Source organism: Cibotium barometz, chromosome 61 (genome assembly GCF_041138505.1).
Source record: "Cibotium barometz isolate CiBa-2024 chromosome 61, ASM4113850v1, whole genome shotgun sequence".
NCBI lineage: Eukaryota > Viridiplantae > Streptophyta > Polypodiopsida > Cyatheales > Cibotiaceae > Cibotium > Cibotium barometz.
Window position 1 is genome coordinate 4699940 of NC_141106.1, and position 144179 is coordinate 4844118.

Below are 144179 nucleotides of genomic sequence, written 5' to 3' on the forward strand. Positions count from 1 at the left end.
CTGGCTATTCTCAAGTAGTCGGGTAGATACACATAACAAATAAGATGAGAATGAACAAACCTTTAGACACCCTATTTAAGAATACCAAGCCAGTTTCCATGGTTGAAGCTATAAGAATGGCGAAGGACTTTGCCAAAACGTTCATCATTAAAGTCCCGCCAAAGCCAGCTCCCTTATCCTTCAAGAGATTCCAAACATCGGAAAGTTCTTCCAACCTTCCACCTCCAAAGAGACACCAAGGTCCCAATCAGAATCTAGAGACAGGAAATTCAAGAATGAAGGAAGACCTTTTCCTTGAAGCCCTTTCTCAGGAACTCTGGCTCTTTCAAGAATGCAGAGTGAAGAGCTTCGAAGTGAGAACAAGTGTTCTGGTTGTCAGGGGTTTGGGAACCAGCTCAAGGATTTGCCATCTCCTTCTGTGGGCCAAGGAAGCCAGGGTCCCAGAGTTTAGAGACAGACTCCTTCGTATCAGTCCAATTAGGGTCCCCCGCACCAAAATCAGGGTAATCGCAGAAGAGTGCCAGCTCAGCCTACAACCTCCATGCAAAGCAATCTTCGAACTCCCTGCCAGAATTGGGGAAACCAAAGAGAGAGATTTCCAACTAGACTACAGCAGCTAGAGCCGTCACTATAGCTCAGGAAGTGAAGGAAGAAAAAGGACAGATCTATGACACAATTGAGCATTAGGGGAAGAATCGTCAATTTCCAATCCTCCAAACTCCAGCACAGTACCAGGGTAGGCAATTCAAGCTTTTGATTGATTTAGGAAGTACTCATTCTTTTATTTCCCCAAGATGTTTCCATAAGCTAGTCCTAAATAAAAAATCATGGAAACCTATGCAAGTGGAATTGGCTAGTGGAAAGATTCTTTTTCACACACATTGAGAAAGACCTTATTAGGTTTAGTCTAGATGGGAACATAACAGAGTGCTAGTTCAGAGTCCTACCCTTGTGAATCTATGATGGAATCCTTTGAATGGATTGGCTATAAGAATCAAGCTGACATTCATTGTCTCACAATGGAACCATCTCTTTCCTTGACCTTCATGGGAATAAAGTTCAAGGAACTCGAATTGTCGGATTCCCAGAGTTGCAATTAGTAAAGGCTTCTAAATTATTAAAAGGGCTCAGAAAGAGACAAGCTATTTATGTCGTTAAGATGAATGCAGTAGACATAAAATGCAAGGCTAAAGAACTAGAGTGGTTAAGTGAGTATGAAAATGTGTTCCCTGAAGAGCTGATTGAGATGCCTCCGACTCGCGAAGTAGATCATGAGATCGAGTTAAACCCCGGAGCTCAGCCAGTAGCCCAGTGTGCATACAAAACGCCAGTCCCTGAAGCCATAGAACTTAAGGAACAGTTAAGATAACTATTGGAGTAGGGATTTGTCAGACCCAGTGTTGTTTCACCTTGGGGTGTGCCTATTCTTTTTCAAAAGAAGAAAGATGGAACATTAAGACTCTGTATTGACTACAGAGGATTGAATCAATTAACAATTAAGAATAAGTATCCTATCCCTAGGATCGATGAACTTCTAGATCGGTTAAGTGGAACAGATCTCAAATTCGGGTACTACCAGATCAGAATCAAGGAACAAGACATCCTGAAGATAGCATTCAATACTCGCTACGGGCATTATGAGTTCACAGTCATGCCGTTTGGATTGACTAATCCCCCAATGACGTTTAATCATTTTATGAAGAATATTCTCAAAGAATACTTGGTGATTTTGTTCTTGTCTTATTTGATGGCATCTTGGTATACTCAAAGAATGCTGCAGATCATGAAGATCATGTGCACAAGGTCCTGGAAATCCTAAGGAAGCGTCAACTCTTTGCAAAAAAGAGCAGTGTTCTTTCTCTGTTCACTAGGTGGAATACTTGGGATTCATAGTGTCTAAAGATGGGATTTCTCCTGACCTCGCAAAGATCTAAGCAGTCGTAGATTGGCCGGAACCAAAGACGATAAAGAAAGTTAGAGGATTCCTAGGATTAATCGGATGGTATAGAATATTTATACCTAGGTATTCTCAGATAGCATCTGCTTTAACTAACCTTCTCAAGAAGTATCCTATTTCAGTGGACTGCTATGTGTCATAGTGCCTTGATAAGCTGAAGACAGCCTTAGTAACTAACCCTGTCCTTAAATTGCCAAATTTTACCAAACCTTTTGAGGTAGTTACTGATGCCATTAGTTTTGCCTTAGGCAGTGCTCTTATACAGGAAGGTCATGCAGCAGTGGCCTATGCATTGAGAAAGCTCAAAACACATGAGAGAAATTATGCCGTCCATAACTTGGAGTTACTCTCAATAGTGTATGCTCTGAAGTTATGGAGACATTTTCTTTTGGGACAAAGGTTCACCTTGATGACAGATCATCAAAGTCTGAAGTTGATCTTCACCCAAAGGGATCTCAACATGTGTCAAATGAGATGGATGCAGACCCTACATGAATTTGATTTTGAAATCAAGTATCGGTCAGGGAAAGAAAATGTCGTGGCAGATGCACTCAGCAGAAAAGCCTTCTTGATTGCAATTACAATGGTGTCAAATCAATTGATCAGTGAAGCAAAGGAAAGTATCATGCAAGACAAATTCTTTGCCCCTATTGCTACCCTTTTGATGTAGGAAAGCAAGACTCCTCAGGAAATTAGTCGAGTTCTTGGGTAAAAATTGGATGAAGGATGCATGTATTATAATACGCTATGTATTCCCAATGATGAGGGAATAAAGGAAAGGATTCTAAGAGAAGCCCATGATAGCCTGATAGTTGAAAATCCAGGGTTTATAAAAACCTATATGTCTGTGAAGAAAAGCTTCTTTTGGCTAGGGCTAAAAAAGGACATTGTACTTGATCATGTGCAGCAATGCTTAATGTGTCAGAGAGTCAAGGCAAAGAGAATCAAGATGCCACAAAAATTGCAACCCCTAGACATTCCACAAATGAAGTGGGAATGTATCAGAATGGATTTTGTCACTAAACTACCTTTAGTGCAATCAGGTTACAACTCCATTTTTGTGGTAGTTGATAGACTAACCAAAGCTGCCCATTTGATCCCAGTAAAAGAAACATACACCGCACAGTGGATGTTGCCAGAGTTATCCTTAAAGAGATCTTTAGATTACATGGCTTACCCAAGAGGATAGTAAGTGACAGAGATCCCAAGTTCACATCGAAATCTTGGACTGCATTCTTTGAAGCAGTAGTAGGAACTTTCTTGGATCTCAGTATAGCCTATCACCCCGAAACAGATGGCCAGACTGAATTGGTGAATCAGGTAATAGAAGATATCCATGCTGTGGCAGCGAACCCAAGAAGTGGTTAAGCCATTTGCATATTCAAAAGAGAAATCTTTATGGTATTTTAAAAAGTTTAAATTAATTTTGATATCAAAAGAGGAATTTTCACCATAATTCCACCTAGAAAATTAGGGTTGATAATTAAATTAGTGGAGAGAATATTCTTAGATATTTTTATGTGGATAAATCACCAAATTGATATTTACCTAAAATTGGATTAATGGAAGAAGAGTATTTTTATAAAATCTCGATATTCTCGTATAGAACTATTTCTTAATCTATTATGGTTAGGAAGGAATGAAATTCATAAAGTTAGAATTTCCCTTATAATTAGAAGTTTAGTAGATTTTTATCTGAAGAAAATCCTTAGGAACCAAAGTTAGAAGTAAGCCGAATAATTTTGGTTAGACCTCGATTGTGAGAATGGCGGCCAGTAAACTAGTTGCCCATCTCTCGAATCTAAATCAAGCAAAAACCTCAAGACCAATTCCAATTCTTACACAAAGAATAGACTACCGTCGAATTAGCAAAACCGAAATCACCAAGAATCTAGTTGGAAATTTAGTCAAATGATAAGTAGATTACCCTGCTGAGAGATCAATGATTCTCATTAAGAAAATCTGGATTATGGAAAAAGGGTTTTGTGGAACCAATCTCGAACCACCGGGAATTCTACTTGCATAGAACCTCTGTTTTCTTTTAAAGGACTGTTTTACGCCAGAATGCTGGAGGAAGCATTTTGTATGTGATTAACTAAGGAGAGACTCGTTGTTGCAGCAAGCTGGTGAGGAGTCGTCAGGGGATGTTGCTCGCGAGACAAAGCCTGCTCTGCCGAGGTCTTGACCAACCTCGGTATGGTTAAAATGGTGCGCTTTCGGTATGATGGGTGGCGAGGACCAAAAAGCGGTCCTTGAGTGAAGTGCTAGGACACCTAAGTAGGATCCTAGAGGGTTCTGACCAGGTGATGCACGGGCTTGCGGTTACTAGGACACCCATGCGTACGTTGTCGTGACGTGTGCGGTATAGCCAGGAAAGTACGAGACTTCTAGCTGTGAGAGTAGGTGCCAAATCTAACAAGGAAACTCACACACAAAATTTTCCAAGGAGTATAGGACATCTCCATTTTTTTTTAATGACATATACATGTGTCAATTCACCTCAATACATCCTTGAATTCATCCTGATGATTGCACAAAATTGTATACCAAGTGCTTGTCCCTTTCCAAGCATAGATTCACTGGCTCCTTTTTCCAAATCCTTCAAGCTAATCACATGTAGACATAGCTTAACCTTCAAATATTTCCAACATACATGTGACCATTCACATTCCATACATCCAGTGTCATCAATTTCATCATTTCAAGATGTCCTTTATCACCTGAAAGCCTGCTTTTAAATTCTAACATCTCACAAACAAAAGATGGCATACGGCATAACTACAACATGCTCATGAATTCCAAAATTAGATCAAGTAGAAGTAAACCCAACTTCCCATGGCTTGAATGTATTTTTGATACCTTTTTCCCACAAATTTCCAAGTTTCAAAACCTTTAACTTGTTCTCCAAAGCCTTTTTACTCATTTCCAAAACCTTTTAGGATATATGAGTTATACGATTTTTCTAAATCGTAGGAAGTGATAAAAAAGAAATAAAAAAAAACCCACTTATCTGAAGGTATTCAAATGAAACTTTTCTTGATTTTATTTCTCTAATCTCAAAGGTCGCCTTGCTGCAAACTGCGCGATGAAGAAAGTGTGGAAAACTGAAAGCATCTCTTAATGTAGTACTCAAAACCCTCTTCAATTCTAGCACCTACAAGCTATGAACAGTAGAAGTAGCTTTCATTTGAAATTCTCTGGTAGATAGCGCACTGGTTTCGCTTCTTTCTGCAGACCCCCGAACTCTGATATGCGCCGCACCCTTCACACTCTAGTTTTTCCTCTTTTTCCCGCAAGGAAAGCGGCGCCTCACCACCTTTTGCAGCCCAGAATTCAGGATTTTCCAATTTAAAAGGCTGCGCTTGCTTATATTTTGCATAATATCCAGAAATTTCCAATAAAAATATTCTTTTTTTTATACCACGCAAGCTGCCACCCGCCACCTTGCATAAACAATTCCAGCTGGCGCTTGCTTGTTTTCCATTCTCATTACCTCAACCTTGCACTACATGGACCCACATCTTGTTTATCATCAATACCGCTTCCTCTAGTTGGCCAGCACGGCCAAGGAGATCAATAATGCAAGCATGGTGCTCAAGAGTTGGGGTAATGCCATGATCTTCGTTCATGGACTCAAAGTATACCTGGCCCTTATCCACTAAACCTGTGTGATTGCATACACTAAGTACACTAATGAAGGTGACCAAATTTGGCTTTATACCTTCTCCTATCATTTTGTCAAAGAGATGGAAAACATTTTCACTTTCTCCAAGCTTAAAGTCTTCTGGCATCAAACCTTCCAGCATCATCAGTTGAAAAAAAAATCCAAAGTATTCCGATTATATCGATTCTGAGCAAGCACAAAAATCATGGCATTCCAAGACACGATATCTCAAAAGGGCATTCTTTCAAAATCAAACCTCACATCTTACATACCTTTGCATTTCCATACATGTTAAGAAGGGTGTTCCCTACTACAAGGTCCACCATACATGTTAAGAAGGGTGTTCCCTACTACAAGGTCCACCATATGCATAAAACTCCATAATTTACACCACACTCATGTACAGAGGCTTCGAGACCTGGCTCAGCCTCAGCTCATCTTATTGAACCTCATTTACAATATGAACATATGTACTCAGGCATCATATAATGACTCATCATGGCACTTAACCCCATGCATCTGGATTTGCATTTAATGGTTTCATATGCATGGTTTCACACCTTAGGCGTGCCATGGCACGACGTCCACCCCCTCTAAACCTATACATCCTCTGGTATGTGCCAAATCATCATCAAGATCCACATATAACTGGATGTCGTCTTCATCTTCTACATTACCAGGAAGATCATCCTCTTCCTCTTCAACCATATCCATACTACCACTGTTAAGCCTCTCATCCTGAGTCTCTTGTGAATCAAAAGGATCACTATCATGCCTTCTTTTAAACATCTTGATTCTTTTGCCTACCACAAGATTCTTTATCTCTGTGCCATCAAGCTCACACAGAGTATACGTGGCATTTCCATGCACATGCTTGACAATGTAAGGGCCAAACCATCTTTTTGCAAACTTCCTTTGAACAGTGAACTGGTTGTGAAGACTACTATCATACATCAGGACCCAATCACCTTCTTCAATGGATTTTGGCCGGAGTCTATGTCTTCTATCAAATTTTTCTTTATTTTTCAACCTTGCATCTTTCAGGCGAGCTTTAGCAAGCTCTACATCTTCAGGCCTCCTCTCCAACTGCCTTATTCGCAATGCAAGGAGGTCTTCCCTGCTCAATCCTTCCATCCACCAGGGCAATACATTCCAAGTTGGAACTACTTCTTCAACTGGCATTACTGGCTTCTGACCATACATTAATTCTGCAGGCATGTATACTGAGCTATGAGTTGTACGGTCAGCCCACAAAGCATATGGTAGCAGCCTTGGCCACTCTCGCATTCTTTCTCTGCATGCCTTAGCCAAAGCTTTAATGATGGGAGGATGTCCTCGCTCACTTTTACCATTGCCCTCAGGATTGTAAGCACATGTTAAGGACAGTTTAATGCCAATTCTAGAGAAGAATTCTCTTGCTTCTTCAACATCTAGCTCACCCCTATCAGCTATTATTTTCCCAACACAACCATACCGACAAATCACATCTTCCAAGAGAAATTTGCATACTGTTTCCGTACTCTTTGTTCTAAGAGCACGCCCTTCTACCTGATTTGTCAAATCTTCTCTTGCAAGTGCTATGTACCGCATCTGCCAAATTCCAAAAGGCATTGTAACTAGATCCACTACCCATTTGTAGTGCATGGCAGGTGGGTAGGTTGGTTGCAAGCCATCACGATGCCGCACATTTGAGTACATTTGGCATACCATGCATGTTTCCACATATTGGGAAATATCCTTGTACATTCCTTTCCACCAATATTTTTCCTTTATTTTGGTAAAGGTGGCCCACACACTTCGATGTCCAGCCCAGAGACTCTCATGGAATTCTTTCACAAGCTTCCCTTGAGTCTCTTTATCACATATGACTCTCTGCGGCATAGCATTCCTCTGCTTACCAGAGGTACCCATCCTTTAGGAAATAACCATATGCTTTTCTGCGGATCCTCTTAAATTTTGAGTCAGACCAATTTCCCTGTCTTGTCAGAGTACTCAAGTATTGACCAATAAGCAACCAATCTCCTTTATACATTTCCTCAGTAAAAGACTCAAGTACATTTGATAGGCAAATATGGTCCCCCTTTGCATATGCAGCAGTGTAGAACTTTGTACCCACATCATCAATGTCACTAATCATCTCTTTTTCATCTTCATACCTGGCTCTTGATAGCATATCTGCAACTGGATTATCTTTTCCCGCAATATGCTCAAACTCAGGATTTAGTGACTTGATATAGGCAATCCACCTAAGCATAGCAATATCTGGAGTGGTACAACTTGCTATCATCCCAAGAAGTGGCAAGCAATCTGTTTCCACAAGTACAGATGCCCCAATAAGATATTCTTTTTCACATTTTAGAGCAGTGACTATTCCCCATAACTCTCTCTTGATCTGTGGATATTTTTGTTGTCGAAAGCTTAATACTTTTGCTCCAAATCTGATTACATACCTGTGATCATCCTCATCATCTTGCCCTACTGCCCATCCTATCCCAGTAGGACTAGTATCAATTGTAACAATCACAGGCCTGCCACACTCATAATCTGCCTTCCTTAGAGTAGGTGATGATTGAAGCAGATATTTTAGCTTCTGCATAGCTTTAGTATGAGCTACATTCCACAAAAATTTTTGATTTTTCCTCAAGAGTTGATAAAGAGGATCTACTACATGCGCATAATGTGGGATCCAAATAACATAAAAGACACATGCTCCAAGAAATCTCCTCAGCTCTGTAACATTAATGCATGTCTCTTTCATGTCTCTTTCATTCTTTGTATTGCATCTATCTTGGCTGGACAAGGTCGGCGTCCACTAGTACTACAAAGATGTCCAACTATTAGCACTTCACCAACCCCAAATACTGATTTCAGCCCAGATAAAGTAAGATTCACTTCTTCAAGTCTGGATAGAATCATATCACAATCCTTTATATGATCTGCCACAAACTTGCGGCACCCCTTTGAATCCAAATCCTCATCTTTGTCTTTCTCATCACAGCCTTTTATTGGCACATCATCCAGAAATGGCATAGTTATTTGTGGTATGAAGTCTCGTAAGACTTTATTCATTCCATTCATCATATGTGCCACCGAGTTGGTGGCTCCCTGTGGTAAGGTACACATCCTTACTAATCCCAAAGGAGTTCTCATTGTGGTCAAGTCCCTGCTTTGTATATCCAGCTGGAACTGATCATATCCCGAATACAGATCACCCATAGAGTATATAGCTTTCCCTGCAAATGCTTCTGCAAACTCATCCACAATCGGACCTGCCCCCACATTCCTGATTTTACAGGTTGCATGTCTTGAATAAAGCGCAATGTCCCATTTTTCTTTGGCACAGTAAACCATCTGTTGGAATATGGAGCACATGATGGCTCCAAAATTCCCATCTTGATCTTTTCTTTTAGTAATTCCATCAACTTTGGCAAGAGAGCCTTTGGCACTGGAATTGGCCGCAGGTTCCAGGGCACATGTGGAACAGTAAAGATCACCATTGGTGCTGTTACACTTGGGTTAACACAGCCTATCTCATGCGGCTGAAAAGCAAAGGCTTTCCCATGTTTCACAAGCATTTCCTCAAAGCATTTCTTTTCAACTGGCAACAGAAAATCCTTCTCACCAATCTTCAGCTCTTTTAGAGTTTCCTGTGTAAACTTATGCCCAATTTTCTTCGGATCTCTAAGATTTGGTTGCATAGAAGCTTCATCTATTTTCTCCTTGCTTCTTGGTGGCAAAGGCAAGGCAACTGGTTTCACCTTCTTTGCAACTGTTTTGTACTTTGTATCAACATGAGCATCCATCTCGCAATTCATGTTTTTACATTCCACCCCCTCAAATTCCCGGATTATATCATACATCTCCATAGATGACACCTCTATCATCTCATTTCCACCCTGTAAGCATGCTCTTCCCATATCAAAAAGCACATCCATAGTATCTACAAATGACACCTCATCAAGCACCCCTGAAATAAACTCATTTTTCTCCAAAAGACCACACTGCTCAAGACTTTTTTGTTCATTTTGCACATGTCTACGCATGCCATGCTTCAAATCCTTGCTTTTAACAAAGACCAATGACCCATAGCTAGAGAATCCCTGAAAATTTGCTGAAAAGTTATTTACATTGATTGAGTCCTACGAGAACTCATTTTCCCTTGTACCATTGGAATCCCGCTTTACAATGGCACCTGGCCAAAATCCTTCATCTCCCTGTAATTCATGAATTCTCTATTTATCTTTGGGAGTGACTGTGCTCAAAGAGACTCACAATTCCTTTCATGGTTAATGCAAACTATCAAGAACTGAACAACTTTCTTGCCATCTTTACTCCTTATTCTCCCATTTTATTCTTTTAAGAAAATTGAAAATTATTAGTAATAGTAGTGAAGCTATGGTAAATTTTTTTGGAAAAAAATACATATCTTATTTTTATGCATAATACTAAAAGAGGAACTCCTACCATATTGTAGGTTTAGAAATGTAAATGATTTTGACCATATTCAGGGAAGAATACTTTTTGTTGTATTTATGCATAATTATTTATTCAAGAAAAAGAGAAATTATTGATAAATTTATTTTATGCATAAGAATTTTTTTAAAATTATAAAAGAGGAATTCCCATGACATTTGGAATTCAATCATTTAAATGCAAAAAGAGAAATTCTTGGCATATTCAAAATAATAGATATTTTTATTTATTTTAAAAAGAGAAATTATTGATAAATTTATTTTATGCATAAGAATTTTTAAATGATAAAAGAGGGATTCCCATGACATTTGGAATTCAATCATTTAAATTCAAAAAGAGGAATTCTTGGCATATTCAAAATAATGGATATTTTTATTTAATTTAAAAAGAGAAATTTTTGATAAATTTATTTTATGCATAAGATTTTTTAAATGACAAAAGAGGAATTCCCATGACATTCAGAATTCAATCATTTAAATACAAAAAAGAGAAATTTTAAGCATATTAAAAAATGGATACTTGTATTTAATTAAAAGATAAATCTTTATGGTACTTTAAGTAGAAAAAAGTTCAAATTAAGTTTGATATCAAAAGAGGAATTTTCACCATAATTCAACCTAAAAAATTAGGGTTGATAATTAAATTGGTGGAAAGAATATTCTTGGATATTTTTATGTGGATAAATCAAGAAATTGATATTTACCCAAGGTTGGGAGGAATGCCAGACTTTAATGAGCTTGTGTCATTGCTCATTGTGGAAGAATTGAAGCTTGGACTTGGTGGTATGAGTCTTACAGGTGGTGCATCCTCATCCAGTAATGATGAGCATGCAAGGAATCAGGCATTTTACTCATCTAGAGGCTTTCGAGGCAGGGGGAGATTTACCACTCGAGGCCGTGGAGGACGTGGTTGGAATGACAGGTCTACTCAACCACAATCAAATCAGAATTTTCAGAATTCACAGTCATCATTTGGATCACGTGGAGGTCGTGGATTTCAATCCCATAGGGGGAGATTTGGAATAGGTGCTCGTGGTAGAGGACGATGGCAAGGTTCTCAACAAAATTTGAATGGGATTGAATGTTACTATTGTGGCAAACTTGGACATTTGGCAAAAGATTGTTACAAAAAGCAGAATGATGTGAGGAATGGAAGACCACAACATGGAAATTATGCATCTACCAGTAACAATGATGGGAGTTCGAATCATCTTTTTGCAATGAAGCATGTTATGGGGACAATGGATTCTCAGAATGCTGGAGATGAGTCATGGTATATGGATTCAGGTGCCTCAAACCACATGACATGTCATGGTGAGTGGTTTGAGAAGATGCAACCATTGGATACAAATGGTTATGTGGTCACAGGAGATGATACTCAGCATCTTATAACACATGTTGGCAGTGTGCCTTTGAAGATGCATGATGGAAATGTGAAAAATATGTCAGAAGTGTTATATGTACCATCCATTACAAAGAGTTTGCCATCAGTAGGCCAAATGGTTGAGCAGGGACTACAAGTCAGATTCAATGAGAAAGGCTGTTTTGTGGAAGATTTTAAGCATGGCTGTAGATTGATTGCCAAGGGCAAGAAGGAAGGAAGGTTGTTCAAATTGGATGCAGGCATACCAGAATTGAGCTCAGCCATGTTTTCAAAGAGCATTGGGATTGTGCAAGACATTGACATGTGGCACAAGAGGATTGGACATGTCAATATACAGAGATTAAAGAACATGCAAACAAGAGGCATTGTCAGTGGATTGCCTCGATTTAAATATGATGGACATATGCATGTTTGTGAAGCCTGTCAGTTTGGAAAGCAGGCAAGGTTGAGGTTTCCTAGAGAAGGAAACATGAGTAATAGACCACTTGAGATAGTGCACAGTGATGTATGGGGCCCAGCACAAAACCCATCTATCAAAGGAAGTCTATACTATGTGACATTTATAGATGACTTCAGCAGGATGACATGGATATATTTTTTGAGAGAGAAGAGTGAAGTGCTGGAAAAATTCATGGATTTCAAAGCTCTTGTAGAAAAACAATATGGCTGTTGGATTAAGTGTCTGAGAACAGATGGAGGTGGTGAATACACCTCAAAAGCTTTTGAGCATTTCTTGCGAAAGCATGGGATAAGGAGACAGTTGACATGCAGGTATACACCTCAGCATAATGGTGTGGCTGAGAGAAAGAATCGTGTCATATGTGAAGTGGCAAGGGCAATGCTCAATGAAAAGAGCATGCCAGATTACTATTGGGCAGAAGCATGTGCTACTGCAGTGTATATCCTGAACAAATCACCTACAGCAGCCATTCATGGAAGCACGCCAGAGATGCGGCTTACAGGTTACAGGCCAGACATTGGACATCTTAAAGTCTTTGGATGTGTAGCTTATGTTTCATGTGCCTGATGAAAGAAGACGGAAGTTGGATCCTAAGGCAGAGAAATGTGTATTTGTTGGATATGCACAGGATCGAAAGGCTTACAAATGTTATAACCCTCAAACTAGACAAGTAGTCATCTCACGTGATGTAGTGTTCGATGAGCTTGCTAGTTGGTACAAAGCAAGAGATGAGGGAGTCATTGACACACTTGAGGCTAATGTACCTGTGAACTTGCCATCACAAGCAAGTTCTAGCTCTACTACTATGTCTGGGCCAGCAGCAGAAGCTGAGAGTAGTAGCAGTGTACGTCCATGGTCAGGACGTCTGAGACATGAGAGTGTGAGCACTGGGAGTAGTGCTATGGATAAAGGCAAGAAGAAAGTCGAAGGAATTGGAATCACAGGCTATGAGTCCTCTAGTTCAGAGAGTTTGGATGAGGAGCTCGGGATACCTGTTGTACGCACACCTGGTGCTAGGCAGGACAGATATGTGCCACCACATGCTCGTGTTACAGGTGTACAGAGTGACCCGCATGCATTGCGGAGATCCCAGAGAGTCAGATATCCAGTGGAAAGATTGACATATAGAGATTTTGCTATGCACTATCCGTGGGCGAGGCCCTGAGTGTGAATCCTTGCCCCGTACGAGAGACTGATGCTGCTTCCGCCACCAACACCCTCGGAGGGGGGCGGGGGTCACACAGGTATACGGGGACTTCGACTCCATGGAGTTTTGGCAAAAGTTTGTCTCTAAACCACTCAACATGACTGGTCATGTGGCTAGAGGCACTAGAATCCACATACCATGTATCTTGAGATCTTGACACATCTCATGTTATTGAACTGAGCATGTGCTACATCACAAATAGCTACTCACTTCTATCATCACCTCCCTCTTTACTAGATAATGCATAGTTGCCTTACTACAACTTTTCACTTTTAATGTCATTCTGCTTTTTATAGCAGTCCTTTGCCATGTGCCTTGGTTTGCTATAATAATAGCACTCTATGCTATTTGCATTATGATTTCTTTACCAACCACCTCAGCCTCTTTGGCTCCCCCTTTCTCTAGACTAGCCTCTTCCACTTGTGTATGATTGTTGTGAATCATTGGATTGTTGTTGTCTAGAATTCTGATTTCCTTGTCAACCACCACCTTGGCCTCGACCATGACCTCTACCTGAATTGGAGTAGAAGGCCTATTTTGATGTGTTCTTGCTTTGTGAAGACGATTCCTCACCTAAAGTCTTTTCTTCTATGATCATCATAGACACCAAGTACGAAAAGTTGAGAATATTCTCCCAAACTACAATGGAGGTCTTGAATGGCTTGTACTCTTTGCCAAGCCCATTCAAACAGACACTTACCAAGTCATCATCTTTCACTAATACATTGATAGACCCAAGGGATTCAACCATACCCTTGATATTTAAAGCATACTCATTGATAGACATGCTTTTCTTTTCCACAGTATGTAGCCCTTGCTTTAGCAGCAATTTCCTTACCTTTGTGTTGGTCTGGAACATCTGCACCAGATTCTGCCACACAACTACTAGAGTGTTGGCATCCTGTATGTGTCCTATCATTGTGTTCTGCCACACAACTACTAGAGTGTTGGCATCCTGTATGTGTCCTATCATTGTGTTTGTGACACTAATTGAAAGCCAATACATGACTTTCCTTGCACCTTTATTCTAATCCTTGCACCTTTATTCTAATCCTTGAATGCCTTTATATCTGCTGGAGTGGCATTCTCTTCAGACAACTCTGAAGGCTCCTCATTGTCTCCTTCCACATAGTCCCAAAATCCTTTACCCATCGGGAAATTGGTCATTTTATACTTCCAGGCATGGAAGTTTTTCTTGTCCAGCTTCTCATTGACAATCTGACTGATTTCATGAGACATGTTCTCCTACAAGAGTCAGAAAATTATAACAGACAATTTTTGTATGCAACCTGTAATCAGAAAACTGCAACATACAATTTCTGTATGCAACCTGTGATCAGAGAACTGCAAACAGACAATTTTTGTTTGCAACTTGCTACACTACAGTAACTAGATTTTGACCAGAGATAGTTCTCAACCAGAGCTTCCCAAAAACTGTCAAAAATAACTTGTAGTGTGACAGAACAGAGACCGAGACGTGCCCGAAATGTGATTATGGTCGCTAAATTGAAGTACAAAGTAGTACGTACCACATAAGTACCTACAAGCCCGTGAAGACATCTCCTCAATCAGAAATGTGTAGCTCTTGGATAGGGGTGTTGTACCTTAAAGATAATATGGGGGAGAGGGAAAGCTTTAAACCCTAGCAAGCAAACACACACACACACAAGAGAGAGATGGATATCTGAATTTTCTTCTATCTTCTTCTTCTCTACTCAACCAACATAACATAAAGATAAGACCACACTATATGGGTTAGTACTCACAGCTACTACAACATACAAGGATCGGTCCATAAAGTGAACCCAACTAAATGAGTTGGTGCTATAACTATGCCAATCTCTAGTAATCCAAAATGGCTGTCACATAGCCTATCATCCCACTGGCCGCATATCACCCATAATCTCACCAACCATGCTAGTGGTGTAGATGCGAAAGCTATCACCCAAGCGGGTCATCAATGTCAGCCATAGCACTAGTTAAGCTCGATATCTCAACACTCCCTCTCGATCTCAACTCCACATAGTGTACGCCAAGTAAGCTCCTAAACTTATAATGGAAACCATGAGAGCTATCATTGCTATGGATGTAGAAAAGGGTTGGTCTTTACATCAAATGGATGTAAAGAATGCTTTCTTGCATGGTGATTTGTAAGAAGAAGTGCACATGATGCAGCCACCAGCAGAAGCCAGGTTATGAGAGTGATGCACATCTAGATTTTGTGTGCAAGTTATGTAAAACCTTGTATGGCTTGAAGCAGGCACCCAGAGCATGGTCAAACAAGATCGAGGAGTATCTTGTTACCATTGGATTTCAGATATCCAATGCAAATTTTTCACTACATGTGAAAAAGATAGATAGAGAGATCATCGTCATCTATGTGGATGACTTGATTATCACTGGTGATATAATGATTCAGATATACATGATGTCAGGATGCTTTTAAAGCAAAAGTTTGAGATGAAGGATTTGGGTGAGCTACAGTATTTCTTGGGCATAGAGGTGGTGAGATCACCTCATGGTGGCATTTTGCTATTGAAGAGGCAGTATGGATTAGACATGTTGTCCAAGTATGGTATGACATGCTGTAAGCCTATTTCAATGCCATTGGAGCAGAACACAAAGCTTTCCGTATATACAAGTTAGCTTTTGGAGGACCCCACTACATACAAGCACATAGTGGGTAGTTTGATCTACATGACCATTACAAGGCCAGACTTGAGCTATGTTGTTGGACTTGTGAGTCGATTTATGCATGCCTCTAGGAAGCCACACTTGGATGCGGCTAGACGAATCCTCAGGTACATAAAGTCCATAGTTGATTATGGACTTTTCTATGAGGCTGGTACTACAAAGATACAGTTGCATGGCTACACAGATGTTGATAGGGCAGACATGAGATCTACCAGTAGTTTTATGTTCTCGTTTGGGAGTGCTGCTATGAGTTGAAGCAGAAGTAGCCAACAGTTGCCTTGCCAGAGTACATAGGTAGAGTATAGGGGTGTGGTTATGGTAGCTTATGAGGTAGCTTGGTTTCAGAAACTACTTGGTGATATGGGAGAGCCCGTGGATAGGGCAATTGTCTTATATTGTGAAAACATGAGCAGCATACTGTTGGCTAGTAACCTAGTATATCATGCTAGAATGAAGCACATTGAGGTGGATTATCACTTTGTGAGGGAGAAGGTTCTAGCAGGAGATGTAGATCTGGTATATGTCAGCACACAAAGGATCAGGTAGCTGACATCTTCACGAAGGCATTGGGCACAGAGGTGTGGGTTAGCCTCCTAGTATATGCACACATAATGTGTATATAGCATAGCACACATAATGTACATATAACATACTTCCCCTCTCTCAAAACATTGCACTCTTGCAATGAAAAGAAAGAGAACTGCACGCTGAACAATCTCAACCGACTCCCAAGTTGAATTCTCAATTTCCCTATCTTTCCACCTAATTTTAACCTCAAGGATAAGTTAACTACAAAGTTTCCTTTCCCTGAATTCATGTACCATATCAGGTTCATGTGGAACATAGGATAAATCTTCAACTTCAAGTGAGGAGTAACTCTGTTATCCTCACCTCCCAGTTTCCCTTTCAATCTATTGATATGAAAGACTGGATGAACTCTAACAATTGGAGGTAGTTTTAGTTCTTACGCAACCGTGCCAATCCGATGCATAACTCGAAATGGACCACAATATCTAGGAGATAAATTCGAGCATTTTCCCATTGACAAAGTCTGAGAATCTTTAGGAACATTAAAATAAACCAACTCTCCTGGTTCAAAAGACCGAGATGAGCGTCCCCTATCAGCATAAAACCGTGCCCTATCATGAGCACTCCTGATAGAATCCCGAGCTTCGGTCAAAATTTCCTGCATATCTCGCAAGAAATCCCTCGATGCATCAAGCTTGATGTCCTTAAGACTGACATCAATAGGTGCCCTAGGTTAATACCCATACATAAGTATGCACGGACTAAAAAATAATAGCCGTAAATTTAGAACTGTTATAGGCAAATTCTATCATTGGAAGATATTTCCCAATATGATGATTTTCTAGAGACATATGCACAAAGCATATACACTATAATCTGATTCATACACTCTGTTTGCATCAGACCACTGCGGATGATCAGAATACTTCACATTCAAAGTAACTTCCTCATTGTAAAACATTCGGAATAAAGTAGGAAAGCATGGCATTATAACAGCAGAAACCAGGGATTCATCGGCGCCCCGACATACCCACATCTGCATATGGAATAATCGACGTCTCGAGTTACCCATATCAACATAGAGAGTCATCAACGTCTCGACGATGAGACATATATGTCCATCCGTAAACCTATCAGGTTGATTGTGTAAATCACCTAAAGAACGGAACTAAAGAAAGAAATGCCAACAAAGGAAGAATCCAAATTTCCTTATCCGAACACAACAAGATAAACTTGTTTGAATTCTAAAGAAAGAGATTTCAACAAGTGAAAATGCCGATGAGATTGCCCTCATCATAACATGCAGGCTATAGATAAAAGAAGTTTATCTAGAGAATGCTCACACTATAACTTCTAGTGAATTTAGAAAATAAGATTGTCTTTGCATGTTGAGGTCAACATGCTAAGTGATGTAAGCAAAGCAACAATCTTGAGCCCAAATTATCCCATAAGATAATATATGTGAGGGATCACTAGTGTCCCATACCACCATGATACCACCCATACATACCTTAACAATTTGAAACTCCCTAGTATGCCGTCTAGGAAATATGAATAAAATCCTGTATAAAAGGAATAAGATGGCCTTATCCAGACTTTCACATACTAAACCTGTCTCTATATACTTGAGACTACATCAAGGAATAAATCCTTCTGAGTATATCATTAGAAAAGAAATTGAATAATTGGCGCCTTTCTAATGATAACTACCCAAAACACAATAAAGTTAGGGTAGAAAAATAACTCACCTAGATATATAAGCAACTAGGTATCCGAGTTGGAATATGTACAAGAGTACAAAAATATACTCCAAAATTATGTGCAAAAAATGAAGGCAAATGCTACCTTCAAAGCATATGTATTTATTCAAAAGATCGAAAGATCCTTATAAAACCATGGATAAAAGCATAGAAGCTCCTCAAATCCATAAAAATCGTAGTTGATCATAAAAATCAATGCATACCATCTAATGGACATAAATCATGCCAAAAGAAGCATTAAAATTGGTGTCATCAATCCGGAGTATATGAACGTTATGTTGTTCAAATAAAACTCCAAAGTAAGAAAGTGAAACACATGTGTGTAGCACTCAATAAAAAACCCCTAGACACAAGTGATCTAGGCAGAACCTGATGAGTCCATAAAACTTGGAAAACATCCAATAAAAATCCACCAAAATAAACCGATCAACTGACCCATGATAGAGGCTTAAGAAATTAAGCACAAACCACACTTTAAAAACAAGTGCAAAATAAGTTATCATGGAAAAGTGTCAAAGGTGAAACACACTTTGAACGTAAATTATAGCCATCAAAAGAAATTAAGGAACATGTCCAAAAAGAATGGCTAAAAAAATGGTAAAAAATCATGAATATATCGTTTAGAATTAATCCAAATATAAATATCGTTTAGAATTAATCTAAATATAAATATCCATTAATACGAGGTATAATCATATTAATAATATGCGAATAACCCGCATCTATCTAATGTCAACAGCACGAGAAAACGTACTTTAACATTAAATAACCCTCAAAAATATTAAATTCTCGAGAAAAAGAATTATCATGAATTTTTTAAAATTTTACAGGGCCTCAAAATATAATAATTTTGAAGTCCACCAAACCTATCTTATGGCATTCCAAACCTATATTTTTCCAGAAAAATTTTTAGAAATTTAATTTGCCAAAATACCATTGATATTTTAAAAATACCAATTTTTAGAATTTCTAAAAATAATTTTAGAATATTTCTAATTTTTCTTGAGAATCCCATCGTTCACGAAATTTCCAATTCCGCCCGACAATTCTCAAATCCAATGAAAATTTTTAATTTTAATGGATTTTTCTAATTTTTTGGGTCAAAAAATATAATTTAAAAGGAATTTGAATGGTCACGGGCGCCCGAATGGACACACCACCTGCCAAACACCAATCCCACATTTTTCCAAAATTTAAAATAACCTTTGTCTAATTTTCCACTAATTTTTAGGAATTTTTTTGAAATTTTTAATCAACCTCGAACGTATTTAGAATACGAACGGTTAAAAAATTTCGAAATTCCAACGGTTTTCCCGGAATACGGAAAGCCAAAAGTTTTGGGAAACTGAAAAGACCAAAAAAAAATCGGAATGTGAAAGGTCAAAGGTTTTCGAAATACGGAAGGTCAAAAGTTTGTCCGGAATTCGGAAAGCCAAAAGGTTATGGGAAAACGAAAAGCCAAAGGTTTTCCGGAAGATGAAAAGCCAAAATTTTTCAATAAGAAATTTCCAGAAAATTTTCAGAGATTTTTTAATCTCAAATTCCAATTTTTCTCTATTTTTTAAGGCTTTTTCCAAGCTTTTTTTTTGAAATAAATTCAAAAAGCTTTTTTTTAATAAAAAAACTTATTTTTAAAAAAATAATAAAAAAATAAGTAAAAGCTTTGATAAGCTTTTGATTTTTTAGGGGGGGGCGATTTTTTTCACCCGGCTGCAGCGCAGCCCCCCCCCCCGGCCTGTGCGCAGAATCGTGGAGGGAGGGAGAGAAACTCCCTCCTCTCCTCCTTCTCCCTACTTTCCTCTCCCTCTTCTTCCTTCCAATCTCTTTCCTCCTCCCTTCTCTGTTAATCAAAGATTAACTTAATCCTTTGATTAACTTTTTAATTAACATATCTTAATCATAATTATCATTAATTATGATTAATGTTAAAAAATCATTTTAAAGAGATTTTCTCCCGGAAAAGAGAAAGCAAAATCAGATTTGAGAGGCGGAGAGAACCCCACGCACACGGGAGAGCAATTCATGCATCAACACACTGTCCCCTACTAAATTTTAGTAGAAATTGACAGAAACTTGATCGCATTCCCGCGAACCCGCAAAAATGTATAAAAATACATTTTTTTTCATAAAAATGCTCAATTAAAAATTAGAAAAAAATTTCTAAAAATTCTAGAAATTCAGGGAATCCATTCTACAAAAATATCCACCATAAACTTTATGGTATTTTTTTGTAAAAAAATCCATTAATGCTCGATTTTAACATAAAAAATAGGAAAAATAGCATTAACTCACGGAATTTCCCCGCAACGTCGATTCGTCCATTGAATTGTAGTTACACACGTTGTCGTGACGTGGGCGGTATAGCTGGGAAAGTGCAAGACTTCTGGCTGTGAGAGTAGTTTTAAATTCCAGCAAGGAAACACAAACACATAACTCTTCAAGGAGCATAAGACATCTCCATTTTTGATGACATGTACATGTGCCAATTCACTTCAATACATGTACATGTACATGTACATGTACTACATGTGCCAATTCACTTCAATACATCCCCAAATTCAGCTTGATGATTGCACATAAATTGTGTATCAAGAGCATGATCAGATCCAAGCATAGATCTCCTATCCCTTTATCAGAATGTCATATACATGTCACATATTGGCATCACATAGACTTTGACAAGTTCCCAATACATGTGAACTTGCACATCACATATTTTGCATGTTGCCATCTTCACAACTTCAAGATGAAAATTGAACTTGTCGAAAAGACCTGCTTATAATTTCCATCATCTCACAAAGAAGCAATAGATTGAATGTAACACATATTCATTCTCTTCATGTGCCCACTAAAATTTCCAAACCGGAATTTTTGCTTATAACTTTCAAAGATCACAAATCCAAGAAATTCTCCAAAACCATGGTTATTTAAGATTACAAAAGGGAATTTAAAAAAAACTTATATACTCAGATCTCCATCCTCTCAAGCTTTTACGATTTAGAAATCGTATTTGTTAAAAAAAAACTTATCTCTGTATAAGGAAAAATCCGAATTTTGCAAAAGCTTCACATTTTTCAATCCCATGATCTGAAAAATGCCCTGAATTCACTCGCCAGGCAGAATCTCGTTCATTTTCTTGGAATTTTTAGAAATGGAATCATTAGAAGGAGCTTATTCTCTAATTCAAACCCCTAGAAGGCTTGAACAGAAATTCAATTCCCAGCACATATATAATCTGCAAGATGGCCCTCTGGTTTTTTTCCTCCCCTTCCCCTTTCTGCCTATTCCCTCTCGTCTCTGGTTTTCTGGTTTTTTCCCCATTTTCCCCCGCAAGGGATCCGGGCTTCTTTCGCTTTTGCAGCCCAAAAATCGCGTTTTCCCAAAATGAAAATACGCTGCGCTTAAAATTCGGATATTCTAAAATGCCTTCATATTCTTCCCATGCACGACACCACCTCCGTTGTCTTCATCGTCCTGGTGGAGGAGGTAGTCGCCATGCCCACAATATGATTTGACCACAGAAAACCCAGATAAGTAAGCATGTCTGTTGATTACTTCACCAATCTCACGGTACCTTACCCCAGGCTTCACAATTGCAATGGCTTTTTCAAGGCATTCATACGTGCAACGAACAAGCTGCTCACAAGCTTCATCTACCTTACCAACAAAAAATGTTTCATTGAGGTCTCCATGGTATCCATTTAGATACACGGTCACATCCACATTCACTATGTCACCCTCCTCCAAGCACCTGGAATCTGGAATTCCATGGCAAATTATCTCGTTCACAGACGTGCAGCATGATTTGGGGAAGAAATAATAATTCAATGGTGAGGGATATCCTCCTGCTGTAATCGTAGCTTTATGAACGATTTCATCAATCTCATCAGTCGTTACTCCTGGCCTGATTGCTCTTGCAGCAGCATCCAAAACTTCTCTTGCCACCCTGCATGTCTCCCGCATTTGCTCTATCTGTTCTGGTGTTTTGATCTCCACCCTGTTTTGCAAATCACTACTTTGCTCTATCTTTGGTAGTCCATCGGCAGCCCAATCAGGACAAATGATATTTTCTGGCACAAGGCGCCTTGGAGAAATTGGATAAGGTCTTAACAGCCAAAAGGTGGCATTGACACGAGGCAACTTCAATTCAATACATTTGGGGCACATGCTGACAAGAGCAGTCCCCACGATATCAACATTCTGAGGAAGCGCAAAAATCATGGCATTCAATGAGATGACACCCCGAGAAAGCATTTCCAAGAACACCTTCCTTGCACTGTGCATGTTGCTGCACTTGCCGTATATGTTTATGGGCACATTTTCATCCATGGTATCAGTACCATAAATGTTATCAATGATAGTGTTATGAATCTCCTGCCCACAATATCTCGAAAAGGCATTCTTTCAAAACCAATCCTTGCATTATACATCACTCATGTACAGAGGCTTCGAGACCTGGCTCAGCCTCAGCTCGTCTTATTGAACCTCATTTACAATATGAACATATGTACTTAGGCATCATATAATGACTCAAGTCATGGCACTTAATCCCATGCATCTGGATTTGCATTTAATGGTCTCATATGCATGGTTTCACACAATAGACGTGCCATGGCACGACATCCACCCCCTCTAAACCTGCACATCCTCTGGTATGTGCCAAATCATCATCAAGATCCACATATATCTGGATGTCGTCTTCATCTTCTACATTACCAGGAAGATCATCCTCTTCCTCTTCAACCATATCCATACTATCACTGTCAAGCCTCTCATCCTGAGTCTCCTGTGAATCAAAAGGATCACTGTCATGCCTTCTTTGAAACATCTTGATCCTTTTGCCTGCTACCAGATTCTTTATCTCTGTTCCATCAAAGCTCGCACAGGGTATACGTGGCATTTCCATGCACATGCTTGACAATGTAAGGGCCAAACCATCTTTTTGCAAACTTTCTTTGAACAGTGAACTGGTTGTCAAGGCTACTATCATACATTAGGACCCAATCACCTTCTTCAATAGGTTTTGGCCAGAGTCTGTGTTTTCTATCAAATCTTTCTTTATTTTTCAACCTTGCATCTTTCAAACGAGCTTTAGCAAGCTCTACATCTTCAGGCCTCCTCTCCAGCTGCCTTATTCGCAATGCAAGGAGGTCTTCCCTGTTCAATCCTTCCACCCAGGGTAATACATTCCAAGTTGGAACTACTTCTTCAACTGGCATTACTGGCTTCTGACCATACATTAATTCTGCAGGCATGTATCCTGTCACACTGAGCTATGAGTTGTACGGTCAGCCCACAAAGCATATGGTAGCAGCCTTGGCCACTCTCGCATTCTTTCTCTGCTCGCCGAAGCTTTAATGATTGATGTCCTCGCTCACTTTTACCATTGCCCTCAGGGTTGTAAGCACATGTTAGGGACAGTTTGATGCCAATTCTAGAGAAGAATTCCCTTGCTTCTTCAACATCTAGCTCACCCCTATCATCTGTTATTTTCCCAACACAACCATACCGGCAAATCACATCTTCCAAGAGAAATTTGCATACTGTTTCCGTACTCTTTGTTCTAAGAGCACACCCAAATCTCCTCTTGCAAGTGCTATGTACCGCATCTGTCAAATTCCCAAAGGCATTGTAACTAGATCCACTACCCATTTGTAGTGCATGGCAGGTGGGTAGGTTGGTTGCAAGCCATCACGATGTCGCACATTTGAGTACATCTGACATACCATCCCATGCATGTTTCCACATATTGGGAAATATCCTTGTACATTCCTTTCCACCAATATCTTTCCTTTATTTTTGGTAAAGGTGGCCCACACACTTCGATGTCCAGCCCAGAGACTCTCATGGAATTCTTTCATGAGCTTCCCTTGAGTCTCTTTATCACATATGACTCTCTGTGGCATAGCATTCCTCTGCTTAGGATGCTTCCACAGGTACCCATCCTTTAGAAAATACCCATATGCTTTTCTGCGGATCCTCTTAAATTCTGAGTCAGACCAATTTTCCTGTCTTGTCAGAGTACTCAAGTATTGACCAATAATCAACCAATCTCCTTCATACATTTCCTCAGTAAAAGACTCAAGTGCATTTGATAGGCAAGTATGGTCCCCTTTTGCATATGCAGTAGTGTAGAACTTTGTACCTACATCATCAATGTCACTAATCATCCCTTCTTCATCTTCATACCTGGCTCTTGATAGCATATCTGCAAACTGGGTTATCTTTTCCTGCAATATGCTCAAACTCAGGATTTAGTGACTTGATATAGGCAATCCACCTAAGCATAGCGATATCTGGAGTGGTACAGCTTGCAATCATCCCAAGAAGTGGCAAGCAATCAGTTTCCACAAGGACAGATGCCCCAATAAGATATTCTTTTTCACATTTTAAAGTAGTGACTATTCCCCATAACTCTCTCTTGATCTGCGGATATTTTCGTTGACGAATGCTTAATACCTTTGCTCCAAATCTGATTACATACCTGTGATCATCCTCATCATCTTGCCCTACTGCCCATCCTATCCTAGTAGGACTAGTATCAACTGTAACAATCACAGGCCTGCCACACTCATAATCTGCCTTCCTTAGAGTAGGTGATGATTGGAGCAAACATTTCAGCTTCCGCATAGCTTTAATATGTACTGCATTCCACAAAAATTTTTGATTTTTCCTCAAAAGTTGATAAAGAGGATCTGCTACATGTGCATAATGTAGGATCCAAATAACATAAAAGACACATGCACCAAGAAATCTCCTCAGCTCTGTAACATTAATGCATATCTCTTTCATTCTTTGTATTGCATCTATCTTGGCTGGACAAGGTCAGCGTCCACTAGTACTACAAAGATGCCCCACTATTAGCACTTCACCAACCCCAAACACTGATTTCAGTCTAGATAAAGTAAGATTCACCTCTTCAAGCCTGGATAGAATCATATCACAATCTTTTATATGATTTGCCACAAACTTGCGGCACCCCTTCGAATCCAAATCCTCATCTTTATCTTTCTCATCACAGCCTTTTATTGGCACATCATCCAGAAAAGGCATAGTTATTTGTGGTATGAAGTCTCGCAAGACTTTATTCATTCCATTCATCATATGCGCCACTTTCATTGTGGTCAAGTCCCTGCTTTGTATATCCAGCTGGAACTGATCATATCCCGAATACAGATCACCCATAGAGTATATAGCTTTCCCAGCAAATGCTTCTGTAAACTCGTCCACAATCGGACCTGCTCCCACATTCCTGATTGTGACCTTGTTTACAGGTTGCATGTCTTGAATGAAGCGCAGTGTTCCATTTTTCTTTGGCACGGTAAACCATCTGTTAGAGTATGGAGCGCATGATGGCTCCAAAATTCCCATCCTGATCTTTTCTTTTAGTAATTCCATCAGCTTTGGCAAGAGAGCTTTTGGTACTGGAATCGGCCCGCAGGTTCCAGGGCACATGTGGAACAGTGAAGATCACCATTGGTGCTATTATGCTTGGATCAACACAACCTATCTCATGCGGCTGAAAAGCAAAGGCCTTCCCATGTTTTACAAGCATCTCCTCAAAGCATTCCTTTTCAACTGGCAACAGAAAATCCTTTTCACCAATCTTCAGCTCTTTTAGGGTTTCCTGTGTAAACTTATGCCCAATTTTCTTCAGATCTCTGAGATTCGGTTGCATAGAGGCTTCATCTATTTTCTCCTTGCTTCCTAGTGGCAAGGGCAAGGCAACTGGTTTCACCTTCTTTGCAACCGTTTTATACTTTGTATCAACATGAGCATCCATCTCACAATTCATGTTTTTACATTCCATCCCCTCAAATTCCCGGATTATATCATACATCCCCACAGATGACACCTCTATCATCTCATTTCCACCCTGTAAGCATGCTCTTTCCATAGCAAAAAGCACATCCATAGTATCCACAAATGACACCTCATCAAGCACTCCTGAAATAAACTCATTCTTCTCCAAAAGACCACACTGCTCAAGACTTTTTTGTTCATTTTGTACATGTCGACGCATGCCACACTTCAAATCCTTGCTTTTTATAAAGACCAGTGACCCATAGCTAGAAAATCCCTGAAAATTTGTTATTTACATTGATTGAGTCCTGCAAGAACTCATTTTCCCTTGTACCATTGGAATCCCGCTTTACAATGGCACCTGGCCAAAATCCCTCATCTCCCTGTAGTTCATGAATTCTCTGTTTATCTTTGGGAGTGACTGTGCTCGAAGAGACTCACGGTTTCTTTCATGGTTAATGCAAACTGTCAAGAACTGAACAGCTTTCTTACCATCTTTACTCCTTATTCTTGCATATGCCGAGCCATCATCCAAAACCTTTGTTTCCATCCTCACAACTGTAATGTAGGGTTTCCCAAGAATAAGGGAATACGATGACATCTCCTGAACAAAGAAGTTCTGATCATCTTTCACATCCCCTATAGTTACCCTTATATTTGGACAGGCTGCATAGAGCTCTCCAGATGAGTTATTAGCTGCTTTAATCATCCACCCATGATCTACATCCATCGGCCATTTACATTTGTTGTAGAGATTTTTAGCCATAAGTTTTATTTCAGACCCATGATCAATTAGAGCAACATACGGCTCTTCCAGGTCACCTATCTTGACAAGGGTTTCAGTGGTGGTTGCCCTTGCCCAATGGCTCCTGGAGTAATGACTCTTTGTAAGAACTTCTTTTTCATCGTCCTCATCCACAAAGTGCACTTGTCGTGCCCCTTCAGCAGAGTGATTACATTCCAACACATTCTCTCTCTCTTCCTTTTGCTGTACCTGTACTGCATGAGTCTTGGAAGTGCTTGCCTCCCCTTTTGATGGAATAGATTCAATTATGGACTGCCTTTTCCTTCATATAATATCAATTATCTCATCATGGAATTCTTTCTTTGCAATCCCCAAGACTTCCCCTAGTTTAAATTCCACCCTACTGTTTAGAATCCTCTCTTCAAGCACCTTTTTGAGGTCTGTTTTGCGGCTTCAATATCAGATTGAAGCTTGTAGAGTGGACTTTTCCCTTTACCCTTCTCCTTCTCATGCTTCATTTTTGCTGGCACTTCTTCCATTGATACTTCCTGTGGAGGTCTGCTATGCGGTGGAGGCATATGTGATGGCCCATGATCCTTCTTTTCACTACCACCCACGGGTAACTCTTTTTGATGGCCCTCTTTCCTCATTTTCTCTCTTATGCTTTTCCTCTACCTGTGCTTCATTATTCTAGCATTTTGCAATGTAGGCATGAACAGATAAAGAATCCACAGGCTCTTCCCAGCCAGTCTCAAGACGTATACAGTCACCTGCCTCATGCAAAGCCTGTTTAGACACCTTCTTTGACGCAATTAACTCCATTGTCGATGGCCAAAAGTCTTCATTCTCATAATCTTCATCATTCTCATATTCCTTGTTTGATTGACCAACCTTTAACCCATAGGTCGCTGCCTCAACCATAGAGATGGCATGTCCAGCAACAACCATGTCTTCAACCAGCTTTTTCATCCCTCCTTTTCCAAAGTTTGTGCTTAATGGAAGACCAGTCTCTGTAAGGTGGATTTTCCCATCTTTGAAAAACACAAGTTGATTTCTGAGGGCTTCTTTATAGCTAGCACAGTCTTTCTTTGCATGTTCTGGGTCATCACACCATATACATCTGAATGTAAACCCTTCTTTGCTTTGAGGCCTTTGCATAGAAGCCTGCCCTAATGGTAGCCCTTTTTCCTCAATCCTGGACATCTTCAGTTTTAGGTCTCGCATGCCCTTAATAAGCTCATCCATCGGCCCTTCTACCTTTGGGATTGCAGCAGCTGGTTTTGGTAGATTCTCAGGGGTAACAGCAGTTATAGGAGTTGCCAAGCCCATCACCATTTTATCCCTCCTTCGCTGCCGCTTTGCTAGCATGGTGACTGCATCCTCGACATCATTCCAATCATTCTTTAGCCCCTGCTAGCAGCTGGTTTTGGTAGATTCTCAGGGGTAACAGCAGTTATAGGAGTTGCCAAGCCCATCACCATTTTATCCCTCCTTCACTGCCGCTTTGCTAGCATGGTGACTGCATCCTCGACATCATTCCAATCATTCTTTAGCCCCTGCTCTGTATCCTTATCCTCAAGGAGAATTTCCAGTTTTTCTTGGAGATCTTTCCCAGCTGCTTGTAAGAAGAGCTCTATTTTTTCCCTGTCCAAGGTTGTGCGCTCAATCCTTGACAGCTGGGCATAGCGCTTCTCAAACTCTCTTAGCAACTCTGTGGTAGAAATTCCCATTTTGGGTTTTTGTGACCCATTCTAAGAAAGTTCGTTTGGTCACCCGCGCTTGGAATCCTCCATGAAATAATCATCCTTCAAAGCAAGCTTGAACTCCTCCCAATTTCTGCCACCATGTGCTGCCTGTAATCCTCTTATGCGCTCTCTTATTTCAGGAACACATACCAGCTCAAAGCTTCGAACCATATCCTCCTCAGTCACCCTGTTTAGCTCCATTTCCTTTGTGTAATTGCGCAGGTACTTTGTGATGTCCTTACCATCAAATTGATCCACCTTTTTCACAATTGACTGGAGTGCTTTAGTCGTAGAAATTTTCCCCCTCTCAGCAGCTTGCTGCTGTTGCAAATACATAGTAAACATCTGAAACATTTGCATAACCCCGGGGTCAAAATGAACCCCTGTCCCTCAGGATTCTCAGCCATAGCTTCCTTGTGTATTTCACCACACTCTCACCCCAGCAGTTTCACGTCGGGTTCACCAAATAAGCTGTCGTGACGTGGGCGGTATAGCTGGGAAAGTGCGAGACTTCTGGCTGTGAGAGTAGTTTTAAATTCCAGCAAGGAAACACAAACACATAACTCTTCAAGGAGCATAAGACATCTCCATTTTTGATGACATGTACGTGTGCCAATTCACTTCAATACATCCCCAAATTCAGCTTGATGATTGCACATAAATTGTGTATCAAGAGCATGATCAGATCCAAGCATAGATCTCATGTCCCTTTATCAAAATGTCATATACATGTCACATATTGGCATCACATAGACTTCGACAAGTTCCCAATACATGTGAACTTGCACATCACATATTTTGCATGTTGCAATCTTCACAACTTCAAGATGAAAATTGAACTTGTCGAAAAGACCTGCTTATAATTTCCATCATCTCACAAAGAAACAATAGATTGAATGTAACACATATTCATTCTCTTTATGTGCCCACTAAAATTTCCAAACCGGAATTTTTGCTTACAACTTTCAAAGATCACAAATCCAAGAAGTTCTCCAAAACCATGGTTATTTAAGATTACAAAAGGGAATTAAAAAAAAACTTATATACTCAGATCTCCATCCTCTCAAGCTTTTACGATTTAGAAATCGTATTTGTTAAAAAAAAACTTATCTCTGTATAAGAAAAAATCCGAATTTTGCAAAAGCTTCACATTTTTCAATCCCATGATCTGAAAAATGCCCTGAATTCACTCGCCAGGCAGAATCTCGTTCATTTTCTTGGAATTTTTAGAAATGGAATCATTAGAAGGAGCTTCAAATACTCTCTAATTCAAACCCCTAGAAGGCTTGAACAGAAATTCAATTCCCAGCATAGATATAATTTGCAAGATGGCCCTTTGGTTTTTTTCCTCCCCTTCCCCTTTCTGCCTATTCCCTCTCGTCTCTGATTTTCTGGTTTTTTCCCCATTTCCCCCCGCAAGGGATCCGGGCTTCTTTCGCTTTTGCAGCCCAAAAATCACGTTTTCCCAAAATGAAAATACGCTACGCTTAAAATTCGGATATTCTAAAATGCCCTCATATTTTTCCCATGCACGACACCACCTTCATTGTCTTCATCGTCCTGGTGGAGGAGGTAGTCGCCATGCCCACAATATGATTTGACCACAGAAAACCCAGATAAGCAAGCATGTCTGTTGATTACTTCACCAATCTCACGGTACCTTACCCCAGGCTTCACAATTGCAATGGCTTTTTCAAGGCATTCATACGTGCAACGAACAAGCTGCTCACAAGCTTCATCTACCTTACCAACAAAAAATGTTTCATTGAGGTCTCCATGGTATCCATTTAGATACACGATCACATCCACATTCACTATGTCACCCTCCTCCAAGCGCCTGGAATCTAGAATTCCATGGCAAATTATCTCGTTCACAGACGTGCAGCAGCATGATTTGGGGAAGAAATAATAATTCAATGGTGAGGGATATCCTGTTGCTGTAATCGTAACTTTATGAACGATTTCATCAATCTCATCAGTCATTACTCCTGGCCTGATTGCTCTTGCAGCAGCATCCAAAACTTCTCTTGCCACCCTGCATGTCTCCCGCATTTGCTCTATCTGTTCTGGTGTTTTGATCTCCACCCTGTTTTGCAAATCACTACTTTGCTCTATCTTTGGTAGTCCATCGGCAGCCCAATCAGGACAAATGATATTTTCTGGCACAAGGCGCCTTGGAGAAATTGGATAAGGTCTTAACAGCCAAAAGGTGGCATTGACACGAGGCAACTTCAATTCAATACATTTGGGGCACATGCTGACAAGAGCAGTCCCCACGATATCAACATTCTGAGGAAGCGCAAAAATCATGGCATTCCATGAGATGACACCCCGAGAAAGTATTCCAAGAACACCTTCCTTGCACTGTGCATGTTGCTGCACTTGCCGTATATGTTTATGGGCGCATTTTCATCCATGGTATCAGTACCATAAATGTTATCAATGATAGTGTTATGAATCTCCTGCCCACAATATCTCAAAAAGGCATTCTTTCAAAACCAATCCTTGCATTATACATGCTCTCACATTTCCCATACATGATGAGAAGGGTGTTCCCTACTACAAGGTTTACCATAAGCATAAAAACTCCATGATTGACACCACACTCATGTACAGAGGCGTCGAGACCTGGCTCAGCCTCAGCTCGTCTTATTGAACCTCATTTACAATATGAACATATGTACTTAGGCATCATATAATGACTCAAGTCATGGCACTTAATCCCATGCATCTGGATTTGCATTTAATGGTCTCATATGCATGGTTCCACACCATAGACGTGCCATGGCACGACAACGTTCCAATCACCAAATCGATGATCCACGTGCAATTCATCAACACAAATCAACAAAAAAATAACATTTTATTAGTAAATATTAAAATTTACTTAAAAAAATCAACAATTAAATAGAGATTGCTCTGATACCACTGTTAAAACCCTAAGATCTCTCTAGATAATTGTTATCCATAAACATGCATAAATCAGGCATAAACTCAACCACCCAACCACCCCCGAGCCCAAGGGATGCACACATGAATAATAAATGAAATACATCATACCCATACCTTGATGTCCCATACCATCAAGAGGTATAACTCCAATCCAATAGCATGTAGCTATAGTGTGAAATGGTAGATGAGTAGATATGAACCTCTACACAAGAGAGCATAACATAGCCTCCAAGCCTCCAAGCTCCAAGCCCCCTTGAGGGTGACTCTTGACTTTCCATTCCTCATGTGTGACCCTTGGATGCCTGACCCTAACCTTAACCCTTAAGGTTAGTCCTAACCCATGCTCCACTAGACCTTGTTCCCATGCTCCCATGCTCACAAGTCTAATGTGGGTTAGCCTCCTAGTATATGCACACATAATGTGTATATAGCATAGCACACATAATGTACATATAACACCAAGCCCCTGGCCCTCATCCTTCTAATGAAAACCCAAAAGAAACAGAGTTCATCCAAGTTAACAGAAGGAGACCGTCTAACAGACCCAAACCCCCTCAGACCTTTCTCAAACCCAACAGGTACTCAGTTTTAGCCTCTGTTCAAGACCCAGAGGACACAGAAGAAGAGAATGAATGTGTAGAAAGCACCCCTATAAACAAACAGAGGTTAGAGAAGGAAGTTGACAACCTGGATTCAGCGGACATGGACACCACAGTCATCCCAGCTCCTGAAAAAAGCTCCAAACCACAAGCAGGTAACTCCAATAACATGGAGATAAGCAAAGAACTCAAGAGGGGCAGAGCCCTCCTTGGAACCTCCACCCCCTAATCTGGAGGTCCCAACAAACCCCCCAACAAAAGATGATGAAATTCGTAAGCTTCAACGTCAAAGGACTTTCTGACCCTAAGAAAGCCCAACTAGTCAGACAATGGTGTAAATCCAAAGGCCATCTGGATATCATCACTCTAGTGGAGATAAAGACTTCAGGAGAGGAGTTGAACATAAGACTATACTCCATATCCCCTGAACACTTTTGGTTATACTCTTTACACACTCATGGAAGTGGAGGCCTAGCTATGGGCATCCATAATGACTGCATCCAAGACCTAGAAGACTTTCACATTGACATCAACAATCAATGGATAGTAGTGCGCATGAACAACCTCACCTTTGTTGGAGTTTATGCTCATGGCCCACAAAAATAGAGGATTAGAACATGGAACTCTCTACTAAGGCTACAAGCACCTGTTTTGATTATGGGGGACTTCAACATGGTTGAAACCCTCAAGGACAGATTCAACTCCAAAGGTCAAACCTTGTTTGGAATAGAGAAACAAACTTGGGAAAAAGTTAAACATAAGTTCAATCTGCAAGACTTGGGACAAGAAGGAAGCTTCACATGGCAAAACTTCTCCTCTGGAGAGCTCACCAGGAAAGCCAGATTGGATAGGTCTTATGCAAGTGGTGAAATATATTCTAAATACAATAGGTGTGAATGCTCAGTCGACATTACAACCTCCATATCAGATCACTACCCCATCATCACCACCATGGATGATCAAGACAACAGACACAAATCTAGCTGGTTCCACACAGACCTTGAACTATTTAAGCTGCCCCTAGTACAAGAAGAAACCAATCACATCTGGAATTTCTTCTTCACTGTCCCCAGCCAAAGCTTGGAGTCTTTCAGTTAAATCAACCCAAAATTTGCTTAAGCAGGTCAGAAAGAAAGTTACAGCTCACAGAGCCAGCAGACTAAAAAAACTCCAAGAGTAGCGTCAAGAACAAGAATCCTCCTCTGACCCTACTAATGTCAATCAGCTCAGAGCCAAAATTAAAAGAGAAGAAGAAATTTCCCTCCAACATACCAAGCTCTTTGCCAGGGAATGGTGGGCAGGGAAAATTGATAGGCCTTGCCCTGAAATGTTTAAAATGCTGAAGGTCAAGCAAAGGCAAGAACATATTCCCTTGCTCAAAAACAATGATGGTATACAGGCTACCAACCAAGAGGAGAACAAAGAATTCCTCATTGACTACTTTCACAACATCTTCCACAGGAGGATGGTCCTCCCTTCCCATCCAAAACAGCTGCAATGGTGGAGGCTATCAAAACAGCCAGAGCCAAAACTGTACCAGCCAATATAGCCTCCGCTCTGGAACAGGACATCACTCATGATGAAGTCAAAGATGTCATCTTCTCCCTCAAAACCAAAAAGAGCCCAGGTGAGGCTGGACTTCCTTCTGAATTTTTCCAAACCTTTTGTGATTTGCTAACAGGACCAATAATCCAAGTGTGGAAAGAATCTGTGAAATTTGGAGCCCTGCCATCAAAAATTAATGAAGGTCTTATCAAGCTCATCCACAAAAAAGGCCCTAGAGATAACATGGGTAACTGGAGACCTCTAACAATGCTCAACAGTGTGTATAAAATCATTGCCAAAGCCTTAGCCCTCAGATTATCTAAACACATGAAACTCTGGATAACCAAGGAACAAAAAGGGTTCATCAAAGGCAGATATATCCTGGATTCCATCATTGCCTTATGGGAAGGGATTGAATATGCAGAAAAAACCAATCAGGACTTTATGTTTATTAAGATTGACTTTGATAAAGCTTATGTGGCAGGATACAGTGGGACTACATCCTCCAATCACTCAGAGACATGGGACTGGGCCCCCAATTCACCCACATGGTGAAAACCTTATTTGGAAATGCCAAAGCCAAAATTATCATTAATGGAGAACTGTCTGACCCCTTCCCCTTAGAAAAGAGTATCAGACAAGGTTGCTCCCTAGCACCCCTTCTGTATGCAATAGCTGCAGATGGACTAAACTAGCTAATCAAGGACAAGATCAGCAAAGGAGAATTGATTGGCATCACTTTACCCAATGGAGAACAAATGTGCACTCAGATGTTTGCTGATGACACTAACAGCCTAATAGCAAATGATGAAGAGAATATCAAGACACTTTGGAGTTGCCTTCAAACTTACTGTGAAGCCTCAGGCTCCAAAATAAATCACAGCAAGACAGGAATCAAAACCCTCATTGAACCCCCCCCCCCCCTTCTCGACTCCTGGAGACAGGTTGTCACATCATTCAGGATGGTGAGATCTTCAGGCTCCTTGGAATCCCCATGGGATTCAAGGTGACATTGAGACAGAAATGGCAATGGGTAATGGAGAAATTAGAAAGCAAGATTCTAAGATGGAAAAGAAAGCAACTGTCTCTAGCAGGGAGAATCATGGTGCTAAATCACTTCATCATCCCCTCTACAATCTACTTCCTCAACTGCTGGAGGCCCCCAGACTTCGACCTTAAAGACTTCACCAAGCTGTGCAGAAATTATCTATGGGGAGGGGACCCTTGGAACAAGAGCAGACCTAAAGTAAAATGGGACACCTATACCGTCCCCAAAACCAGGGAGGGCTGGGGATTAAAGATATCAGGCATTATGCTGACAGAATGGCCTCAAAACGGATCATCAGAGCCTTAGAGAACTTCACAGAAGATCGGGCTTAGTTGCTGCTCAAAGACACCCCCAGGTTCACTATATCACATGCCTCAATAAATGGTGCAATCTCCCCATTAGCACCATCGTGGCTTCCAAGCACCCTACAACCCCCAAAGGGACTCTACTAGTAACATCCATATGGAAAGCTTGGTTCAGAATCAAGAGGTTTCTAACCATTATACCCAAGGACAACAAAGCAGATGGAATTCTAGCCAACGATTCGTGCTGGGGTCAATCCTCCCCTTAAACCAAAGGAAGGAAAGATAGCTCTAAATCTGCACAAAAAAGGACTAGCTACTTGGGCAGACATATTCAACCACCACAAAGGAACCTGGCTAACAAGAGTAGATCTCCAGAGTTGGATCTAATCCAACTCTAATCCATTGAACAAGAGAACTTGTAGCCAAATTTGACAGTAGATCTCCAAAGTTGGATCTAATCCAAAGCAGAGCAGTTCAATGGCACCAACAGGAAATTTGGAAAATTAGCAGACCTCCAACCTTCAATATATCAGCTTTTCAATGGGTGGAGAACAAACCTCTACTCCCAATCCCTAATCTCGAAAAAGCTCCTGCAATCCACGTCACTCTTAACCGCCGTTGGAACACCAACTGGGATAGGAAAAAATGGTATAACATCCTCAGGGAGCTGTGGAGCCCACATATCGACCCTAAGAAATCATGCCTAGCTTGGCTGACAGCATACAGAGCCATTTGGACTCAGGGAAAGGTAGCTAAATTGCTCATCTCCTCTGATCAATGCGCTACTGGAGGACGACCTTCACATCTTCATCCAATGCATGCACATATTCAGCACATTCAAAGTGCTGCAATCCACCATTCAGATTTGGGGCAAGGACGTCAACTGGAAGAATCTTATGTTAGGGGAAAACATAGGATGTTCAAGAGCACTCTGGAATGTTATCAGATGTGAGTAGCTATGGCATGCATGGCTGTAGAGGTTATCAGCTACTTTTAACAACCCTGAAATCAAGGGTCCCCCTCTCACAGTCTGTTTAATCACGACATGCAATAGGTTCTGGACTAAACAAACCCAAGCCCTCTTTAGTCTAGAGAGAAGGCTATGCTTAAACTCCAAAAGAGAGCATCAGACTTCACCCTGGAAAAATTAGAAAAAACCAGAGACAAGATTATACTCACCCTATCCAAGGATAGAGCTCTTATAGAAGCAATCAACAAGCAACAGTAACCTCTCTCCCATAGCCCAAGAGTTTCAGAAGAGGAACTTCAATCAGACAGGAATCAGTGACCATTCCAGGCAAGTTGAAGAGAAAGGGGTAAAGTGACCTGTGTAGCAGGTGACAAAGAACCACGAGAAGATCCAGCTTCCAGGATGTCCACCCTCTGAAAAGCGCAGTCCTTCTTCGTCTGAATGCCGCAGGTGGGACCACGCATCTCTGCAGTATTGAGTACTCCTGAGCGTCATCCTCTGTGTGAACCTGGGCGCCAAGAGCAAGGCATCGAACAAGAGAAGCAGAGGCTTTCATCAATCCCACAATAGAAGAGCTATTGCATGTGCATGTGCATGTGCTGTAAACACGTGGACTCCCAATTCAGCTGTTTTCCAACACGTGTAACCTGTCTCTCCCCTTTTTCCTAATATAATCAGCCAGTGTTTGAAAAAAAAAAAGGTAAGAAGCCAATCACAAATTAACTGAATATGTATGTTTATGTTTAAAATTTAGAGAAATTTTCAAGAAGGGGCCGTTTGGGAGTACGAAAGCAAAAATAACAGTTAAAGCAAAAGCGGATGTGTCGGTTTCCTACCTACGAAAGCAAAAGCAACAGTTAAAGCAAAAGCGGATGTATCCGTTTCTACCCCGAGGGTGAGCGCTGAGGAGGGTTTAGCAATGGAGGATACCAGGTTCGCTAGCGTTCGCAAGGTCCGACAGAGCTGGACTCTGGTCCATTCCGGCAGCGGAGAGGCAAAAGATTCGGGGTTTGGACCGATTTGGAAGCTGGGAAAATGCTGCAGCGGCGGCGGCAAAGATGGTAAAGTTGAAACCTTGAAACAGGTGGAAGAGGAGGAGGAGGAGGGCCGTCCGGCCAGAAAGAGGCGGAAGGTGGCTGCGGAAGGGGCTAATGTCGAAGGGCAGCATGAGCACCTGCTGCTGCGAGACCTAATTTTGGGGCTGCCACAGGATCTGCTTATTCCCAAGGTGCTAGCTTTCCTGCCCTCCCCAAGATCTACCAGTTTCGATGCGTGTGTAGGGCATGGAATTCCCAGCTACGCTCCCCTGCCTTCCTGCAGCAGCAAGCTGTTGCCCGACGTCGTGAGGAAAGCTGGCTGGTGATGGCCAGAAAGCTCCCCGGCGACAACATCTTGGCCAAGGAGTTCATCGCATATGTCCCCTCCCTCCGTCTCTGGTTCCCCCTCCCCCTCTAACACATTCCCCCATATCGCCTCTCTGCTCGGGCCCCATTCCGAACGCCTGGCCGTTGCCAAGCTCCGCCACTCACGCAGCCCTTCCTCCTTCTGCATGGCCTCTGCCGGAGGCCTCATCTGTTGCATGGTTTATAATGGGCAACCATCCTCTTACAACGGAGACTGTGACTATAACGATTTTACTCTGCTGTTATTTAACCCTCTCATCGGCACCATGAAGACACTGCCACCCCAACCCAAGTTCTTTGACCCACCCCAAACCTTGTTCTTTGACGTATGCTCTTCTCAAAGATCCCTGTCCATGCTATATAATTCGGCCTGCAACTCTTAGTCCTAAGTAATGTTTTCCGCGATTACAAGATGTATCTAGAAGTCTATGACTCCGAGACTGACTCTTGGAGGGTTGCATGGATGCTTTACGGCTACAACATAGAGTCAGATGCATGGAGCATGGTTGCTGTGCCAGCTCCTGTGGTGCTGGATGTTGGTGCTCTTGTTGTCTGGAAACACAATGGACGAATCCTCCTAGCAGCAAGATTCAGGCCGCAGAGTGCCCCTTCTACCTTGGAGGGATTTTGTGTTTGGGAACTCAAATACAGCAGCACAACTGCAAGCTGGGTACAAGTGGCAAGGACGCCTCCCAAATTTTGGAAGCGGTTCCATGATCAACGTGTCCTACGTGGGTATGGCAGTGATGTAACCTTCATCAACAATGGAAGTCTCATCTGTATGACTGCTGTGGATTTCACGGATCTTATGTATGGGGGAGATTATGCTCCCCCCCTGGTCTATGATCTTGTTCTCAATTCATGGTACCATTTGCCAGCCTACAAGGGCGGCACAGATTTTCTGGGCCTTTTCTCATTCTACCCTGCTTTTACTATCATGGTGTAGACTGTCATAACATGAAAAGCTTTCCAAGACAAAGGAGCTCACAGGCTGAGATCACGATAATTTGAAGTGTACAACATGAAGTTGTAATTTAAGGTTGCAACAAGGGTCAGATCAAATCTTTGGGGACCTCTCATGCTGCAACAAGGGCCAGATCAACGTCATGTCATCCTCAAGTATGAACTTCCAATAACTTGATCTTCTCTCAATTGTTGCTCTCAATTGTCAGTGGAACTCTTGAACCAATACACTTTTAAACATGTAGAAGAAGGGATGCCTCCCAAATTTTGGAAGCGGTTCCATGATCGGTGTGTCCTATGTGGGCATGGCAGTGATGTAACCTTCATCTCAACAATGGAAGTCTCATCTGTATGACTGCTGTTTCACGGATCACATGTATGGGGGAGATTATGCTCCCCCCTGGTCTATCATCATCTTGTTCTCAATTCATGGTACCATTTGCCAGCCTTACGCACAGGTTCTCATGTGTATGTTGACGCGTGGACATTCGTGGGCTTTAAATTTAGGCAGTGTCCACACATTCAAGTCATATGTCAGAACACCATGTACCATCATATTGGCGCAACTTCCATGTATGAGGAAGATTATGTGGGCCAACTCGTGGTGCAACATCAGCATTGACGGCGCCGCCACATTGACGCTAGCCACCGTCGCACTGTTACTGTACTGCTCCTCTAACGGCATCTTCTAGATATAGTAGATGCTGTGTGATGCCACACTAACACTCCAACCTAAGCTGCGGTGCAGCATCAGCATTGAAGGCGCCACTGAACTGACACTAGCCGACGTTGCACTGTTGCTGTGCTGCTGCTCCTCTAACGGCATATAGTAGATGCCGTGTCACGCCACACTAACACTCCAACCAAAGCTGTGGTGCAGCATCAGCATTGAAGACACCGCTGCACTGACACTAGCCGACGTTGCACTGTTGCTGTGCTGCTGCTCCTCTAATGGCATCTTTCAGATATAGTAGATATACTAGATGCCATGTGATGCCACACTAACACTCCAGCTATGCCGTGCTGAGAGCATCTCCAAAGATAGTAGATGTCGCCTACTTCACCACGCATATGATCACAGGACCGAGTTTGTGCGTGGGGTTGGTCTCTAGCTTTCTGTCTCTCAGACGTTGTTCCTTCACACCTCTTCCCACACCTTGTAATCTGTTCTGTAGTCACTTGTATTTTACTGAACTGCGCGTCGTCTCTCTATGCACTGTGACCACTGCTGAGTGTGCGTGGTACAGTGATGGCTTGTATCAGTGTTCTCATAGTAGTGCAGTTCCTCTTTGCAGTCTAGTCTCATTTGTGTTGTGTCTCCTTTTGTCTATCTTCTGTATACGTCGTGAGCAGTGAGGATTCCGGACATATTGTCTAGCGAGAGAGCCTATCACTTAGTGTACTGATTCTCGAAACTTGGAGTTCTCATTAGCTCAACCATATCCTAGGGCTTGTCAGCTGCCTGGCCACGCCTCTTCGGCTGGCCGACAGCCTGCCCAGCCCCTTCTATGGGCTGGTGGGCAACACATAAGGCCTTTGTTGGCCCCTTGGGGTGGTACAAGGCCTACCCCTTGCCCATTCAAGGGATGGAACATTTCCGTTCTTGGGGTAGTCCTAAGGGTTGGCCCCGTCCTACATGCAATTCCTACAGACAGCTGGTGTTCGGTTGCAAACCCAACACTCACATCATCTGACATCATTCAAGAGGGAGACTCATAGGACGAACTAGCACTACTTCATGTGTAGGACAATGCACTCCAACGCGTAGAGTGGAATCCTGGCTGACTCATCGCGGACTGGGCTCACATGGGACCAATTTCCACTCCAGGTCCTGCACCTTCTTGTTTAGATATGTCTACGTGGTATCCAAGTCCGGGATGCATGTGACAAGGGAGAACCTTGCGTAGCTAGTCAGCTAGGTGTGGGGGTAGTCCGCATAGTTTGCACAGGGCTGCCTAGTAGCCCAACCCATGCACAAGGTGGCCAGCTAAGATTCCAGTGTGAAAACACTGCACAAAAAGCATTTTATTACATGTTTGACCTAGTCGTGAAGTAATAAATAGGCCACATGTTCAATCAACCGACCAGCATAAGAAAGGGGTATGAATACCCAAGGTGGAATTCAGTTCAACCATCTCATTATTCACAGTGTTGGTGCGTTCCAAGGGCTAGGGCTGCTAAGGGGAAGGTGCTCAACTACGGTGAAGAAGTGCATGTCAAGTACCAGTCTGTATTTTAGATTTACATCATTCTAATAAAGCAAATACAACATTCGTGGTGGGGGTCCTATAGAGGGTATTCCGGTCCCAATACTGAGTCCTCTTCTCCTTCTCTCTCTCTCTCTTTCTCTCGTTTGCACATCTTCTTCTTTGTTGTGTGTTATATTTGTTGTGAATGATTGCTGAATTCTAAGCATTGAAGTTATCGATTCTTCTACCAAGCTTCCACATGTTACATTGGTATCAGAGCCTTCTTCAAGTGTGAAGATTTGTCATGTGCATGCGCATGTACATGGTAATCTCAGGACTAATCCTTGAAGTGCAACTAGATAAAGAAGGATTAAGAACCACGATTTTGGAACATGGATGTGCAAGTTATGGCAAATGATGTACTGGAGTGGACATGATGACCTGTCGGGTCGGGTACTTCATTGATGAAATTGGTGTCTAGGCGACTGGCCGACCAGCAATTGGCTAGTTCTCTAGTCTTTCCAATGGCCTATAAAAGGGCACTTTTGCTCATCGTTTATTTCATTCACACTTCCTTGGGTGTTGGGTGTGGGTCTAGACATAGGACTAGTGTTAGGGTATTCTACCTTTTCTAGAAGGCAGCCCATGGCTACATGGATTCATGTACCTTTTTGTACTATATGATATATTGAATTTCCAGCTATCTCTCTCTCTCTACTCTCTATTCTGTTTGCGTTTTTGCATCAGCATGTTCTAGATGGTGTTTAGGGCTGAATGAAGACTCCCAGAGTTTTCGTACGTAACATTGGTACCAGAGCATCAGGCTCAGCAAGGCTAAACACTGATTTAGTTCCATATGAAGGTAGGCTAAACACTGATTCAGTCCCATATGACGGTGTACAGGTCCAAGGCACATGAAAGTGCACAATTATGAGGCCCAAGGCAAGGAACACAACACCAGGAAAAACTCTTGGGAGGTTGGTTGGTGGTGTTTACAAAGCCCAAAGGGAATGGCAATCTTGTGAGTCGGGAAAGGCTTTCAAGCAATGGTTCCAAGTGAGGATGATCCTCCAAAGGGTGGAGTGAGAGTGCCAGACGCATTTCTCAGGAATGAACACCCAAACAGTGTTCAGAGACGGGGCATGAACGGAATGGGGACTGGATGGAACACATGCATAGATCTTGAGAGTTAGAGTGGATTTGGAGATCGGGTCGGGTATTTAGTGAAAAGGTTGCCAGAGTAGGAAGGATGACAAGGGGACTCCGAGAATAGAATGGGATGATGAGAGTCATCCAAGAAAGACAGATTGGAATCCTGATGTGCAAGTTATGGCAAGTAATGGACTGGAGTGGATACGATGACCTGTCAACAATGTGGATTACGAGAAAAAGTTGTGTCCCCGCTGCATCAATCGGGTCGGGTACTTCATTGATGAAACTGGTGTGCAGGCAGCTGGCCGACCAGCAGTTGGTCAGTTCTCTAGTCTTTCCAATGGCCTAAAAAGGGCACTTTTGCTCATTGTTTATTTCATTCACTCCTCCTTGGGTGTGGGTCTAGACATAGGACTAGTGTTAGGGTATTCTACCTTTTCCAGAAAGCAGCCCATGGTTGCATGGATTTATGTACCTTTTTGTACTATATGATCTACTGAATTTCCAGCTATCTCTCTCTCTCTCTACTCTCTATTTTGTTTACATTTCTACATCAGCATGTTCTATATGGTGTTTAGGGCTGAATGAAGACTCCCAGAGCTTTTGCATGTAACAAGATTCAACCAAAAAACCAAAAAAAGAGAATTGGAAGAGTAGAAGGCACAGATCTTGGCTCGAGAGGAGCACACCCGTTTTCCAGTCCCTTTTTCTCCATCTCCTCCTCCCTCTCCTTCTGTTTTCCACTTCCTAACAACATATCCTCTACCGAATGACCCTTTTGAAGGGTTGCGACCGTAGTCGAGTTCGACGCTCGAGTTGCGGATGCGAGCAATGGAGATTTGATTGATGGAAGACTGTGGACATCCCATGCTGTTGCACAAGATGACGCTCGGCGACGTCTGGAAACACGAAATATATCTTGTGGCTTTAGACGCGAGAATTACACCAGCGGCTTCCTTGAGTCATTCTCCCCAAGAAAATGAACTTCAATAAGTATAATGGTAAGATCGATCTCGCTACTCTTTACTCCTGGTTGCATCAACTTGAAGTGTAGCTAGAAAGAATGATATTGACAGAGTGATCTTGGCTAGTTGGTATTTGGAAGGTGAGGCCATTCCTTCGTGGACCCAGTGGACTCGTTCCCACACCAAATTAGGTATGGCAGCTTATGTTTGGGACAAGTTTGTCCTCGACCTTAAGCGGTGGTTTCTATCGCCCCAGTACCTTGAGCGACTCCAAGACGAGTTTAGGGGTACGCGTCAAAACGCACAAGCAATTCCATAGTTTGCCAATAAGATTTTGATCCTATGTTTGCAATTGGGCATATTTGACAACAGCAAGAACGGGTAGTTCCTTTATGGTCTTGACATGCAAATCCAATGGGAGGTGCATTTGTTTAGGCCAGTCACCTTCGAGGATGCACTCTCGCTTGCGCAGAGTGTTGAAATGAAGTACAATGGCGGAAAGCCCAAGACTTCCCAGCTTGCCACTCCCAAGGCAACTGCCTCAGGAAGGAAAGGCCAGAACCAGATGGGGTCTTTCCTAGGACAAAGCATGGGAGCCTCTGGTTCCAAGAGCTCAACTAACGCGTCCAAGCCTACTCTAGACCAGAAAGCTCAACCAGGAAAGATCGATGGAAAATTAAGTGTTGAGGAGACAGCTCAGTACAAGGAGGGTAGGTGTTTCTTTTGTCACACAAAAGGACACACCTCTAAGGATTTTCCAAAGAATACTACCACTCCACAGACAACCACCCTAGTCTCCACAGCTTCCATGGTGAGCCCAGCTCCCACACAGACCCCAGCGGTTGTCTCTAGTTCTTGAGATCCCAGTGCTTCGGTTGGTGTAATCGTTAGTAGAAGGACACCTAAGACCAGGAGTATGAGCACAACAAATTGCTCAACACCTTTGGCTACATAGGTGACTAGAGAGTCGTCTTATTTGACAACGGGGTAGCACAAAGGATGTGGTCACGGAACAAGGTGCTTCGTGAGCTCGTTTCGTCCCGACTTTGGTAGACAAGAAAGTTGAGGGATTTAGCATATAAATGACGACAAGCATCAAGTATGAAGCTCAAGGTGCTAAATTAGTGATTCAAGGCATTGAGTTTGTGCGAGATTTTATGGTTTCCCCTCTTGTAGGAGGAGACATAATACTAGGAATTCAATGGTTTCACAAGTTTTAGCCAGATATTGATTGGGAGGACACACTTTTCAGATTAGCTCGAATGTGTCCAAAGTGACTATTAAATGTGAGCCAGGAATCCCAAACTTTCCCCTCGTAAGCCACTTGCAGGCTAAATGAGAAATCATAAAAGGCACACAATGTGCGATGATATGCATTCAGACTTCCTAGACAGTGGCCAGTGCTTCAGAAAAGTACCAGGCTCTCCATGAAAAGTTTCAAAAGATTTTTCTTCGAGACAATCTCCCTCCCCAACTCTCCTTGTCTAGAACGGAGAACCACAAGATAGACCTCCTCCCAGACTTGGATCCGCCAAGAAAGTTTCCATACTTCTTTCCCAAGGCAATGGAATGGGAGTTCGACCGCCAACTCCAAGAACTATTGTAATTTGGCTTTATACGCCCTAGTGTGTTGCCATTTGCAACACCGTCATAAAAAAACATGGTTCTTCTCGATTGTGTGTCGTGTATCGTGCACTCAATAAGTTGACTATCAAGAGTAAGCTCCCAATGCCTTGAATAGATTATATTCTTGAGAGGTTGAATGGGGCCAAGGTGTTCTCGAAGCTGGATTTGAAGAGTGGATATCACTAGGTGAGAATTGTTGAGAGGGACATCCCCAAGACAACATTCCATACAGAACGAGCTCACTATGAATTTGTGGTCATGCCTTTTGGCTTGACGAACGCCCTAGCCACATTCAACCGCATGATGATGCGTGTTTTCACGGACTTGATTGGAAAGTTGTTAGAAAAAGTGATCTATGTCATATCATAGTCAAGGTCAAAGGGATGTGGATGAATGTGGTGAAGGCTAGGAGTTATCCCACATGCAAAGGCAAAGCCCATATGGTACTTGGACCTATATAAAGGGTCATTTCAATGTAATGTAACACAACAACTCATTCTCAAGTACACAATCTCTTGGTCAAGTAAGTGCATCTTGTGTTGCTTTGTATTGCTTTTGTCATTTGTTTATAATCATGTTTAGCATTATGTTTGAGCCTCCATAGGCTAGCCTAGTCCTAGATCCATGATTTCCAACATGGTATCAGAGCCTGGCAGGCTATGGCTTAGCTTAGTTTAGTTGTTTTGCCATTTCTCTTCAATATGGTGCCCGCAAAAGGAAGTGCCATTGAGAAGAAGGAATAACAAAATTGTTGCATTAGTTTTTGCATCATTAGGGTTTCCTTAGGTGTTGTAGGCTGCAAGCATTCCATCGCCAACACGTAGAGACAAAGAGAGAGAGGCTAGAGGGACCTCCTTCCTCAGCAACAATAGTCAGCAGCCTTCAGCCCAGCAGCACAAGTGTGGTGCCTGTGCCCATCATCATCGTTTAGCAAACACAACAAGGTTTCTCTCGGCTTACATTCCCTCACTACTTCACGTAGTCATAGCAGCCAAAACCAAAGGTGCCTCCATTCCCTCTTGATACGTGGCAACTAGCCAGCAAGGCTGCCCACGGCAGTTACAGCGCACCCCCCTGAGAGGGCCATCATCGCTTCGCCGTCAGTGTCCCAATCTCCATACTAAACCCACGACAGCAGTGCGCCTGCATCATCACCCCTACCACCACTGCGTCTACAGAAAGGACGTCCACAACAACGCAAGAAGCTGACGGCAGCGAGGAGGTGATGATCAGCAAGCAAACACGATTCAACTCAGCTATAGAAGCAGCATCAGAGGCAAGTGATGAGCAGCAAGCGAAGCGCAGTTGACGAGATCCATGATCCAGAATCGGCAGCGTGGAGGTGATGATCAGCAAGCAAACACGATTCAACTCAGCTATAGAAGCAGCATCAGAGGCAAGTGATGAGCAGCAAGCGAAGCGCAGCTGACGGCAGCGAGGAGGTGATGATCAGCAAGCAAACACGATTCAACTCAGCTATAGAAGCAGCATCAGAGGCAAGTGATGAGCAGCAAGCGAAGCGCAGTTGACGAGATCCATGATCCAGAATCGGCAGCGTGGAGCCCCTGAAATCAGATCCGAAATCAGCGCAGCGCCGATGGAATAAATCTGGCAGTTTTATTTTAATTTGAAAAAAAAAAAATTCTTATTTAGAGACTATGGTTTAAAAACCTTTAAGAGGTTGTTCCTATGGCACTTAAGGAAGGATGTTCTTTTACCTTTTTTTTGGAAAATTCTATGCATTATGAAGTTGCCTCAAGGATGGGAATGCACGCACAGTCTATGTGCAAGGTCAAGACGAAGAAGATGCTATGCAAAAATAAAGATGCAGATGAAGACGCAAAAATGGATGAAGATAAAGACGAAGATATCGATGAAGATGAACAAGATGCTGTCTATGTTGATTCTTATGTCATGGCTCACATGTCATAATGACGAATGAATTATGCCCTCTCTTACCCAAATGTTTATGTATGGACACTACTACCACCGAACAATGTAATCATATAACCACCTCTTATGATGATGAAGAGGTACCTGATGATGAATGGGCTTTCTAAAGCCATGATGATGCACTCCTTTACTCAAGATGTATGTTCACCTCTGACCACCGATGATGTAGGTCATGTGATATGATGTATGCTCACAGTTCTCCTACGTTGGCCATGTAGCCCACAAGGGGGGATTGATGGGAGTTGGGTTTCCATGCTCAACACATGATGGTGCACATGAGGCACAATGTTCATGGATATGATGATGATGATGCTATGATGATGATGGGGTATGGGAGAGGAATGTTTTCATGTAGGAATGTTTTCATGTCATGTCATTTTCTTTTCGCAATGTAGAAGCTATGCTCCCTATGAGCGATGCTAATTTCTTTTATGTACTGTAGAGCTATACTCCTTATGAGTTAAGCTTTTTCTTTCATGTAATGTTAGAATCAAGGAAGGGCATTATGATATGCCATGATCAAGGAAGGGTGTTAGAAAAAGTGATCTATGTCATATCATAGACAAGGTCAAAGGGATGTGGATGAATGTGGTGAAGGCTAGGAGTTATCCCACATGCAAAGGCAAAGCCCATATGGTACTTGGACCTATATAAAGGGTCATTTCAATGTAATGTAACACAACAACTCATTCTCAAGTACACAATCTCTTGGTCAAGTAAGTGCATCTTGTGTTGCTTTGTATTGCTTTTGTCATTTGTTTATAATCATGTTTAGCATTATGTTTGAGCCTCCATAGGCTAGCCTAGTCCTAGATCCATGATTTCCAACAAAAGTGTGTTTATATTTTTGGACCACATACTGGTATTTTCAGCTACAATTGAGAGTAGCATGATATTGATGTGGAGAAAGTTGTTAGAAAGTAACGAGCTCTACGTCAATGAGAAGAAGTCAGAATTTTATTTGTTTAAGGTTCACTACCTTGGATATATAATCAATGCTGAGGGCATCCAACTCGATTTGGCCAAGGTGGCCGAGATTGTTAATTAGTAGATACCACATACCACATATGACATTAGATACTTTGTGGATATATGACAGGCATACTTTACCCACATAGACAGATTCTCTGACTGAATGGGAGAGAGAATTAGGGTTAGGTTTTCATGTGGGAGACATACACACAGAGAAGAAGGGAGAGAGAGAGAGAGAGTGTCATGGTCCTCTGAAAATGGAACAGCACAAGTGTGGGCATGGTGGTTGCAGAGTCAGAATATTGAATGATTCACATGGGGGGTGCCCGGACAGAGTTTAAGATGTGTGGACATCCCTAGGTGTGAAGGGGGGAACTAGAACATTAAACTTTAATGTTTATTAAAGTTTGCCCCTAGGCCTTAGTGGTCCCTAGGGACTTTTTAAGTTTGGGGCCCTAGGATTTTTATGGGGAGAAGGCCACTCCACTTTTGGAGTGAGTGCTTCTCTCTCCTCCCCCTCTCTCTAGCTTTTGGGGAAGAGAGTCGTGGAGCCTTCATGCGCATGTACTCAAGCGTGGAAAAGAGGAAGAGAAGGGTTGTTGGAGAAGTCGTGCTGATGCTGCTGTTTTTCTGAGTGCAAACCAGCCGTACAACATTGTACGGCCAGATCTGTTGCAAGTACCCTCTTTCTCTTCTGTTGGCTGGTTGCGCATAGGAGTTGCTGCAAGGATTTCTGTGCACACAGGTTCTGGTCAGGCTGTACCAGCAGGTACAACAGCAGTACAACACTGTACGATTGCCGTACAGTGTACGGACAGTCAGGTACAGCAAGTACAGCTGCAGGCGGTGTTGGACAGGTTGCTGGACAGGCCTGATTACGCAAATTCAGGCGAGTACAAGTGTGGACAGCAGGCTGTGTGTGCAAGTACAACTCCTGGCACGTATCCCGAGGTAGTACAGACGGGTACGGGGCTGTTTTTCAGATCTGTACATTCAAAGTCAGCATAGAGGTGAACACAAGGAGGAAGGTACAGACAAGTACAAACACATGTGTGAAGCAGGGTTGTGGAAACAAGTGCCTGCAAGTACAGATTGGTACTGTTGCTTCCTCCAGTGCTGTTTCACGAGCTGAATTTGGTAAGCTCCGTTTCTGTTCATCTATCTCTCTTTCTACTGCTTGATGTCTGTTGCAAATATGAGTTATCTGGCCCCTTGTGAGAGGAGGGGTATGGCAGATTGACAAGGGTTGAGACAGAGTTTGGACAGCATATGTATGTATGAGCTGAGATGATGTATCACGCACTTGAGTTATGCCAGATGTATGCTCATGGCTGCCCTGCTTAGTGATCTTGGCTGATCAGAGGGAGGCACAGTGTGTTATTTGGAGACACAGATATGTGTGCATAGATCCTTTGTGCTAAGAAGGATTTGTGTGCCGTCAGATTGGACATACAGGTGTAATCTCTTGGCTGATTTTTGTTGTACTTAGCCATTCATATTATTTTAATTAAATAAAGAAATACCGCAAGGGGCGCCAAGCTTTGGGGCCAACAGGTGTCGCTTTGTTTTCAGATTTGGGCACTCTAGCTCCAATCTGTTTTGTTCACATCTAGACTACAAGTGGACGGGTGACTGCAAGTCTACCGCACTCTGGTTTCTATCAGAGGCCGGTTCCAAGGTTCCGTTGCCGGGACCAATCATCAACTTTCTGAAGGGGGTGAGCTCGTGGTTGCTTTGAAGAAAGCCATCGCTGAAAATTCAGCAAACATGTCTGATACAGAGGATGAGTACTTCTATCATGACGAAGAAGAGCAAGAGACTTCTCCTGAGAGAGATGTATCTAAGGATATTTTTGCAGGAGAACAGGCTGCAGATGTTGAGCCTTATGAGGATGTAACACAGCCAGAAGATGTGCATGGTAAAGAGGATGACGATGCTCGGTTCAAAGATCGCTTGGCTAGTGTTATGGATACTTTTATGCAGCTCACACAGAGTGAGAGATTTGCTGAATTTATGAGATCTCGCACAGAGCCCCGCACAGAGCCCGAGAAAAAGAAGAAGAAGGTTCGTTCAAAGAATCTTCCTCAGGGTCATAGTGGTGCCATCCCACAGGAACCATCTTTTGGCCAGTTTCCGAATATGCAGCATGCTTATGGTGCAAACTCTCAGAGTTCCTTCTATGGACAGCCACCTATTCCTCAGCAGAATATGCATCCAGGTTATTTTGGTGGTGGTTCGGTGTTCCAATCCATGACTGGGGGCTACCCTCAGGGAGGCATGGGTATGTACGGGCCTTTTGGAGCCAATTTTCAGCCTGGCATGCAAGGGAATATGTATGGTGGTATGCAGTCCGGTATGCAAGGAAATATGTTTGGAAGCATGCAACCTGGGATGCAAGGCAATATGTTTGGTGGTATGCAGCCAGTTATGCATAATGGAATGTTTGGAAACATGGCTGGAATGTATGGTATGCCTGGTGTGGGAATGGGAAATGTTGATCCAATGATGGGTATGAATGTTGGGGGCAGTAATCTTGCGAAACCACTTCCATATGATAATCTAACGCCTATGGGAAAGGCGAAGGATTACAAGGAAGGGGGAGCTGCAGTGAAGGTTGACACATTCAGTGGGGCCAAAGATAAACTTAAAGCACTTACCTTTTTACAGCAGTTTGATGCTGCTTTTTCTGGTGGGAATTACACAGAGTCCTCTAAGGTGAGGAAAGCTGCCACTTTTCTCAAGGGCAATGCTTTGCAGTGGTGGTCTACTCTTCTTTTGTAGGGCATAGCACCCACCACATGGGTCCAATTCAAACAGGTTCTCTCTTCTGTATGGCTCACATCTACATTTGAGGTGGATGTTATGACCGCATGGCACAAGCTGGATGCTTCAAAGTGTGATAGTTTGGAGGATTATAACAAGAAGTTTTGGGAAGCTTTACTCCCAGTGACTTCTTATCTTGCGGTGCCACTGTCTAAGCAGGTAGAGAAGTATTGTTGTGGGCTGCCCAAAGAGGTACGAGATTATTGTATAAAGACGAGTAACGAACATGTCACAGATGATTGAAAATGCTATGACAGCTAATGCGTTACTCACAGGTGGTTCATCTGGGTTCAAAGGCAGCAAGAAATTGGGCAAGAAAGCTGAAAAATTTGGGCATGCTTCTCGTGATGCTAAAGGGTCTTCAGAGACAAAGTATAAGAAGTTGCCAATGCCCAAGAGGACTTCTGAGGAAAGACAGGCTTTGAGAGATGCTCAAAAGTGTTTTTACTGTACTGAAGAGGGGCATATGTCATTCAATTGTCCCAAAAGAAAGTCCCAAAAGGACTCTGACAATAAAGGAGAGCCCAAGCCAAAGAAACCAAAGCCTTCTGCAGGCTTAGTTCCTGATCTTGTGGGGGAGCAGCTAGGTGGTGAAGCTATAGAGTTGTGCAGGGCATGGGGCAAAGTGAGAGATCAGAATGCTTTGATCTTCTTTGACACAGGTGCTAGAGCCAACTTCATTTCACCAGATTTGGCTGGCCGATTGGGGATTCGCGCAGAGGAGATGGGGCCGTTACATGAGGCTAATATGGCTTGTCCAGGGTATGCAGAACCCGTTACTCCTATTATTGGGAAGCTTCGGCTTCATTTGCAGGGTTATGTGGACAGCGAAGAGTTCTTCATCATGCCTTTGGATGGCTGTGATGTTTTGTTGGGGATGCCATGGTGCCACAGGGTACATGCGGTGGTGGATACTTACAATAGGAAAATTACTCTGACTCATAGAGGGAAAGAGCATGTATTGGATGTAAAACTCAAAGGGGAATCTGTTCCTATTGTATCCGCTTCGGCGATTTCATCAGTAATGAAAAAGCATCTTTCCGCGTACTTGATTTATGTAAAGGATGCACAGGATGATGAGTCTAAGTCTAATTTGTCAATGTTAGATAAGGACAGGACTGATTTCTTATGTGGGTTTCAAGATTGTTTTTCCGAGTCATTGCCAGGAGAATTACCTCCTGAGAGGCCAGAAGATCATGCCATTGATCTGATTCCTGGTAGTACTCCACCAAATAGACCGCCGTACCGTGTTAGTGCAGCCCAACAGGAAGAGATTATGAGTCAGGTGCATATGCAGGTTCAGTAAGCAGGCACATTTCATTCCTGTGCGGATGACAATGAAAGTGGATCATATGGTAAAGTTGTTCATGGCGAACATCTTCAAGTATCATGGCTTGCCTACGTCTATCATTAGTCACCGTGATCCACGGATGACGAGTTTGTTCTGGAGTGGGTTGTTTGACAACATGGGTACAACTCTCAAGTTTTCATCGTCATTTCATCCACAAACAGATGGTCAGTCAGAAGAGGCTAACTCTACAGTATTGGATCTTCTCAAGTGTTATGTGTCAGAACACAAGCAACAATGGGAAAAATATCTTCCTTTGGTGGAGTTTGCATATAACAACACTGTACATACCTCGACAGGCAAGGCGCCTTTTGAGATTGTGGAAGGAGGGAAGAAGGTACCACCCCTTTTGCATACAAAGGATAAGATCTTTGAGGCTGATCAGTATGTGGAGAGCTTGGATGAAGCTTATCGGAGAGTTAAGTTGGCCCTCCAGAAAACTCAGCAGAAGCAAAAGAAAGCCGCAGACCGTCACAGACGTGATTTACAGTTTGCATTGGGTGATTGGGTTCTTTTGCGCTTCGAAAAGGCTAGACTCAAGAAGATCAAGGGTAAAGAGCGCTTATTCCCTAAGTTGAGCATGCGATATTATGGGCCTTTTCAGGTTTTGGAAAAGATTGGTGAGGTAACCTATCGTTTGAAGTTACCAGATCACTCGAGGATTCACAATGCTTTTCACGTGAGTCTTCTTAGACCTTTCCGTGGGGATGTGCCTGAGGATGTATCAGATGAGGCTCAGCCGGAAGTTGAGGAATTTGATGAGGTTCTGATTCCAGAGCAGATACTGGCACATAAAGAAAGGAAGGTACGAGGTAAAGTTTCCCGTCGCTATCTTGTGAAGTTCAAGAACTATTCACCGATGGATGCGAAGTGGATGGAGGAAGGCGACTTAACAGATTCACCTCAGGTTTTGCAGCTTTACCTCGATGCCTTTGAGTTAGAGCCGACTCTTATTGTGGCTCATTCAGGTTCAGCAGAGCATGGGTCTGGAGCATTACCTGATGCTCAAGAGGGGGGTAGCACCTCCACTCCCTTGTTACAGACAGGCTCAGATGACATCTAGAGGTCGCTTGGTGCAGTTTTTATCTCACCCGAAGGTACTGAGGCTGACAGTACATCTGTTTATAGGACTTCTATGATATATGTGTACTAGTCACATGAGATTTTCGTGGATATGTATGGTTCACAGTGGTATACAACTTGGACTATTACTATGCCATTGGTTTGCAGTGAATGTTGATACATGTGCATGGCTTAGAGAGATTGGGACGCTGATCTTGCCATATTGTATATTTCACTTTGGATATTTTGATGCATCACCAGAATGCAATCGAGGAGGCTTGCCATTTTTCAAGAGGGGGGTATGTCATGGCCCTGTGAAAATGGAACAGCACAAGTGTGGGCATGGTGGTTGCAGAGTCAGAATATTGAATGATTCACATGGGGGGTGCTCGGACAGAGTTTAAGATGTGTGGACATCCCTAGGTGTGAAGGGGGGAACTAGAACATTAAACTTTAATGTTTATTAAAGTTTGCCCCTAGGCCTTAGTGGTCCCTAGGGACTTTTTAAGTTTGGGGCCCTAGGAGAAGGCCACTCCACTTTTGGAGTGAGTGCTTCTCTCTCCTCCCCCTCTCTCTAGCTTTTGGGGAAGAGAGTCGTGGAGCCTTCATGCGCATGTACTCAAGCGTGGAAAAGAGGAAGAGAAGGGTCGTTGGAGAAGTCGTGCTGCTGCTGCTGTTTTTCTCAGTGCAAACCAGCCGTACAGCACTGTACGGCCAGATCTGCTGCAAGTACCCTCTTTCTCTTCTGTTGCTGGCTGCGCATAGGAGTTGCTGCAAGGATTTCTGCTGCACATAGGTTCTGGTCAGGCTGTACCAGCAGGTACAACAGCAGTACAACACTGTACGACTGCCGTACAGTGTATGGACAGTCAGGTACAGCAAGTACAGCTGCAGGTGGCGTTGGACAGGTTGCTGGACAGGCCTGATTACGCAGATTCAGGCGAGTACAAGTGTGGACAGCAGGCTGTGTGTGCAAGTACAACTCCTGGCACGTATCCCGAGGTAGTACAGACGGGTACGGGGCTGTTTTTCAGATCTGTACATTCAAAGTCAGCATAGAGGTGAACACAAGGAGGAAGGTACAGACAAGTACAAACACATGTGTGAAGCAGGGTTGTGGAAACAAGTGCTTGCAAGTACAGATCGGTACCGTTGCTTGCTCCAGTGCTGTTTCACGAGCTGAATTTGGTAAGCTCCGTTTCTGTTCATCTATCTCTCTTTCCACTGCTTGATGTCTGTTGCAGATATGAGTTATCTGGCCCCTATGTGAGAGGAGGGGTATGGCAGATTGACAAGGGTTGAGACAGAGTTTGGCTAGCATATGTATGTATGAGCTGAGATGATGTATCATGCACTTGAGTTATGCCAGATGTATGCTCATGGCTGCCCTGCTTAGTGATCTTGGCTGATCAGAGGGAGGCACAGTGTGTTATTTGGAGACACAGATCTGTGTGCATAGATCCTCTGTGCTAAGAAGGATTTGTGGGCCGTCAGATTGGACATACAGGTGTAATCTCTTGGCTGATTTTTGTTGTACTCAGCCATTCATATTATTTTAATTAAATAAAGAAATACCGCAAGGGGCGCCAAGCTTTGGGGCCAACAGGTGTCGCTTTGTTTTCAGATTTGGGCACTCTAGCTCCAATCTGTTTTGTTCACATCTAGACTACAAGTGGACGGGTGACTGCTAGTCTACCGCACTCTGGTTTCTATCAGAGGCCGGTTCCAAGGTTCCGTTGCCGGGACCAATCATCAACTTTCTGAAGGGGGTGAGCTCGTGGTTGCTTTGAAGAAAGCCATCGCTGAAAATTCAGCAAACATGTCTGATACAGAGGATGAGTACTTCTATAATGAAGAAGAAGAGCAAGAGACTTCTGTTGAGAGAGATGTATCTGAGGATATTTTTGCAGGAGAACAGGCTGTAGATGTTGAGCCTTATGAGGATGTAACACAGCCAGAAGATGTGCATGGTAAAGAGGATGATGATGCTCGGTTCAAAGATCGCTTGGCTAGTGTTATGGATACTTTTATGCAGCTCACACAGAGTGAGAGATTTGCTGAATTTATGAGATCTTGCACAGAGCCCCGCACAGAGCCCGAGAAAAAGAAGAAGAAGGTTCGTTCAAAGAATCTTCCTCAGGATCATAGTGGTGCCATCCCACAGGAATCATATTTTGGCCAGTTTCCGAATATGCAGCATGCTTATGGTGCAAACTCTCAGAGTTCCTTCTATGGACAGCCACCTATTCCTCAGCAGAATATGCATCCAGGTTATTTTGGTGGTGGTTCGGTGTTCCAATCCATGACTGGGGGTTACCCTCAGGGAGGCATGGGTATGTACGGGCCTTTTGGAGCCAATTTTCAGCCTGGCATGCAAGGGAATATGTATGGTGGTATGCAGTCCGGTATGCAAGGAAATATGTTTGGAAGCATGCCACCTGGGATGCAAGGCAATATGTTTGGTGGTATGCAGCCAGGTATGCATAATGGAATGTTTGGAAACATGGCTGGAATGTATGGTATGCCTGGTGTGGGAATGGGAAATGTTGATCCAATGATGGGTATGAATGTTGGGGGCAGTAATCTTGCGAAACCACTTCCATATGATAATCTAACGCCTATGGGAAAGGCGAAGGATTACAAGGAAGGGGGAGCTGCAGTGAAGGTTGACACATTCAGTGGGGCCAAAGATAAACTTAAAGCACTTACCTTTTTACAGCAGTTTGATGCTGCTTTTTCTGGTGGGAATTACACAGAGTCCTCTAAGGTGAGGAAAGCTGCCACTTTTCTCAAGGGCAATGCTTTGCAGTGGTGGTCTACTCTTCTTTTGCAGGGCATAGCACCCACCACATGGGTCCAATTCAAACAGGTTCTCTCTTCTGTATGGCTCACATCTACATTTGAGGTGGATGTTATGACCGCATGGCACAAGGGGGATGCTTCAAAGTGATAGTTTGGAGGATTATAACAAGAAGTTTTGGGAAGCTTTACTCCCAGTGACTTCTTATCTTGCGGTGCCACTGTCTGAGCAGGTAGAGAAGTATTGTTGTGGGCTGCCCAAAGAGGTACGAGATTATTGTATAAAGACAAGAGTAACGAACATGTCACAGATGATTGAAAATGCTATGACAGCTAATGCGTTACTCACATAGGTGGTTCATCTGGGTTCAAAGGTAGTAAGAAATTGGGCAAGAAAACTGAAAAATTTGGCCATGCTTCTCGTGATGCTAAAGGGTCTTCAGAGACAAAGTATAAGAAGTTGCCAATGCCCAAGAGGACTTCTGAGGAAAGAGAGGCTTTGAGAGATGCTCAAAAGTGTTTTTACTGTACTGAAGAGGGGCATATGTCATTCAATTGTCCCAAAAGAAAGTCCCAAAAGGACTCTGACAATAAAGGAGAGCCCAAGCCAAAGAAACCAAAGCCTTCTGCAGGCTTAGTTCTTGATCTTGTGGGGGAGCAGCTAGGTGGTGAAGCTACAGAGTTGTGCAAGGCATGGGGCAAAGTGAGAGATCAGAATGCTTTGATCTTCTTTGACACAGGTGCTAGAGCCAACTTCATTTCACCAGATTTGGCTGGCCGATTGGGGATTCGTGCAGAGGAGATGGGGCCGTTACATGAGGCTAATATGGCTTGTCCAGGGTATGCAGAATCCGTTACTCCTATTATTGGGAAGCTTCGGCTTCATTTGCAGGGTTATGTGGACAACGAAGAGTTCTTCATCATGCCTTTGGATGGCTGTGATGTTTTGTTGGGGATGCCATGGTGCCACAGGGTACATGCGGTGGTGGATACTTACAATAGGAAAATTACTCTGACTCATAGAGGGAAAGAGCATGTATTGGATGTAAAACTCAAAGGGGAATCTGTTCCTATTGTATCCGCTTCGGCGATTTCATTAGTAATGAAAAAGCATCTTTTCGCGTACTTGATTTATGTAAAGGATGCACAGGATGATGAGTCTAAGTCTAATTTGTCAATGTTAGATAAGGACAGGACTGATTTCTTATGTGGGTTTCAAGATTGTTTTTCCGAGTCATTGCCAGGAGAATTACCTCCTGAGAGGCCAGAAGATCATGCCATTGATCTGATTCCTGGTGGTACTCCACCGAATAGACCGCCGTACCGTGTTAGTGCAGCCCAACAGGAAGAGATTATGAGTCAGGTGCAGGAGCTTTTGAATAAAGGGTTGATACAGCCTAGCCCATCACCCTTTTGCTCACTTGTGCTCTTAGTGCAGAAGAAGGATGGTTCTTGGCGCATGTGTATTGATTACAGGGCGCTAAACAAGAATACCATCAAGAATCGATTCCCCATACCGAGGATCGATGACATCTTGGACCGCTTACAGGGCTCCACAGTCTTTAGTCGTATTGACTTGAAAAGCGGGTATCATCAGATACGAATTAGACCCGAGGATGTGCATAAGACAGCATTCCGAACCACGTTTGGGTTGTATGAGTTCTTGGTTATGCCCTTTGGTTTGACGAATGCGCTTGCCACATTTGACCGAATGATGGACAGGATTTTCAGGCCTCATAGAGAGTTTGTGGGCACATTCTTTGATGATATGATTGTGCATTCACAAACTGAGGAAGAGCATAGAAGGCATTTGGCCATTGTGTTTGCAGAACTCAGAAACCATAGGTTGGTGGTTAATGGCAAGAAGAGTGAGTTCTTTTTGCAGGAGATACATTTCTTGGGGCATATTGTGTCTGGTCATGGAGTCCGTATGGATCCAGCAAAGGTGGAAGCAATACTTAATTGGCCAGCTTTGAGGACCGTGCATGATGTACGCAGTTTTCTAGGATTGTGTTCCTATTACAGGCGATACATACGGCACTTTGCTGAAATTGCTTCGCCTCTTCATGCTTTGACGAAGAAAGCAACTCCATTTAGATGGGCTGATCGGGAAATTACAGCATTCAAAAAGCTCAAAGAAAAGCTTACTTCGGACCCAGTATTGGTGTTACCGGACCTCCGAAAGGCTTTTGTTGTCCAGTGTGATGCATGTGGAAGTAGCATTGGTGTAGTTTTCATGCAAGAGGGACATGTGATAGCCCATGAGAGTAGAGTATTGCAAGATGCTGAGAAGCATTTACAGGTGTATGAGAAAGAGATGTTGGTTGTAATTCACGCTCTTTCTACTTGGAAACACTACTTGCTTGGGGCTGATTTCACTGTACAGACAGATCATCAGACCTTGCGTTATTTCCTCACGCAAACTAAGCTTTCAGAGAAGCATATGTGTTGGGCAAACTTTTTGTCAATGTTTCACTTCCAGATTGTGCATGTGGAAGGCAAAAAGAATGTAGTGGCAGATGCTTTGTCACGCAAGCCACAGGTCTCTGCAGTTTAACTTGCTTATCATCATGAGCTTGATGAAATGAAAGAGCAGTATGCCCATGATGAGGACTTTGAAAGGTTGTATGATCAGATGTCTGAGGGTCAGCGGCATGAGCACTATACTCTCAGAGATGGGTTTTTATTGATGCATGGCAGACTGTGTGTTACCAGGCCATTGCGACTCAAGGTTATGATTGAAAGTCATGCTCCACCGTATGCAGGTCATAGAGGTATTGACGCCACGGTCAAAGCAGTGGAGACTTTCTTTTATTGGTGTCATGGCCCTGTGAAAATGGAACAGCACAAGTGTGGGCATGGTGGTTGTAGAGTCAGAATATTGAATGATTCACATGGGGGGTGCCCGGACGGAGTTTAAGATGTGTGGACATCCCTAGGTGTGAAGGGGGGAACTAGAACATTAAACTTTAATGTTTATTAAAGTTTGCCCCTAGGCCTTAGTGGTCCCTAGGGACTTTTTAAGTTTGGGGCCCTAGGATTTTTATGGGGAGAAGGCCACTCCACTTTTGGAGTGAGTGCTTCTCTCTCCTCCCCCTCTCTCTAGCTTTTGGGGAAGAGAGTCGTGGAGCCTTCATGCGCATGTACTCAAGCGCGGAAAAGAGGAAGAGAAGGGTCGTTGGAGAAGTCGTGCTGTTGCTGCTGTTTTTCTGAGTGCAAACCAGCCGTATAGCACTGTACGGCCAGATCTGCTGCAAGTACCCTCTTTCTCTTCTGTTGCTGGCTGCGCATAGGAGTTGCTGCAAGGATTTTTGCTGCACATAGGTTCTGGTCAGGCTGTACCAGCGGGTACAACAGCAGTACAACACTGTACGACTGCCGTACAGTGTACGGACAGTCAGGTACAGCAAGTACAGCTGTAGGCGACGTTGGACAGGCTTGATTACGCAGATTCAGGCGAGTACAAGTGTGGACAGCAGGCTGTGTGTCCAAGTACAACTCTTGGCACGTATCCCGAGGTAGTACAGACAGGTATGGGGCTGTTTTTCAGATCTGTACGTTCAAAGTCAGCATAGAGGTGAACACAAGGAGGAAGGTACAGACAAGTACAAACACATGTGTGAAGCAGGGTTGTGGAAACAAGCGCCTGCAAGTACAGATTGGTACCGTTGCTTCCTCCAGTGTTGTTTCACGAGCTGAATTTGGTAAGCTCCGTTTCTGTTCATCTATCTCTCTTTCTACTGCTTGATGTCTGTTGCAGATATGAGTTATCTGGCCCCTTGTGAGAGGAGGGGTATGGCAGATTGACAAGGGTTGAGAGAGAGTTTGGACAGCAAATGTATGTATGAGCTGAGATGATGTATCATGCACTTGAGTTATGCCAGATGTATGCTCATGGCTGCCCTGCTTCGTGATCTTGGCTGATCAGAGGGAGGCACAGTGTGTTATTTGGAGACACAGATCTGTGTGCATAGATCCTCTGTGCTAAGAAGGATTTGTGGGCCGTCAGATTGGACATACAGGTGTAATCTCTTGGCTAATTTTTGTTGTACTCAGCCATTCATATTATTTTAATTAAATAAAGAAATACCGCAAGGGGCGTCAAGCTTTGGGGCCAACAGGTGTCGCTTTGTTTTCAGATTTGGGCACTCTAGCTCCAATCTGTTTTGTTCACATCTAGACTACAAGTGGACGGGTGACTGCTAGTCTACCGCACTTTGGTTTCTATCAGAGGCCGGTTCCAGAGAGAGTTGTGGGGATAAGTCAACTCATTAGATGAGTGTGTGACTCCCCTATCACACATGTATATTGCACTAGTACACATAGTGCACTTAGTACATTAAAAGTTCTAAGTGTACTATGTACTATAACTTATGGGCTTGTACACACTATAAGGTTGGGCATAATGCCTTTACCCCAACAACCTCCCACTTAAAGACAAAGTGCCCTTAAATGAAGGAAAAGAAAAAATCAGCATGTACATGATAATATACAGGGCCATATCAAGGCTGAAACTGGCCTCATCCAATGCCCATCAAGTGTCTGCAATGAGCAAATTGCTCCGGAGGCAAACTCTTTGTCAACAAATCAGCCGGGTTGTCATCCGTATGAATCTTAACAAGCTGAATTTGCTTGTTCTCTATCACCTCTCTGATGAAGTGATACTTCACATCCACATGCTTCGTCTTTGCATGAAAGACAGGGTTCTTTGCCAACTGGATGGCACTCTGACTATCACAATGCAACAATGGAATATCCCTTGTATAACCCAAATCAACCACTAACCGCTCCGGAGGCAAACTCTTTGTCAACAGATCAGCCGGGTTGTCATCCGTATGAATCTTAACAAGCTGAATTTGCTTGTTCTCTATCACCTCTCTGATGAAGTGATACTTCACATCCACATGCTTCGCCTTTGCATGAAAGACAGGGTTCTTTGCCAACTGGATGGCACTCTGACTATCACAATGCAACAATGGAATATCCCCTGTATAACCCAAATCAACCACTAACCGAGATAGCCATAATGCCTCCTTGCAAGCCTCTATGGCTGCAATATACTCGGCCTCTGTAGTAGATAAGGCAGTGCACTTCTGCATCCTGGATATCCATGAAACAGCACCTCCTGTGAATGTAAACACATAACCAGTAGTAGACTTCCGGTTATTTGGATGACCGGCATAATCCGAATCCGTGTAACCATGCACTAATGCATCCTGTTTGCCAAAGCAAATGCACATATCCTGTGTGCCCTTCAGGTATCTCATGACACCTTTTACTGCTTCCCAATGCTTCTTGCCAGGGTTGGCCATGTATCTAGAAACCACTCCCATTGCAAATGCAATGTCCGGCCTAGTAGCAACCATGGCATACATGAGACTGCCACAAGCTGAAGCATACGGAATCTTGGCCATATCAGCCCTGCCACTATCTGACTGTGGGCTGTCCATAGCACTGAGTTTCACATATGGAGGCAAAGGAGTACTAGTCTTCTTCCCCCCGTCCATATTGAACCTCTGCAAAACTTTGCCAATGTATTCCTTCTGAGACAAATACAACACATTTACAGCCCTTGGTTGTTGTCCATGATGTCCATCATCATCAAAGATGACTCTGCCAGGCTCCTGTTGCCTTGCAGGCTCCTTATACATGCATGTTTCATCAAAAATGACATCATTGTTGCGTATAATCTTTCTATTCACGGGATCCCAAAGTCTATACCCCTGTCACCATATCCTAGGAATATGCATTTGTGAGACTTAGATCAAGTTTGGTGCGCATTTCCCTGCGTATGTGCACGTACGCAACGCAACCAAACACTCTCAAGTGCTTGTATGACGGAGGCTTCCCTGTCCATACTTCCTCTGGCACTTTCCCACCAAGCCTCGTGCTCACCGCACCAACTAGTGCAATATACATGTGTGATGGGGGAGTCACACACTCATCTAATGAGTTGACTTATCCCCACAACTCTCTCTCTCTCTCTCCCTTCTTCTCTGTGTGTATGTCTCCCACATGAAAACCTAACCCTAATTCGCAGGTACAATCATCAATTGAGCAGGTCAGGTGCCGAATTGCTCAATTTTTGAGCAAAATTGGCAAAGTTGGGTGACATTGGTCACAATCAGGATCAATTTGTAGGAAATTGGATGTCAAAATTTGGGGCTTTTGATGTATTTGTGCAATTGGGCATTCATACATGCTGTATGATGTGAGAAATCGCACATTCGGGCAAAATTGCAGTGCAAATCAAGGGGCTTTTGTGCCGATTGGGTTGATTTGCATGCAGGCACTCGCATTTGATGCTTTGGGCAACGTGTTGATGCCTGTCAAGCACTCAATGTGTCTATAAATCAAGGGGCTTTTATGTACTGGATGTATATGTGGCCAGGGGAAAGCATTGTGAAGACTCTGGATGCCTTCATGTGCGTCAATGTACCATGTATGATCAGAAATTGATCTTAAATCAAGGGGCTTTTCAAGATTTTATGCTTGTTGAGCTTGGCAAAGTAGCAGGCAAGACTTTTATGCCTTGAATCTTCAGAAATCAGCTTGCAGTCAAGGGGCTTTTGCCCAATTTCTGTTCGGGACTGTTGTATGCAGTGTTCGGGACTGTAAAAGTCTGATTTTCACTCATTTGGACAGCCAGGAGAGCATTTATTTTGCTACTGTACTTGCTGGTACAGATTTGGTACAACTTTGTACAAGTTTTGGCATGGCTGTACATTGATTTGAGTGAGGAAAAGCCTCATTTTCAGCTGCTGTACTTGCCGGCACAGATTTGGTACATCATTGGTGAGCACTTAGTACTGTTGTACAATACTTTGGAAGGGCAACAGAGCACATTTAAGGTGCTGTCCTAAATCTGCAGCAACCAGATTTTGGTGATTTCATCACATACAGTGGGAGTAGAGTTGCATTTGTGCTTTCGCAGTGGGTAATAAAGCTTGGGAGAACAACTGTGAGCACTTTGTGTGCTTTTGGTGCAGTGTTTGCACATTTTGCAGGGAGTCAGGCATTGACAGGTTGCATATTGCTATGGCAACCACAGGTGAGAGCTCTTCATTGCTTCACATCAAGAAGCTTGAAGGCTCACATAACTATGATATTTGGCAAACCCAGTGCTATAATGTGTTGCTCCAGAAGAAGCAGCACAAGCCTATCAAAGAAAGGGGTGTAAAGCCCGCTTCTCTTACTGCTGACGAGTGGGAAGATATGGATGAGCTAGCAAGATCCACCATCATGTTGTCTGTGTCAGACACTTTACTTTTCAGCATTCGTGAAGAGAAGACAGCTTGGGGAATGTGGCAAAGATTGCAGGACTTGTATGCCCAGCAAAGTGCCTCAAGCAAAGTGTATTGGTTGAAGAAACTCATAGGTCTTCTAGCAATTCGAATGCTATGCTGTCATATGCAGATGTTGAGGGTGCTCTTCTTTAAGAAGAGATGAACAGGAAGAATAACTCTGTTGGAAAGTCCAATGCAATGAATGCACGTGGGAGATCCCAACAAAGGGGTAAAAGCCAACAACGGGGAAAGAGCAAGTCTCGCTCCAAAAAGGACTTGGAATGCCATTATTGTGGCAAGAAGGGACACATCAAAAAGCAATGCTACAAATGGAAAAATGATCAAAAGGAAAAGGGAAAAGGCAAAGACAAAGACAAAGATGAAGCCAAAGATGTAAAGCCAAAGGGCAAAAGTGGAGTCAAGATTGAAGAAATCAATGTGTCACATGCAGGTGACAGTGAGGATGAGGTCCTATTCACGTCTTCACTTGATGCCCGTTCACTTCTTACAGGAGATGGTCATGGTATGCACTCATGGATCATTGATTTAGGTGCCTCCTTTCATGTCACAGGTTGCAGAGACTTGTTTGTCAGGTATACTGCTGGCAATGAAGGAGTAGTTTATTTCGGTGATAACCATGCATGCAAGATTCTTGGCAGAGGTGATGTGAGGCTTGTGTTTTCAGATGGCTCACAGCTTATGCTCCATGATGTCAGGCATGTGCCTGAGATCAAGAAGAACCTGCTTTCTACTGGACAGCTTGATGATGCTGATTATGTTACCACATTTGGTCGTGGAAAGTGGAAGATTAGTAAGGGCTCACTGGTTGTTGCTAGAGGCTCTAAGGTGGACACTCTTTACTTCATGCATGGAGGTGTTTGTCACCATGCTAATGTAAATGCAACCGAGCTGCCGGAAATCTCTATGTGGCATAGCCGGTTGGGACACATGAGTGTCAAAGGAATGGAGCAATTGTCTCGTTTGGGTTACTTGCCTTCTCTAAAGTTTTCAAGTTTTCAGTTTTGTGAGCATTGTATATATGGCAGGCAACTCCAGTGCCCCCACAAGAAAGCTCTTGGACAGAAAGATGCTCAGTTAGAGCTTGTGCATTAAGATGTATGTGAGATGCCTCAGCTTTCTTTGGGAGGGGCAAAATACTTTGTGTCCTTTATAGATGATGCCACACGCAAGGTGTGGGTTTATCCTCTTCGTTTGAAGAGTGATACATTCTCAGTGTTTCAGAAGTTTGTTGCTCATGTTGAGAATCAAACAGGCAAAACACTGAAGGCTTTGCGTTCCGACAATGGTGGAGAGTATATGTCCAAACAGTTTCAGGACTTTTGTGATGCTAAAGGCATCAAGAGGGAGCTCTCTACTCCTGATGATCCTCCACAAAACGGGACAGCAGAGGGGATGAACAGGACCATACAGGAGAAGGTCCGTCCTATGTTGTCACATGCTGCGTTACCTCATGGTTTTTGGGCCGAAGCTGTTATGACAGCTGTTCATCTTATAAATAGGTCACCTAACAGCTTCAGCCCAAAAACCATGAGGTAACGCAGCATGTGACAACATAGAACGGACCTTCTCTTGTATGGTCCTGTTCATCCTCTTTGCTGTCCGGTTTTGTGGAGGATCATAAGGAGTAGAGAGCTCCCTCTTGAATGGGAGAGAGAATTAGGGTTAGGTTTTCATGTGGGAGACATACACACAGAGAAGAAGGGAGAGAGAGAGAGAGAGAGTTGTGGGGATAAGTCAACTCATTAGATGAGCGTGTGACTCCCCTATCACACATGTATATTGCACTAGTACACATAGTGCACTTAGTACATTAAAAGTACTAAGTGTACTATGTACTATAACTTATGGGCTTGTACACACTATAAGGGTGGGCATAATGCCTTTACCCCAACACTGACCTCTCAATGAATCTCACCAATTTGCTAAAGGGTGTTAAGACTAGAAGGCAGCAAATTTGAATAACTCTATGAGCATTAGAGGCATTCAAGAACCTCAAGGTGGCTTTGTTAGAAGCATCTTGTCCTGTGCTTGCCTTGTGGGATGAGCCGTTTCTTCTAAGTAATCACCGATGTGAGTAACATCGCGAGGTGTGTTACAACAGAATGGCCATCTAGTAGCTTACATGTCTTGTAAGTTACTGCCTGCAGAAAAGAATTACTTGGTCTACGATTGAGAACAATTTTATCAGGCCTTGAAACATTAGAATTCTGTATTTACTTTACGATCGTGAATTTGAGGTTTGCACTGATCATCAGGTATTACACTAGATTCAGACGATGCCAAGTGCACAATGGAGTGACCGTTAGCATTGCTGGAGACAAATCTTCCAGTAATTTGGTGGTATGATCGAGTACCTTCCAAGAATGTCCAACCCAGTGGTCGATGATTTGAGCAAAAAGGGAACAATGACATTGATTCAAACTATGAGACTCGACCTTATTGGTACGAGACTAGATGACATGAAGCACATGTACGCGGATTTCAAGGAATTTGGTACACAGTGGGAGCAGGCATTGGATGCCATAGGACCATGTCACTTTCTGATACGAGATGGTTGGCTTTTCTACAAAGGCCGACTTTGTGTCATGAAGTTGTTCAGGGCTGCTCTTTTTCGTGATGCCCCATGTGCAACAGTGTGACATTTATCAAAAGGTGAAATCTTCTCGTGGGAAGAAGATAAGGTTGTTTACAACCTTTACCAATTCCCGAGGGACCTTTCCAAGATATATGGATAGACTTTGTCACAAATCTGCCTCCCAGTCTTGGTAAGGGTAATACTCAGTACGTAACTATTGTTGATAGATTTAGAAAATGTGTTATGCTTATTCCATGTAGGGCCAGTGACCTCCAAAGACGTTGCACATTTGTTCATTCGGCATTGGTACCTGATTGTTGGTGGGGTCCCTTGGACCATAGTGTCAGATCGATATGCCAAGTTCACTAGTCATTTGAGGATGACATTGTTTGATAATTTTGGTACTAAATTGGGTTTTTCTAGTGCATTTCACCCACATACTGATGGCTAGATAGAGATCTACAATATCAGTTGGCCTTTGATGTATTGTGATGGGGAGAAAACCTGAATTAGGGTTTAGTGTTCATTCATGGGAGACATACACAGAGAAGCAAGGGAGAGAGAGAGAGAGAGTTGTGGGGATAAGTCAACTCATCAAAAAGCATGAGTGTGTGACTCCCCTATCACACATGTATATTGCACTAGTACACATAGTGCACTTAGTACATTAAAAGTACTAAGTGTACTATGTACTATAACTTATGGGCTTGTACACACTATAAGGGTGGGCATAACGCCTTTACCCCAACAACCTCCCATTTAAAGGCAAAGTGCCCTTAAATGAAGGAAAAGAAAAAATCAGCATGTACATGATAATATACAAGGCCATATCAAGGCTGAAAATGGCCTCATCCAATGCCCATCAAGTGTCTGCAATGAGCAAACCGCTCCGGAGGCAAACTCTTCGTCAACAGATCAGCCGGGTTGTCGTCCGTATGAATCTTAACAAGCTGAATTTGCTTGTTCTCTATCACCTCTCTGATGAAGTGATACTTCACATCCACATGCTTCGTCTTTGCATGAAAGACAGGGTTCTTTGCCAACTGGATGGCACTCTGACTGTCACAATGCAACAATGGAATATCCCCTGTATATCCCAAATCAACCACTAACCGAGATAGCCATAATGCCTCCTTGCAAGCCTCTGTGGTGGCTGCAATATACTCGGCCTTTGTAGTAGATAAGGCAATGCACTTCTGCATCATGGATATCCATGACACAGCACCTCCTGTGAATGTAAACACATAACCGGTAGTAGACTTCCGGTTATCTGGATGACCGGCATAATCCGAATCCGTGTAACCATGCACTAATGCATCCTGTTTGCCAAAGCAAATGCACAAATCCTGTGTGCCCTTGAGGTATCTCATGACACCTTTCACTGCTTCCCAATGCTTCTTGCCAGGGTTGGCCATGTATCTAGAAACCACTCCCACTGCAAATGCAATGTCCGGCCTAGTAGCAACCATGGCATACATGAGACTGCCACAAGCTGAAGCATACGGAATCTTGGCCATATCAGCCCTGTCACTATCCGACTGTGGGCTGTCCATAGCACTGAGTTTCACATATGGAGGCAAAGGAGTACTAGACTTCTTCCCCCCATCCATATTGAACCTCTGCAAGACTTTGCCAATATATTCCTTCTGAGACAAATACAACACATGCTGATTTCTGTCCCGAAGTATCCGCATACCCAAGATGTGATTTGCATCACCCAGATCCTTCATATCAAAGGTCTCATGCAGCCTCTTCTTCAAGGCATCCATCTCTTTACGAGATTTCCCGGCAATCAACATATCATCAACATACAAAATGAGAATCAAGAGACTGCCATCCAAAGCTTTCTTTGTGTACAAGCAGTGATCTATGTCACTTCTCCTGAATTTCTGAGATTTCATGAATGTATCAAATTTATGATACCATTCTCTTGGTGCCTGTTTGAGCCCATAAAGACTCTTTTTCAGCTTGCATACAAGCTTCTCCTTTCCACTTACTGCATAACCCTCGGGCTGCTGCATATATATCTCCTCATGGAGATCACCATGAAGAAAAGCAGTCTTCACATCCATCTGAATCAAGTCCAGATCATCATGCGCAACCAAAGCCAACACAGCTCTAAGTGTGGTCATTTTGACCACTGGAGAGAAGATCTCATCGAAGTCCACACCATATTCCTGCTTGAAGCCCTTAGCCACTAACCTGGCTTTGTATCTTGGCTTTGCATCTGGTGCAACTTTGAGCCTGTATACCCACTTGCATGGCAAAACCTTCTTGCCTGCAGGCAAAGGCACCAACTTCCAAGTTCCATTTTTATGCAGAGAATCCATCTTTGACTTCATGGCACGCTCCCATAGAGCTTTGTCTGCCCTCTGTAAAGCCTCTTTATAACATGAGGGCTCTCCACAGTCAGTAAGCATCAAATAGTCAACCCCTGGAACAAACCTGTCAGGGGCTCTGGAGGGTCTAGTGGACCTCCGTACCCAATGACCATCATTTGCAGGTTGCTGTCCAGCCTGCATATCACCCATTGGTGGCTCCTGTTCCATGCCATAAGCATAGTTGTCACGGTACGAAAATACGATACGGTACGGTACGATACCGTACGGGAATATTCGGTACGATATGAAATTTTGGGATACGGTACGATAAAATACGGTTTTTATTTTTTACACTTACAAGCTATGGAGCTTCAAGCTTGAATGTGAGGGAAGGTTGGGAGGGGAGGAGTCTACAGTGCTTGAGAAACCAGTACATGGATATGTGTCTCTCCCGGTTGGATCTCCCGATTGTCTCCAAAAAAGAACCTGGATGGGTAATGCAATACCAAAGGTCTCCCAGTGTAGCGTTTATGACTAAGGGACCGTCCTTGCACAAATACGAGGAGTGCATCTAGGGTGATAAGTTTAGGGACTCCTCTCTAGATCAAAATGGCCATGTCCAAATGTTCTCCCTTGTGCATAACTTGAGAATCTAATTGTCTAGCCTACCTATACCAGGGATCCCCAAGTGATGTGGCAAGATTCTCTCATCCTACCAATCAAGTGTACACTACCAGTCTACCTCGCCAGATTTTTTAGGTCTCTCCACAACCCCATATGGAATACTGAGTGGACACGAAAGTTGCGAAGTATTGCGAGCATTTGGGATCTTCGTAAAGCAGGGTTTCTATTTTTTTTAAGCATTTGGAAATTTTTTTTCAAGGAAAAAAATTTTTTGGGGAAAAAAAAAAAAAAAAAAAAACTTAACTCGTACCGTACGATATCGTACGTACGAATAGGTTCGTACGCGTACGAGAAACAACCATGGCCATAAGGCTGAAAAATCATGCCCGGTATATCCTCCAACTGTGGTATATCCATAGGGATATCTTCTGCCATCTCTGGCTGTCCATTTGGACCATTTTCAGCACCATTTAAGGGCTGGTTTTCCTGCTGTAATGGCTGATTTACAGCCCTTTGTTGTTGTCCATGATGTCCATCATCATCAAAGATGACTCTGCCAGGCTCCTGTTGCCTTGCAGGCTCCTTATACATGCATGTTTCATCAAAAATGACATCATTGCTGCGTATGATCTTTCTATTCATGGGATCCCAAAGTCTATACCCCATTTCACCTCTGTCACCATATCCTAGGAATATGCATTTATGAGACTTAGGATCAAGTTTGGTGCGCATTTCCCTGCGTATGTGCACGTACGCAACGCAACCAAACACTCTCAAGTGCTTGTATGACGGAGGCTTTTCTGTCCATACTTCCTCTGGCACTTTCCCACCAAGCCTCGTGTTAGGTGACCTGTTTATAAGGTGAACGGCTGTCATAACAGCTTCAGCCCAAAAACCATGAGGTAATGCAGCATGTGACAACATAGAACGGACCTTCTCCTGTATGGTCCTGTTCATCCTCTCTGCTGTCCCGTTTTGTGGAGGATCATAAGGAGTAGAGAGCTCCCTCTTGATGCCTTTAGCATCACAAAAGTCCTGAAACTGTTTGGACATATACTCTCCACCATTGTCGGAACGCAAAGCCTTCAGTGTTTTGCCAGTTTGATTCTCAACAAGAGCAACAAACTTCTGAAACACTGAGAATGTATTACTCTTCAAACGAAGAGGATAGACCCACACCTTGCGTGTGGCATCATCAATAAATGACACAAAATATTTTGCCCCTCCCAAAGAAAGCTGAGGCATCTCACATACATCTGTATGCACAAGCTCTAACTGAGCATCTTTCTGTCCAAGAGCTTTCTTGTGGGGGCACTGTAGTTGCCTACCATATATACAATGCTCACAAAACTGAAAACTTGAAAACTTTAGAGAAGGCAAGTAACCCAAACGAGACAATTGCTCCATTCCCTTGACACTCATGTGTCCCAACCGGCTATGCCACATAGAAATTTCCGGCAGCTCGGTTGCATTTACATTAGCATGGTGACAAACACCTGCATGCATAAAGTAAAGAGTGTCCACCTTAGAGCCTCTGGCAACAACCAGTGAGCCCTTACTAATCTTCCACTTTCCACTACCAAATGTGGTAACATAATCAGCATCATCAAGCTGTCCAGTAGAAAGCAGATTCTTCTTGATCTCAGGCACATGCCTGACATCATGGAGCATAAGCTGTGAGCCATCTGAAAATACAAGCCTCACATCACCTCTGCCAAGTATCTTGCATGCATGGTTATCACCCAAATAAACCACTCCTTCATTGCCAGCAGTGTACCTGACAAACAAGTCTCTGCAACCTGTGACATGAAAGGAGGCACCTGAATCAATGATCCATGAGTGCATACCATGACCACCTGTAAGAAGTGAATGGGCATCAAGTGAAGACGTAAAGAGGACCTCATCCTCACTGCCACCTGCATGTGACACATTGATTTCTTCAATCTTGACTCCACTTTTGCCTTTTGGCTTTACATCTTTGGCTTCATCCTTCTCTTTGTCTTTGCCTTTTCCCTTTTCTTTCTGATCATTTTTCCATTTGTAGCATTGCTTTTTAATGTGTCCCTTCTTGCCACAATAATGGCATTCCAAATCCTTTTTGGAGCGAGACTTGCTCCTTCCCCTTTCTTGGCTTTTCCCCCTTTGCTGGGATCTCCCACGTGCATTCATTGCATTGGACTTTCCCACAGAGTTGTTTTTCCTGTTCATCTCTTCTTGAAGAAGAGCACCCTCAACATCTGCATATGACAGCATAGCATGCGAATTACTAGTGGCTGTCCTGAATGTGTCCCAACTCTCTGGCAAAGTGCATAACAGAAAAGTGGCTTTGAACTCATCGTCCATTGCCAACTTTTGATTGATGACCTGGCTGACAATACCATTAAACTCATTTAGATGGGCTGTCATAGAAGCCCCTTCCTTCATCTGAAGGCCTATGAGTTTCTTCAACCAATACACTTTGCTTGAGGCACTTTGTTGGGCATACAAGTCCTGCAATCTCTGCCACATTCCCCAAGCTGTCTTCTCTTCACGAATGCTGAAAAGTAATGAGTCTGACACAGACAACATGATAGTAGATCTTGCCAGCTCATCCATATCTTCCCACTCTTCAGCTGTAAGAGAAGCGGGCATCACACCCCTTTCTTTGATAGGCTTGTGCTGCTTTTTCTGGAGCAACACATTGTAGCACTGGGTTTGCCAAATATCATAATTATGCGAGCCTTCAAGCTTCTTGATGTGAAGCAATGAAGAGCTCTCACCTGTGGTTGCCATAGCAATATGCAACCTTTAATGCCTGACTCCCTGCAAATGTGCAAACACTGCACCAAAAGATGTGCAAACACTGCACCCAAAGCACACAAAGTGCTCACAAATGTTCTCCCAAGCTTTATCTCCCACTGCGGAAGCAAGAATGCAACTTTTCTCCCACTTTTGTGATGAAAACACCAAAATCTGGTTGCTGCAGATTTTGGACAGCACCTTAAATGTGCTCTTTTGCCCTTCCAAAGTACTGTACAGCAGTACCAAGTGCTCACCAATGATGTACCAAACCTGTACTGGCAATTTCAGCAGCTGAAATTGAACCTTTTGATCACTCAAAATAGTGTACAGTCATGCCAAAACATGCACAAAGCTGTGCCAAATCTGTACCAGCAGGTACAATAGCAATAAATGCTCTCCTGGCTGTCCAAATGAGTGAAAATCAGACTTTTACAGTCCCGTACACTGCATACAACAGTCCCGAACAGAAATTGGGCAAAAGCCCCTTGACTGCAAGCTGATTTTTTGAGGATTCAAGGCATAAATGTCTTGCCTGCTGCTTTGCCAAGCTCAACAAGCATACAAACTTGAAAAGCCCCTTGATTTGAGATCAATTTCTGATCATGCATGGTACATTGGCGCACATGAAGGCATCCAGAGTGTTCACGATGCTTCCCCCTGGCCACATATACATCAAATACATGAAAGCCCCTTGATTTACAGGCACATTGAGTGCTTGTAAGGCATCAGCACATTATCCACAGCATCAAATGCGATTGCCTGCATGCAAATCAACCAAATCGGCACAAAAGCCCCTTGATTTGCACTGCAATTTGCTGCAATTTTGCCCAAATGTGCGATTTTTCACATCATACAGCATGTATGAGTGCTTAATTGCACAATTACATCAAAAGCCCCAAATTTCGACATCCAATTTCCTGCAAATTGATCCTGATTTAACCAATTTCCTGCAAATTGATCCTGATTTGACCAATTTCCTTGTAATTTTTTGATTTTTCTGTGATTTGCAGGCTGTTGCAGGAAAAGAGATGATTGCTGCTTCTGTTCTGTGCAGGTGGGAGCTCCTTGCTGGGAACGATGCCTAAGAAGGCACGGGCTTCAGGACTGCTGCTCTTGTGATTTGCTACGAGTACTGCCCTGCGCTCGTTTTGTTACACCTCCGCTCGAGAGGGGAAGGTACGAACGAGACTCATGAGTCAGGAGTGATGACTCGTCCAAGAGAGCGAGAGCGTGAGCGAAGGGGGGAAGGTACGAACGAGACTCGTCACTCAAGAGAGGAGTCGGCTCGTTGCTCAGAAGCGTCCGTGGTGGTCACTATTGCGGCCAGCAGGCGGCGTGGGGACCTTGGCGAGGCGCGAGGCGCCGTAAAGGGTCTTTCGAACCGGTTTATCCTCTTCGCGTTGGGTTCGCGCAGGCCTCCTCTTAGCCGGTTTATCCTCTTCGCGTTGGGTTCGCGCAGGCCTCCTCTTTGCCACGTATTCGCCTAGCGCCAGCTGACTCGCTTGACGCTCGCTATGCTGCCTTCGCCTGCAGATTTTGCCTGCGCCGTGTATTCGCCTAGCGCCTTCTAAGCCCAGCGCTCGCTCACGCTTCAAGTCGACGCTTTGTGTTAAAGCTCGTCCTTCGCTTCACCGACAGCTGTACGACAGTTCTCACTGTCTTGCAGCGCATGTGCTCCTTGCTGAGCACCGAAAGCTCCAAGCAATCTCTTCTGCTCGTGCCAAGCTCAAGGCTCCATAGCCGAGCTTCTTTTTCTTCGCGATGAAGATGACCCGCACACCCGCACACCCGCTCTGATACCAGTTGATGGGAGAAGGAACAGAATTAGGGTTTAGTGTTCATTCATGGGAGACATACACAGAGAAGCAAGGGAGAGAGAGAGAGAGAGTTGTGGGGATAAGTCAACTCATCAAAAAGCATGAGTGTGTGACTCCCCTATCACACATGTATATTGCACTAGTACACATAGTGCACTTAGTACATTAAAAGTACTAAGTGTACTATGTACTATAACTTATGGGCTTGTACACACTATAAGGGTGGGCATAACGCCTTTACCCCAACATATTGAAGTGTTATTTCCAAGATCAGCAAGGTAAGTGGGATCTACAATCAGTTGGCCTTTGATGTGCTGAAGTGTTATTTCCAAGATCAACAAGGTAAGTGGGAATCATATTTACCTTTAGTTCAAGTAGTTTTGAATTATTAATTTTCTTCAGCTACTGGTAGGACTCTATATGAAGCAGCGTTTGGAAGACCATTCCAGTCACTATTGACTAGAGACTCATCTTCAGTACTTGAAGTGAACTGAATGATGGAGTCTTACCAAGATATTTTAGAATCAATAAAAGATAGGTTGGATAAAGCGTAGGAGACCTACACTCAATAGACCAGCAAAGGCTAAAGGGATGTGAAGTTCTCAGAAGGAGATTGGGTTTATCTTCAGATTATGAAGCAAAAATTGAAACAGGTGGACAAGCGATGCCCAAAGTTATTATTCAGAAGCTTTGGATCTTCTCCTATCCAGAGAAAGATCAACAAGGTTTCAATGAAGTTGAAGCTACGTCCAAGTTGGACGATGCACAATGTGTTCCATGTCAGTTGGCTAAAACAATATGCTTGTCCGATCTCTTCAGAAGTGAAAGACAAATCGGAACTAGAGTTGATGAAGCTAAAGTGATAGTTCCAGAACAAATCCTTTTGCATCGCTTTAAACATGGCTCTAGCCGAAGACTAAGATAATTCCTCACAAAGTTTGTCAAGATCGAGGGGCTCATGACACGGTATGGCTTGACAAAAAATTCTTTGAAGATTATCCGGCTTTATTGACAGACTATTTGGAGGCCATGCAGCTTTCGTCAAGTTAAGCTGTTAATCCAATTGTAGGATTAACAAGAGCTACCGTCATTATCTTACATCAAGGAGTCACGATAGATACACCAAAGGGTTATATATTCAAGATATGAAGCAATAGTGTTCAAAGCTACAACTTGGATGGGCACCCATAATGGTGTGATGGAGTATTCGTGGCAATTCTCGCTTCAAGAGCATGTGGTAGCAAGTTAGGATGAAGTCCTAAGTGATGTACTTCATGGATATATTATGAGAGTAGTCATTGTAATAGCATTAGGTCTCTTATGAGCCTAAAGTGCCCGGCCGGCTACAGTTTAAGTGAGTGTGAACACTTATGGCCATGTATATAAGTGAATTTATCTCATAATACAACATACTCTCCCATTGTGTAATTGACTCTTACTCTTGCTAATCCTCTTTCTAATATCTCTCCCTAATGCATACTAGTGAGTGTGTGTGAGTGAAGTGAGGTGAGAGGAGGGACGAGGACCCGTAGTGCAACGCGACGGTGTGACAACGCTCGCGGGAGACGTGTTGGAATTGCTTCTCAAGGAGTTGTAGAGCTTGGACACCTCAAGGGTTATGAGCTTGGCCATTGGAAAGATCCTCACGACAGTTGGGGTTCACCAGGTAATCTCTTTTTGGATGTGTTTCAAGGAGGGTTAGGGTGAGTCATAACATTTTTGGTGCCACTCTCGGGGAGCCATCCCTTAGCTTTTTCCATCCTTTTGCCTCTAATCTACATATAATCCATTGTCCATTATCTTAATTAATGGTTTCCCATGAAAAAGATATAGATTTGATGGTGATTTGTGTGAGATTTGGTGTAGAATAGCTCTCTTTTTGTTTTTGAAAAGAATGCTTTTTGCTTAATTTTTAGATTAATTTATTGTTTTTGATGTTGTTTTTGTGGTTTTTCATGTTCTTCGGACTTACTTGCACACAGTTTGTATTAGGCTTAGTTTGCATCCATTGCATTAAACAATGCAAGAGAATATAATTTTTAGTGAATGTTAAGCTCTCTTTAGTGTTAAACATAGAATTAAGATCATTAATTCTAGTTTAATTGTATGTTTGTTGTTGAAATTGTTTGATTAGAGTGTTAGCAAACATTAGGAGTTTGGACGGATCTGGCCCATTCTCAAATAATCTTCAAGTTTTTTGGCCATCATCTTCCTCAGTTTGACTCATCCTGTACGGTGGAATACTAACAGGGTGAGCACCAGGGATCAGGTCAATACGATGATCTACTACCCTTTCAGGTGGTAAGCCCGATGGCAGTTCCTTAAGAAATACATCTTAAAACGAATCAAGTATCTTCTGTAATTCTTTGCTTTCAAATACACTTAATTCATTGACATCCATAGAAGGTATGAGAAATGAAGAAAGTGGAATCAAGACACAATGAAAAGCAGTATACAATTAAGAATCCATTATATTGCCAAAATCAACTGTATTTACAAGAGGTCCCTGAGAGGGATGTATACAATCACCTAAGATACTATACTGGGTGTTCGTATGTTCAAAAGAAAATATGACTAGACCAATCTAACTGGACTTGAAGAGTCTTAAACCACTCAATCCCTAATAACAACTCTACATGTTCTAGGTGCATAATATAGCATTCCAGAGTATCTTCGTAGTCCTGAATCCGGATCGGCAGCATCTCCACCTTTCAATCCCATACTTGCCGACCTGTCACCATTTGGCCACCCGAATGGTTCACTCTTGCTTTCACACTATGTACATATTGGATTAGTGTCCATGGCTTATGGAATATGCCTATGCAGGTGATTGACACGTGTCATGCTGTATAGTTGGATATGATATTCCGCTGGGACTTGATGTTATCATGCCCGGAATATCTGGAGGACTTGGCTTTCCGCTGGGACTTGTGCCTTTGTGTACATGCCCGGAAACGCTTGGAGGATTGGCTTTCCACTGGGTCTGGTATCACATATACTTGCCTGGAAACGCCTGGTCTTATATGGTTTCATGAACGGAAATTGCTCATGCCAATGCTGCATTGCATAGCATCTTTATGTGCTTGCCTGCAAATGAAATTGCATGCTGTTTTCATGCCTGCATGACCTATGTGTAGTTCCGGGTAAGGGGACGTCCGCCCGTGAACCGTGCGTGTGAAACTGTGTGCTGACATGGTTGTGTGGCATGTGAACAGGTGGTAAGTATTACCCAATCTAGGCTCAAATAGCCCTTAGGACTTAGCCAATATTTATAAGTGAGTGCGTTCCCACTTCATTAAAGTTTGGGCGCCCAAAAGTCACTTATAAATTATGACCTCTTCCAAGTTCACACTCACTGAAGTCCCGAGGCGGATAAGACTCAATGTCCAGGACCTGATCCTCCCCTTTTACTCATAAATGGGCATCTCCCCATGTCCCTTCACCTGATTGGATCCCAATTCACTTACTTATTAAGAGAAATTCGTGTTTTCTCTTCATGAGGATTTTTGGAGGCTGAAAACTCTGTTTTTCCACCATTTCTCTCCATTTCCAAGCTCTCCATAGCCATACCCAACTTGCTAGGGTGTTTTCCAAGCTTCCAAGAGTGTTTCCAAGTGCTAATCACTCTCCTACTCACTCCTAATGACTGAAATTCAGCAAAACAGCTCTCATTTTTGCTGTAATTTCTGGTCTTTTTGCTGAAAACCCTAATTTCACCCTTCCTTTCTCAAGTTGAACCATAGGGGAAGCTTTCCCAATGTTCCCTTCATCCTCTTGAAGACTTTTGTCGCGAAGGATTGCGGCAAATCGAAGATATCAACACTTCTAAAGCTTCCAACGCGAAGGCTTCCGCTTGCAACAACTTCTATGAAGACTGGTAAGGTAATTGGACAATGTATTGTCATTACTTACTCAGTAGAAGGGCAGGACTCCTTGTTTAGCCGCCCTGTGTAGTATTTCTCTTGTCCTATGTGCTCTTGAAGATGTTGTTACCTTGCTTGGTAGAACATAGAGCCAATGGTAGAGAATATGGGCACTGAAGTCGGGCCGGGCATCAAGGCAGCTCCTTGGTGATCTACATCGACATACCATTATTTTCTAAATAGTGAATTTCATATGCATTGGCATGGAGGATTTGGCAATGGATGCCCGTGAAACTATGTATTGAATTTCTCCAATAGTAATACAATTTACTCAAGGGAGGGGTCGGCCGTTCCGGCTCATTGTGTGCCTCTTGTCAAATTCAGCAATTTACTTCTTGTATTTGAGCAAGTGTCCTTCAAATCTAAGTGTATTTAAATGTATTGATTAGCATTGTGTTCAACCAAGTTACATTGGTATCAGAGCATACGGTTCTCTTTCACTTCTATCGTGAGAGACGATCACCGTGAACACTAGCTATCTCTACACTTAGAACATTATGGACAGCCATACAATGAATGTTGGAGATGCTAATACAAGAGGGAGGGACAATGAAATGCATGCCTCCAATGCTTTACAGGATGAGCAAACTCATGTGGTGCACAATAGGGAACATGAATATGTGGGACAGCCGTCCTGTGGCAAAGAGAAGATGCAAGAAGAAGAGTCCATAGTCTTGAGGGTTGAACTTACTCGTATGCAGGCTCTTCTCCAAGCACAACAAGAAGAATTGAATCTCTATCGCCGCGAGGATCCATTGGTACATGACCGTTTGAAGACCAAGAAAGCTGAATCTTATATGGATCATGCAATGGCAATGATTGCTCAAGAGTTGCACATGCAACCGAGGGATGCAGCACGTGCATACTTGGCTCGTACCGAGGATGCCTATGCAGAAAAGGCAACCATCCCACATGTCTTGGAATCCCCACAAGTGCCCGAACAAGAAGTTATGTCTTAGAGGATGAACCTCCATGCGATGGGAGAGGAACAATCAGTGACTTCACGCCATGCAGGAATACCTCATGTAGCCCGTGAAGGATACAATGTTTATGGCAGTGGTCAAAATGTATGTCAAATGCCATTGCCGGCTGAAAATGTACATGCACAATACATGCAACATGGGCTGCAATTTTCTGTTGGTGCAGGTATTCCGCGTATCTCTCATGCCACTCATGCCTTCGAGTGTGCTCGTGAGGGAGAAGCTATGGCTGAAAATGTATCAATGCATGTTGAGGGGCCAGCCATGCCTCATGCTTACAGGGCACATGTATCTATGCCTTATGCATCACCTTTTGGTCCAAAAATGATGCCAGTCACACGAGTTGTCCCAATGGACAAACATGGGGGAAACATGTTGAGATGCACACACATGCATCAAAGTCTCGTGACTTCAAAGTCGGAGACAAATCTGTGAAGTTTGACACATATCATGGAGAGTATGATGCATCAAAGGCACTTGCTTTTATTGCCAGTTTGATATTGCTTTCAGTGATGAGGATTTCACTCAGAAATCCATGATCCGGCATGTAAGCATGTTCATGAAAGGCACTGCTGCCCATTGGTGGCTCACGGAGAAGCTCTCACCGAATCCCGTTAGATCATGGGAAGAGTTCAAGGAGAGGTTTTATGCTCAATTCTTGCCTCCCAATGCATTGAATGAGATAACAATGAAGTGGAATTGGGTAAAGCAAAATGAGGGGGAATCGGTAAATGCATATGTACAAAAGTTTTGGAAAGTGCTTTTGGAGGTGTCTCCATTTATGCATGTCACCGAGGTGGAAAGGAAGAGAAGGTTTCAATCGGGATTGCAACCCGTGTACAAAGCGGGATTACAAATGTATCCTGGTCATACCTTACACCAATTAATCGCAGCCGCCACCGCCACCGAGCAATTGGAACTCAAATTGAGTCGATCCAATAAGGCTAAACCCTCATTTCAAGGCAAAGAGAGGGCTGTCCAAAACCTGCAAAATGATGGACAGCCATCTAAAAGGGACCAAAACCAAGCCAAATCAGGTCCAAAAGCTGAAAATAAGTTTGCTAAAAAGCGCCCTTATAAGCCGGCAAACTTTGGTCTTAGTGCTGAGAAGAAGGAGTATATGCGTGAAGGCAAATGCTTTACTTGTGGCAGCACTGAGCACATGGCAAAAGCATGCCCAAATAAGAAGAACAAAGCTGAAAATGCTAACGTACAGAAGCCTAATGTGCATATGGTTCCGGATGTGCAGGGCAACACTTCACATGATAGCAAAGATAGGGTTGTATGCAAAGCTTGGGGACAACTCAAGGATCAGCCCGCTTTGTTCATGTTTGATGATTGTGCATCTGAAAATTTCATATCCACTCAGATGGCAGCTGCTTTGGGTATTGAAGTGGAGGACATGGGTCCTCAAATTGAAGCAGGGGCTGTCTTTGTTGGTAGAGAAGTGCAGGTCATGCCTATTTTTGGCAAGTTGCGCATACACATTCAAGGCTATGTGGATCATGAGGATTTTCTTGTGGCGCCTTTGAATGGCTGTGATGTATTGCTTGGAAAGCCTTGGCATACACGTATTGATCCGTGTAAGGCTTACAAGACTAACAGGAACACCTTCATACATAAAGGCCGAGAACATGTAATTGATGCTGGTGAAGAGGGTGATACCATTCCCCTTGTATCTCATGTACAAATTAAGAAAGTAATGAAAAAGAGTGTTTTTGCGTACTTGATTTTTGTACGAGATCATGTTGAGAAAAATAATGTACATGTAAACACTCTTAGTAATGATAGGCCGAAATTTTTGCAAGAGCACAATGATTGTTTTGCTAATGAGTTACCACCTGTACGACCGGAAGATCATCATATTGATCTTGTGCCGGGTAGCTCACCACCTAATAGGCCAGCCTACGTGTAAGTGCATCCCAAAAAGAGGAGATCATGAAGCAAGTAAATGAGCTTCTTGAGAAGGGTTTGGTTCAGCCAAGCTCTTCTCCATATTGTTCACCCGTCCTCTTAGTTCAAAAGAAGGATGGATCCTTTCGTATGTGTGTGGATTATAGAGCTTTGAATAAGCTTACCATCAAGAATCGGTTTCCGATTCCACGCATAGACGACATCCTTGACAAGTTGGATGGATCGGCATGCTTTAGCCGAATTGATCTTAAGAGTGGATATCATCAAGTGCGTGTAGTGCCTCAGGATGTACACAAAACTGCTTTCAGGACAGCATTTGGGCTTTATGAGTATCTTGTTATGCCTTTTGGTCTTACAAATGCCCCGGCTAGATTCAATAGAATGATGGATCGCATATTCCGTGGGTACAGGAAATTTACAGGTGTCTTCTTTGATGACATCCTAGTCTTCTCGAAGACTGAAGAAGAGCATAAAGCTCATTTGGCTATTGTTTTTGAAGAGCTCCATAAGCATAAACTCTTCATAAATGCAAAGAAGAGTGAGTTCTTCTTGTCAGAGATACATTATCTTGGGCATATTGTGTCCAAAGATGGAGTGCGGATGGATCCTGCAAAGATTGATGCAATTCGGAATTGGCCCGAATTGAGTTCGGTGCATGAGATCCGTAGTTTTCTTGGATTATGCTCTTACTACCGCAGGTTCATTCGGCACTTTGCATGGATTGCTTCTCCTTTGCATGATTTGACAAAGAAGAAGGCCGTGTTCAAATGGACTAATGTAGAGAGAGATGCATTCCTCAAATTGAAAGATGCAACTACTCATGGTCCAGTGTTGATCGTTCCGGATTTGCAAAAGCCTTTTTGTGTGGAATGTGATGCATCTGGAAATTGCATAGGGACTGTCCTTAATCAAGAGGGACATGCCGTGGCTTATGAGAGTCGTAGATTGCATGATGCAGAGCTATCTCTTGGCATTTATGAGAAAGAGCTCTTAGCTGTAATTCATGCACTTACTCACTTATAAAGCAATACTTGGGTTTTTAAAACCCTTTTACTAAGGTTCAGCAAAAAAAACGAAAGCAAGGACAAACAAGGCGTAGGTTTTTTTTAAAAAAAAAACAAAAGCTAAATTTATCCAAAAAAACCATCCAGCCGACGACTTTGCTTTTCGCGAATTCCTACAACACCTTAGCGTCGCCTTCATGCCACCCGTCGACTGCCCACGTGTGCCGCCTGCAGCGATTCTACGCATGACTGGTACCCGTCGACTTCCTGCGTGCGCCTGCCGATCGCCTGCTTGGCACTGCCGCCTGCGCACATATTTGGCCGCCTGCGCCTCCCTGCACAAACCAGCCCACGTGCGCTTGTCTACTTGCCTGCCTGCGTGTACATGCCTGCTTGCGTACGCATGCTTGCCTTCTTTTCACTTATGTGGACTGTGCAGCCACTCAGGCGCCACTTCTCTCCCTCTCTCTCTCTCATAGATTCGCACTGCCGACAGGCTGTTCTACTTCTCTCACCTCTTCTCTTTCGCAAACTGTTTATACAGTTGAAAACACACACATCCAGCCTTCTTCTTTGCAAAGCAAACAACCCATAATAAGACCACACCTTCATCACAGGTTCCTACGATGAAAAAGCAACATGCTGAAATTGAAAAAACAGCAGTATGCAGCAAGGAAAAAACATAAAGCTTCTCGAACTCATACCATTTCTTTGACCTCTTTTTCTCTACCTACCGACTTGCTCATTCACGAGGCTTGCTTCGATACCACTGTCAAATCCCCTTAGGATCTCCTCGTAGAATGCTCCTGGTACAAGACTCGAAACTTTGCAAAACAAACCAAACAAACATGACGAGGGTGTAGGCCTGACTCACCACCCAACCTTGACAGCCGTGGGCAAGCCCACAAGACTTGGTTGTCCCCACCTAGCCACGAGCTGAGCTAACTAGATGGACGTACGGACCAATCTCTATCTCGTGACGTCCCATACCGCCAGGAAGCTACCCTCGCGGGCCTTGAGACTGCTGCTGCCTCGGCTGCATGAAGCAGGTGCATGTCTCCACTAGATCGAGGCTCCTGACCATAGAGCTCTCACAAAGACACACGAGACTCTATATGACTAATGACTAACCTTGGCCACCCTTTTATAGGCTCTTGGTCGGTCATCGGGCGTCCACACTTGGGTGCCCGCCCGTTAGTCTATCCCTAACTCAGCTCGTCAATCAGCCTGCCTAGCTCCAAGCTTCCCCAACCTCGAAGCTAGTCTTGTGTGCGTGTAGCACACGGTAGATACACACTGTGCACATGACAGGTAGCAACCAGCATCGGTCGAAGGAGTGTGTGCCATGTGTTCATTATGGTGAGTGCGACCATGAAGACAAAGAATCCCTCTTCCATGTATGTGGCAAATGCAAAACTCAGAGTCACCACTCTCTCGTGTGTGCCCAGAGGCCTTTCTGGAACAGTTTGATGCTGTGCAGCACATGTTACTCAAGCGTAGGAAATCCCAGGATGTCGACCATCTACTGAAGTGCAAGAAGGAGCTTTAGAAGTTTATCAAAGATGCGAAGCAGGCTTCAGAGTGGCATGTCCAATATTCTCAATGGGCAAATTCATTGCAGGACATTCAATGGGCAGTTTATTCAACTAGACAGCTCTTGTCATATGTGAATCATGAGATTCAAAAACTGGAAAACGAGGACAGCAGTTTGGAGAGCATCTTGGAGAGTAACTCCCTAGTTCCTGATGCTGATTTCAATAATGTTGTTCCTTCTGTTACTCCTATGGGCAGTGAGCTTCATGATGTCCTTGTTGGGGTAAAGGCATTATGCCCACCCTTGTAGTGTGTACAAGCCCATAAGTTTTATAGTACATAGTACACTTAGTACTTTTAATGTACTAAGTGCACTATGTGTACTAGAGCAAATATACATGTGTGATAGGGGAGTCACACACTCATACTTTGTGAGTTGACTTATCCCCACACATCTCTCTCTCTCTCTCTCTCCCTTCTTCTTTGTGTGTGTCTCCCACATGAAACCCTAACTGTTTCAGCTGAGCTTCTTTAGCTCCCTTCAACTGGTATCAGAGCACAAGGCGTTGGCCACGAGTTGCAGCAAGGCGTTGGGCGTCAGACGCCTGGCCACAAGAGGGAGTGGTTGTAGCGCTGGCCACTAGGCGGAGGCGGCGGCCTGGCCACCGCAAGGCATAGCATCGCATACACTAGGGCTTGGCCACAAGGCGTAACAAAAGGGTACAAAGAGCAAGGAGCACGTGCGAAGCGGAGCGCTGCTCGGGCTGGAGTGCCTGGTTCTGGTGTGCAACTTCCGTGTCCCGATCCTAGCGTTGTGTTCGGACAGAGCGCCCACTCCGACCTCTCCCTTGCGACCTTCAGTGGCCAGCAGCTGAAGCCCGTCAATGAGCTCGCCCGCAAGGTTGGTGCTGGCGAGGCACGCGTGCAGATGATGGCGCCCAAGAAGGCAGCTCCCTTCAACAGCCGTACAACACACAAATACAGCATCCGTACTTGCACAACAGCAGCAAATACGACGCCCCCTCCCTTCCTGCAATAGAAATTAGAAATTTTTAGAGGTATTTGCTTCAATTTTGGGATTTGCATGTCCATTATCATCAATTGAACAGGTACAGGTCCTAATGGCTCAGATTTGAGCACAATTGGCAACATTGGGTGACATTGGTCACATTCCGGGTCAATTGGTAGGAAATTGGGTGTTAACATTTGGGGCTTTTGATGTAATTGTGCCATTGGGCATTCATACATGCTGTATGATGTGAGCAATCTCACATTCGGGGCTAAATTGCAGGAAATTGGAGTGCAAATCAAAGGGCTTTTGTGCCAATTGGCTTGTTTTGCATGCAGGCACTGGCATTTGATGCTTTGGGCAATGTGTTGATGCCTATCAAGCACTCAATGTGCCAGTAAATCAAGGGGCTTTTATGTATTGGATGTATATGTGGCCAGGGGGAAGCATTGTGAAGACTCTGGATGCCTTCATGTGCATTAATGTACCATTCATGATCAGAAATTGATCTTGAATCAAGGGGCTTTTCAAGATTTTGTGCTTGTTGAGCTTGGCAAAGCAGCAGGGAAGACTTTTATGCCTTGAACCCTCAGTAATCCACTTGCAGTCAAGGGGCTTTTGCCCAATTTCTGTCTGGGACTGTTGTATGCAGTGGTGGGGACTGTCAAGGTCTGATTTTCACTCATTTGGACAGCCAGGAGAGCATTTATTTTGCTACTGTACTTGCTGGTACAGATTTGGTACAACTTTGTACAAGTTTTGGCATGGCTGTACATTGATTTGAGTGAGGAAAAGCCTCATTTTCAGCTGCTGTACTTGCCGGCACAGATTTGGTACATCATTGGTGAGCACTTAGTACTGTTGTACAGTATTTTGGAAGGGGAATAGAGCACATCTAAGGTGCTATCATAAATCTGCAGCAACCAGATTTTGGTGATTTCATCACATTCAGTGGTAGGAGAGTTGCATTCGTGCTTCCGCAGTGGGAGATAAACTTTCGGAGAACAACTGTGAGCATTTTGTGTGCTTTTATGCAGTGTTTGCACATCTTGCAGGGAGTCAGGCATTGACTGTGTCAAAGGTTGCATATTGCTATGGCAACCATAGGTGAGAGCTCTTCATTGCTTCACATCAAGAAGCTTGAAGGCTCACATAATTATGACATTTGGCAAACCCAGTGCTATAATGTGTTGCTCCAGAAGAAGCAGCACAAGCCCATCAAAGAAAGGGGTGTAATGCCCGCTTCTCTTACTGCTGAAGAATGGGAAGATATGGATGAGCTGGCAAGATCCACCGTCATGTTGTCTGTGTCAGACTCTTTACTTTTCAGCATACGTGAAGAGAAGACAGCTTGGGGAATGTGGCAAAGATTGCAAGACTTGTATGCCCAGCAAAGTGCTTCAAGCAAAGTGTATTGGTTGAAGAAACTCATAGGTCTTCAAATGAAGGAAGGGGCATCTATGACAGCCCATCTAAATGAGTTTAATGGTGTTGTCAGCCAGGTCATCAATCAAAAGTTGGCAATGGACGATGAGTTCAAAGCCACCTTTCTCTTATGCACTTTGCCAGAGAGTTGGGACACATTGAGGACAGCCACTAGCAATTCAAATGCTATGCTGTCATATGCAGATGTGGAGGGTGCTCTCCTTCAAGAGGAGATGAACAGGAAGAACAACTATGTTGGAAAGTCCAATGCAATGAATGCACGTGGGAGATCCCAGCAAAGGAGTAAAAGCCAAGAACGGGGAAGGAGCAAGTCCCGCTCCAAAAAGGACTTGGAATGCCATTATTGTGGCAAGAAGGGACATTTCAAAAAGCAATGCTACAAATGGAAGAATGATCAAAAGGAAAAGGGCAAAGGAAAAGACAAAGACAAAGATGAAGCCAAAGATGCAAAGCCAAAGGGCAAAAGTGGAGTCAAGATTGAAGAAGTCAATGTGTCACATGCAGGTGACAGTGAGGATGAAGTCCTATTCATGTCTTCACTTGATGCCCATTCACTCCATGGAGGAGATAGTCATGGTATGCACTCATGGATCATTGATTCAGGTGCCTCCTTTCATGTCACAGGTTGCACAGAGACTTGTTTGTGAGGTATACTGCTGGCAATGAAGGAGTAGTTTATTTGGTGACAACCATGCATGCTAGATTCTTGGCAGAGGTGATGTGAGGCTTGTGTTTTCAGATGGCTCAGCTTATGCTCCATGATGTCAGGCATGTGCCTGAGATCAAGAAGAACGTGTTTTCTATTGGACAGCTTGATGATGCTGGTTATGTTACCACATTTGGTGGTGGAAAGTGGAAGATTAGTAAGGGCTCACTGGTTGTTGCCAGAGGATCTAAGGTGGACACTCTTTACTTGATGCATGCTAATGTTTGTCACCATGCTAATGTAAATGCAACCGAGCTGCCGGAAATCTCTATGTGGCATAGCCGGTTGGGACACATGAGTGTCAAAGGAATGGAGCAATTGTCTCGTTTTGGTTACTTGCCTTCTCTAAAGTTCTCAAGTTTTCAGTTTTGTGAGCATTGTATATATGGCAGGCCACCTTGCGTGTGGCATCATCAATAAAAGACACAAAATATTTTGCCCCTCCCAAAGAAAGCTGAGGCATCTCACATACATCTGTATGCACAAGCTCTAACTGAGCATCTTTCTGTCCAAAAGCTTTCTTGTGGGGGCACTGGAGTTTGGGTTTATCCTCTTCGTTTGAAGAGTGATACATTCTCAGTGTTTGAGAAGTTTGTTGCTCATGTTGAGAATCAAACTGGCAAAACACTGAAGGCTTTGCGTTCCGACAATGGTGGAGAGGATATGTCCAAACAGTTTCAGGACTTTTGTGATGCTAAAGGAATCAAGAGGGAGCTCTCTGCTCCTTATGATCCTCCACAAAACGGGACAGCAGAGAGGATGAACAGGACCATTCTGGAGAAGGTCCGTTCTTTGTTGTCACATGCTGCGTTACCTCATGGTTTTTGGGCTGAAGCTGTTATGACAGCCGTTCATCTTATAAACAGGTCACCTAACACGAGGCTTGGTGGGAAAGTGGCAGAGGAAGTATGGACAGGGAAGCCTCCGTCCTACAAGCACTTGAGAGTGTTTGGTTGCGTTGCGTACGTGCACATACGTAGGGAAATACGCACCAAACTTGATCCTAAGTCTCACAAATGCATATTCCTAGGATATGGTGACAGAGGTGAAATGGGGTATAGACTTTGGGATCCAGTGAATAGAAAGATTATACGCAGCAATGATGTCATTTTTGATGAAACATGCATGTATAAGGAGCTTGCAAGGCAACAGGAGCCTGGCAGAGTCATCTTTGATGATGATGGACATCATGGACAACAACCAAGGGTTGTAAATCAGCCGTTACAGCAACAAAACCAGTCCTTAAATGGTGCTGAAAATGGTCCAAATGGACAGCCAGAAGATATCCCTATGGATATCTCACAGTTAGAGGAGATACCGGGCATGATCTTTCAACCTTATGGCATGGAACAGGAGCCACCAATAGGTGATATGCAGGCTGGACAACAACCTGCAAATGATGATCATTGGGTACAGAGGTCCACAAGACCCTCCAGACTCCCTGACAGGTTTGTTCCAGGGGTTGACTACTTGATGCTCACTGACTGTGGGGAGCCCTCTTGTTATAAGGAGGCTTTACAGAGGGCAGACAAGGCTCTTTGGGAGCGTGCTATGAAGTCAGAGATGGATTCTCTGCACAAAAATGGAACATGGAAGTTGGTGCATTTGCCTACAGGCAAGAAGGTTTTGCCATGCAAGTGGGTTTACAGGCTCAAAGTTGCACCTGATGCAAAGCCAAGATACAAAGCCAGGTTAGTGGCTAAGGGCTTCAGGCAGGAATATGGTGTGGACTTTGATGAGATCTTCTCTCCAGTGGTCAAAATGACCACACTTAGAGCTGTATTAGCTTTGGTTGCTCATGATGATCTGGATTTGATTCAGATGGATGTGAAGATTGCTTTTCTTCACGGTGATCTCCATGAGGAGATATATACGCAACAACCAGAGGGTTATGCAGTGCATGGAAAGGAGAAGCTTGTATGCAAGCTGAAAAAGAGTCTTTATGGGCTCAAACAGGCACCAAGGGAATGGTATCATAAAATTGATACATTCATGAAATCCCAGGATTTCAGGAGGAGTGACATAGATCACTGCTTATACACCAAGAAAGCTTTGGATGGCAGTCTATTGATCCTCATCTTGTATGTTGATGATATGTTGATTGTCGGGAAATCTCGTAAAGAGATGGATGCCTTGAAGAAGAGGCTGCATCAGACCTTTGATATGAAGGATTTGGGTGATGCAAATCACACTTTGGGTATGCGGATACTTCGGGACAGAAATCAACATGTGTTGTATTTGTCTCAGAAGGAATACATTGGCAAAGTTTTGCAGAGGTTCTGTGACATGTGAGAGGTTATGACCGTCGTAAACACAACCTTAGTCTACACTTAACTGCACTTAATGATGTTTAAGAGACAAACAGATATGTGTCAATGCAATGCAGCTATATTATATGAATGAATGGAGTTACAATGAGATCCAAATGGATCTGTACTGCTGAATATGCTGAATATGCTGAATAAACTGAATGAACTGCTGTCCCCTATCTTTCCCTTGTTTCCTGGGAAGGAAAGGCTGAAGGGATGCTTTGGAACAGATGCGGAATGCTGGCCTGATGATGAAACGCTGATGCGTTTGCAGATCCGAGAGCTGATGATGATGCGTTTGCTGAAAATGATGCTGAGGATAATGCGTTTGCTGAGGATGCTGCACCCAAGGCTTCCTGGAAGGAGATGCGTTGGAGCACAATGGGCTGAATGCTGCTATGATCAACCTGAATGGCTGAATGGAGAGGCTCTTCTATTTATATGCATGAGGGATGCTGGTCGGCCAGCATTAATGCAGTCGGCCAGATGCTGTATGTCCACGACTGGGCATAAATACCATAAATGCCAGTCGGCTGGTCATAAAATACCTGAAAAATGCCTGTAAAATTCTGATTAAATGCCTAATGAACCAGATGATGCTAATGATGCCATGTCACTGTACACCTGATTGGTGTGCACGTGACATTCCCCGCTGCTAAATTGTTGCTGGGTGATAAACCTGGCAACCTTCGACTACTCTGTGATCCTTCTCCTCCGAACCACTGCCCCCTTCTGTCTTCTGCTGGGACTAAGGCCGTCTGCAGGAGTGAAATCCTTTGAGCCAAGACTCTATGTACTGTGGGAACTGAATGGCAAATACCTGAGTCACCCCTGACCTGCCTTTGGAAACCTTTCACCTACCATCTCCGTCGTACCTGAAGCTCTGAACCTTCTGAGGCGATGTTGGAGCAAACTTCCGTCTTCTGTGGAAGAGAAACCCCCTGCTACTGCCAGTTGAAGTCCAAAACTTATGTCCTCCTTTGATGATGGATGTCCTTCTTCCCTGCGAGTTCATGGGTAACATGTATGCAAGACTGACTGCTAAGATGACTGCTATGATGACTGCTATGCAAACCATGTGCAACCCTATATGCTGTGCAAGAATGCAGATGGATGGGTTACTGATGCAGACCTAAGGGAAAATCCCTAAGGGTGGCTTGCAAAATTTTGAGAACTGGGTTCAACTGTGCGGAAGCGATAAAAATGATGACTGACTGAATGACTGATGAACTGAACATGCTCTAACGCTGGTTACCCTGTAACGCTCTGATACCAATGTGACATGTGAGAGGTTATGACCGTCGTAAACACAACCTTAGTCTACACTTAACTGCACTTAATGATGTTTAAGAGACAAACAGATATGTGTCAATGCAATGCAGCTATATTATATGAATGAATGGAGTTACAATGAGATCCAAATGGATTTGTACTGCTGAATATGCTGAATATATGCTGAATATGCTGAATAAACTGAATGAACTGCTGTCCCCTATCTTTCCCTTGTTTCCTGGGAAGGAAACGCTGAAGGGATGCTTTGGAACAGATGCGGAATGCTGACCTGATGATGAAACGCTGATGAGTTTGCAGATCTGAGAGCTGATGATGATGCGTTTGCTGAAAATGATGCTGAGGATGATGCGTTTGCTGATGATGCTGCACCCAAGGCTTCCTGGAAGGAGATGCGTTGGAGCACAATGGACTGAATGCTGCTATGATCAACCTGAATGGCTGAATGGAGAGGCTCTTCTATTTATATGCATGAGGGATGCTGGTCGGCCAGCATTAATGCAGTCGGCCAGATGCTGTATGTCCACGACTGGGCATAAATACCATAAATGCTAGTCGGCTGGTCATAAAATACCTGAAAAATGCCTGTAAAATTCTGATTAAATGCCTAATGAACCAGATGATGCTAATGATGCCATGTCACTGTACACCTGACTGGTGTGCACGTGACAGGTTCAATATGGAAGGGGGGAGGAAAACTAGTACTCCTTTGCTTCCATATGTGAAACTCAGTGTTGAGATATCGAGCTCATCTAGTGAGGCGGTGGACACTGATGACCCGCTTGGGGGATAGGCCCCACACTTACACCACTGGCATGGTTGGTGAGATCTTGGGTGATATGCGGCCAGTGGGATGACAGGCTGTGTGACAGCCATTCTAGAGACTGGCATAGTTATAGCGCCAGCTCATTTAGTCGGGTTCACACTATAGAGAACCCGTGTATGCATTGGTTGAGTACCTTTCATATTATGAGTACTCTTATTCTTGTATATGGTGTATTGAGTGTTGAGTAGAGAAGAAGAAGATTTCAGCCTCTCACCTTGTGTGTTCTCTATTAGGGTTTTGTGAGTGTGTGTGTGTGCTTGCAAGAGCTCAAGCTCTCTTCTCCCCTGCATCTTTTCATGGTATCAGAGCCTGGTTCGTGCTAAGGGCTGAGCTGCAAGCAAGAGAACCACAGGAAGCGGTACGAGGGTAAGAGCTTCAACTACTCTTCCCTATTTGTGTTGGTGACTACACCCTTGTCGGGAGCTCTACAGGAGGCACCGGCAACGATCTCTGATTGAGGAGCTTTCTTCGCGGGAGTAAAGCTATAGGGCAACTATAACGTCCTATCGGACAAAATTTTCGAGACCGAAAACGCGTTTCGGGCGCGTCTGGATCTCCGTTTTTCAGAAAGCAGGCGATTTCGAGCACTGCGGGTAAGTCATCGATTCTTTGCAGAACCCTGTTTTAAGAACTGCAGGAAGACAGATTGACTGTGCAGACACTGTGGGTGCTGCAAAGAGGTCTACAGTTGCCATTGGGTGTATGTATGCACATTGAAGTCACTGGTTGTGACATTTGAGAGTACTACAGTACCGCTGTGCAGAAAATACAGCAGGTTGTGCAGAAAAACCAGAGTGCAGTTTCTGGTAAAATTGTGTGTTTGGTAAGATGTCAAATGATGGGATAACCCAGATTGTGGCTGAGAAGCTTGATAAGAATAACTTCCATGCTTGGAGGTTCAGGTTGACGAACTTCCTGATGGGAAAAGGCTATTGGGACTACATAGAAGGTGAGCATGAAGAGGCACCGGAGATACCGGATATAAATCCGACTGCTGCAGATGTGAAAGAGTTTAAAGACTGGAATCAAGGAGCCAGGAAGGTTATGTATTGGCTCTCCATTAGTATACAGGATACCATGATTGAGCGCATTCAGGATGCCAAGTCCCCCAAGGAGGCGTGGGACACCTTGGTAAAGCTCTATGAAACAAATACCAAGGCACGTAAGATACAGTTGAAGAATGAACTTCATACTGTGGAGAAAAAGAGCATGTCTGTGAATGACTATGCGCTGAAGATAAAGGGTATTGTGGAATCCCTTGCATCTATTGGTGTGTCAGTAGATGATGATGACAAGGTGGAAGTCTGTCTACGTGGTCTCGGGCCACAATACAAGGCGTTCAAGACGTCCATTCAGACTTGGGAAAACATTCCCAACTTTACAGATTTGGTGTCTATGCTGATTATCCAAGAGAAGAGCTTGGGTGAAGACCAACAGCCTTCACAAAGCAAAAACAGTTCAGAGCAACAGGTCTTCTACACGAGTTCAGGAAGAGGACGAGGTAGAGGAGGCCGTGGACGTGGTCAAGGAGGTGGCCGAACAGGTAATCAGAATTATGGCCAGCAGCAGCAGCAACAACAGCAGTCCCAGAATCAACAACAGCAGTCCCAGAATCAACAACAACAACCACACGCAGGTGGAAGAGGCAAATTCAGAGGCAGGGGGAGTCAAAGAGGCCGTGGAAATTGGCAAAGGCAATATAATGATGCACGTGAATGCTATTATTGTGGTAAGCCTGGACATGTGCAAGCAGAATGTTATAAGAAGCAGGCTGACATGCAAAATGGGAAAGTGCAGCAAAACAACTATACATCCTCAAGCAGAAATAATGAGGATAATGAAAGGTTGTTTGTTATGCAGCATGTCGTGAATGCCATGTCTGAAAATGTTGATGCAGCACAAAAAGATAATGTATGGTATGTGGATTCAGGCGCTTCGAACCACATGACGAGTCATGGGGAGTGGTTCAAGGAGATGAAAAACCCGAAAAGACCAAGTTTTGTGGAAACAGGGGATGACACTGCTCATCCAATTGCCCAGGTTGGAGATGTGCCATTGTCTATGCAGGATGGCAAAGTGAAGTACCTTGCAGATGTACTTCATGTACCGAACATAACAAAGAATCTGGTTTCAGTTGGCCAGATGATTGAGCAGGGTTTGCAGGTCCGGTTTAACCCTGATGGGTGTTATGTTGAAGATTTCAAAGACAAGTGCAGGTTGGTTGCAAAAGGCAACAGAGTGGGCAGAATGTTTACGTTGAATGTAGACATGTCTGAAATGAGTGCTGCGATGTTTGCAAATGGTTCAGGAATTGTTGCAGACACAGACATTTGGCATAAAAGGATTGGACATATAAATGTGCAGAGATTGAAGTCTATGCAGACAAAAGGAATTGTGATAGGGCTGCCAAAATTTAAAGTGGAAGGTATGCAGAAAATATGTGAAGTATGCCAATTTGGGAAGCAAACAAAGCATGTGTTTCCACGTAACAGATATGTGAGCAGAAATGCACTAGATGTTGTGCATTCAGATGTATGGGGTCCTATGAAGACCATATCTATGGGAGGCTGCAGGTATTATGTAACTTTCATTGATGACCACACAAGGAAAGTGTGGGTATATTTTATGAAGGAGAAGAGTAAGGTGTTCACTCACTTTCAGAATTTCAGAGTTTTGGTTGAAAAGCAAACAGGGAAATATGTAAAGTGCCTAAGGTCAGATGGAGGGGGAGAGTACTTCTCCAATGAGTTCTCTGAATTTTTGAAGAAGAATGGTATTCGGAGACAGTTTACATGCAGATACACTCCGCAGCAAAATGGAGTTGCTGAGCGGAAAAACAGGCACATTGCAGAGATTGCGCGAGCATTGATGGAAGAGAAGAATATGCCGCATTGCTATTGGGCAGAGGCTGTTTCTACAGCAGTATACATCATGAACAGGACTCCAACTGCAACCATACATGATGTAACTCAGAGGAGAGGTTTACTGGCAGAAAACCAGATTTGTCTTATCTGAAAGTCTTTGGATGCATTGCATATGTGCATGTGCCAGATGAGCTGAGAACTAAGCTGGATCCAAAAGCTGAAAAATGTGTGTTTATTGGATATTCCCTTGAGCAAAAGGGATACAGGTGTTATAACCCTGCTACACGTGAGTTGAGGGTAAGCAGGGATGTTGTCTTTGATGAGATGAGCAGCTGGTATGCTGCTGAAAAAGAAGCTGTTGGGGCTGATGTGAGTGGAAGTGTGGTTGCACAGAATGCAGGTCAGCGATCACAGTCTTTGAGTGGACCAGGAGAGTCCTCATCTAGTGGGTCTGTTGATAGACCATGGAGTGGCAGGTTGCGTCATAATACCAGCCCTGCAAATGTGATTAGTACATCACGTAAAGGAAAAGAGAGTGTGGTTGAGCCCCTTGGTATGCCTGACATTTCTGCAGGGCATTCTCATGTTGATGGAGAGTCTAGTGGCTCAGATATGAGCCTTGATGAGGAGCTTGGGATCCCAGCTATGAGAACACCTGGTGTAAAGAAGGCTATGGAAGCCATGAATGAAAAGCTGCGAAGATCTGGGAGAGTGAAAAATCTTGTGCAGAGATTTACCTATGATGGTTATGTGGCACATCACTATGCATATATGGCAAAGGTTGTGCAGGTTGTTGAGCCCACATGCATTGATGAGGCTGTTGGAAATGTGTGTTGGGAGAAAGCTATGGATGAGGAGATGGATGCACTATATGGAAATGAAACTTGGCAATTGCCTGAAGGCAAGAAAGCCATTGGATGCAAGTGGCTGTACAAAGTTAAACATAACAGTGATGGAAGCATAAACAGGTACAAGGCTAGATTGGTAGCCAAAGGATATGCGCAGACATATGAGATTGATTATGAGGAAACTTTCAGCCCAGTTGCCAAGATGGCAACGGTGAGAGTTGTGATAGCAGTGGCTGCGTCAAAGCAATGGTCTTTACATCAAATGGATGTAAAGAATGCATTCTTGTATGGGGATTTGCAAGAAGAGGTGGATATGAGGATGTGGGTCACCCCGAGCATGTTTGCAGGTTGAAGAAAGCCTTGTATGGCTTAAAGCAAGCACCAAGAGCATGGTCTGACAAGATTTCTGAATATCTTGTCACTATTGGCTTTTATGTAGCCAATGCAGATTTCTCGCTGTATGTGAGACATGGTGATAGAGGGGTTGTGCTTGTTGTCATCTATGTAGATGACTTGATCATTACGGGGGACCATGATGCAGAGATCTTTGATGTAAAGATCTTGCTAAGACAGAAGTTTGAGATGAAGGATCTGGGGGAGCTCAGATATTTCTTGGGCATTGAGGTGATTAGGTCACCACATGGTATTGGATTACTGCAGAGACAGTATGGCTTGGACATGTTGTCCAAGTATGGTATGACAGACTGTAAGCCTATTTCCGTGCCATTGGATCAGAATGGCAAGTTGAGTGCAGATTCAGGAGAGATCTTGGAGGATCCTACTATGTACAGACGCATAGTAGGAAATTTGATCTACATGACGATCACCAGACCAGATTTGAGCTATGCTGTTGGGTTGGTGAGTCAGTTTATGGAGGTTCCACGGAAACCGCATTTGGATGCAGTGAGACTTTGCATTGTGGACTATTCTATGAGACTGGGACAGAGATATGTGTGCATGGGTACACAGATGCTGATTGGGCTGGCAGTATCTCAGATAGAAGATCTACCAGTGGATTCATGTTTTCTTTGGGGAGTGCTGCTGTGACTTGGAGCAGCAAGAAGCAGCCTACGGTTGCTCTATCGAGTACAGAGGCCGAGTACAGAGGAGCTGCTATGGCAGCATGTGAGGTAGCTTGGTTGAGAAAGCTACTTGCAGATTTGGGTCTATCAGTGGATAGACAAGTTGTCATTTTCTGTGACAACATTAGCAGTATACAGTTGGCGAGGAACCCAGTCTTTCATGTTCGTACGAAGCACATAGAGGTCCACTACCACTTCGTCAGAGAGAAGGTCTTGGCAGGAGATCTTGACCTTGTTTATGTCAGCACAGAGGATCAGGTAGCTGACATCTTCACCAAAGCATTGGGTACAGAGAAGCTCCGCAGATTCAGGGCTTCGCTTGGTGTACATGAGATGGAGTTGAGCTCGAGGGGGAGTGTTGAGATATCGAGCTCATCTAGTGAGGCGGTGGATAATGATGACCCGCCTGGGGGATAGACCCCACACTTACACCACTGGCATGGTTGGTGAGATCTTGGGTGATATGCGGCCAGTGGGATGACAGGCTGTGTGACAGCCATTCTAGAGACTGGCATAGTTATAGCGCCAGCTCATTTAGTCGGGTTCACACTATAGAGAACTCGTGTATGTATTGGTTGAGTACCTTTCATATTATGAGTATCCTTATTCTTGTATATGGTGTGTTGAGTGTTGAGTAGAGAAGAAGAAGATTGCAGCCTCTCACCTTGTGTGTTCTCTATTAGGGTTTTGTGAGTGTGTGTGTGCGCTTGCAAGAGCTCAAGCTCTCTGTCCCCCTGCATCTTTTCACTCAATGCTATGGACAGCCCATAGTCGGATAGTGGCAGGGTTGATATGGCCAAGATTCCGTATACTTCAGCTTGTGGCAGTCTCATGTATGCCATGGTTGCTACCAGGCCGGACATTGCATTTGTAGTGGGAGTGGTTACTAGATACATGGCCAACCCTGGCAAGAAGCATTGGAAAGCAGTGAAAGGTGTCATGAGATACCTGAAGAGCACACAGGATATGTGCATCTGCTTTGGCAAACAGGATGCATTAGTGCATGGTTACACGGATTCGGATTATGCCGGTCATCTAGATAACCGGAAGTCTACTACCGGTTATGTGTTTACATTCACAGGAGGTGCTGTGTCATGGATATCCAGGATGCAGAAGTGCACTGCCTTATCTACTACAGAGGCCGAGTATATTGCAGCCACAGAGGCTTGCAAGGAGGCATTATGGCTATCTCGGTTAGTGGTTGATTTGGGTTATACAGGGGATATTCCATTGTTGCATTGTGACAGTCAGAGTGCCATCCAGTTGGCAAAGAACCCTGTCTTTCATGCAAAGACGAAGCATGTGGATGTGAAGTATCACTTCATCAGAGAGGTGATAGAGAACAAGCTGGTTCAGCTTGTCAAGATTCATACAGATGACAACCCGGCTGATCTGTTGACAAAGAGTTTGCCTCCAGAGCGGTGTGCTCATTGCAGACACTTGATGGGCATTGGATGAGGCCAGTTTCAGCATTGATATGGCCTTGTATATTATCATGTACATGCTGATTTTTTCTTTTCCTTCATTTAAGGGCACTTTGCCTTTAAGTGGGAGGTTGTTGGGGTAAAGACATTATGCCCACCCTTGTAGTGTGTACAAGCCCATAAGTTTTATAGTACATAGTACACTTAGTACTTTTAATGTACTAAGTGCACTATGTGTACTAGAGCAAATATACATGTGTGATAGGGGAGTCACACACTCATACTTTGTGAGTTGACTTATCCCCACACATCTCTCTCTCTCTCTCTCTCTCTCTCTCTCTCTCTTCTTCTCTGTGTGTGTCTCCCACATGAAACCCTAATTGTTTCAGCTGAGCTTCTTTAGCTCCCTTCAGTCCTTGCACAAAGGAGAATTTGATCAGAAATTAGCTGTGTGGAAAGTGTTTCTCATGTTGTTCCATCCTTGCATGGTGATACTGAGTCTGAACAACATTTTGATTATATCCTTCATGTTAGTGATGGTCTATGGCATAAGCAGAATGAAAAGCTGGTCCTTGCTGAAGAAGAGAATCAGGATGCATCCGATGAAGAAGAAGATTATGCCAATGATGAGCCAGATGTGTGGCACGAGTTCTCACCTGTATCTGTAGTGCAGGTTATGGTCAACTTTACAAAGATGTTTCGAGCTGCAACTTTCATACCTCCCACATTTCGACATTCTTATGATCACTTTGATTTGGGGTACCAATCAGCCCCAGTGGAGGTGTTCTCAAGCTATAAGTCCTGAAGTGTTCAACATGATACTCGTGTGGAGCATGATACCCAAGTTGTGGCCAGCCAAGAGAGAAAGTATCCAAGTTATGTCCAGTCCACAACAGAGTTGCTTTATGATCTTGAAGATGAATAACTTGCTGCATATTCCAATGGTGTAAATGGGTTAACTATTAATGACTTGTTCAGTCATGAAGTAGGTTGTTCTGAAGCTGATGATGTGGAACATCCCACTATGGATGAAGAAGAGCTGCCCAAGATGCACGAAGCTGTCACTCTGACATTCATTGTGAAGTTTATGAAGACGTCGATGACCTGGTGGTTCATCCAGTAGATGTCGATAAGAAAATGGTAGCTTGGGAAAGGCAACTTGCAGGGGAGGATCATGACAAGATGCCATCTTTGCTTGGTGATTCCAGTTTTCTTGATCAAGGGTTTGATCAGGGATGCAAAGTTTCTCTAAGTTTGCCGATATGGGACCCAAAGCCAAATGATATTGATGAGGAGGCTGTGCTCCTTGCTATAGCAGCTCTTGTAGACCATAGAGAGCTTTCAGATGGTATTGTCGATGCTGGGGAGACATGCCTAGCTAGGGACCAAGCATTTGACACGCTGAAGAGAGAAGCGTGGAGATGGGATGCAATGCAGAAATACATAGATGTACAGCTCGATCAAGCCTTCCAAATTAGCTTTGATGGTGTGAAGCTGGTAGTGTTGGAAACTGAGCGCCAGGGAGAGAACAGTTCTCTATGGTGATTCCCAGTGGAGGAAGAGGATGACAGTGAGATTCATTCGACCGCTTGTACATTGTCAGTTCCTGTACCTGAGCAAGTTCACGACTCTAGCATGATGTCTAAATGTAACAGGCTGAATTCGGATGGTGACGGTACTATTACAGAAGCTGTGATAAGCGTGAACGTATGGTTTGAACCGGTGAGAGAGTTGCAGTGGTGGAGACCAATTGAGAAGTGGTGGCTGGATAGCTAGAGTAGATAGATGCTATTGTACAATGAGTACAACGAGGCCGTGGGGATAGGTAAAGAGAAGAAGTATCATATCGTTATCCTGGTGGTAGCGTTGAGTGCGAAAAACAACAATAAGAAAGTGAACGAACACCGAGAAGTTCGGTGGAGCAGGGTGGATGTTTCCGCAGCTAGGCTCACAGTTGCTAAAGGCTGCCACGTCTCATGTGGTTCGTATAGGTGGATTGAGCAGATGAAGTATGTTACCAAGATGGTGGAAAGGAGGAAAAAAGTCACAGATAGGCAGGAGAGAGGTCTCTCAGATTCTCGGATGGATGAGAAAGTGGATCACCAGAATGCAGTATATGCTCAGATGCTGAGTAGGTTGTCTGAATTGAGGGTGCAGTGTTGCTTTTAGTTTATCATGTTGTTCATGATGGGCCTTATGCTTTCCAGGAAGTTGTGGTTCATGTGCATAATGGGATTGTTCTATGTGTTCATGATGCTTTCTTTCACCATGGATATGGTGAAGAGAAGACTTGCTGATGGGATGGATGCAATCACAGATGGTTATGGCATGAAGGCTGATGTTGGCGGTGTGTGCTAGGAGATATCCTTGACGTTAGATGCCTTTTCTAGTGATGTTTCCACAGGGTACCACAACTATGAGGCAGAGAGGTTTATGGCATTTCCTTTGGTCAGCCAGGTTCCAGTTCCTATTATGATGCTGGTAAGAGCTTATGCAATGGTGCATAAGGTGCAACATGTAGATGCTGGTGATTCTTCATCGACACACTTTCTTAATGATAGGCTAGTCTTGGCTTGTGATGCAATTGCTGGAGGCTACAACAACAAGAGCTGCAACTATACTTTGGAGACAACCACCAACAAACACTATAGAGGATTGTTAAGCAAGGCTTTGAGTTGTTCCACGTTCCAATAGAGTTGCAGTCTCAGAGGTTTTAGGGAACCCACCTCCTACAAGACCCAGTAGTATCACCGATGCAACCTCTACTCTGGGCAAACTCAAGTTAACTCAAACAGAACCCACATCATCCTCTTCTCTGTTGAGATGTCAAGCTCAACATGAGTTACACTCACAAGACACCTACATGACCATTCGACATTTACATCACTGGCGGGTCTGGTAGCGAGCACCGACATATCTTCGCCCACAGATTCTATAGCTAGACTACACCAACTAGTCCACACCTACCCACTCTACTTTAGCATGTTCACATTATGTACCGCTTGTATATACTCTAGTATGTGTGTTAGCCACTTTATCTCCTTTGTAGACCTCTCTTCTTGAAGAATAAGAACAATTTTCAATCTATCATCTTGTGTGTTCTCTTCTGGGGTTTGTGTGTGTGTGTGTGTGTGTGTGTGTGTGTGTGTGCGCGCTTGAAAGAGCTCAAACACATTCTCCCCTGCATCTTTTCATGGTACCAAAGCCTATGTCATGCTAAGAAGATGAGGTGAAAGCAAGATAATCATAGGAAGCGGTACGAGGGTAAGAGCTTCATCTACTCTTCCCCCTTTTTGTTGGCTACTACATCCTTGTCGAGAGCTCTTCAGGAGGCACAAGCAAACGAACTCCGATTGAGGAGCTGTCTTCACTCACGGGAGCAGACCTACATGGAAACTATAGCATCCTTTGGATAATATTTTTTGGACCAAAAACGCATTTTGGGCGGATCTTAAACTCCATTTTTTAGTTCGCAGGCATTCGCGTGCACTATCGGGTAAGTTTTGATTCTCTGTAGATTTTAGTTTTTGGAATTACAGGAAAGGCAATTGGTTGTGTAGACACTGTGTGAACTACAAAGAGGTCTTACAGTTGCCATTGCGTGTATGTATGCAAATTGAGGTCACTGGTTGTGACAATTTGGGTGCACAAGAGTGTTGTTTTTGGTGAGTTTGTATTGCAGACAAGATGTCAAATAATGAAATTAACCATATTGCTACCAGAAAAGCTTAACAAGAACAACTTCCATGCTTGGAGGTTTAGACTTACAAATTTGTTGATGGAAAAAGGCTATTGGGACTACATTGAAGGTGAACATAAGGAGGCACCAGAAATGCCAGAGATTAATCCAATTGCTGTAGATATAAAAAAATATAAGGATTGGAATCAAGAAGCAAGGAAAGTCATGTATTGGATTTCTATTAGCATACAAGACACTATAATTGGACATATACAAGATGCCAAGTCACCCAAGGAGGCATGGGACACCTTGGCGAAGGTGTATGAAACTAACACCAAGGTATGAAAGATTCAGCTGAAGAATGAGCTTCATACTATGGAGAAGAAAAATATGTCTGTGAATAATTATACCTTAAACATCAAGGGCATTATGGAATCCCTTGCATCTATTGGTGTTTCTGTTGATGATGATAATAAGATGGAAGTATGTCTACATGGTCTTGGGCCACAATACAAGGCATTCAAGACTTCAGACTCAGGAGAACATTTTCAACTTTACAAATTTGGTGTCAATGCTGATCATTGAAGAAAAGAGTTTGGGTGAAGACTAGCCTTCACAAAACAAAGGTAGTTTGGAGCAACATGCTTTCTACACAAGTGCAGGTAGAAGACGAGGTAGAGGCTAGGTCGTGACCAAGGTGGTGGTCAAACAGGTAATCAAAATTATGGGTAGCACCAACAGTCCGAGGATTCACAACAACAACACATAGATGGAAGAGGCTAGTTTAGAAGCAGGGGGAGTCAAAGAGGTCATGGAAATTGGCAAAGGCAACATAATGATACACGAGATTGTTTTTACTGTGGTAAGCCTGGATATGTGTAGGCAGATTGCTATAAGAAGCAGAATGACATGTGAAATGAAAAAGTGCAGCAAAATAAATATGTGTCCTCTAGTAGACTCATAATAAGGATAAAGAGAGGTTGTTTGTTATGCAACATGTAGTTAATGTTGTGTCTGGAAATGATGTAGCAACATGTAAGGATGATGTATGGTATGTTGAATCAAGTGCTTCGAACCACATGATAAGTCATGGTGAGTGGTTTAAGGAAATCAAGATCTATGCATAATGGTAAGGTGAAGTTTCTTGCAACTGTACTTCATATTTTCAACATTACGAAGAATCTGGTTTCTATTAGTCAGATGATTGAACAGGGTTTGTAGGTATCGTTTAACCCTGATGGTTGTTATGTAGAAGACTTTAAAGATAAGTGCAGGTTGGTTGCAAAAGGCAACATAGTGGACAGAATGTTTACATTGAATGTAAATATGCCATGTAAATATGCCTGAAGTGAGTGTCGTAATGTTTGTAAATGCTTCAGGAGTTATTGTAGACATAGACATTTGGCATAAGAGAATTGGGCATGTAAATGTGAAAAGAATAAAGTCTATGCAGACTAAAAAAATTGTGACAGGTCTGCCTAAGTTTAAGGATGAAGGTATACAGAAAGTATGTGAAGCATGTCAATTTAGAAAGCAAACAAAGCATGTATTTCCACATGATAGAAATGTGAGCAGGAATGTACTAGCTTTTGTGCATTCATATATATAGACTTCTTGAAAAACTACGTCCATGGGTGGTTGCAAGTATTATGTAACATTCATTGATGAGACCACACAAGGAAAGTGTGGGTGTATTTCATGAAGGAGAAGAGTGAAGTTTTCACTCATTTTCAGAATTTTAAGGTGATGGCTTAAAAGTAGACAAGGAAGCATTTGAAGTGCCTAAGGTCAAATGGAGGGGGAGAGTACTTCTCCAATGAGTTCTCTAATTTCTTACGAAAGAATGTAATTCAGAGACAGTTTGCATACATATACACTCCGCAACAAAATGGAGTTGCTATAAGCGAAAAAACAGGCACATTGCAGAGATAGCATGAGCATTGATGACAGAGAAGAATATGACACATAGTTATTGGGTTGAAGCTATGTTTCTATAGTAGTTTTTATCGTGAACAGGACTCCTACTGCAACTATACATGATGTAACTCCAGATGTAACTCCAGAGGAGAAATTCAGTGGTGAGAAACCTAATATGTCTCACTTGAAAGTTTTTGGATGTATTGCCTATGTGCATGTGCCAAATGAGTTGTGTACAAAGCTGGATCCAAAGGCTCAAAAATGTATGTTCATTGGATACTTCTTGAGCAAAAGGGATATAGATGCTATAACCTTACTACATGTGAGTTGAGGGTAAGCAGAGATGTGTGTGATAAAATGAATAGCTAGTATGATGCTGAAAAAGATGTTGCTAGGATTGATGTAACTGGAAATGTGATTGCACAGAATGCAAGTCAGTAATCATAGCATTGAGTGGACGAGAAGAGTCCTCATGCAGCAATTCTATCGATAGACCATGGAGTGGCAACAAGCTGCATCATAATACGAGTCTTGGAAATGTAGTTGGTACATCACATAAAGGCAAAGAGAAAGTGGTTGAGCCCCTTGGTATGCCTGATATTTTTGCAGGGTATTCTTTTGTTGATGGAAACTCTAATGGCTTAGAGATGAGCCTTGATGAGAATCTTGGGATTCTAGTAATGAGGACACCAAGTGTAAAGAAGGCTTTGGAAGCCATGAATGCAAAGTTACAAAGATCTGGAAGAGTAAAAAACCCTCTGCAGAGGTTGACATACAATGGTTATGTGGCACATCACTATGCTTACATGGCAAAAGTTGTACAGATTGTAGAGCCCACATATTTTGATGAGGCTATTGGAAATGTGTATTGGGAGAAAGATATGGATGAGGAGATGGATGCATTGTATAGATATGAGACATGGGATTTGATGCCACTGCCTGAAGGCAAGAAAGCTATTGGATGTAAGTGGACCGTGTATAAGGTGAAACATAATAGGTGATGGTAGCATAAGCAAGTACAAGGCTAGATTGGTAGCCAAAGGATATGCACAGACACATGGTATTGATTATGAGGAGACGTTTTCCCCGATTGCAAAGATAGCAACTGTCAGAGCTGTGATTGTGGTGGCTACAGCTCAAAGCTAGTTTTTAATATGATTCGTGTTGATGTAAGTTCAGAGATTCAATGTGATAGTATTTCAAGACTAGGATTGATTTAAACGATCCATGTGTTTGTTTGAGTAACGGATACAAAGTATTATCGCTTATTATGGAGCTTTAAATTATCATATGATTCCTATTTCCTTGTGGGTAGCTAGCTAGCTGTAGGATGGCTCTGGAGCGTTAAGGTTTTGAAAAATCCTCTTTCCGCTAATATTTACTCTTTAGTTGTTGCACTTACGAGCTCACTCTCTTATTTTCAACGAGAAGCCAAAGGCTAACGTGGAATCTTGATGCCTATTGAGTAAATACTTATACAATTGAGATTTTCTATCAATTGATAGGCTACATATGTTCATCCACGCAAATATTTGAGCAAAATTCTGTGTGTGCAGGTTTGTGTGGGCATACCTGGGTGCATGCGTTGCCTTCACACTTGGTGATATTTTTTTGTGCGGATGGTGTGCGGATGGTGCAGCACTTTTGCAAGGTTGTCTCAGGAAGCAATGACAGGTCTATCAAGCAGTGGAACTCGTGCCAGAAAAGCAGTGAAGCGAGTTCAGAGAGCAGTTCAACAAGTCAGAATAGATTGAGCATTGACCATAAGAAAACGGTAGTCTCGAGATCTTTACTTTGCTACATGATAACGCTTTCTTTTCAGCTATTTCTTAAAACCCGACCAAATCTTTTCCTCGAACTAGATTAGCACTGCAGCTAGCAGCTCGGTAAAATGTGTTCGTGGCACAGACACTTCAAAAAAATTGACTGTTTATACTGTCATGTGGACCTTGAAGGAAGCAAACGTAATGATACTTGCTTTGAAGCTAAAAAAAGCTCCAACATCTATCGATAAAATCGTTTGCTACTATGGCACAAGCACGGATCGAAGGATGACATTGGAGTTGATGCTTTTCTAAGAAATCCTAGAGCAGTAGAGCATTCAGGCAATCACAGAGCGGGCGCCCATATTTTATTAGAATCTATGCTGAACAAGCGTGTGAATGTTTACCTTGTTTGGATTCACTGTAACTAACAAACCAAGAGAAGTTCACAACAAAAAGCCAATAACCATTTGTACAAAGGTTTGGAGCCTTGGGCTACAATTAACTATGTATGAAGGCTACAAGATGTAAACCAACATTGATAATCTTCAATCTTCATCGTTTACGAATATTTGAATTACGAGTCTATCACTTTCTGGATTTCTTTGACATTTTGTTTCCTGCAAGAAACAAAAAACAAATGCAAGTTAAATATAACCAGAATTTATCAGTTGAGGATAATAGACTCGAAAAATCCTTAACCCTAAAAAATCTAATATAACGATAGGTACGTAGAACTGTACCTGCGAAGGGATCGTGTACCGGTTTGCGGATTAAAGCTAAGGCACGCTCTCTACGGAGTTTTTCGGCAAGGTCTTCACGCAAGAAGCTAAACATGTTGAAGTATTTAGCGGAATCATCCTAGGAAGAAGAAAGCCGACCAAAGACAAGAAGAGCGTTTGCGTCTGTTGTTTGCCGCGTACAAACTGTCATACTCTTGTTTGAGAATATGGCAAGGGCGACCAGGAGGGGGCAGGAAATCTATAGATGCTGCCTCTCCGATCATGATGATGTCCACGATCCAATCCTGCAACCACAAAATGGTCCAGTTAGAATCACACAACCATAAATTCCTGGCAGCAGCGTCATCCAAAAAAGCAGCCAACGAAAGGATACTATCGTCCCAAGTCCTTAAGATCTTCGTAATTGGAAAGAAGTCGGTTGTTCCGACTCGAGCAGCAAAGTCCACACGGGCCACTTCCCTCAAGAGATCATCGTTGAACGGCCGACGTTGAGGCTCACGATATCTTAGTTTTGCATCTTGTATATCCCGACGCCAGAGTTCATCCATTGTTAAAGAGGGTAGTAAAATGCAGGGACGAAAAGAAAAAACAGGGTTTTAAATACTCGCATTTGATTCCATTGATGCCTAACGTTATAGACCCAACGGCTAAAGAAAAGCAAAAGCAAGTTTCTGAAGCCAACAGTTCTGCTTGCCAAAAGCAAGAGCAAGCAAGCAAACGACAGCGCACATAAGGCATAAACAGACTTCAAGAAAACGAAATTCAAGATCAGATGAAAGCACAGAAGGCAAAGAAGCGCACAGAAGGCAAAGAAGCGCACATAAGGCAGAAATAGAAGAAAACGAAAAAAAAAACAAGCTAGAGCGAAACTCAAGATCAAACGAAAGCAGAGATGGCAAGGAAGGCAAAGGCAGACCTCTAAAGAAAAAGCTAAAAGCAAAAGCCTCGCCTAACGTATACATTCAGTGCCCTAGCGGCTTTCTTCTACTTTACCAGGAAGGTGCCACGTGGTATAAAATGAGATCCCATGTGGCGAAAGAAGGGCTGTTGCGATCATTGGGGCGTCAAGGAGAGTGGACGCCTTCCAGCTTGCCTCATGCAGTACGCGACCAGGTGGTCTGGATGATCGTCCGTCCAACATGCGCTTCTCTCGGCAAAAGTCCATTTCCCACTCTCTCTTGGATGCCCTCCAGGCAGCGCTCCCGTCCGCCCCAATGATCGCAACAGCCCACATGGGATCTCATTTTATGCCACGTGGCACCTTCCTAGAAGAAAGCCGTTAGGGCACTGAATGTATACGTTAGACGAGGCTTTTGCTTTTAGCTTTTTCTTTAGAGGTCTACCTTTGCCTTCCTTGCCGTCTGTGCTTTCGTTTGATCTTGAGTTTCGCTCTAGCCTGTTTTTTTTTCGTTTTCTTCTATTTTTGCCTTATGTGCGCTTCTTTGCCTTCTGTGCTTTCATCTGATCTTGAATTTCGTTTTCTTGAAGTCTGTTTATGCCTTATGTGCGCTGTCGTTTGCTTGCTTGCTCTTGCTTTTGGCAAGAAGAACTGTTGGCTTCAGAAACTTGCTTTTGCTTTTCTTTAGCCGTTGGGTCTATAACGTTAGGCATCAACGAAATCAAATGCGAGTATTTAAAACCCTATTTTTTCTTTTCGTCCCTGTGTTTTACTACCTCTTTAACAATGGATGAACTCTGGCGTCGGGCTATACAGGACGCAGAACTAAGACGTCGTAAGCCTGAACGCCGGCCATTCAATGATGATCTCTTGAGGGAAGCGGCCCGTGTGGACTTTGCTCGAGTCGGAACAACCGACTTCTTTCCAATTACGAAGATCATAAGGACTTGGGACGACAGTATCCTTTTGTTGGCTGCTTTTTTGGATGACCTTGCTGCCAGGAATTTATGGTTGCCTGATTCTAACTTGACCATTTTCTGGTTGCAGGATTGGATCATGGACATCATCATGATCAGAGAGGTAGCATCTGTAGATTCCCCGCCCCCTCGTGGTCGCCCTCACCATATTCTCAAACAAGAGTATGACAGTTTGTACGCGGCAACAGACGCAGACGCTCATCTTGTCTTTGGTCGGCTTTCAAAGAATGAGTTCGTGCTGCTACAATTCTATTCTTCTTCCCAGGATGATTCCGCTAAATACTTTCGTATGTTGAGCTTCCTGCGTGAAGACCTTGCCAAAAAACTCCGTAGAGAGCGTGCCTTAGCGTTAATCCGCAGACCGGTACACGATCCCTTTGCAAGTACAGTTCTGCGTACATATCGTTACATTAGATTTTTTAGGGTTAAGGATTTTTCGAGTCTGTTATCCTCAATTGATAAATTTTGGTTATATTTAACTTGCATTTGTTTTTTGTTTCTTGCAGGAAACAAAATGTCAAAGAGATCCAGAAAGTGACAGATTCGTAATTCAAATATTCGCAAACGATGAAGATTGAAGTTTATCAATGTTGGTTTACATCTTGTAGCCTTCATACATAGTTAATTGTAGCCCAAGGCTCCAAACCTTTTCGTTGTACATATTACAGTCCCTTAGCTTTAATCCGCCGCCTGGTAGAGATCCCTTCGCAGGTACAATTCTGCGTACCTATCGTTATATTAGATTTTTTAGGGTTAAGGATTTTTCTAGTCTACTATCCTCAATTGATAGATTCTGGTTATATTTAACTTGCATTTGTTTTCGTTTCTTGCAGGAAACAAAATGTCAGCTTAGAGATCCAGAAAGTGACAAAGACTTATATTCGTAAACGATGAAGATTGAAGATTATCAATGTTGGTTCACATCTTGTAGCCTTCATACATAGTTAATTGTATCCCAAGGCTCCAAACCTTTTTGTTGTACATATTACAGGACAAATTTGTGTCAAATGGTTATTGGCTTTTTGTTGTGAACTTCTCTTGGTTTGTTAGTTGCAGTGAATCCAAACACGGTAAACATTCACACGCTTGCTCAGCATAGATTCTAATAAAACATGGGCGTCTGCTCTGTGATTGCCTGAATGCTCTACAGTGGATCTACTGCTCTGGGATTTCTTAGAAAAGCATCGACTCCAATGTCATCCTCCGTGCTTGTGCCATAGTAGCAAACGATTTTATCGATAGATGTTGGAACTTTTTTTGTTTTCAAAGCAAGTATGCACAATTTCTTTAGTCTGCATAGACTTTATTCTTTTCACATTTATATGCCCAATTCTCTTATGCCAAATGTCTATGTATGCAATAACTCCTGAACCATTTACAAACATTGCGACACTCACTTCAGGCATATTTACATTCAATGTAAACATTCAGTCCACTCTATTACATTTTGCAACCAACCTGCACTTATCTTTAAAGTCTTTTACATAACAACCATCAGGGTTAAACGATACCTACAAACCCTATTCAATCATCTGGCTAATAGAAACCAGATTCTTTGTAATGTTGGGAACATGAAGTACAGCTGCAAGGTACTTCACCTTACCATTATGCATAGACAATAGCACATCTCCAACATGGGTAATCGGATGAGCAGTGTCATCCCCGGTTTCAACAAAACTTGGTCTTTCAAGACTCTTGATTTCCTTGAACCACTCACCATGACTTGTCATGTGGTTCGAAGCACCTGATTCAACATACCATACATCATCCTTACATGCTGCTACATCATTTTCAGACACAACATTAACTACATGTTGCATAACAAACAACCTCTCTTTATCCTCATTATTTCTACTAGAGGACACAGTTATTTTGCTGCACTTTTCCATTTCACATGTCATTCTGCTTCTTATAGCAATCTGCCTACACATGTCCAGGCTTACCACAGTAAAAACAACCTCATGTATCATTATGTTACCTTTGTCAATTTCCATGACCTCTTTGACTCCCCCTGCTTCTAAACTAGCCTCTTCCACCTATGTGTTGTTGTTGTGAATCCTGGGACTGTTGGTGCTACCCATAATTCTAACTACCTATTCGGCCATCACCTTGGTCACGACCTAGCCTCTACCTCGTCTTCTACCTGCACTTGTGTAGAAAGCATGTTGCTCCAAACTACCTTTGTTTTGTGAAGGCTAGTCTTCACCCAAACTCTTTTCTTCAATGATCAGCATTGACACCAAATTTGTAAAGTTAAAAATGTTTTTCCGAGTCTGAAAAAACGCCTTGAATGCCTTGTATTGTGGCTCAAGACTATGTAGACATACTTCCACCTTATTATCATCATCAACAGAAACACCAATAGGTGCAAGGGATTCCATAATGCCCTTGATGTTTAAGGTATAATTATTCACAGACATATTTTTCTTCTCCACAGTATGAAGCTCATTCTTCAATTGAATCTTTCGTGCCTTGGTGTTAGTTTCATACACCTTTACGAAGGTGTTCCATACCTCCTTGGGTGATTTGGCATCTTGTATATGTCCAATTATAGTGTCTTGTATGCTAATAGAAATCCAATACATGACTTTCATTGCTTCTTGATTTCAATCCTTATATTCTTTTACATCTACAGCAATTGGATTAATCTCTGGCATCTCTGGTGCCTCCTTATGTTCGCCTTCAATGTAGTCTCAATAGTCTTTTTCCATCAAGAAATTTGTAAGTCTGAACCTCCAAGCATGGAAGTTGTTCTTGTTAAGCTTTTTTGGTAGTAATATGGTTAATTCCATTATTTGACATCTTGTATGCAATACAAACTCACTAAAAACAACACTCTTGTGTACCCATATTATCACAGCCAGCGACCTCAATTTGCATACATATACGCAATGGTAACTGTAAGACCTCTTTGTAGTCCACATAGTGTCTACACAACCAATTGCCTTTCTTGTAGTTCCAAAAACTAAAAACTACAGAGAATTAAAACTTACCCGACAGTGCACGCGAATGCCTGCGAACTAAAAAATGGAGTTCAAGATGCGTCCAAAATGCGTTTTTGGTCCAAAAAATATTATCCAAAGGATGCTATAGTTTCCATGTAGCTCTGCTCCCGTGAAGACAGCTCCTCAATCGGAGTTCGTTTGCCTGTGCCTCTCTCGACAAGGGTGTAGTAGCCAACAAAAAGGGGGAAGAGTAGATGAAGCTCTTCCCCTCGTACCGCTTCCTATGATTATCTTGCTTTCACCTCATCTTCTTAGCATGAACTAGGCTCTAGTACCATGAAAAGATGCAGGGGAGAAGACGTTTGAGCTCTTTCAAGCGCGCGCACACACACACACACACAAACCCTAGAAGAGAACACACAAGATGAGAGATTGAAAATTGTTCTTCTTATTCTTCAAGAAAAGAGGTCTACAAAGGAGATAAAGTGGCTAACACACATACTAGAGTATATACAAGCGGTACATAATGTGAACACGCTAAAGTGGAGTGGGTAGGTGTGGACTAGTTGGTGTAGTCCAGCTATAGAATTTGTGGGCGAAGATATGTCGGTGCTAGCTACCAAACCCGCCAGTGATGTAAATGTCGAACGGTCATGTATGTGTCTTGTGAGTGTAGGTCATGTTGAGCTTGACATCTCAACAAAGAAGAGGATGATGGAGGTTCTGTTTGAGTTAACTTAGAGTTTGCATCGGTGATACAGGGTCTTGTAGGAGGTGGGTTCCCTAAAACCTCTGAGACTGGAACTCTATTAGAACGTGGAACAACTCAAAGCCTTGCTTAACAATCCTCTGTAGTGTTTGTTGGTGGTTGTCTCCAAAGTATAGTTGCAGCTCTTGTTGTTCTTGGTCTTGTGGAATAGAAGATACATGGTTTTTGTTGAGAAATAAACTGTGAAGGTCCCTTGGTTTTGTTGTGTTTTATTTTTTCTGTTCAATCTCCAAATCTCAGGGGTGTTGAGTTTAACTCAGTTTTATATATACATAGGGAAGTCTGTTTGTGTTGGATTGATGAAATCTTATGCTTTACCTTTAGCTGTGTTATTTTGATGGCCTTTTTTGAGAAGAACCAACTATGAGTGAAGAGTTGACTTGTGTTGAATCAGATCTATGTTAATTACCTTATGTTTGAGTCAGCAAGTTTTGACAAAGGCAGCTCGGTCAGCTGTGTTTCACTAGGTCAGTTCAAGTTGTTAAAGTATTAGTCTAGTCTTGTTTAACACTTGTAAGGTTTGGGCTGACAAACAAAACCAATCAGAAGTCACTCTGATAGGTCTAGCAATGCTAGTGGTCTAGGTGTTAACTAAAGACTGTGTCGGGTCAATTTGGAGTCAGTTGTGTGCACCTAAGCATCAATGGTCATCAGATGAAGGTGTAGAAGGTTGGCCTTAGTTTGTCTAAGTTGAACAGAAGTGATCCTGAGTTAGAGCAGTCAAGAAGAGTTAAAGGGAAAGATGTTTCAAGGTCAGAAGGGTGCCAGCAGTTGTCAACTGTGAGTGTAGGGAATTGAGTCTTGGTGGATTTTGAAGTGTTTGAGAGATTGGAAGTGTCAACGGACACACAGGAGAAGAAATTCTGACGAGCCAGTTTGGTCAGAACAGTTGGATTGGAGACAATGGTAGTCATCAGAGAGCTCAAAGGATGATATCTCTTTAAGTTTAGAGCAACCTGAAAGTCATAGAGAGTAGGTGGAAAAGTGAGAGGAAGAATCTACTTCAGTTGAGGCTGCTGAATCAGCCAGTTTTGTGTTATATTGTTGAGTCGGTTTTCAGTAAAGTTCAATCATAGAGAGCTATTAGTAGGTTATTAACAAAGGGTCAGTAAAGTGTCTAGGGAGGTCTTGGGGTTGTGGATCTAAGGTAAGCTAGTGGTGGTAGAGGATCCTAGAGAACTTATTTTTGGACTAGAGTCATTATCAACATTCGAAAGCAACTTTTTGACAGGTTCAGTCAGCTGTGTCACAACAGAGAGTTATTTTGGTCAGTTGGTAGTCAGATAAGGGTAGCTAAAGGTTTATAAGTAAAGATCCAAGCTCTAATAATAGACAAGATAAATATACAGGAAGATAGGTTCACCAAAAATAATGATAGACAAGACTGATCAACTCGTGCGTATGATCCCGATTGTCACATGGAATACATAAGACTTAACATACTGATTCATTGGAAATAATAAAAGATAATACGAATATACAAGAAGATAATGATAGATAAGACGAATATACATAAGACTTAACATACTGATTCATTGGAAATATACAAGATAGGTTCACCAAAAATAATGATAGACAAGACTGATCAACTCGTGCGTATGATCCCGATTGTGATGTTAGATTCTCCTTAGCATGTTAGTGAAGTCGATCACCTGGAGATAGGGACCATGTTATATGCTCCTTAGCATCTACCTTTAGCCTGGGTGAGTGCTTATCACAACGTGCAGATGAATCCTCCTCCGCAACCTTAGTGCCCAAACTCCTCAACCCAGTGATAATGCACATTTGTGACCGTGATATGGAAGAACAGATCCACGATGGTGGGAGATGAAGAAAGAATTCCTCAAGTTTGACCTGCGGAACACAGACAATAGTATGAACAACGTCCTTCCACCCCATCAGGTTGGCCGAGGTGCTCGCCATTGCCATCAATTTGGGCACATTCTTGATCCCTCGGATCCGATAGCTTCAGTATTTGACTTTGCCTAGCTCATCATCATCATTGCTGCTGGGAGGCGGGTTGGGGGGTGGCTCGGGCTTTGGTTTCCTTGACCACGATTAGCTCCCACTGAGGCATCCACCATTTGATCTCGGAGGGCGTTATTCTCTTGCTGGAGACGATTGATAGTGTCTTATAGGTAGAGCGCTTGGGCCTCAGCTTGGTGGCAGATGCCATACGGATCTTCTCCTTGGAAGCATTGGGCAAGGTACTCGGCATACCGTCGGGCGGTGGGGACGTTGATGGACGATAGTTGGCTGGAGAAACCCACGGTGCTGCAGGCTACCATGGACTGTGCCAAGGCAACTGGGACTTCTAAAGATGGGTAGCTTCTTTTTGTAGCTTGGCAAAATAGAGGGTCTCCCAGTTGATGTCTTCTCTTTTCTCAGTCTTGCAGAGCCAGCCCATGGCTGCTTTGTTGATGATATGCTGCGTCTTGTTCTGCAGCCAACTGGTTTCCAGGAACATTTTGTAGCATAGAATGGAGGTGGGGTTCTTGTGATTACCCTGTTGAAGGAAAAATCCTTTAACAGAATTTAAAAGGACATACACATAGAAATGATATGAATCACACGAGAGAGAGAGAATGCCATTGCTGTTGTATTGCTTTAATCATAGATGCTAGAATGCTTGATTACAAAGATGTAAGTGGTCTCCAAGGTGCACACATGGATGCAAAGAGGTATGGCTGAATGCAAAAAGGCATGGTAGGTGAAAACTAAAAATTGGCACACCCAGTGGATTGGATAGCAAACTTGAACCCATAACATAGGGTCATGCCAGTGTTGTGCACATAACATATATCATACTTGTGGAATAGAAGATACATGGTTTTTATTGAGAAATAAACTGTGGAGGTCCCTTGGTTTTGTTGTGTTTTATTTTTTCTTTTCAATCTCCAAATCTCAGGGGTGTTGAGATTGACTGAGTTTTATATATACATAGGGAAGTCTGTTTGTGTTGGATTGATGAAATCTTATGCTTTACCTTTAGCTGTGTTATTTTGATGGCCTTTTTGAGAAGAACCAACTATGAGTGAAGAGTTGACTTGTGTTGAATCAGATCTATGTCAATTACCTTGAATTTGAGTCAGCAGGTTTTGACAAAGGCAGCTCGGTCACCTTTGTTTCACGATAGGTCAGCTCAAGTTGTTAAAGTATTAGTCTAGTCTTGTTTAACACTTGCAAGGTTTGGGCTGACAAACAAAACCAATCAGAAGTCATTCTGATAGGTCTAGCAATGCTAGTGGTCTAGGTGTTAACTAAAGACTGTGTTGGATCAATTTGGAGTCAGTTGTGTGTCACCTAAGCATCAATGTCATCATATGAAGGTGTAGAACGTTGGCCTTAGTTTGTCTAAGTTGAACAGAAGTGATCTTGAGTCAGAGCAGTCAAGAAGAGTTAAAGGGAAAGATGTTTCAGGGTCAGAAGGGTGTCAGCAGTTGTCAACTGTGAGTGTAGGGAATTGAGTCTTGGTGGATTTTGAAGTGTTTGAGAGATTGGAGGTGTCAACAGACACACAAGAGAAGAAATTCTGACCCAGTTGAGTTGGTTGAGCCAGTTTGGTCAGAATAGTTAGATTAGAGACAATGGTAGTCATCAGAGAGCTCAAAATCTCTTTAAGTTTAGAGCAACCTGAAAGTCATAGAGAGTAGGTGGAAAAGTGAGAGGAAGAATCTACTTCAATTGAGGCTGCTAAATCAGTCGGTTTTGTGTTAGATTGTTGAGTCAGTTTTCAATAAAGTTCAATCATAGAGAGCTATTAGTAGGTTATTAACAAAGGGTCAGTAAAGTGTCTAGGGAGGTCTTGGGGTTGTGGATCTAAGGTAAGCTAGTGCTAGAGGATTGTAGAGGATCCTAGAGAACTTATTTTTGGACTGGAGTCATCACATCAACATTCAAAAGCAACTTTTTGACAGGTTCAGTAGTTATTTTGGTCAGTTGGTAGTCAGATAAGGGTAGCTAAAGGTTTATAAGTAAAGATCCAAGCTCTAGGAGGTCAGAGCTGACCTGGGAGGACGTTTGGAGTTGTCAGCTTGGTTGGTTTGAAGAACTTGGAATGTGCTCATGTTTCTGCTTGTGTCATAGTTCCTCCTCACGGTAGTGTGTTTCGAATGGGCTATAGAGGGAGGTATCCCCGACACATCATTGTTTTGGTGCCACCACTGAGGAGGGCTTTCAAGCACCATTTCAATTTGTTTGCACGTCTAAAATTTTTTAGTAGAGAAGATAGTAGCCATGATAACATATCCAGTGTTCCATGGGCATACTGGAGAGGATCCAGAAGAATTTTTGGCTGGAACCATTGGAAATAATAAAAGATAATACGAATATACAAGAAGATAATGATAGATAAGACGAACATACAAGATGAATATACATAAGACTTAACATACTGATTCATTGGAAATATACAAGATAGGTTCACCAAAAATAATGATAGACAAGACTGATCAACTCGTAATAAGTATGATCTTGATTCACATGGAATACATAAGACTTAATATACTGATTCATTGGAAATAATAATAGATAAGACGAATATACAAGAAGACAGACAAAGTCCATGAATGTACAGAGAATAATATAGATCGGATCACCCTTAATATACAGGAAGATAGACAGACAGACTCAATGAATGTACAGAGAATAATAGAAGGCGGGGATCACCCTTGATTCATAAAGAGACAAAAAATGATATATCCAACGATAACCTTTACAAGTTCTAATTACATCCTTTTATACTACTTAACTCGTAGTCGTAGAGCGGTACAGAGATACCCTCATGCTCTGAGCATGGCTAGTTCATAGAATTAATGACCTATCAACTAGTGTTAAAGTGCATTGTTTCTAACATTTTGGTGGCGTCGCTCCGGCTTGGTGGCTGCATTGCTGTCCAGCACACTGCCAACACCTGGCATGCCTGGTGGGTTAGATTCCCAATCCGACGGCTCGAACCCTGAGTCTTTCAATCTTCCTTGATGTTAGATTCTCCTTAGCATGTTAGTGAAGTCAATCACCTGGAGATAGGGACCATATTATATGCTCCTTAGCATCTACCTTCAGCCTCCTGGGTGAGTGCTTATCACAACGTGCAGATGAATCCTTCTCCGCAACCATAGTGCCCAAACTCCTCAACCCAGTGATAGGCACATTTGTGACTGTGATATGGAAGAATAGATCCATGATGGTGGGAGATCAAGAAAGAATTCCTCAAGTTTGACCTGTGGAACACAGACAATAGTATGAACAACATCCTTCCAGCACATCAGGTTGGCTGAGGTGCTCGCCATCGCCATCAATCTGGGCACATTCTTGATCCCTTAGGTCCAATAGCTTCAGTATTTGACTTTGCCTAGCTCATCATCATCATTGCTGCCGAGTCGGGGGGTGGCTCGGGCTTTGGTTTCCTTGGCCACGATTAGCTCCCACTGAGGCATCCACCACCCGATCTCGGAGGGCGTTATTCTCTTGCTGGAGACGATTGATAGTGTCTTATAGGTAGACCGCTTGGGCCTCACCTTGGCAGATGCCATACGGATCTTCTCCTTGGAAGCACTGGGGCAAGATACTCGGCATACCATCGGGCAGTGGGGACGTTGATGGGCGACAGTTGCCTGGAGAAACCCGCGGTGCTGCAGGCTACCATGGATTGTGCCAAGGCAACTGGGACTGGCAGGGGCTTCTTCTCGGGTGGCTGAGTAGAGGGAAACTCTAGTAGGATGCACTGCTTCTTTTCCTTGGAGACCTTGGAGACCTTGGAGGCCAACACCAGCTTGCACTTGAACTGGGATGCCATAGTGGTGGAATGGGTGCGTCCCATCTCAGTGCTGAGGTAGACAGTGTGCTTTGAGCTAACCACTTTGATGGGGATGGGCACCGTTTTGTCCTCTGGCTAGGTTCCCAGAGTGTTTTGCACTTCCTGAGGTGTGGGCACATGTGGGGGCGGTACTTCGGCTTCGACGGTAGAGGACGGGTTTTGCGAACGGTAAATGGGAACAACAATGTGAGCAGCTGGCCCATCTTAGTGTGTGTTTTGCTCTTCTAAAGATGGGTAGCTTCTTTTTGTAGCTTGGCAAAGGAGAGGGTTTCCCAATTGATGTCTTCTCTCTTCTTAGTCTTGCAGAGCCAGCCATGGCTGCTCTGTTGAGGATATGCTACGTTTTGTTTTGCAGCCAGCTGGTTTCAATCCCAGGAACATTTTGTAACATAGAATGGAGGTGGGGTTCTTGTGATTACCCTGTTGAAGGAAAAATCCTTCAACACAGAATTTAAAAGGACATACACATAGAAATGATATGAATCACACGAGAGAGAGAGAATGCCATTGTTGTCGTATTGCTTTATTCATAGATGCTAGAATGCTTGATTACAAAGATGTAAGTGGTAGTATCTCCGAGGTGCACACATGGATGCAAAGAGGTATGGCTGAATGCAAAAAGGCATGGTAGGTGAAAACTAAATATTGGCACACCCAATGGATTGGATAGCAAACTTGAACCCATAACATAGGGTCATGCCAGTGTTGTGTACATAACATATATCATAGTGTAAATGCCAGAGCAGCTGGGAACCCTCAGATATAATATCATCCATACATGATATAGAAACTGTATTTTGTGACTTTGTAAATGACTGTTTTATGTCAAGAATGCTGGGGAAGCATTTTGACCGTCTTATGGGATTAAGGTCATGGAGACCTAACTGATAAAGTTACAACTGCTCTGACGGAGAGTCAATGAAGGACGTCTCGCATAGCAAGGTCGACCGAGGTCTTGACCAGCCTCGGTTCGATTTAAATGGTGAGCTTCCGGTACGGTGGATGAGGGACCAAGGAAACGGCCTATGAGTGAAGCGCTAGGTCACCTGTTTTGCGAAGGATCCTAGAGGGTGCTGACCATACGGTGCTCGGGCTCTGGGTCGCCGAAGATATCCACACGTGCGTCGTGGAAGATATTGGAACAAGGAATAAGAGTTGTTTTCTGAAACCGGGCATGGATCTGGTTGATTGACCTTGTTGGTCCTCAACGGATGAGTCCATGGCTCTTTTATATGGATCTGTGGGTTGATCTTGCTGATCTTCCATGGAGATTCCATTCTGTTATATGAATATATTGCCGGTTACTATGAGCTAGGAACTATGGAAAAGGCCCCTGAGAGAACAGGTGGTGAGTGTTCTGGTTGCCAATGATGCCATAAGTACACCGATGAATGAATGACTAGAAATAAGGATTCAACCAGAGACTTTGAGGATTGTCATCAGTGACATAATGGTTTCATTAAAGGATTGTTTTAAAGTTAGCTGATGCTGAGAAAAAGGTAATTTCATATTGGGCGTGTAAGGGGTGTGACTAGTTTTATGTTTGCATGAACTTCCGGCTAGGGGACCTGGGAACTCTTTTCCCTGGTACCCGGGACAAAACCTAACCCAATTCATAATTGGATCCCATCACTACAGTGGCTGGGTGGTTGGCTAACCCATGGGACTGGATGGGGTTAGGCTGGACTGATGGATCCGTAAATCAAGACTCAATTTCTATTATTACGATAGATGAAGTAAATTCCGGATAGTAATTGTTCTATGGATAGGAATCAACGGCGGCTGTGCCTCTTGATGGGAAAAAAAGCATTGATCCCAATGATCCAAGTGCAAGTTTCTTCCTTGATCTAACCGAGTACCTTTACAGGTATAGTCGGATCAGTTTGATCAGTAATGGTCTTGACTACGTTAGAGAAAAAAGTTATCGAATTGCCCATGTTTTCCAGATAAAGGAAGTTTTTTCGGGTTCGGTTTTGTGCCCGAGTGTGGGACTCTGCCCCGCGCAAAAAGTGCTACTTCCGCTGCTAGTACCCCGAATCCCGTTGTTAGGAGTAGGGATCTCACACAACCTTCTACCTCCAAAGAGACACCAAGGTCCCAATCAGAATCGAGAGAAGAAATTCAGGAATGAAGGAATACCTTTTCCTCGAAGTCCTTTCTCAGGAACTCCGGCTCTTTCAAGAATGCAGAGTGAAGAGCTTCGAAGTGAGAACAGGTGTTCTGGTTGTCAAGGGTTTGGGCACTAGCTCAAGGATTTGCCATATCCTTCTGTGGGCCAAGGAAGCCAGGGTCCCAGAGTTTAGAGACAGACTCCTTCGTATCAGTCCAATCAGGGTCCCCCGCGCCAAAATCAGGGTAACTGCAGAAGAGTGCTAGCTCAGCCTACAACCTCCATGCAAAGCAGTCTCCAAACTCCCTGCCAGAATTGGGGAAACCAAAGAGAGAGATTTCCAATTAGAGTACAGTAGCTAGAGCCGTCACTATAGCTCAGGAAGTGGAGGAAGAAAAAGGATAGATCTATGACGCAATTGAGCATCAAGGGAAGAATCGTCAATTTTTAATCCTCCAGACTCCAACACAGTACTAGGGTAAGCAATTCAAGCTTTTGATTGATTTAGGAAGTACTCATTCTTTTATTTCCCCATGATGTTTTTGTAAGCTAGTCCTAAATCAAAAATTAGGGAAACCTATGCAAGTGGAATTGGCCAGTCGAAAAATTCTTTGAGAAAGACCTTATTCAGTTTAGTCTAGATGGGAACGTAACAGAGTGCCAGTTCAGAGTCCTACCCTTGGGAATCTATGATGGAATCCTTGGAGTAGATTAAGCTGCCCACCATCTGACGATACATGGTTACATTCTCTATTTCAGCCCCAACATCAATCTATAGCTTGACATTTCGCTCTAGGGGTGTATCCATAGCATTCAGCCATACCATACTTCTGTAATATGTCATGAGCTTACTGCTTCTGTAGCAACCATATGCCTTGAGGTGTCGACACTACCTCAATTCCCAAAAAATATTTCAACTCACCAAGATCTTTGACTTTGAATTCAGCCTGCAAACATGATTTAATTTTAGCAATCTCGCTTTCATCATCTCCAGTAATGATTAATCGACATAGACAACTAGAAATACATAGCCATGATCTGTCTTCTTCATAAACAAACTGTGATCTGCATCACCCAACTTAAACCCATGTTGCTGTAAATAGCTGCTAATTCGAGCATTCCATGCTCTGGGTGCCTATTTCAGTCCAAATAATGCCTTTTTTAGCCTGCATACATGTGCTGGAAAATCCAGATGCACATAGCCTTCAGGCTGCTCCATATAAACCTCTTCCTGCAACTCACCATTTAGAAAGGCATTCTTCACATCCATTTGCCATAACTTCCAACCTTTAGCTGCTACCAATGCAATGACAGTTCTGATAGTAGCCATTTTAGCTACAGGACTGAAAGTCTCCTCATAGTCAAGACCACACTGCTGCGCATACTCTTTTGCAACCAGCCTGGCCTTGTAGTGCTCTAATGACCCATCTCTGATTTGCACTTAACCTTGTACACCCATTTACAGCCAATGGGGACTTTGCCATCAGGCAACTGCACTAAATCCCATGTTCCATTTTCAGCCAAAGCTGAATACTCCTCATCCATGGTAGCACACCACTTCTCATCTACAACTGCCTCATCAACATGTCACTTTTGTCATGTAAGCATAATGATGGGCTGGATATCCAGTGTAAGTGTACCTGTCAACGGGTCTCCTGACCCTCTCAGATCTCCTCAACTGTGGCTCACTCTGAGCTTGCCTCTCATGAGGCGGCACATAACAATTCTGCCTAGCACTTGGCGTCATGATGACAGACGAAATCCCCAACTCACTGTCCAAGCTATCACTCTGCTGGACGACTCATAACCTGCAGTAGTAAGTGGTCCTATTACATCTTCAAACATTTTATCTTTTCCCTTATCCAATCTCCCCCTCACTGCTGACATGTCTGTGTCAGTGGACATATGAGTGTGATTTCGCAATCTGCCAGACCAAGGACTCATTGTAGATGATACATCACCTGGCTGACCACTCATGGATGTACTAATTGCAGGGGTATTTTCAGCATTACTTGTGCTGGTGGCTGATCCATCAGTAGGCACAGCAACTGGATTCCCATACACCAGGAAGCTAACTCGTCAAAAACAACATCTCTGCTTATCAGTGTCTCATGTGTAGATGGCACATAGCATTTATAGGCTTTTCTTTCCAGTGCATAACCCAAAAACACGCTCTTTATTGCCTTAGGATCCAATTTCTTTCTCTTTTCATCTGGTATATGCACATACGCAATGCAGCTAAAAACTTTTAAGTGCCGAATGTCTGGTTTATGACCATACAACCTCTCATAAGGTGTAACATCATGAATCCCTGCTGTAGGGGTTCGATTCAGCACATAGACAGCAGTCATCACTGCTTCAGTCCAATAAGCATTAGGCAGACATTTTGCATTCAGCATAGCTCTAGCTGACTCCATCAGTACCTTGTTTTTCCTCTCTGCAACACCGTTCTTCTGTGCGGTGTATAGCTGCAAGTGAGCTGCCTTCTTATCCCATACTTTGCAAGATATCTATCAAACTCCTTAGAGACATATTCTCCGCCTCCATTTGACCTAATACAAGATACATAGCAGTCCAACTCATTTTTAGCATGTTGTTTGAAGTCTCTGAAGACATCAGACACATCATCTTTATGCTTCAGTATGTACAGCCAAGTGTACCTGCTGCTGAAATCATCAATGAAAGATACATAGTACAAAACGAGCTCCTCCAAACGAAGCATTATGCGATGGAGCCCAAACATCAGAGTGCACCAATTGTAAGGGTCTCGAGCTATTCTTTACATGCTTCATGAAGGGAAATCTTGCCTGCTTTCCAAACTGACATGCAGGACATACATGACCAAAGTCATTATACTTGAATTTGGGCAATCCAAGTATAATGACCAAAGTCATTATACTTGAATTTGGGCAATCCAAGTACCACTTCCTTCTGTTGCATAGATTTCAGCTTTTGTACATTGACATGGCCAATCCTCTTGTGCCAAATCTCAACATCCCGAATAGCACCCTCATCATGTGCAAACATTGCTGCCTTCAGTTCAGGAATGGATGCATCCAAGGTGAACATCCTGCCATCCCTTCTGCCTCTAGCAATGAATTTGCAGCCATTACCGTATTCGTCAATAAAGCATCCATCTTTATTGAATCTCACTTGCAAATTTTGTTCTGCCATCTGTCCCACAGACAATAGATTCTTGGTTATTGACGGTACATGCAGTACATCATGCAGGCTTTTCTTCTTGCCATTAGGAATCATCAACGGAATAACTCCTGTGTGCTGAATATCATGCTGGGTGTCATCCCCAGTACACACATAACCATGTGAACCTGCAACCAACTCATCGAACCACTCTTCGTGGGGTGTCATGTGATTAGAAGCCCCAGAGTCAATGTACCATCTCTCATCTCTATTCTATCTAGGTGCATTCTTGGACACATGCTGCATGGCAATCAATCTGTCAACCTGCTCATCATGAGCACCGCTAGAAGATGCATAGTGCCCATGCTGTTTGCGCTTTGCCTTCATATCTCCCTGCTTCTTGTAACAATCCTTTTCAATGTGCCCATATTTACCGTAGTAATGACAGCCCTTATCCCTGTTGGATTGATCATTTGACTGCCATGATCCACCATCTCTGCCATGGGGTGATCTCCCCCTGCCTCTAAAGCCGCCAGATCCACGTTGGCCCTGTTGTGTATTTGTGCTATGCTAATTACTATGTTGTTGCTGTCCATAGGTGTTTCGAGTATCACCACGACCTCGAAACGAACCACGGCCTCTGTCGCCTCTGCCATGCTGGTTAGAGTACAAATTAGTGTCTCTACTCTTTACATGTCCCAAACCTTCATAGACATCTTCTAGTACATGTAGCAGTCAAACATAACCATACGAGCACAACCCAGTGCATAGACAGCAAGTACAAGTGCCAAAACCCTTGCTCACAAATTGCAATCAGCAAATATTCAACGTAACAAGCTTTATCTAGCTCCACAAAGTCCTCAAATCATGTCATACATTCACTGTTGTGTGTGTTGGTGAAAGAAAGTAACAGGGGTGGGTTAGTCCCTCACCAAGGGAGTGGCTCATGAAGGAGTCACCACTTAGCATCTCACGGGAGAAGCTCACCTGGAACAAATAACATTATCATGAATGAGCCATAATCCCATTTACATTGGTATTTATACTCCACCCAAGAGTTCACACCTACTTACTAGTTGTCCATGGCCTTGGGCCCATAATGCTTTCTTACAAACCATCCCTTCCCCATTACTCTCAGTAGTTTATGCTCTGAAGTTGTGGAGACATTTTCTTTTGGGACAGAGGTTCACCTTGATGACAGATCATCAAAGTCTGAAGTTGATCTTCACCCAAAGGGATTTCAACATGTGTCAAATGAGATGGATGCAGACCCTGCATGAATTTGATTTTGAAATCAAGTATCGGCCAGGGAAAGAAAATGTGGTGGCAGATGCACTCAGCAGAAAAGCCTCCTTGATTGCAATTACAGTGGTGTCAAATCCATTGATCAGTGAAGCAAAGGAGAAAATCATGCAGGACAAATTCTTTGCCCCTATTGCTACCCTTCTGATGTAGGAAAGCAAGACTCCTCAGGAAATTAGTCGAGTTCTTGGGTAAAAATTGGATGAAGGATGCATGTATTATAATACGCTATGTATTCCCAATGATGAGGGAATAAAGGAAAGGATTCTGAGAGAAGCCCAGGGTTGTTGCAAGATCAGGGTATCCAGTTTTGTCCAGTTTATGCAGAACTGGGACATAGCTTGGAGAGCAAATTTTGGGGGGCAAGGTACTTAAAATTAGATCAAGCAAATAATAAAAAATACACTTGTCCTTAAATTAACCTAATATAACTTAAATTAATATAAATTAGTTTAATTAATCAAAATTAATCAAAAATATGATGAAATAATAAACAAATGATCTTTCCATACTTAGAGTGATCCAATTTATTTTTCCATAGATGCACCATTACAAGTACACTAGTCCCTATAGGTTTTAGATGATTCACATCAAAAATGTAATTTTACTAATTAGATTATTAATATTTGCAGTCCTTTTGATAGTCTGGAAGAATTTTGAAAAAGAGATCATTAAAAATCCAACCATTGGATTTGCAATTTTTACTAACCACCACATTCTACTAATGTCTCAGTATCTACCCACTCTTTTGATCTACAAGATTGAGGATTTTAAGTGGTAGCTATTGTGGGTACAAAAACAGGCGTATATTATAACACTTTAGAGACCTTGAAATATTTAAAGAAAATAGACAAATATCTTAAAATTTTCTTGAAAAATCAAGTTAAGCTCCATATAATGTGAAGATCTAAGGTACAAAGTGGGAATCTCATATGAGTTTATATGTAAAAGATATTAGCATTTTATGGAATCAGTTCAAATTTGGGACAGGGTGTATACATTGACTTTGTACCTAAGAAAATGAGGACTTTTGACCATCTTATGCTTAATCAAATTATGCAACTATATTTCCAACTTTGAATATGATGTTCCAACAAAAGAACTTGAAACGAAATTCCTTCATTTACTAGGAGAGATTAGCCACTAAAGGTAAACAAATGCCTGTTTTTTTACTGTTTACAGGGTGCCTGAGTGGACAAAACTGGGCACCCTGATCTTGTAACCACCCCCCATGATAGCTTGATAGCTGGAAATCCAGGGTTTATAAAAACCTATACGTCTGTGAAGAAAAGCTTCTTCTCGCTAGGACTCAAAAAGGATGTACTTGATCATGTGCAGCAATGCTTAATGTGTTAGAGAGTCAAGGCAAAGAGAATCAAGATGCCACAAAACCCCTAGACATTCCACAAATGAAGTGGGAATAAATCAGAATGGATTTTTTCATTGGACTACCTTTAGTGCAATCAAGTTACAACTCTATTTTTGTGGTAGTTGACAGACTAACCAAAGTTGCCCATTTGATTCCAGTAAAAGAAACATACACCACACAGTGGATGTTTCCATAGTTATCCTTAAAGAGATCTTAAGATTGCATAGCTTACCCAAGAGGATAGTAAGTGACAGAGATCCCAAGTTCACATCAAAATTTTGGACTGCATTCTTTGAAGCAGTAGGAACTTTCTTGGATCTTAGTGTAGCCTATTACCCCAAAACAGATGGCCAGACTGAATTAGTGAATAAGGTAATAGAAGATATCATTCAATCATGCTGTGGCAGCAGCGAACCCAAGAAGTGGTTAAGCCATTTGCATTTGGTTGAATTTGCTTACAATGCTTCTTATCATCGAAGCATTGGGATGAGCCCTTTCAAAGCTTTGTATGGACAAGATTGCCTTACACCATTGACTTGGTCCGACCCATTGATTAGAGTAGTCGAATTGTCCAGACAAATGCTTGATGACATGGACCAGCAAATGCAACCAATTAGTAAAGATATTAAGGCAGCCCAAGATAGGCAAAAGCGGTATGCAGATAAAAAGAGTTTAGAGAGAGTGTTTGAAGAATCAGATATGGTCTTCATTCGTATACGAACAAAAAAAAGTTTCTTATCTTTAGGGAAGTACAAGAAGCTATCTCCCAGATTATGTGGACCGTATGCTGTTATAAAGAAAGTAGGCGATTTAACTTATAAACTTCTTCTGCCTCCCCATCTCAAGGTACATAATGTATTCCATGTCAGTTTGCTTAAGAAATATGTACCCAGCCTGAGTCACGTGCTTGATGATGAACAATTGATTTCTCCGACTTAAGGCCAGATGGTACTCCAAACTGAAGAAATCCTTGACGTTCGGGAGAAGGTTCTCAGGAGAAGAGTCCTCAGAGAGTTTTTAGTCAAGTGGAAGTTCTTCCCTCTAGAAGACACCACCTGGGAGAAAGAAGAAGAGTTGGTAAAAGATTACCAACTCTTTGCGAGATGAGGACATCTCGTGTTTTTCAAGTGGGAGAGGATTTAAGATTCCTCCTTAGAACCTGAATAATGAATAAGCTTTTACCTCAATCCCTTGTAATCATTCCCTATTTCAGAATGCAAGAAAATATTGTTTCTCCTTGTTTTTGCCTAGAGAGAAGAAAAATTATAGAGAGAGATAATTCAATATTGAGATATTTTTAGATATAAAAATTCTTCCAATATCTAAAATATATTTCCCTGAAATAGTTCAATAATTCAATATTGAGATATTTTTAGATATTTTTAGATAATTCAATAATTCAATATTGAGATATTTTTAGATATAAAAATTCTTCCAATATCTAAAATATATTTTCCTGAAATAGAAGCTCAAATAAATTCTCCAATGTGCATTAGGAATCAATTAAAAAGGATATAAGGGACCTTAGCCTAAGGGTCTAGATTTTCATGAATTTTTGGATTATGGTCCAATTAAGATTCCCATGGACCAATAGGATTAATCCAAGTGTTGGGATAAAAGAAAATATCCAAAAATGAGTAAATGCTCACATAAGATGAAGAGTTGACTGAGTACAAGGTTTATTAGTTAAAAATTAAGAGATATTACTAAAAAATGAGATATTTTAAGAAATGATGCATTTTTTACACCTTGGTAAGGAGAGGGGGACCTTTAAGGTAGGTGACTTTTTCACATGTGTGGAAGGATTTTTTAATTCAAAAAATTGTGATTTTTTTATCTCTCCTCTCTCTTGGATCAAACTGGATTAAAAAGGGAGCCAAACTGGTCCAAATCTTGTCCAAATTGTCCAAATTGAGTCAAAGTGAAGCTCAAAAATTCTAGAACCAAGTTGGACTTGGTTAGAGGCCTCCCTCACCTATAAATAGACCCTCATTTTTTTGTATTCTCATCTTTGAGCTATACCATGTTGCCAGTATTACATTAAAATAATCATATATTCTATTATCTCTTAATTTTTCTCTACTTTTGGGGAGCTTGGAGCTTCTCTCTCTCTTCAACAACTCTTGGACTTCTCTTCTCCTCTTGCTAACCAATTGATTGATTGGGGGCTTCACCTCTAGAGAAAGAAAGAAGCTAATCCTTGACATAAAAATGGATTTTTATGATTTTTTGTTAATTTTCTCAAATGACTTCTCTTCTCAACCCCTCTCAAGCTTGAGAAGTTTTCTAAATGATTGTTTTAATTCAAATCAAGCTTTCCCTAAGAATCTTAATGTTTAATTAAGAGAAAATTACTCATTATTTAGAATACTTTCTTATATATCTCTCTCTAAAAAAGAATAGTAATCTCTATGGCTAATTCTTTAGTAAAAGAATGCTTCTCATTGATAATTTCTTATTTCAAAACCAAACTCTAGGCTTGATAAGCTAGAGATTAAGAAAATGGTATTTTCATGATTTTGTGTTAACAAAATAATGGGTATTTCTTTTATATTATTTATAAGTAATTAAAAACTACTTTAATTAATCTCCACCACAGTCCTGTTCTTACGTTCAACAACTCCATTCTCCGAAGGCGATCCGGTATTGGCCAATTCCCTCTTGATGCCATGATCTGCACAAAACCGGAAAAATACAGTGGAGGAGAATTCACCTCCTTTGTCAGCCCTGAGAGTCTTGACCTGAAATCCAGACTCTTTCTCCACCATCACGTGCCAATCCTTGAACCGAGCAAAAGCCTGGTCCTTCTGGGAAAGAAAGTAGACCCACGTGAATCTGGTACAATCATCAACAAGCAGCATGAAGTAGAGAGATCCTCCCAAGGATGGTATCTGCTGTGGTCCACACAAGTCAGTGTGAATCAACTCCAAAGGTTTCAAAGCCCGCCTGGAAGCCTGCTTCGGAAAGGATTCCCTGTGCTGCTTACCACGTATGCAAGAACTGCAGCGTCCTTGCCTACTACCAACATCTGGCAAGCCAACCACCATCTGGTCCCGGAAGGCGCGCCGCAAAGCATCCACATTTAAGTGGCCAAAACGAAAGTGCCACAAATCTCCGACCTGAGAGCCTGTCAGTGAGGAGAGTGCAGAGAGCTTGTAGATGCCATTCTCCACACCGCCTTCCCAAACAACTTTGCCTGTCTCACGGTCCCTCAGAGCAACTGAATGCTCCTCAAATTCCACCCGAAAGCCAGTCTTGCATACCTCATGCACTGACAAAAGATGAAAGCCCAGAGCAGGGACATAAAGAACACGGGAAGCATGCTTGCCCCCTTTGCCGTCGGGAATAATCTCCATCCGGCCCTCACTATGTATCGGAATAGTGGAGTTATCGCCAATAAAGATACGACCTGACTGCCGTTTCAGATCCAAGAAGAAGTCACGAGATGGAGTCATGTGCCTAGAAGCACCACTGTCGAGAATCCATTCCCGGGTATCCTTTGCGGTGAGGCCAACTGCCTCCTCGCTCGAAGATGATGAAGCATCGTAGTCCACCATCTCCAAGTGCACAAATGCCGGTGTCTTCGCAGCTAAGGCTGAGGACTCAGCACTCTTCCCTATCCGCTTAGGGCACTTCCTCCAGTAGTGGCCTTTCTCGCCACAATCATTACACGATCTTTCGGCCTTCAGCTTCTCTCGTTCTGGATCAGGCTTCTTCTCGGAAGACTTCTCCGGTGAGGCCTTCCCTTTGCCCTTGTTGGTATTACGGCCTTTCGACCGTTGGCCAGTTAAGGCCTCCGAACCTCACATTATCCTATCAAATTGGAAAAAGAGGAATAATGGAATTAACTTAATCTAGTGGGATAATCTTAATTAAGTTTATGATTATGGTTAAAATTATGATTTAAATTCATAGTTTAGATTTAAGCTTAAAAGTAAATCTTTTATCATATTTTCATTACAAGGTTTTATTCTTTTAGGAAAATTAAAAATTATTAGTAATAGCAGCGAAGCTATGGTAAATGTTTCTGGAAAAAAATACATATCTCATTTTTATGCATAATACTAAAAGAGGAACTCTTACAATATTGTAGGAATTCCTACCATATTGTAGGTTTAGAAATTTAAAGTAAAAGAATGATTTTGACCATATTTAGGAAAGAATACTTTTTGTTGTATTTATGCATAAATATTTAATTAAGAAAAAGAGAAATTTTTGATAAATTTATTTTATGTATAAGACTTTTTTTAAATGATAAAAGAGAAATTTCCATGATATTTGAAATTTAATAATTTAAATAAAAAAAGAGAAATTCTTGGTATATTCAAAATAATAGATATTTTTATTTAATTTAAAAAGAGAAATTTTTGATAAATTTATTTACATATAAAAATTTTTAAATGATAAAAGAGAAATTTCCATGACATTTGGAATTCAATCATTTAAATACAAAAAGAGAAATTTTTGGCATATTAAAAAAAATGGATATTTTTATTTAATTTAAAAAGAGAAATTTTTGATAAATTTATTTTATGCATAAGAATTTTTAAATGATAAAAGAGGAATTCCCATGACATTCAGAATTCAATCATTTAAATACAAAAGAGAGAAATTTTAAGCATATTCAAAAAATAGATATTTATATTTAATTAAAAGAGAAATCTTTATGGTATTTTAAAAAAGGTTTAAATTAATTTTGATATCAAAAGAGGAATTTTCACCATAATTCCACCTAGAAAATTAGGGTTGATAATTAAATTGGTGGAGAGAATATTCTTAGATATTTTTATGTGGATAAATCACCAAATTGATATTTACCTAAAATTGGATTAATGGAAGAAGAGTATTTTTATAAAATCCCGATATTCTCGTATAGAACTATTTCTTAATCTATTATGGTTAGGAAGGAATGAAATTCATAAAGTTAGAATTTTCCTTACAGTTAAAAGTTTGATAGATTTTTATCTGAAGAAAATCCTTAGGAATCAAAGTTAGAAGTAAGCCGAATAATTTTGGTTAGACCTCGACTGTGAGAATGGCGGCCAGTAAACTAGTTGCCCATCTCTCAAATCTGAATCAAGCAAAAACCTCAAGACCAATTCCAATTCTTACACAAAGAATAGACTACCGTCGAATTAGCGAAATTTTTCCTTAATCGAAATCACCAAGAATCCAGTTAAAAATTCAGTCAAATGATAAGTAGATTACCCTGCTGAGAGATCAATGATTCTCATTTTAAGAAAATTTGGATTACGAAAAAAGGGTTTTGTGGAACCAATCTCGAACCACCGGAAATTCTACTTGCATAGAACCTCTGTTTTCTTTTAAATGACTGTTTTACGCTAAAATGCTGGAGGAAGCATTTGGTATGTGATTAACTAAGGAGAGATTCGTTGTTGCAGCAGCTGGCGAACGGCGACGAGGAGTCGTCAAGGGACATCGTTCGCGAGACAAAGCCTACTGCCGAGGTCGTGACTAGCTTCAGTATGGTTAAAATGGTGCGCTTCCGGTACGATGGGTGGCAAGGACCAAAAAGCGGTCCTTGAGTGAAGTGCTAGGACACCTAAGTAGGATCCTAGAGGGTTCTGACCAGGCGATGCACGGGCTTGCGGTTACTAGGACACCCATGTGTACGTCGAGGAAGATACAGATACACCCATGCGTACATCGAGGAAGATATAGATGAACTAAAAAGAATTACTTTTGTGAACTAAATTTTGATATTGGATCTCGTTGGTTGACCAGCTGGTCTTCAACCGGAGAGTCCGGGTGATATATTTTGTAAAACAATCGACTCAATATTTTTGAGGATTATGATTAGTAATACTATGACTTCATTAAAAGATTGTTTTAATAAAGACAGTTGAATCTGTTATAATGGTAATTTTATATTAGGTGTGTAAGTGGTATGCCTACCTTAAATTTTACTTGAAGCGTCGGCTAGGGGGCTTGGGAACTCTTTTCCTCGGTACTTGGGCAAAACATAACCAAATTTTTATAAAGGAATCCCACCAATACAGTGGCTCGGTGGTTGGCTAACCGGTTGGGGTAGGCTGGATCGGGGAATTCTTGCGATACAAATAGTTACGATTAAGTTACGTTAGTTAGATTAAGTCCTAGGAAGACCCTTGTTCTGTGGGAGGGAATTAGCGGATGTGCCTTGCTAAAAGGGAAAAAAAAGCGGTGATTCTATGGACCAAGTGTGCAAGTCTCTTCCTTGATCTAACCATGTGACTTTCGGGTTTGGTCGGATGAGTTTGGTTAGTTAAGACTTTGACTCATTAGACCAATTCTCACATTAGATGATTTTCTTGGTGGAATCGCCCGTGCCTTCCGGGCGAGGGAAGCTTTTTCGGGTTTGGTTTCGGAGGAACCGTCGGGCTAGTCTCTTGTCCGGATATCCGTGGTGGGCGAGGCCCCGAGTATGAATCCCTGCCCCGTACGAGAGATTGACGCTGCTTCTGCCACCGGCACCATTGGAGGGGGCATCACAGAGGGGGGCGGGGGTCTTACAGGTATACGGGGACTTCAACTCAATGGAGTTTTGGCAGAAGTTTGTCAGAAGTTTGTCTCTAAACTGCTCAGCATGACTGGTCATGTGGTTAGAGGCACCAGAATCTACATACCATGACTGGTTATGTGGTTAGAGACACTAGAATCTACATACCATGTATCTTGAGATCTTGACACATCTCATGTTATTGAACTGAGCATGTGCTACATCACAAATAGGTGCTCACTTCTATCATCACCTCCCTCTTTACTAGATGATGCATAGTTGCCTTACTACAACTTTCCACTTTTAATGTCATTCTGCTTTTTATAGCAGTCCTTTGCCATGTGCCTTGGTTTGCTATAATAATAGAACTCTATGCTATTTGCATTATGATTTCTTTGCCAACCACCTCGGCCTCTTTGGCTCCCCCTTTCTCTAGACTAGTCTCTTCCACTTGTGTATGATTGTTGTGAATCATTGGATTGTTGGTCCAGAATTCTGATTTCCTTGTCAGCCACCACCTTGGCCTCGACCATGACCTTTACCTGAATTGGAGTAGAAGGCCTATTTTGATGTGTTCTTGCTTTGTGAAGACAATTCCTCACCTAAAGCCTTTTCTTCTATGATCATCATAGACACCAAGTACGAAAAGTTGAGAATATTCTCCCTAACTACAATGGAGGTCTTGAATGGCTTGTACTCTTTGCCAAGCCCATTCAAACAAACACTTACCAAGTCATCATCTTTCACTAATACATTGATAGAATCAAGGGATTCAACAATACCCTTGATATTTAAAGCATACTCATTGATAGACATGCTTTTGTTTTCCACAGTATGTAGCCCTTGCTTTAGCTGCAATTTCCTTACCTTTGTGTTGGTCTGGAACATCTGCACACCAGATTCTGCCACACAACTACTAGAGTGTTGGCATCCTATATGTGTCCTATCATTGTGTTTGTGACACTAATTGAAAGCCAATACATGACTTTCCTTGCACCTTTATTCCAATCTCCATTTTAAACTTCCAGGCATGGAAGTTTTTCTTGTCCAGATTCTCATTGACAATCTGACTGATTCCATCAGATATGTTTTCCTACAATAATCAAAAAATATAAGAGACAATTTCTGTATGCAACCTGTAATCAGAAAACTGCAGACAATTTCTGTATGCAACCTGTAATCAGAAAACTGCAACAGACAATTTTTGTTTACAACTTGCTACACTGTAGTAACCAAATTTTGACCAGAGATAGTTCTCAACCAGAGCTTCCCAAAAACTGTCAAAAATAACTTGCAGACAGTGACAGAACAGAGATCGAGACGTGCCCGAATGTGATTATGGCCGCTAAATTGAAGTACAAAGTAGTACGTACCACATAAGTACCTACAAGCCCGTGAAGACATCTCAATAAAAAATGTATAGCTCTTGGATAGGGGTGTTGTACCTTAAAGATAATGTGGGGGAGAGGGAGAGCTTCAAACCCTAGCAAGCAAACACACACACACAAGAGAGAGATGGATAGCTGAATTTTTTTCTATCTTCTTCTCTACTCAACCAACATAACATAAAGATAGGACTACACAATATATGGGTTAGTACTCAACTACTACAACATACAAGGATCGGTCCATAAAGTGAACCCAACTAAATGAGCTGGCGCTATAACTATGCCAGTCTTTAGTAATCCAAAATGGCTATCACACAGCCTATCATCCCACTGGCCACATACAAGTGGTGTAGATACGGAAGCTATCACCCAGGCGGGTCATCAATGTCAGCCGTAGCACTAGTTAAGCTCGATATCTCAACACTCCCTCTTGATCTCAACTCCACATAGTGTACTCTAAGTAAGCTCCTAAACTTGTGGAGCTTCTCTGTGCCCAATGCCTTCGTGAAGATGTCAGCTATACTACCTGATCCTCTGTGTTGACATATGACTGGCCTTCCTACTCTCTAGTCTAACGCACTAAATACCCACTAAAACAGTGAATGCATCCTAAATAACAACCACACACAGCCTAAATCCTAGAAACACACATTGAAAAGACATCTTTTTGTATAAAATAATTTACAATGTTTTATTTACACACACCCACACAGACACACAAATGGAAAAGAACAAACTACTACGACCCAACAGATCATCAAGACACAACTTCACCATTCTAAACTGAATAAAGAAATTTAATGTCAAAATGGTTTTGTGTAAATTGTTTCCAAAAGAATTTAATAAAAAAGAACCAATATTTCCAACACTTCCACGTTTCAGTCAATCTGCAATAGCATCACTGCATTCAACATTTGGCTAATCTTCACTTCACTCCACTCTTCACTCTCTCTCTTTCACACTTCAAAACTCTTTCTTTCTTTCTTCTCTCTCTCTACTCACTATTCTCGTGAACTCTCTTCTTCTTCTTCTTCTTTCTTTCTCTTCCTCCTCCTGAAACACAAACACAAGAATAATGCACACAATCTAATACATTCTCTCACACTCTCATGCTTTTACTTTTAAGTATGCACCATGTCAAAGTGATCAAATCTCTTTCTCTCTCTTTCCTATTTTGCATGTACACACATAGCGCAGCCATATTGCCCTCTCTCTTCTTTCCTTCTTCTTCTACCCACACACAATGTCTCCTCTACTTGCTATGGTTCCCCAGCTTCTCTCTCCTCATTTTAGCTTGAGAGCATGGAGACCTCCCACATGCACACACACGTTTCTTTCTCTCTCTCACAGTCTACCAAGGGTGCCTCTCTCTCTCTCTCTCTCTCTCTCTCTCTCTCTCTCCTACTGATTGCCATCAGGGCAAAAAACCATGCTCTCTACTCCCTCCTTGTTAGTGGGTAAGGTCACGATCCCCTCTCTCTCATATGCTGGGTTGCCTACGCTAATGTCTCCTGTCCAAAATGGCAGGCTGCCCTTCCCTCACCTTTTTGATTGCCATAAGGGCAAAGCCATGCCCTCTACCTTCTCCTTTTAGCGCAAAAGTGCCTTCCCCTCTACACGGTAGCGTGTAGGCTACCCACAAGCATACATCTGCTCACAACAATGGTACTTCTCTGATGGAGAAACAGCCACTTTCTCTGAAGTGCAGCCTCTGACATTAGGAAAAATTTGGACTCAAAAGGGGGCTGTTTCAGACTTCTATATAATAATAACCACATGGGTTCAGTGGCAGGAAATCCTCCCAATGGGCTTCATTGGGTGGTGGGTCCTATGTACAAACCCACCCAAAATGTGGAGATACTCCAAATCTTCAAAAAATATTAACAAACCTGCGTGTCAGTCCTATGATAATTTTAAATTGTTCTGTCACGCCTGCTATCTACCCCTCATATTATAAAATAATGTTTATTAGCTTTGTTTGTCAGACCTTCAGCAATATAAAAGTATTTTCACCACACTCAAACTAACGAATTCGTTACATAGATCCACAAACTAAGTCTGAGATTACTTTTGTTGTACTTACAGCTCGACGTTGGCGTGGACACCCGCCCCACTAAATTTGTGAGGTACACCCTTGCTGTTTGCACATCAACGAGTACCAGGCTCCAGTGGGAGCTGCATGAGTAGGGATATCTTAGTTTATTTCGATATGTGGCGAGAGGAATAAAACATCACATGTCATGGATACGCCATCTTCCAAAAAAAATACTCACTCTTCGAAGTATGCAAAAAAGAAGACTCAGGCGGTGTCCCTTCCTCCTTACAATGACACTGCGTTGGCCAACAACTTCAACGTTAGTCTTAGAAGCCTCAACTCTAATGAGTTCCACTTGAGCATCCCAGAACCAGGGGCAGATGTCACCAACTCAAACTCGTCCGATGAGGCCTCGTTGGAGTACTACGTCCAGGTGGAGGTTGGCGGGGATGACACTGGCTGCCTCATCCACGCCCTTGACACCAACGCCACCTACAGCTTTGGTGAGACTGAGGCGTTTGCCCTCAATGTAACAGAGGGCGCCGAACCTTCCTCCACACAGCTGGGGCGTCATCCGGGGCTATACCGTCCAGGCCAGCTACACCTCCACCAGAGGTGGAGGTACTCTCCTACGACGACGGCTCCCTCAACGGCACCATCACTCTGCAGGGCCTCATCAATCAGGTCCCACGTGCTTTCGATGAGTTCTAGCTAGTGCACTGCCTTCTTTCTTCTTCTCATCAACGCGCTCATATTGCCCTCCGCCGTTGATGCCGCCGCGACTGGTGGCAACCAACGCGACAAACACGACCTCGATTTTATTCAAGCCTTGAGTACACGCGATTCATCACAACGCGAGTTGAACCTTACGTAAAATTAAACACTATCTTTCTCGCATTGTGATGAATCGTGTAAGTTACAAAGTGTAAGTTACAAAAAAAGGGGTTGGAGAAGGTGAGCTTTATCACATACCTCAAAACACACCGCAAGATTTTGTCGTTCATCTCCTTGTGAGGATCATTCAAAATCTGGACTTCTTCATCCAGCATGGGGAATAAGCATTCTACACCTCAAACTTGTATTCCCAAATTGAATTGTGGTCCGAGGACGGCGAGAGATCCCATGTTCATCTGCCAGAGCGCACGAATGGTCTCTCGCCTAGAGGCCAGAGCTTGAAGATCAAGACCCCTTCCATCTTCTTTCAAAAATGCCACCCAAAGATCTCATCAAAGCTTTTTAAATCAATGTTTCATTGAATGTGCAACAGATTCAAAGGTGGAGGTGGAGAGACACTCATTGAAATGGAAGGGGAAATGAGAAACAGGCAAGCTATTTCGGCTCAGAAATGGAAAGAAAGGGTGGAAAAGAGCTAAACCCAAAGAGCTTCCCGCTCAAAAGAACTAGGATTCCCGCCATTGGAATAAATTATTACACCATGTCAGCCTTTAGAATAAACTAATACACCACATGTCAGGCATTTGAATAAAAAATTGGGCCTTTCACAGGGATCCAAGGCTCCACAAGCAAATATTATATTCAAAAGTATTCGCCTTTTGCTTACACGTCCCCACCACATGGGCTCTCTTACATGGCCCCTTTTTGAGTCCATATTTTTCCTAATGACGTAGCCGCCCCTCTACTTGTCTATATGCTCACCTATGACGCCTCTTCCCCTCTCTCTCATTTACTTCTTTCCCTCGGAAACCTCTGCCTTCACTCCTCCTCCTTCTACGTGCAGGCGCCAGGCCTACATGCTGTTCCTCCTTCTCTCTACGCGAGTGGCACCCTCTCTCTCTTTCTCATACAAGACACGGACACACCCATACTCTCTCTCTCTCTCTTTATGTACAGAGTTCACACACATACATTAACAACAAACAAACAAACAGGCTTACCTCCTCCTCCTCCTCCTCCTGTTCTTCACGTTAGCCAGAGAAAGAAACGCTCCCTCTCTCTTTCTCTTATATGCTCTCAAGAGGTTGGCGGGTACCAACGGGTGCTAAAACTACCCACCCTTCCATTTTTAATTTGAAACTTTTCATTTGTAACCACATTAAGGTCTCCAAACTTGCGTTCCCACCTAACCATCCTCAAAGCTTGAGCTTGAAACTCATCATACTAACCCTCGTTCTCTCCCCCTCGATCTCTCTCTTCTCTCTACCCACTTACCTACAAACTCCTCTTTATGTACAAAACAATGTTAATCGTCACCATTCCCATGCAATGTGCATACACCAATGGACAACATTGACAATCATGATGCATGCAAATACCATGACATTCCACACACACATGCTTTCAAATACTATGGAAATGCATCCAAAATAACCATAATTGACCCTATTCAAACCCTAAAAATTGCTAAAAATGGCTTCGATCCAGGGGTCATCATTCCCCCCACACTGAAATGTGAGCGTCCTCGCGAACACAGTAGCAACCTCACTTTACAGCTTCCCCCACACTTAACTTCTTCACCATCATTGCCTAGCATCACATCTCCACTTCATCACTCTGAAACAATCACCAACCATACACTAGAATTATACCGTACCAAAGAAACAAACAAAAGCAAAAACAAACCTTCAACACCTTCACATCAGCACACATAAATGAGTGAATGAAAATCCAAGTTGCAAACACCACTACAAGAACTTATATAACACTAACCAATAGATAAACCAAAAAGGTTTATTAAGCAAACATCAAATCCCAAGAAACAGTAAAAATTAGCAACTACCACAACATCCTCACTATGTCTATAATATTTCCACTTTAACAAATAGGAAACAACCCATCCATAACTACAAAACTCTAGGAAAACTACCTTCTACTCACTTCCATATTTCATAAAGACAATAGTAGCACAACTAACCATGGAAGTCATTGCCTGATTGTAATTCCCTTATATCAGAACCATACCTTTCTCGTTTCATTTTTTTTCGCTTGATTTATTTATTTATTTATTTTTTACCAAATGCACACATAATGGCAACCACCCCATATGAAACTAGGCTACGATCAGACCTTGCCACCCGGCTAGGTTGACTCCAAGAAACTACCAAGCTCACATGACGATGGCTATCCCAAAACAGCCCAAGGCATCGGTTTAGAGTACTGACAACCCTGCCAGCATGACTCTCCTCACCTACCAAGAACCATTAAGGCGATAGACCACATATACCACATACATATATTTGAATTTTTATTTTTCTTTCTTCCTCTTTTTTTCCTTCTCTTTTTTTCTTTTTTTTTCATCATTTTTCAAAGGCAATGATTTGAAAACCCTCCCCAGGCTCATCATGAAAATCGAGACTATTATGGTCATTATAACCCAGGAATAAGGGAGAAAAGTTCCTTCCACTAGAGTTCTTAAGCACTTCCAAGTTGTTACCTACCATTAAAGAGAAAAAATATAGTCAATGCAGCACATGCCTAGTTAAGATGAATGTGGTAATGACCAATTTCTACTACAGAGCTCAGCAAGAAACTCATAGAATTAGTATCCTTGACTAATAAACCCCAAATCTTTCCAAAAGAAAGAATCATATAAGTCAAGTACCAAGCAATTGCAACTGGATTAACACAACTCACAATCCCCATTATTACACACACCATGCAAGTGATACCAAAAAAATAACCAAATATATTGGAGAAAATACGCCTGTGGAACACTGCATATCCTCTGAGTAGCAAAAATTGCATGTCCAGAAACAATCTTCAATACTATGATATCATTGTTCCCAAGTTACTCCCCCATCTCCTTGCACCTAGCAATGCAAAAATACAAAGAAAATACCATATCTGCACATACTAACCATTCAAACAATTAGATTACAACTTCCAAGAAACATAATGTACCTAAAATTGAAAACAAACAAACACAAAAAACCAATCCACATGCAAACCAAAACAAATAATAAAAACACATAACAAACCACACAAACAAAACAATTGTTTCTTTTTAAAGTTTTTTTTGAAATAAATAACAAGAAAAACAAAACTAATTGACATCATGGGACTCAGAAAAAACGGTGCAAAAACTGACAGGCGCATTCACTACACCAAAAGGAAAAAGTTGAGGTGTCACCCCATGGCCCTCTGTCTCGTTCAAAAGTACAGCTCTCGAAACAAAACTACTCTCTCTAGGTAGAAGTATCCGATACAAGCCAGGGAGGCCAAAGCCCAAACCCTCATCCTTATCCTCCTCATCAAGATAGTCTACCACAAAATCTTCAGGATGAAAAGAATCATCCGAAGAATCATCGGACGCATTGGTTAAGGTGTCCACACCTAAACCAAAAATCTCTGGCGCAATAACGGCCAAAGATTGGGCCATGCGACCAAAGTCGCTCTCGGCAATTGGAAGAGATTCCCCGACAGCCAACCATCGAAACAACCACTCCAACTCATCAACCCAATCAGGGTCTACAACTAATGCTAAAATACCATCCCACCCAAACCAAACCACATAAGGATGAAGAAAATAAAATAAAGCATTGAGAGAAAACTCCATACCACCTGTATACCACCTGTATGAAAGAAGATCGAATCGATCGCACCAAAACCTGATAAACCCACCAATCCCATCAAAACAACACAAAATAATAAAGAGCAAATCTCAGGTGAAAAATATACAATGAACCAACTTGACCCACGTAATTACCAACTTAAACAAAATATTGTTTCACCCTAAGACCATTAACACGAAAAGGAGCTATCACAGCATCAGGGTCTTGGACAATCAAAGAACCATTATTAAAGGCCTCTAACACCTTGAAAGGGCCTAACCACCTCATTTGTAATTTTCCAGGAAACTTATAATATTGATTGTCATAGACTAAAACCTGATCATTCTTTTGAAACTCCCTCACCTTAATGTGATGATCATGCTAAGCCTTTTGTCTATGTTGCATCGCCTCAACATTTTGCAGAGCCTTTAAACGTATCTCATCCAACCTCACCAAGGCCAGTAATCGAGCCTCTAAAGATTCCTTCTCACCTAGTCGAGATTCCAAGGCAACGCGTAATGTGGGTATTTCCTTCTCTATTGGGAAAATTGCTTCTGTACCATACACTAGAGTGAAAGGTGTATTTTGAGTCGTGACCTTAAATGTGGTACGGTATGCCCACAAAGCCTCAAACAATCGCTCATCCCAATCGCGTCAATTTTTAGATACTGTCTTGGTTAAGATCATTCCCAGTATTCGATTGGTCACCTCCACTTGACCATTAGCTTGAGGATAATACGGAGTGGATTTCCGATGCCTGATTTTGTAAAGTTTCGTTAATTCCGTAATGGTCATTTAAAAAATGAGAACCACGATCACTCACCAACTCCAACGAACAACCAAAACGAGTAATGATATTTTCATATAAAAATTTGGCGACATCCAATGCTCTATCCGTTTTCAAAGGTTTAGCTTCAACCCACTTGGTCACATAATCCGTGCACACAAGAATGTATCGATTGGATTGATAACGAGGGGGTGGATCAATCGGACCCACAAAATCAATTCCCCATTTCTCAAAAGGTTTTAAAGCCAAGATTGGATTTAAAGGGGTCGCAAATTATGGTGTGGGTCGACCAACCCGTTGACACTTATCACAATGTTTACAATGCTCAAAAGAGTCTTTATAAACAGTTGGCCACCAATACCCTGCTAGCAATACTTTGCGAGCGATTAATTCCCCCGCAAAATGACCTCCACATGGCTCATCATGAAGTGCACGTAAGATAGAAGGTCTCTCATTCTCTCGCACACAACGACGATACACCCCCTCCCTAGGAAAATAACGATACAAATAACCACCAAAGAGGGTGTAGTGGCGAGATTGCAATAAAATTTTCTTTTTTTCATACTTGCTGGCGCCTCTTGGATAATGAGCAGTACTCAAGAAATTTGCAATATCCGCAAACCAAGGAAGTGTACAATCGGTCAAAAATAATGCCACATCAGGCAATTCATCATCCACTCCCTCCTCAATATCCTCAGTCAAAAGCCAAGAAAGATGATCCGCCAATACATGAGATTTTCCAGGATGAGTAACCACCTCAAAATCAAACTCTTGAAAAATTAACATCCATCGAATTACTCACCCTACAAGATCTATCTTGTTCAAAAGGTATCTTAGTGCTTGATGATCCACATAAATTGTAAAAAACTTGCCCAATAAATAATGTCGATATTTATTCACGGCAAATACCATGGATAAACATTCCTTCTCCGTTGTAGTGTAATTTCTCTCTGTCTCTGTCAAATTGCTACTCACATAATAAATCGGATGATCTACCTTCTTATCGTCTGCTTGTTGACAAAGAACTGCTCCTACAGCTGTGTGTGAAGCGTCTGCATGAATATGAAAAGGTTTAGACCAATCTGGGGGTATCAAAATTGGTGCTTTTATCAATCAATCTTTGATCATATCAAAAGCCTCCTGACAATCTTGTGACCATTCAAAGGGTACATCCTTTCGAAGAAGAGTAGTTAAAGGGTTTACCACCGAAGCAAAATTCAATATGAATCGGCGATAATAATTAGCATGTCCCAAAAACCCTCGTAATTGCTTCATGGTTGTAGGAGCAAGCAGCTCACGTATCTTATTGATTTTACTATCATCCACAGTAATGCCCTCAGATGAAATCACGTGACCTAACAAGATTCCTTTCTCAATGCCAAAAACACATTTCTCTGGATTCAAGGAAATACCGGTTTGCTGACAACGATCAAAGACCTTAGCCAACTTCTCAGGCATATCCTCCTCATCCCCTTGAACTGTAAAATCGTCCAAAAAGATTTCCATCCACTTTTGTAAAAACTCTTGAAATGAAGCCATCATCACCCGTTGGAAAAGATGGAGCATTACATAATCCAAATGGCATCACTTGATAAGCGCATAAGTTCCCCATTCTGTTGTAAAAGTGGTTTTTGGTTGATCATCTGGGTGGATTTGTATTTGATTATAACCGCTAAAACCATCTAAGAAGGAATACAATTTATGCCCTGCTACTCGGTCTAGAACTTGATCAGTGAAAGGCAATGGAAAGTGATCCTTCTGTCTTATCATTTAGCTTTCGATAATCCACACAAATTCTAATCTTACGATTTTTCTTTGGAACAATTACAATTGGGGAAACCCACTCACTGTATGCCACAGGATAAATGAAACCCGCATCTATATTTCTGCTTTCACAAGCTCTGCATAGACAGGGTTTGTGCGCCTTTGACGTTGGCATACCGGCCTTGCGTTTGGCTCTAAATCAATGTAATGCTGGCATATCTCAGGTTTCACTCCCTGCAAGTCTTTATAGGACCAAGCAAAGACATGTTTGTATGTTTGTAGAACCTCTCTCAATCTAGTTAAGGTTCATTCTTGCAATTGACTCCCCAATGTAAAGCATTTTTCCTCTTCAACTCCCCAGCGCTGAGTAATTTCTAATGCATCAGAAACAACGAGATCTAGCTTGTATAGGTGGATGGTCTCTCACTTTGAAACAAACATTTTCTAGAAACTTTTGCTTGGTGTTACACTCCTCCTCCTCTTCGTGCGAAGAATGAGCACTTACAAGACTTTCATGGGTATAAGGTATCACCAATAAAGGGTCTATTTCCTCTTCATCATTGATAGGCTCCTCAATTTGGACCATAAAAGCATCCCTCACTACCATTTCCAAACATTTCGGAGAGTATTTCTATATTGAGGGAACAATGCCATATGAGAGACAAAAAAAAACGTCTTTTGAATACGTTTATAATAATATTTGGATGAACATTCGAAAAGTCCAATCTTTTATGGTGAGATATTACAACATTCGAGAAATAGATTGTGGAAGAAAACTTATATTTGTTATAAAATTAGATGAAGCTCAAATCCAAAAATGTCAAAAAATGGAAAGAATATCTATATCCCTAATGAATAAAGCATTGGACTATATTCACATTATTTCTGGATGGTGGTTTTCCAATCTCATTTTTTGCAAGCCATTCTCTTGTCCCTGTGCTTGCCATGCAATAAAGACATGGATATTTGGTATTTGCTCCTCCACATACACCAAACATACACTTCAATGCCTTGAGGTCGGCACTCAAATGCCATTCCATAATGAAATCACCTATGTCATCTACATGAAGGTGTTCACCTGCATTTTGGCTCTGAATAACTGAAGGAATGTCTGTTTGTGAGAAGAGCCACTTTAATGTTTTATGACTCTCTACTACTGGCACATGAGCTGATCCAATCCACCATAGCTCCATTTCTGATTGAGTTTTGTGGTATGGAGAATCAAGCTTACCTGTCATCCCACTAGCCGCATATCACCCATGATCTCACCAACCATGCCAGTGGTGTAAGTGTGGGGCCTATCCATAGGAGAAAAAAGTTGGTTAAGAATGGAAAAACAAAAGAGACCAAAAAGACAAATCTAGGAACTTGTAATCCCTAAAATTAAATCACACATGATGAAACTTGGCTCTTATCCTCCTGACCCCTCAGAAGGAGATTGAGAAAGTCCAAGAATTTAGAATTGCAATCATGGCTGTTGGACAGCCTTTGACAGCATATTTGGAACTTGGGCATGTTGCTCTTCAACAGAGGCCACAACCGAAGGGGAGAGAGAGAGAGACAGGTGCATATGGCCAACTTTCCACTGTCTGCATCTCTTTGTCTGTCTGTCTGCGTTGTAAGTGGACGGATGACAAAATTACACGAAACTGTTTGCGCGTGCCCGTTGTTCGTGGGATTCCCCCAGTCTGCAAAAAGCTTATTCTTGTCTTATTTTATGGCATCTTGGTATACTTAAAGAATGCTGCAGATCATGAAGATCATGTGCGTAAGGTCTTGGAAATCCTAGGGAAGCACCAACTCTTTGCAAAAAAGAGAAAGTGTACCTTCTCTGTTCACTAGGTAGAATACTTGGGATTCATAGTGTCTAAAGATGGGATTTCTCTTGACCCCACAAAGATCCAAGCAGTCGTCGTAGATTGGCCAGAACCCAAGACAGTAAAGAAAGTCAGAGGATTCCGAGGATTAACCCGAGGATTAACCGGATGGTATAGAATCTTTATACCCAAGTATGCCCAGATAGCATCCCCTTTAACTAACCTTCTCAAGAAGAGTACCCTATTTCAGTCGACTGCTATGTGCCAGAGTGCCTTTGATAAGCTAAAGACATCCTTAGTAACGAACCCTATCCTTAAATTGCTAGATTTTACCAAAACTTTTGAGGTAGTTATTGATGCCAATGGTTTTACCTTAGGCGGTGCTCTTATGCAGGAAGGTCATGCTGTGGCCTATGAATCTAGAAAACTCAGAACACATGAGAGAAATTATGCCATTCATGACTTGGAGTTACTCTCAGTAGTTTATGGTCTGAAGTTGTGGAGACATTATTTTTTGGGACAGAGGTTCACCTTGATGATAGTTCATCAAAGTCTTAAGTGGATCTTCACCCAAATGGATCTCAACATGCGTCAAATGAGATGGATGTAGACCTTGCAAGGATTTGATTTTGAAATCAAGTATCGGCCAGGGAAAGAAAATGTGGTGGTAGATGCACTCAGCAGAATTGCCTCCTTGCTTACAATGACAATGGTGTCAAATCCATTGATCACTGAAGCAAAGGAGAGAATCATGTAGGACAAATTCTTTGCTCCTATTGCTACCCTTCTAGTGTAGGAAAGCAAGACTCCTCAGGAAATGAGTCGAGTTCTTGGGTACAAATTGGATGAAGGATGCATGTATTATAATAATCAGCTATGTATTCCCAATGATGAAATGAAGGGAAGCCCATGATAGCCTCATAGCTGGACATCCAGGGCTTACAAATTGGATGAAGGATGCATGTATTATAATAATCAGCTATGTATTCCCAATGATGAGGGAATGAAGGATTCTGAGAGAAGCCCATGATAGCCTCATAGCTGGACATCCAGGGCTTATAAAAACCTATATGTCTATGGAGAAAAGCTTCTTCTGGTGGCCAGGACTCAAAAAGGATGTACTTTATCAAGTGCAACAATGCTTAATGTGTCAGAGTCAAGGCAGAGAGAGTCAAGATGCTAGGAAAACTTCAACCCCTAGACATTCCACAAATGAAGTGGAAATGTATAGTTTGGATTTTTTCACTGGACTACCTTCAGTGCAATCAGCTTATAACTCCATTTTCGTGGTAGTTGACAGACTAACCAAAGTTGCCCATCTGATTCCAATAAAAGAAACATACAGTGCAGTGGATGTTGCCATAGTTTTTCTTAAAGAGATCTTCAGATTGCATGGCTTACCCAGGAGGATAGTAAGTGATAGAGATAGCAAGTTCACATCAAAATTTCTAGACTGCATTCTTTGAAGCAGTAGGAACTTTCTGGGATCTCACTACATCCTATCACCTCGAAACAGATGGCCAGACTGAAAGAGTGAATCAGGTAATAGAAGATATCCTTCGGTCGGTAGGGAATCCAAGAAGTGGTTAAGCCATTTGCATTTGGTTGAATTTGCTTACAATGCTTCTTATCATCGAAGCATTGGGATGAGCCCTTTCAAAGCTCTGTATAGACAAGATTGCCTTACACCATTGACTTGGTCTGACCCATTGATCATAGTGGAAATGTCCAGATAGATGCTTGATGATATGGACTAGCAAATGCAATCAATCAGTAAAGATATTAAGGTAGCCCAAGATAGGCAAAAGCAATATACAGATAATAAAAAGAGATCAGAGAGAGTGTTTGAAGAATCAGATATGGTCTTCATTCGTGTACGACCAAAAAGAAGTTCCTTATCTTTAGGGAAGTACAAGAAGCTATCTCCTAGATTATGTGGACCGTATGCTGAACATCCACTGCAGAGGAGTAGGGGGATTGAGAGCGCATGCGTCAGAGGAGAGGAGGCGGGGAACTGCAAATACCCAAAAATGAGTAAATGCTCACATAAGATGAAGAGTTGATTGAGTACAAGGTTTATTATTTAAAATTAAGAGATATTACTAAAAAAATGAGATATTTTGAAGAAATGTTGCATTTTTTACACCTTGGTAAGGAGAGGGGTGTAGGGAACGAGGAAGTGTGCGCGGAAGCAAAGGGAACAGCAGCAGGGATAGATTCGCTAGCTGATTTCTTCAGTTTTTGTAGACGCAAGGAAGCGGTGAAAAAATATGC

The 144179-nt window shown here is 42.5% G+C and overlaps 1 protein-coding gene and 2 pseudogenes across 3 annotated transcripts; 1 reads left to right on the top strand and 2 right to left on the bottom strand.

Annotated features, from left to right (window-relative positions):
• Positions 1-21528: 21528 nt before the first annotated feature.
• LOC147604487 (methionine aminopeptidase 1A pseudogene) lies at positions 21529-22455 on the bottom strand (annotated as a pseudogene).
• Positions 22456-29883: 7428 nt separating this feature from the next.
• Positions 29884-30729, bottom strand: LOC147604488 (methionine aminopeptidase 1A pseudogene; annotated as a pseudogene).
• A 5985-nt stretch (positions 30730-36714) lies between these two features.
• LOC147604489 (uncharacterized) lies at positions 36715-106681 on the top strand. 3 transcript variants are annotated; one of them, XR_015265286.1, is made up of 3 exons: positions 36715-37066; positions 106160-106364; positions 106487-106681. XR_015265286.1 is itself a non-coding variant. In XM_086794507.1 (2 exons), exons 1-2 carry the CDS (start codon positions 36758-36760, stop codon positions 106538-106540), a joined length of 363 nt encoding a protein of 120 aa, XP_086650633.1. In that variant the 5' UTR covers positions 36715-36757; the 3' UTR covers positions 106541-106681. The 3 variants fall into 3 exon arrangements, 1 of the variants encoding a protein (XP_086650633.1); XM_086794507.1 differs by lacking the exon at positions 106160-106364; XR_015265285.1 differs by lacking the exon at positions 36715-37066 and having other exon boundaries at positions 103892-106364.
• The last annotated feature ends 37498 nt before the right edge of the window (positions 106682-144179 follow it).

Excerpts from the sequence above, each read along its gene's own strand:
- LOC147604489 (XM_086794507.1), top strand. The coding sequence starts at position 36,758 with ATGGAGGATACCAGGTTCGCTAGCGTTCGCAAGGTCCGACAGAGCTGG. Across the intron at positions 37,067-106,486 it reads AGGATCTGCTTATTCCCAAG|GAAACAAAATGTCAGCTTAG; the intron begins GTGCTAGCTTTC and ends CGTTTCTTGCAG.